The sequence below is a fragment of the Apodemus sylvaticus genome, chromosome 16, assembly GCF_947179515.1.
Source record: "Apodemus sylvaticus chromosome 16, mApoSyl1.1, whole genome shotgun sequence".
Classification (NCBI taxonomy): domain Eukaryota; kingdom Metazoa; phylum Chordata; class Mammalia; order Rodentia; family Muridae; genus Apodemus; species Apodemus sylvaticus.
In genome coordinates, this window is record NC_067487.1 from 33519560 (window position 1) to 33663738 (window position 144179).

The 144179-nt window shown below is 37.1% G+C and overlaps 1 protein-coding gene across 2 annotated transcripts; it reads left to right on the forward strand.

The window, feature by feature from the left end:
• Positions 1-17154: 17154 nt before the first annotated feature.
• LOC127666986 (sperm flagellar protein 2-like) lies at positions 17155-65751 on the forward strand. 2 transcript variants are annotated; one of them, XM_052159992.1, is made up of 10 exons: positions 17155-17283; positions 29381-29483; positions 39368-39620; positions 41720-41890; positions 43537-43677; positions 45047-45111; positions 52229-52415; positions 54333-54521; positions 58019-58206; positions 65565-65751. In XM_052159992.1, exons 1-10 carry the CDS (start codon positions 17226-17228, stop codon positions 65749-65751), a joined length of 1542 nt encoding a protein of 513 aa, XP_052015952.1. In that variant the 5' UTR covers positions 17155-17225. The 2 variants fall into 2 exon arrangements, with proteins under 2 accessions (XP_052015952.1, XP_052015953.1); XM_052159993.1 differs by lacking the exon at positions 41720-41890.
• Positions 65752-144179: the final 78428 nt, after the last annotated feature.

Sequence of the window (144179 nt, forward strand, 5' to 3'; positions counted from 1 at the left end):
CGGTAATCTAGAGGTAGAGCGATGTAACTATGTCTGTCTGTGCCTGTGTTAGTCTTCATGTCTTTGCCTGTGTCTGCTGTCTCTGTATCATCCGTATCTGTATCTATATCTTCCTTATGATTTCAGTCTAAACCTAGATATATTTTGGCCTAAAAATAAGAAGTACTCTATTGACAAATCCTGCATTTTAATTGAAACTTAATTATATATTTGTTAAGGAATATAAAACAGAAAATAAATCTATTAATATAAATATCTATGATTCATCTATATCAGTCATTTATATATTTATGAAGCATATTATGAAACTTCTTCCATTGTATTAGAGATTCAATGCGTGTCTTCACATTTGAATGGAAAGTGCCCTGCGGTGGATTTCTATCCGCACCCTATCTACTTTATTTTGTGACAGGATCTCACTAGTTTTCTCAGGCAGGCCTTGAACTTGCTATAAGCCTGCCTCAGCCTCCCAGGCAGCCAGGCTTACAGATATGTGATACCATGCCCAGTGTGTGTAATTCCTAATAATAAGTTGATGTATACTTTTAAAAGTCATAATCCACATGCAAAATCTTAAAATACAGAATTGATAGGCTTTCCAAGGTTACAGCGGAAAAAGATAAATTAAGAACCAAAGGACTTGGAAAATGATGAATTAGGAAAATGTTGTAAACAAGAAATTTGGAAGTAGATTAGAAGTTGAGAAAGTAAAAATTTATTGTGAACAAGTTGTCCAGTTCTCTACTGCTGATTAGGAGTGGCTGCATCATACCAAGGAAGCTGACAGCTGGACGGCACTGGGTCATGACAGACTCTGGGTCTCATCACATCATAAAACAATATTTAGCACATTGCTCAATGGTGTCTACGCCCTACTCTTTTAAAATGTCACGTTTCTGGATTTTTGTTTTTAGCCTTCACTCTAACTGATCACATCAGTGTGTGGATACCAATTATCAGTCAATCAATAAAAAATAACAGCTGGAAACATCTGTTAGATACGATCCTGTACTCTAGTAGGTCAGTCGAGCCCTTCAATGAGTGACGACAACCCCTCCCACTGAAAGCACACAGGAGAAACCCTGATTGTAGTCTGTGTGGCTCTCATCCAAGTTGTAGAGTGTTAACCATTCATCTGGCATGTGCATTGCACAGATGTCATTTGATATCTGATCTACTGGAAAACACACATCTCACATAAGCAACAGAATGGTGTCCAGGATGGCCATAGACCTTCTAGCAAGCATGTGCCATTCACACCTAACATTTGGTGGGGATCTTCTTACCCATTATCCTAGTACTAAGGTAGGGCGCTGCTAACACAGTTTCCAGTAAATCCCGAAACCCGATGCATATTCTGTCTTCTCTATTTTCACATGCTTGAGACTGTAATCTTGTCTCTAATACGTGGATTAACTGTTCAAATAGCACTTTATAAATCAGAATAGAATATGTTATCTCTCACTCTCTTTTAAACTTAATATGCAGTTTTCTGGCTTTTTTCCAAGAGCTTATCCTGATAGCAATAAACTGAGGGTGATCACTTGCCCCTGATCTTAAAGGAACTGAATTTAGTCGTTAGGCCTGTCAGTAACCTTGAAGATGGACCCCTCCCCAGGGCAGTTCTGAAAGGAGAACACAACCTGCTAAGGCTTTCAATGCGGATTCACGAGAGACCCTGAAGCAGACCAGCTAACTCACTCTTACTTGGCTCTTCACGCAGGACCTGTGAGATAATGAATGCATCTGCTTCTAACACTATTAATCTTGGCAGTAGATTATACTGCCAGTTTGTTTATATTAGTGTTTTAAAATTTAGCCAAAGTACACAATTTAAACCATTAAGATTTATATAATAGTTCAAAAAGACTGTTATTTCACACTGTATCTTCAAACAAAACAAAACTGTAAATTAAAAGCAACAACCTGTGGGGCTGGAGAGATGGCTCAGTGGTTAAAAGCTCACTTTTCCAGAGGACCCACGTTTGCATCCCAGCACCTATATAAAAGCTTACAACTGTTTGTCACTAAAGTTCCACGGGATCTGACACCATTTTTGGGGCCCAAATAATACCAAGGGTACACGTGGTACATCAATATGCATGCATGCAAACACTTCGTCACATAAAAGCGATAAAATAAAATTTAAAAGTACAACTTGAATAAGTTGTATACATCTTGTGAAACTTCAGTTTCACAATGGCTGTGGGTATCAGGAATATTTCTAAATGTCTGTTCATCAAAGAACTCAAAGAATTTGTTTCTGCTTTACAGAAACAAATGGAGATGTGTTCAAAGCCCTTCATGGCTGGATTTTTATGACTTTTATATAATCAATAGCATTTAGCACTACTCAGCATAGTTTTTTCGACTGTAACTAAAGCACCTGATCAGTGCAAGTCAAATGGAGGAAGTACAAACAGCTGATTGAATAAGCAGTTTGAAAGCACTCTGGAGGAAGAGAGAGAAGAAAGTGAGGAAAGAGGTAGGAAACTTAGTGGAGACAAAGGCAAATTCAGTAACTTTTTATGGTAGTTCATTTTTGATACCTTAGACTACTCTGCTTTCTTGAGAAAAATTATTTTCATTTGTTTCAGGAATTTTAAGTCCTTTAAAGTTTAAGAGGAAAACACACAACTTAAAGCCTTCAAGCATGTATATTGATTACTAATCTTCTAGCACAATTAGCCTCCTATTGACACTGGAAGCATATAGAGTTTTGTAATTCTCCCTAAACAATATTAAATTAGTTGACCTTTCTGCCCAGGCATAGTCATGAATAGATAAAATGCCCTGCTTAATTTCTCTGTGTAACTTAACAGCTATTTGTAAGCAAAGTGTTCTTAGAACAACTCCAATTGAAAATACCGGGACCACAGAAGGCTGACTTTGGTTTCAGATCTGGTCTGCTTTCAGGACGTTCATATGTACATCAGGTACTAAAGAATATTTATTTTATCTCTTCTAAATACTCATGTACTAGTAAATTCAGATACAGCTGCATACTTTAGTATTAACCAGCCAAGTGTTTGATTTTAAAAATTAACTATGTTTCTTTCAAAAAAGTATGGTGGTGTGTGTGTGTGTTGAGAATAACTTCATGCCTTGTAAGAGTATGTTGTTTACCAGTACCTCAGTTTACACAAGGTAGTATTAAAATATATCACCTGAAAAACCATGTTGCCCATAAAGTAATGAGTGGAGCATAGCTCTGTAATGGAGCCTCAGGGCAACTCTGAACTTCAGGGTTTAGTGATATTCACCATCACCAGCACCTGAGACATAGACCACACATGTTCAAGGAAACCAACACATCTTGACTACAACACAAAGAAAAAAATAGAATCTCTCAGTCCTAGTTCTTCCCAGGACTCTGCCATCCATGCGTATATGACCTTGACTGATTTTAATCTACTTTGTCTTATTGTATGTCTTAAAAAACTGACAATAACTTCAAGTGCTTATTTATTTATATGTTTATTTATTAAATAAATAAAATTATTACTTATTCATTTAATTATATTTATTATATATAAATGAATATAAAAATTGCTCAAGCTATAATTTAGCATCCAATATGCAAAACAACTTTATGACATGTATGTTATAATCTTCATCTTATACATGACAAAATTAAGGCTTAAAAAATTCAAAGGTATTGAAAACATTATAAATTCTGTAAATAGTGTATAGTCAGAATTTAAATTACTATGAACTGATATTAAAATATATATTCTTAAATACTGTAACCTATTGTCTTTAGAAAATTGCCATTGCTTATAAACCCTAACTATAGTAGAAATACCCTAGATTTCTTTTATGCACCAGTGCTTGCTAAATAATGTTAAAATGGGATTTATGTAAGTTTCCTATAGTTTTCTGTTTGCTTTGTGTTTTGTTGTAAGATAGGATCTTATTATATAGCCCTAGTTGATCTATAAATCATGGGAATCCTCTTCCTCATTCATGAATACTACAATTAAAGGAGCCAATATTTCTCCCTTTTCCTATGTTTTATGGTAAATATTTAAATAATATTGAGTGACTATTGCTTATTGGGTATTTTGCCACTTGTTGAAAATCAAAGATAACAGAATATGCTTTAGTATCCTAGTGGATTTCCTCTCTAACATCCTTATAATGTAGACATATATACATGTTTGTGAAATAATGTTCTAGATATGCACCACAATATAAACGTTTACTATAGGTACTATACTGGAGCCAGTTTGATACAATTCATAAAGGACAATCTTAAAATGAATTTTGAAAACTATTTTGGAATTAAGCAGGGGAAAGTCCCTCCAGATAGACAGTATGTCATGGAAGAATGGACTGGGAACAAGTCCAATTCAGCACATATTGTAGAGTCAGAGAAGGAAAGATACGGGGGAGAAATGCTGGTACCTGAGGATCTAGGTGCTTCTCACCAATGTCTTGTTGTATCTTGTACAGAAAAATATTCATATCGTCTTCTGGATGACAGTCATATAAAACCTTTGAATCACAAGGTAGAAAAATTATTATTATATTTTAAGAGCATTGTTTCAATCAAGTTAAAAATGCATCAGAACAAGAAGACAAATTGATATTGGTACATGTAAGAATAATTAAACAAACAAACAAAAAAAAAAAACAAGGGGGAGGGGTTGCAGCAGTGCTTGGCCAGGACCTGACTTCAGATGGCGGAGAAGCATCTTAAAAATTGCTCAACTTCATTAGTCATTAGGGAAATGCAAATCAAAACAATCCTGAGATTTCACCTTACACCAGTCAGAATGGCTAAGATTAAAAATTCAGGAGACAGCAGGTGTTGGTGAGGATGTGGAGAAAGAGGAACACTCCTTCACTGCTGGTGCGGTTGCAAATTGGTTCAACCACTCTGGAAATCAGTCTGGCAGTTCCTCAGAAAACTGGGCACCTCACTTCTGGAAGATCCTGCTATACCACTCCTGGGCATATACCCAGAGGATTCCCCACCATGTAATAAGGACACATGCTCCACTATGTTCATAGCAGCACTATTTATAATAGCCAGAAGCTGGAAAGAACCCAGGTATCCCTCAACAGAAGAATGGATGCAAAAAATGTGGCATATATACACAATGGAGTACTATTCAGCCATTAGAAACAATGAATTCATGAAGTTCTTAGGCAAATGGATGGAGCTGGAGAACATCATACTAAGTGAGGTAACCCAGTCTCAAAAGATCAATCATGGTATGCACTCACTAATAAGTGGATATTAACCTAGAAAACTGGAATACCCAAAACATAATCCACACATCAAATGAGGTACAAGAAGAACGGAGGAGTGGCCCCTTGTTCTGGAAAGACTCAGTGTAGCAGTATAGGGCAAAACCAGAACGGGGAAGTGGGAAGGGGTGGGTGGGAGAACAGGGGAAGGGAGCTTATGGGACTTTCAGGGAGTGGGGGTCAGAAAAGGGGAAATCATTTGAAATGTAAATAAAAAATATATCGAATAAAAAAGAAAGAGAGAGATGAAGAAATGGAGGAATTTTCTGAGTGTCTGATTCTGTATTAGGGAACTAGCCAGGTGACGAAAACACTCATTGGGTTAGAGAATAGAAAAGTGTCATTAGGAAAGAGGTCAAAGAATTCTGTCTGAAAACTGTACTGCCTTTCTTGTAAGACTCCTCATTAGGACAAGCTCTGACAGCATAGCTATACAAACACACAAATCAATTAAAAAATGAACTGGGGGTTCTCTAGAGACAATAAACAAATGTTTTAAAGGGATTTTATATTTGTATTTGAAAAGAATAACAGATACTTTAAAAAATACATAGAAGCTACATTTTCTGTTCTTGATTAGTGATTATATCTTTACACTCTGTGGCCTCTCTATCAGTTATTTAAATCTATGTTGCCGACACACTAGCTTTGCAGATTCCTTCTGACTTCTGAGTGGCAAATGATAACACAATCTTTTTTCTAATGCATTGTAGATCTTATGATGGTTTGTAGGAATCAAATTTTAGTACTAAGGCAAAAAAATTTACCAAATTTGGAAGCTGGGAAAATGTTATCATTTTCCTTCATTTTTAAAATGCTCCCTGAAAGAGTCTTCTGAACTCCCTGCTTCTTTTGTGAACTCTACTGATGGTGTATGAAGTTCGCATTAAGAACACCAGTGACTTCTACGGTTCCTTATTGCAGGGTGTTCAGTATGACACTAAGACCTGTAAGTTATACTCAATTAGGTTTTACATAATGGACTACTGCTAGCAAGTTCAAGTCAGTCTTAGCAAATGATTTTAGTATTCATCAATAGACTGCATGTCCATTTGAGTTCTGAGTGAAGGGGCTCCTAATTCAAGTTACAGTGCAGTATGATTTTCCTTCAGATTTCAATGGTGATCTTTATGATGCTCCCCATTATAAATTAGACTCACATGTTTGGGACCCTCCAGTAGAGCAAAATCACCATATGTTCAAGTAGAGGATCCCTCAAGACATTCTGTGACCAGATTCAATAACATTTACAATAAACCTTTCTCTTTTCTTAATCTGACAGAAATTTTATTTATTTTTCAACTTTATTGAAAATAGATTCTTTCAAATGACACATCGCAATCACATTTCCCCTCCCCCAGGTCTCCTCTATCTGGATTCTTCCTCAGATATATTCCCCTTTCAATTCTTCTTCACAAAAAGAGCAATCTTCCAAAAGATTAAAGACAGAAAGGACAAAACAAGATAAGGTGGGATAAGGCAAAACAGTAGAAGGAAGACGATCTCAAGAGCAGGCAAAAGAGTCAGAAATATATGGGTTCTCCTGTTAGGAGTCTCACAAAAATTCCAAGCTAACAAAGATAGCACATGCAGGTCCCATGCTTGTTTCTTCAGTCTCTGTGAGCCCTGCTTATTTGGTTTGGTGTACCATGGCCTCCTGGCACCCCCAATCACCTCAGAATCCTAAAATCGTTCCTCCCACTCTTCCACAAAGTCCTGAATCCTGATCTCTGGAGAAAGGAACCTGATGGAGTTGTTCACAGTTTACAACCAAAGAATGAGTTAAATTTGGACAATGTAGCCCTAGCTGGACTAAGAGGAGCTTCACATAATTATCTGGCAAAACCTCCTAAGCAAGCACTGGGAATAGGGACAGAGCAACATCTATATACTTGAAGATCTGCTTCACACTTGCAGCCTGAGTATGAATATCTGTGGTAGCTAATCATGCATGTTGATGTGAATAAATTAAGAAACAGAAGGAATATTAAGAAGGTACAAGCTTGATGTTTCTATGAGCTCTTCATGGTGAATTAACTGAGGGACAAGGCATGCTTTGAGAGTGGGTGGTATCATCTCTTGTGCTGGGATTCTACTCTGAATACAATGAGGAGAAAACAATTCTCTGCTTTCTGATCCCCCAGGATTTGAACAATTATCCTTCTCCAACTATTTACGCAGACCTGGTCACAGGCAGGATGACAGTGCTCCCTAAACCACAGACTAAAATTCTGTCCCATCTTAAATTGTCTTTCTAGGTATGTAATTATAGCAATGAGAAACATAAATACTACAGCATAAAGTTTACCTTGCCTGAAACTACTTAACCCAAATCAAACAGCAGGTGCTAGAATTGCACATAATTATAGTGTTTTCATTTTTTTAAATATGTGAATGTGTGTGTGTGTGTGTGTGAGTGTGTGTTTGCATGTGTGTGCATGTTCGGTATGTGCATGTACATATGTATATTTCTATGTGTATGTAAGCAGATGCCAGAAGAGGGTGTTGGATTTTCTTCTCTATCGTACTCCGCCATATTACCTTGAGATGAGATCTCTCACTGAACTTCAAGTATTTGCTTCTTCAGTTCTGTTGACTGGCAGCAAGTGCCCAGGATCTGCTTTAATCAAATTCACAGTTGCTGGGGTTGAAGGAATATACAATCAAGCACTGATATTTTGTGGGTGCTGGGAATCCAAACTTAAGATTCTTCTGCATTAGCACCCAATGTTCTTACCATTAAGAGCTGTGTTTTATAACGCTAATTTTACTCAATGAACCCTGCTTCAAAGTGTACTCTTCCATTTGAGATATAAAAATGGAATTTCATTAAAAATATTCCTGCTGAAGACAGGAAGTGAATTCTAGCCTTATTTTGATTAGGTTGTTAGGAAAATTATAAATGCCGAAAGTAACTGCAGGATCTTTTAAGATATTCTGTCCACCTACACCATTCAATTAATAAATAATTAAATTTATTGTTGTTTCTTCAGGTTTCTTATGTGACAAGTGGCAGTCCATATGCGCATCACAAAGTCCTCACCTTTAAGTGTCTTATGGTTTAATAAGAGTATCAGGATCACATACAACTACTCATATGTGATGATCTGCTTTAATAAACAAAGGCACACAAATAAACAATCTAAAAATATAGCATCAAGCAAATCTGAGTGAAGTGAAAAATGGGTAGAAGTAAAGAAGTGTGGACACATGTTCTGGCGTTGAAGGAAGATTAGTGTGATGCCAGCATCATGACAACGGAGGGAGTGAATAAGCCACTCTAGACAGCAAGAAGTGTCATAGTGGTTCTATGCCAGTGATGAACCAGATTCTCTTAGGTCTCTGATGCCATTCTATAAAATACTTTTATTAGTTTTGGTATGAAAACAACTGCCCTGGGCTTAAGCATGAAGGTGATATGGACAGATCTCTCTCTCTCTCTCTCTCTCTCTATATATATATATATATATATATATATACATATATATCCATCTCTCCCCATCCCTCCCTCCCTCCCTCTCCTTCTCTCTTCCTCTCTTCCCATCTCTCTCTCTCTCTCTCTCTCTCTCTCTCTCTCTCTCTCTCTCTCTCTCTCTCTCTCTCTCCATTCTTTCTCTCTCAAACTTTATACCACCAATATTAAGAGGACTTGGAAATGATCATGCTCATCAGAACTTGAAACAAATGGAAATATGTTGATATTTATAGGCCATATCAGAAAATTGAGGTCAAACTGCAATGCTAAAATATAGAAAGTGGCAGATGTAAAAAATTATAGCCTAGACCAGCTCATCTGAGACTGGAAATGCAAGAGCCAGTAAACATTAGAAATATTTAAATAGTGCCTTTGATAGCTTAACAAATGAGAGAAAAATGCACAAAAACTAGAGAATTGAGATGAAGTAATGGATAGTAATATACACATTGGCACTAGTTTTACTTTCAGGAGCCTAGCCAATGGCCTCATTGTTAAGAGTCACTACCTCTCCTCTTGTAGCTCTGACAAAACACTCTTTATAGCAAAGGCCTCCCCTTCAAAAAAATGAGATATTTGGTAAGAGCTTTTCTTCACATGGAGGAAGATTTTTCTGAAACTTTTGGGCATTCAAACCTGCCTAAAGAAAAAAAAAATCTAAGAAACACTTCAGCAAGCTCTCACCCAGGAACAATTTCACCAAGATAATGGAATTTCATCCAAAATAATACTGTTTGCCTCCCTGATATTTTACTATCACATTGACATAGCTCCAATATAATAAGAATAACTTAAAGTTGCAAGAGCTACAGAGAACAGATGATGTGAAGTAAAGAAGATGCAAAGTTGAGGTTACCAGAGGACTTTGAAGACCACCCCCTGCACCCAACACAAGTGGAGGAGCGGTAGCTGTCCTGCCAACTGTTGTGGACGTCAACATGCAACCAGGTCTTGCAGAACGTCCACATTATTTTGCCCATACTATCTTTAGGGATGATTTTTTGTTTGAATTTTCTATTCCTGGGAGTCTAGAGAGATGGTTCAGTGTTCAGGACCACTCAGGGCCAAGCCAGAGATTCAGAATTTGTTTTCCAGCACATGTATCAGATAGTTCACAACTTCCTATTAACTCAAGTCCAGAGGGATCTGAAGCCTATTCCTGGCCTATATACATGTGTGTGCACTTTTAAAAAGTGAAAAAATAATAAATTACATTTAATTATTTTTCTCTGTCTCCTTGACTCTGTCTATATCTCTGTGTATGTAATAATCATTAATTTTCTAGTCATTATTAAACTGTTTCTTTATCTTTGGGGAATATTATAAGTATCCTAAATAACAATAATGTTTTGAGCTTGGTAGAAATTTAAAAGAGATCTAGCCGGAAGGTAGATTGAGTTAATAGCATTTGAACACCGAGTTCCACTTTTCAAAAACTAATTAGGCATAAACAAATCAATGTTTTTAAAAATATGCATTTTCATTATAATTTCATCACACTTTGTCTTTTCCACATCTGGGGTAGATTAGAATAAATTAAATTTCTGTAGGGCTCTTATTAGCTTGGTGGGAAAGAATAAAAGATAACTAAGCAGAAAACATGAAGTTAACTGTACTAAAATATGTGCATCTCTTTTTGGTAACATTTGGTCTAGATTCTTGAGCCTTTAGTTCAGTGCTTTCAAACCTGTGGATAGTAAATCCTTTGGGGGTTCAATATCATATATCCTCCGTATCATACATTTACATTAATATTTGTAGCATTAGCAAAATTACACTTATGAAAAGCAATGAAAATAATTTTATGGTTGGGGGTCACTACAACGTGAGGTACTATATTAAAGGATCAAAGCATTAAGAAGGCTGAGAAGCACTGCTTTAGATGATTTTGTAATTTGTCTTGGATCAAATCCTTAAGAATATAAGTATCAATATATTAATCAATCAAAATAATATATTTTCTAGTGACTGGAAACAAATATATGACTCACTTTGGATTTTATTTTATGATGAAATTTAGAATAGTATAATTTAAATGTCCAGGTTAAACATAGCAAAATTCAGGAGTCTCTCTAGGGTACACAACTGAAAGAAACTTCTCCTTTCAAACTGAACACAGAATAGTGTTCTGTGACAATTTTCTCCTGGAGTCTATGATATGGATTCCATACAGTAAAGCTTTCAGATTCGTTTAAAATTTGTAATGTACAATGAAAATATTTCCTTTAACACCTATTTTTCTTTAAAGAAGAATGAACATAAAATTGATACCTTAAAAATAAATTGACACAATGGTGGGCATTTAGAGGTATCTTTGAACACACACAAACACACACACACACACACACACACACACACACACACACATTTGTCAGTTCTCTAAAAAGGAAGCCTACAGACACCATGGAGACTTAAAATGTGTAAGCAGTGCTGTGTTTACATCAAGATTTGGAAAAGTCAGGCTATGCTGGAGCCAGTCCATAAGGACACTGTCTTTACATCAGACTTTATGCTTCCTATTCTTTGTGTACAAAATGGTACATGTGCAAAACGTAGTAGAAAAGGTGGCATTCATTGCTTTTATGTTATTTTTCACAAAATGCATGAGTTGACAACTTTAACACACTTTCATATCTTCATTCAGAACGTTACCAAATGACAAAATCCAAGACTCTGAAAAGCACTGAGCAGTATGAAACATAAATTTTTTTCTTTCTGATTTCATAAACCACTAACATTTCATGACATTTTTCTACTCTTATAGAAAAGAGCCTACAGATTAAATGAGAAACCAAACCAAAGCAAACTGTAGCGTGCTTAGTGGTGGGTATGCATGAATGAAATGCTGCTGAAATAGAAGGCTTCTCTAGCTCTACTCCAAAATTTCTTATGAAATTATTAGTGTTGTTTTTCTAGAAATAAAGATATGAGACACAGTAACAGAGAGGTGGTAATCTAGCAGAGTGAGTATGAAGTTGTAAATGTTTTGATGGTCTATTTGAAAGTGTAACAATTAAAAAACTTAAAGAAGGAATGAAAGAACTAAAAGTAAAAGGAATGACAACTTAACTGAGCAAAACCCAATGCATCAAAAAGGTCATTTCTTTTCCATTCAGCTGGCCAGCATTGCAGAACCTTTGATTACATCTCTCTGAGAAATAAGCAACCAGATTTGTGTGAAGGGAAGAAACTCTAATACACAACAAGAGTAACAATCTAAAAAAACACAAAATGAAGAAATACTAATATTCATTGGAGAATTACACTTAGCCACAAATGAACATAGCAGTGTTTTCCAGTTATGCTAACTTCAAAACAGTAATTTTATAAATTTTATTATAAAACAAAACATGTAGGTAACATAGACCAATATTAACCAAACCCAAAGCCTATACTAACTCATGTAGTCCATATTGACACATTTTATATATACAGTTTAGTATTTTTCTGTAAGTTTTTACATTCAATGAGATTTGATTTAATCAAACAATATTCAAGACTTTTAATCCTTCACATCCTTTTCCATTTTAGAATAAACATTTGAAAATCTAGTGTATAAACTCTACAGGGTCAAAAATAGACATAAATCTTATTGTTTCAAAGGCTATCAAAGAGTAAACTTGGTGTTTTAAATATATTCTAATATCAGTTGTATTGTTATTAAAATAATCAGATACCACAAGCTGTCACCTCTTAGTGTCACAGAGGTTGAATCAATTATCTTTACATGCCTTGAGAGCTGTCGAGCAACCACTCCTTTGCTTTCTGTGATGTGCAGTATGACCATGTTTATGAAGTTGGCAGGATAGCTCAGTGGGTAGGTCAAGTCCAATAACCTGGGACCTGCATGATGAAACAAAAGAACAAATGTTTTCAATTTGCCCTCTATCTTCTACATGCTCACTGTGGCTCATGCACACACACCCCTCCCTTATATTATAATAATGATAATAATGATGCTAATAATAATAATAAATTGTATTTTTAAAAAGGAAGTAAAGACAAGCTTCTGATATTAAGATATTAGTTTTCCTGAGGTTATTTCTCAAGTACTTGGAAAGGTTATCAGCTAATCCTGATCCAGAATTAACTCGATACTAAGCTATTAATTGTTAGGACCATTCAGTGAAGGACATATGAATGTTATGAGAGAAATCACATACACTGTTGTCAGCCTTGTTCTGAAAGCAAACATTCATAATTACTGAGAACTTTCTAGGTACTTTTTCACAGAACTAATTCTCTTTTTGTTGTTATTGTTGTTGATGATGTAGTAATTTTAAAATGATTTTTATATTTGTGTATGTGTGCACGTATGTATGTGTCTATGTGCACATATGTATGTGTGTGTGTGTGTGTGTGCGTGCGCGCGTATTGGTGTGCACATTATACAGAGTGTATTGGGAGGCTAAAGGGCAACTTTGTGGAATTACTTCTCTTTTTAATTCCCTAGTGTGAGACTGAACTCAGATCATTACCTTCTGACTAATCTTCCAAACCCTAGCTTATAACATCAGGTCATGGGGCTAAGATAGAAGATACTAAAGATATTTTTAAGTGTGTTTAATTATTTACTGAGAATTTCATTCATGTCTAAACATATTTTGATTACTAATACACCATTGCTCCTCCAATTTCTTTCAGATTCTCCCACCTTATCTCCTAAACATTTTGTTTACTCCAGTTTTTATAACCCACTTAGAGCAATCAATGCTGTGCTCCTGTGCATGGTAGAGAATCATCATCTGGAGCATGGGCAACACACAAGTAGTTCTCAATTGCCAATAATTCCTCAGGGATGGAAGCTTGTTGATACCTCCTCCATCCCTGCCGAAAATTTTACTAGGTTTGTCTTGTGTCAACCAATCTTGTGCAGAAATTACACCTGCAATTGGTTCCTAAGTACAATTAACCTGTCGTGTCCAGAAGACACAATGGTCTTGTATAGAGTATTCTCTGATATTTGAGTATTATTTCTACCCCGTCTTATAACTTTCTCTGAGTCTTCAAAGGGAGGTGATGTGATATAGATTGCTGTTAGGCCTGCACACTCTACCGTCATTTATTCCACATCTGTTGACCTGCCATGAACCTCTGTATGAAGTACAGTCAATTGCAAAGTGAAGTTTCTCAGCTAAAGGCTGAGAGCTGAATAGATCTGTGGCTAAAAACAATATTCAGAGGACAACATGTCCAGAAAATAATACACACTCTCCCCTTGTCCATGACTTCTTCAGCCATGGGTCCTAGGCCAGGTTTAGTCCATCATGAAAGTTATGGATTACCTGTGTAACATCTGTGACACTGTTGTACCAGCAGTCATTTAGATCAAGGCTGACCATCATTGTAGCTCACAAAGTTCACAGTGAGATAACACTGTTGATAACTTTTCTTTCTCAGAATGCTACAGCGTACTTTCATCACTATGGAAGCAACCCAGAAGGAAGCTTGTAGGTTGGTACCAGCTTGCTTTTCTTTTTTCTTTCTTTCCTTTTTGTTTTCTTTAATGACCCAAATCTTTGATGTCTTTAACTATCGGGTCTTACTACCAAGGTATAACAAATAACAAAAGAAAGTTACAATAGAATGTACTATTTGGGAGGATTAAAAGAGGCACCCTTGTGGATAAGAAGGGAGATAGTCTGCACCGGGCATAGTGTAGGAGCATTAATTTTTTCCAGTTATATCTATTTACTTATAATAATTTTATTTGTCATAGTGGTTCAACAAAATACCTATGTATGCATAACTCCTTTTCACTATCTTTTCTTCACCTAATAGACACTAAGGCTATGTCCATTTGCTAGCTATTTTGAATACAGTTTCAGTGAACACGGACAGGAAAGTGTCTTTATAGTAGTACATAGTGTCCCTTGGCTGTATCCTCAGGAGTGATATAGCTGGTCTTATAGTAGACCTATTTCTAGCTTTGGAGAAACTTCCACATTGATTTCTATTATGGTCATAACTAAAGGCAAAACATGAAAAAAGGCATTTCCAATGTTCACACATCCTTTTGTGATTACGGTGTAAGTCCAGAGGAATTGTACCCAGCCCATAGCACAAAGGAACAATAAATTGCACAACTTAATTAATATATTATAAAATAAGTGATGTGTGTTAAAAGGCCTCTTGGCACACATTGATTCACACCACAAAATTTCAACAGCTCTGGGTTTGCAAAAATAGAAAACAAATGTGTCCATTCAGATTCTACTGGTGTATCTGAGCCTACAGGATCTGAGAGGAAAAGTCTGTCACTGACTGTTATATGAAGGAACTTTGGGGAAGAATTATGATGTTAGTTAAAGAACAGGATTTGATAAAACTAGTCATTAAAAATTTAGGAATTTGCATGGCATGGTATTGCTCATGGTGGATTTAAGTGGGCTGTAATGTGGAATTAAATGGGCTGTAATGTGGAATTAAATATTCAATGAATCAGACAACCTTCATTATAGAGTTACTGGGAAAGCCTGTCATTGAATTTCAATTGCAACACATAGACTGCTAAGGTTTTGTAAAGTAGAAGAAATAGGATTAAACAAGATTAGTGTGTCAGAAGTATTCAGATATGCTGGTTAACTTAATACAGAGTGATATTTAAATCACAATAAAAATTCTTATCAAGAGTAGAAAGAAGTATGGAAGTTACTGACTCCCTAGGACTACATGTTTGTGGCTTACAATTATGTTTAAGTTGCAGCTAGAGCATAAAGAGCCTTCAGTGGGTCATTAGCATCTGGTATACTGCTTGTAAAAGTTTAATTTATTTGTTCACTGGTGTGTGTGTGTGTACACCCACTTGCACACAATATCCTTACAAATCTTCTCACTACACTTTTCTATTTTGTTACTTCTGTCTGAGAACCACCATCCCCCTTCATTTACCTACTTCACGTTCATAACTTTGTGTTATGATTTCATAACCCACAGATTTGTTTTTGTTTTTGTTTTTTTTTTGAGACAGGGTTTCTCTGTGTAGTCCTGGCTGTCCTGGAACTCACTCTGTAGACCAGGCTGGCCTCGAACTCAGAAATCCACCTGCCTCTGCCTCCAAAGTGCTGGGATTACAGGCGTGCGACACCACGCCCAGCAAACCCACAGATTTTTACCAAGACTGTATGTGTGATCATGAGTTTGTAACTATTGGAGAATAGTAAGAAATATCTTTTACTCTACATGCGAATATACACACACGACTTAGTGCACACACAAATACATATATAAAGAAAAATATTCCTCAGGAATATATACATATTTTGTCTTAATACATTCAACACCTTGCTATTTTCTACCCAAGTCAATCTTGCACTGTTCCCTTACGGGTTCTTCGTTGGCTCACCGAGGAGTCAGTGTCTAGTCATCAATAAACAATATTCTAGTGGAATTCATGCTAGTGTCTAAGTAAAGAGGTATAGTAGGACCTTAGGAATTCTTCCAGCCATACGGGAAGGACTAGCGAGATAGGTCAGCCTGGTGGTTACTGTGTCATGAAGGCAGACAGCGCATGTATACGGGAATGTCAGCTGAGCGAAGCCACTCTAAAATAGGCAGAGGAGAGGAAACTAGAGGGTGGTCGAGAAGGAAGGTGAAGAAATGAATGACAGACACGAGGCCAACTGAGCTTTACAAACTGCGCATGAGTCTCTGTCTGACAATGGACATTCACGAACAAATTCAAACCAGCTATGTCAAATAACGGCCTGAAACTTCTGAAACTCAAGCAACTCCACTGTGGATGAGATGCAACCCCTCGCATTGCCTTACAAGGAAAAGCAATTTTGAGGCCTGTGCTGAGTTTCTATAAGGAGCCAGTCAGCAGAATATGTGAGTTTTCATTTAATTTTCTCAACTTATAAGGCAAGCGATGTGTCTGCATCTATAGGAAAGAACGCTGAGGTTCAAATGGTGCGGTCATTATTTCCGGGCAAAGAACTTGTGAAATCAAAGCCAGACAGAATGGTTCACATAAACCTCATTGTGAAGCTTGGGCTTTATTAATAGTAAAAATAATTATAAAAAGTATTACAATGAATAATTTAGAGAATTGATGCTTTTATAGAACAAGTTGCATTTCAGTGCACATTCTCATTTTTCAATCCAGCTTATGATTTCAAATAATTCTATAGTCTACCCTTGGTTATTTACAGAAGAGAAAAAAAGGTTTTTTTTTAATTCATCTGACAATAATTTTATTTTTGTTTGTTTTTTTGTTGTTTAAAGAAAGCTCTTGTTATAATTGCTGCTGAGACCCTTGAAGACTTCTGCACCAGCGTAGGCTCAGGTCTTACAAGCCAGTAGGGGGCAGACAACAATTTCTGATAACTGTGCCTAAGCAGTGGTGTCTCCTCTCTGAGCCGGTGACCTAACTCCAGCCTGGCAGAGCTTCCTTAGCAACTGGTTGCCCGGGGCGACGGGAAGACGCAGTCCAGCTGACTGAGTTCCTGGAAAGTTCCTAGCACCTGCAAGCAGTCAAAGGCGCCAGTGAGCTATGTCGGAGATCCTGTGCCAATGGCTCAACCATGAGTTGAAGGTGTCCCGGACCGTGAGTGAGTGAACACAGCCAAGGGAGAGTGGTTGAAGAGAGCACAGCGGGGGGCGTGTTGATAGAAAGTAGCTCCAGAGTGGCTAGCAGCGCCCCGCCCCCGCAGTGCTGGCCAGCCCCCCTAGCTACACTGGGGGTCTGCTGCCCTCATCACGTGGTCTTAGCCCTCAGATTTTCTGATCAACTCTCTATTTCTAAGGGAAGCTAAGTTCTAGGTACTGGTCTGCTCCTTTGTGGAGTAAAAACTATCCCTGTGTGTGGTCTGACTGTTGCTCTGCTTCAATGACATCTGCATCTAAATGTGCAGGAAGGTCTGTCCTTGGAGCAGGAAGTGCTTTCAATACAAGTTTTTTTCTGTGTTTCCTTCAGTATAAATTAGATCCAATCGCACGCTCCCTATGAACAACAAATGTAGAATCTGTTAACATTTGCCAGTGTTAGGAACTTTAAGCTTACTTTACCAACTTGAGCCATTTGAGGTACCTTTTCTAAGCTAACTTTACTTGATTTTTATCACAGACGCAAATCTGTACAGGAAGTTCCTAAGTTCTTGTGGCCCAGGAAGTTAGAAACAAGTCAGATGGGGTGGCAACCAGTCACTTCCAACGCCAGCACTTCACTTCTTGCTAGGGGAGGAATTATTGCTTCTTTGTCTGGAGCTCATTTTCAATTGCTACGGATTTTCCTCCAGGCAAGATGTTTTCAGAACTAGTCATTTCAACATGACTTCCCAGAGGATCTCTTGCCTCCCTGTCAGTTGCTACCAATGGGAGCATTGGTGCCAGATCAGCCTTGGGTCACACATAGACGTTGCTAGGTCAGGAGTGTTGGTGCAGGTGTGAGCTGTCTAAGGCTCTTCAATGTGGCGCACCCCAAGCTGCATTACTTGAAGCGGAAACATTAGACTTACTATATTTTCCACCCTGCTCTGCGCAATAATAAATTGTTTTTCCTTGTCCTGTCTCCTTGGTCCTCTGAGACTTTCTCTGCTCAAATAGGATGCTAAACTGCTCAAATAGGATGGGACAGTATTTATCATTTCTTCTTTCTCTCTCACAGTACTGTATCCCCCCCCCCAAAAAAAAATGCAGTATCACACCTGAAGTTGCACTATTCCGAGACAACAGTTACTCGTTTCTTAGCTTAGGTTGGTTCATTTATTTGATAATAAGATCCACACCATTTCCTCAACTCCGTAGGACCCTTGAAGAATTAAGACACTTTTGGGAAAAGTAAATTAAACTAATCATAAACATGAAAACATTAGATGCTGTTATAATACTAATATATTTGAGAAATTTGGTTTGGAAAGGAAGCATGACTTCATTCTGTGAAGATTAAAAGCTTGGAGACATTTTCAATAAAAATTATAACACCACAAGCTATGAATGGAAAATTCCCAGATTGTCTTTTCCTGCAGTATAAATCTGGAACTTGTTAGCAGAGACACCCGGAGCTAATTTCATTGTAAACACTAGCAATGCAGCCATTTCTGAAACCCAATTGCTACAAGATGTCTAGGAACACAGTGTCTGTTGTAGCCAAGTTATGCGTGTTAAGTGGCTATCCAGAGCACAGGGAATGTATTTGATCAAGATTGGATTCCTGTGTACCTAATAGAACACACTGACTCATAGATATCGTCTCTTTAGATAAGCTGTTCTGTGGGTATAATGGAAGATCTTCAATAATTTGTAAAACGTATAATAAAAAAATGTAAATTGAAGAAAATGATTTGGTGATTTCTTGAGAAGAGCTGTGTGAGAAGCAGGGATTGGAAAGCATCCTGCCCGGGCTTAAGATTTCTTATTTACCCCTTACTAACCAGTAACCTGAAGTTCACTGTATTTAAAAACAACCTTTCTAATGACTCTTTGTGAATTGTATCAAAGCTAAATGACATGATACATATAAACATTGAATAGTACTTAGGGGGCACATCGTGAGAATAAAAATCTCGCTTATCATTTTAGTCATCTTAGAAAGAATCAACATATAAGGATATTTGCTATGCTGATTCTGGAACAGAAATAATATCAACAGCCTTAAAAATGTATAAATAGTCGCACAAACTATCTTCATTTATACCATGGAATATAGTAGCAATTTTTGTGTATTTCTGAGTAAAAATATTATAGCTTATTACAACTAGTATTATAGTTTTATTAGCTATAAAATACATATATAGATATATTCACAGGCATTGGGGAATAGAAATGCATACACTGGTGTACTGTATTGTTAATATGTCTCTAAATCTTCATATTGTGATTTATGCAAACAATGAAAAGCTATAAAAATTAAAACTAAGTATGTCAATGCTGATTACCCTAGGGAACAGGGATATAAATATAAATATGAATATGAATATAAATATAAATATATATATCCTTCATGGGTTGAGCTGTGTTGATTTTAGAGTTTAAAAGGAAAATTCTTTATAGTATTGAAATAAGAAATTCAAAAGAGGAAGTCAAAATTTACAAAAAATAAAAGAAAAACTATTTAAAACATGTATGCTTTTACAATAAAATATTTTATGGACTCTTTGAAGAGTTTTTCTCAAATAAACATAATTTAAAATATGTAATTATATATAATTATATAATATGTAAAATATATAATTGACATAATAAGAAAATTGATAGTTCTAGGCTATTAAACATTCATGTATGTATAATATAGAGTATTACACTAGCTTTTTTTTAATTTGGTGTTAAAAAGAAGCATATAAGTCACATTCCCAAATTAAAAATAATAATGGGAATGCTTGGAAATTAGTCAGGGATACACATTTAATAGGATGCAGAGCTAGGTTATAAGCCTAGATCTTTGACTTTTGCTTTAGGTACTGTATTCTATGTTAGTGTTTACCATTAAGAATATCTATGTATTAATATACATTAACCAATCCATCTTTCTTTTAAGCATCCATTTAAGCTTACATTTAAGGCTTATCATCCAGTTGAGTGGTTTTGTGAATTTTTTGCTGTTGTTGGTTGGTTTGTTGGTTGGTTGGTTTTTTTTTTTTTGCTTTGTTTTCTTTGTTTTGTTTTGTTTTGTATTGATCTTTAACCATTTAGCCTCCAAGCAAAGGTGGGATTGATTATTAGTGTTTGATTAAGAGTTGTTCAGTCCATTTGTTGTGGAACAATGTAACAAGATAAGTGGCTATGCAAATGCCTTGAAGAGTAAATAATCTCTGTTTATTTGAGAGACAGCAAAAGTCAATTGATGTCTAGATTAATTTGGAGCAAGGTCCTGAACTACCTTCCTTATTAACAGCAGAGAACGAGTATTGCAATAATCTCAATTGATAATAGTTGTCTTCCACGTGCGCAGGTGTATGTACTTGGGAATCCCTAGATAGCTGACTAATTTAATAGAGGAAGATTGATTCCAATGCAGCCAATGAAACCTAATAGCCTTCAACAAAATATATTTAATTGAATCATTTTCTCTGGAAATAATGCTTAGTTGTTTTACTCAATAGGATGTATTTATCTACAATGCAATGTTTTATACAAATAGATAATTGGCATTCAAGAATTAGTTTTGTTGCAATGTATGGCAATGTATTAGTATGTCCATCAATTTAAATTTTAATCTTTTTACTTTTATTTTTTAATGAAAATTATTTTTATATTTTCTCCCCTTCTCCAACTTCCCTCAAATACTTTCCCAGTCCTACTTTACGTAATTTTTTAAAACAAACAAAATGTGTGCAGGTGTGAGTGCGCACACATCATGGAATCTTTTTAGTGTTGGCCAGCTCTAACTTAACATGAGGCATTTTCTGGCTTGTTATCGCCTGAAGAAGAGGAGAGGAGTCTAATAATGATACATCATTTAGGACTAAGGGTTCCAAAGTTTCTCACTCTGCATACTGTCTAGTTGTAGGTCTACGTCTTTGCTAATTGCCATTCAGTACAAGAATTAATTCTATAATAAAAAATGAGTGGCATAGAAAAATCTTCTGAAAGCCCTCTGTGAGGTATTTCTTACTATTTTATATATTATATTTCTGTCCTTTATTTCTGTGTATGTGTGTGTGCACATGGAGGTGGAGAAAAGGTATCTTCCCCTATGTTCTTTAACCAATTGTTGCGATATATTCCCTCACTGAACCTGGCTTTGTTCTGGATAAGGGATTGGCTAGTGTGCTCCAAGTATACGCTGTCTACACACGAAGTGCTGATACATGCCAACATGCCAAACTATTTTCATGGATCCTGGAGTTCTAAATTTAGGTTTCCATGATTGCACAGCAAGTCCTTTATACACTGAACCATCTCCCCAACACCACACTCAGTTACACTACAGAATAAACATTGCCTCTCTTTTATAAGACATTTGTGCATTTTCCTTAAGAGCCAATGAACACCAGGATGCTATAACACAACATTCTCTATAAATGACATATTCCGTGTTGTTAATTTTGTGTCAACTTTGGACATGCTAGAGAGGAGGGAGCATCAGCTGAGATAATGTCTCTATGAGATCTGACTGTAGGCAAGCCTGTCAGGTGTTTTCCTAATTAGTACTTGATATGGGAGGAACCAGTCCATTGTGAGTGGGGCCATCCCAGGGCTGGTGATCCTGGTTCTATAAGAGAGCAGGCTGAGCAAGCCACCAGGACTAAGGCAGTGAGTAAAACCACTCTATGGCATCTGCATCAGCTCCTTCCTCAGGATCTCACCCTGTTTGTGTTCCTTTCCTGACTTCCTTCCATGGTGGCTATGGATGTGAAAACGTAAGCCAAATAAATTCTTTCCTTCCCAACTTGCTTTTGTTCATGGTGTTTCTTCAGCAATAATAACCCAAACTAAGATCTGTAGCTTCAAACCTTTGTATAGATCAGATTACTCATAAAGAGGAACATAACTAATGGTGCATGACTCTTGGATTCTGACCATGGATAAATTGAAACCGCTAAGAAAATTAATTATGTGTATTCTATTTCTTCTGTGGTTGTAAATATTATTATTTTTAACTCTATCAAAGGCACACTAAAAGGACAGCTACATTCAGGAACTAAATTCCTCTATGTCCTAATAGCTGAAATAGCAATAATAATCTCTAGATTATTATCTATTGTTATCTATTTTTATTCTGAGTAGATAACTGATGAGTATTTGAGAAACTGGCAAGTTATTATTGACGATAGCCAGTTGCAATATTAGCCAGCATCTGCTAGATACTCAGTAAGCATTGCTTTAACATTTGTCCAATTCTCACTTTAGAATAGTGTCCAGCATAGCTCCTGTCACATGACATATTCCATGACAATGTATGGGAGAACAAAAGTAAATCATGACTTTTGATTGAACTGTGTCTTAAGAAGGTAGCTTAAACCTTTAAAAAGCACAGCTTTGTGAGTGAAGATGCTCAGTTTTATTAGTGTAAGCTAGTTCTTAAGAATTCTCCATTACCAATCTTTGCAGATTTTATAATACATATCACAATTTCTTACAGGGAGAAGACTATCAGACTATGTTTTATTGGGAAATTAACATAATACATAACCTTGTTTGCTTGGCACACTGAGGAAAACAAATTCATAGATCAAATTGCTGTCACCAATTAGAAATGATCTGGTATCAGAATAATCTTCAAATCAAGCTAATGCTTGAATTCTATTACATTTCTAATGGACACACTTCATCAATATACAGACAAAAGTTGGATTAGATTATATTTGCTTCCCATACCATGATTCTTAAGAAAGACACACTGTTTTAAAGCATTCTCTAGTTTTCTTCTACAACTCAAAGCTCCTGAAATTTCAGTCATTGTAAATTTTTCTGCTTTTAGAGTACATTGTTGCACTGGCAATCAATATACACAAAAAATATTGCTTACATATTTTTTAAATCAAATGGCTCAATTTTGTGTTTTAATAATTTCCTTGTTCATTATTTTTTATAGCTGGGTTTTCACAAATGCCTACTTTACATTTTCTATGTTCAATATTAGTAGTTCTTGAGAATTGCTTTAAGCTTTATGGGCATCCTTTATTGGTTATTTTGTAGGCTTCTTGAGAAACAGTCCTCTCTCCCTGTCGTTAGTAGACTAAAATGCACGACAGTGCATCTGACTCAGTCCCTAAGTGCCAGGATTACTAGGCCTATACCACTATGCCCAGCTGGTTATATTTTATTTAGACACTTTTTTGAGTTTGTTTTCAATCTCAAGTTCTACTTTTTAAATGAAGCTATATAAATAGCCCTACTGAATACATACTTTATGATGTATTAGCATTTTACTGAACGTGTTTTGACAATTTACCCTCAAAAATTTATGTTGAAATGTAACCCTTATATGTTCCATTCCCTTATGGGAATGGTGAAATGTTCCTTATGGTCCTCACAGTGATACCTCTTAAGAATTATTTAGATCTTGTGGGATCTGCCTTCATAGAGCTAGTCCTCTATTGCAGGATTAATTATTGTTGCACTGGGATCCTGATGAAGGGATATCTTTACTCCCTAGCTTGTGTCCATCTTAAGCATGCATCTCTACTTGTGTCTTGTACCCTGTTGTGATACAGCCAGAAGGCCTTTGCCAAGTACTTGCACCTTGACACTGAACTTTTACTTTTAGAAATGAGAGGGAAAACTTTAAATAAATAGCTGTTTTGTTCTGTTCTGCTACAGTAACATAAACTGAACAAAGACAAATTATTTAGTTCTTTGGTGTATTAATACAGAATCTAAGTAATATCTTACTGGTATTTCAGCTTCAGGATCATTAAAAACCATATTATTTCTGATAGAAAACACTATATCTTTATTTTTCTTTATTAAATGTAGATTCATTCCACCAGAAATACATCAGTAAGTATAAAACCAGCAAGCATCCTGTGAACCAGATCTAGTATTTGTTTCCTTTTTTTTTTTTTTATTATGTGTATGAGTTGTCTTCAGATTCACCAGGAGAGGGTATTGAATCTCATTACAGATGGTTGTGAACCACCATGTGGTTGCTGGAAATTGAAATCAGGACCTTTTAAAGAGCTCTTAACTGCTGAGCATCTCTTCAGACACATATCTTAGATTTCAAGACCAGAGTTTCATGAAAATAATGACACCAAGTATTTTCTTAAGTGAAGTTCAGTGACCTGGAGATTAAGATTTCACTTTTGATAAAAAATCAGCCACAGGAGACAGCTATAGCTGGATGAAGCTTTCTTTGTTTTGTTTTGATTTGCTTTGTTTTGTGGTTGCAAGGCAAGAAAGTACGCAACCTCTTTCTGTTCGGAAGGACTCAAGCTCCTAGTGGCTGTTTTTGAGGAGGGTTCTTGGAAACAATGCTTTACCCTGAGTCCAATCCTTTCAAAAAATAGGAAATTCTCTGATTGTATTTCTTAATGTCATACCTGGCAATAGGAAAAAGCATGCAGAGCAGAGCTATGATCACTAAGGAAGGAGCATTCACTAATGTTAGACATATTGGAGGATGTTTGATCCCATTAGTGTTTTGGACAGTCTCTTGGTTTTGTCTGAGCTCAGATATACAATCAGCTTTGTTGTTTGATCCACCAACCATCATTATCTACATTTAGTATGCTATGAAATTGGTTATGCTCAAGGAAGAAGGCCAAGGTCTTCCTGTGAGTTTTGGCCGGCTCTACGGAATGCTAAGGCCTCTTAGCTGCCAGAAGGGGCCTTTATCTCATCTAAAGGAGAGTGAATTTGAGATGTAGACAGGATCTTTGATCCTATCATAAAGGTCTAAATAACACTGATTACAAAATGACATGGGTTCCATCTACAAAAAGCTAGGATTCTCTAAAATTTATCCTTTATTTATTGTGTTGAAATATCTGATGGAAAGTATTATGGGTCTGCTTAATGTTTATTTATTTCACTGAATGCAAACCATTCGATGACCCCAGAGGCTTGATCAGAATGGTCAAAGCATGATATTGTACCTGTCCCTAACAGTGAGCTCACATCTGGGTTTCAGGGCAGTGTCCAATGTTTGCTTTCTGAGCACTGAAATCCTCTTTGAGCAAGTTTGCATGTAACATCATCATTGAAGGTCTATTTCTGAGGGAGTAAACTGTATAACTCACAGGACCCATCTTCTTAAAGGAGTGTAATATTGGCAATAAAACCATCACTGAACATACTGTGGATCAGTCCTGACTCCATGTACTTTATATGCAATGTCTCATTTAATTCTCTAATAATTCTTTATAGACTAGGGTTCAATCTTCCTCTTTTACACTTTAAAAACTATTGCTGCCTAATCAGGTAGGGTTCAGTGGTGTATACACAGGACAGTAATGAAACAAAGCCCCTGCCCCCAATTCCTTCACTACCACTGGGGACTGTAGATAACTGAAGTGTTTTCTCCAACTAGCTCTGGGCCAAATTGATAGAGAAACACATGGTCATTTCATCTGCTGCTAGAGCCCAACAGACATCTGTGTCACACAGGACCACTTTTTGCCAAAGGCCAGTTTCAATGATGAGGACCGGGCTTGTGGCTTGCAGGGTTTGGAGGTGGGGGTCAAGCTCCTGCTAAACCACCTCCATCACAGATAAGAAATAATCTGTGTTAAAGATGAAGAGCGTCCCTGCCTCAGCTCTTATAGTACTTACTGTTTATTGTTCTGAAGGAAAACTTGTCACTTCTTCACATAGGAAGTGCCGACTGGTGGTACGTGGATTTATGAGGCAGTTTCTATGGAATTAGTCACACTACCGAGTGACATTGAGTGGGAAGAAAACATAAGGAAACAAAGGGGAGAAATGCTTTCCCTCTCTCCATGATTCCGTGTCTCCCTGAATTATCCTCTCCTTAGGTCCCCTCCTTCCATTTTGACTTGTTTCGTCTTGTTACTCTGGGGACAGTGTGTTCACTCGTAATCTCCATATCTCTAATGCCTCTGCTTTTCTTCCCTCGTCCTTCCTCTGCCTCATTTCTTGCACACATTCTTTCCCGATTGTTCTATTTCATACAGTCTTTGTTGCTCTTCCCATCAGCTGGATTTTTAACTCAGTGTCGTCCTTCTTGCCTATTTAGCTCACAATAAATGTGTAGCCTTTTATGCATGAAAATCTTCTGAAAAATGTTATATTTTTTTTATTATAAACTATCCTGACAGTTAAACAGCTGATTACTCTTCCCTTGACTTTCACTCTATCAGAGATAATTAGTATTTTATGCCATTTCAAAGGAAATGCATTATGAGTTTATTCTTTTTTTTTAAATTTTTTTTATTCGATATATTTTTTATTTACATTTCAAATGATTTCCCCTTTTCCAGAACCCCTCTCCCGGAAAGTCCCATCAGCCCCCTTCCCTCCCCCTGTTTTCCCACCCAACTCTTCCCACTTCCCTGTTCTGGTTTTGCCCTATACTGCTTCACTGAGTCTTTCCAGAACAAGGGGCCATTCCTCCATTCTTCTTGTACCTCATTTGATGTGTGGATTATGTTTTTGGTATTCCAATTTTCTAGGTTAATATCCACTTATTAGTGAGTGCATACCATGATTCATCTTTTGAGTCTGGGTTACCTCACTTAGTATGATGTTCTCCAGCTCCATCCATTTGCCTAAGAATTTCATGAATTCTTACGTACATTCTTTTTGTAGCAAATCCATGCTACTAACCATTTGTCTGCTACATCAACGGGGTTAGAACAGTATTAATATGTATCCTAATTATTTATGGGATGAACCCCAGGCTTTGGTTAGATATAAACAAATACAATGCAAGCTACAGAGGAGAGCCTCAAGGAAAGAAATGGAGCTTCTAAAAGAAAGCAGTGTGCACCCGTGGCTCCAGCTGCTTATGTAGCAGAGAACTGCCTTATCTGGCATCAATGGGAGGGGAGGTCCTTGGCTGTGAAGGCTCTATGCCCCAGTTTAGGGGAATTCTAGGACCATGGGGAGGGAGTGTGTGTGTGTGGGGGAAGAGCCCTCATAGAAGTAAGGGGAGAGGACAGGAGAGGATAGGGAGGTTGTGGAGGAGAAACCTGGAAGGGGGGATAACTTTTGAAATGTAAATAAATAAAATAACCAAAAAATGTCTCAAGAAAAAAAGAAAAAAGAAAGCAGTGTGCTTAAAAATTGAACCCAACCTCCAAAGGCCTAGGACCTGGAAGAAAGACATATCTGCAATTAGACAGTGGTTCTAGATCAAATGGCTAGTTAGCACTCTAAGAAGATAGGGATGACTTAGAGAAGAGAACAGGGGGAAAACAGCAACAAAGATGTGATTGACAATACAGAGAGAATGACCCCCTGAGAATAGTGATGGTAGCCAGACAATGACACAATGAGGATAGTACTGGCAGGAGAGTCAGACCAGGAAATAGCTCTTATGTGCATCGGGGGACCTCCAGGGGCATAGAAAGTAGTAACAGTTAGGAGAAGATGATGGCACAGTTATGTCCTGTGGAGAACAGAGCCTTCCAGCTATTACTAGCTCTAGATCTTGAAGAATCCTATCAGATGGCACACATTTAATGAAAGGTCATGCCAATGATCACACAGTTCTTGGATGTTCAAGTGCTGCCATGTTAAAGTAAGGACATTGGGTACCTTGACTGGGAAACAGAAGCTTATTTCATGGAGGTAATATGTACTGTGAATTATGACTTGTTCCCCAGAAGGTGTCAACTCCTTAAGGACGGATATCATAGGGACAGGGATGACTGATTAGGACAATCCATTAAGTTTGAATGAGCATGCTCTGTATGAATAGCTGTAAAAGAAGGGTCAAGCTGGTCTCTCAAGAGCAAGCTTACTCAAGGCCACTAATGAGTACAAAACTTGTCACTTTTGATGAAATGGCCTTAAATAATAAGCACTGTCAAGTTGAATCACCCTAAAAATTCGGAATATTAAGTACTATGAGAAACAAATATCAATCTTTATATAAAACTGTGTTCTGGAGTCAGATGTGAAAATGCTTACAGCAGTGTGGTGGGGCCTGTGAGTCTCGTTCCCTTATTAGCATCCTCTTTGCACCCACACTTGAGGACATTTTTAAGGAAAGAGTAAGAGAGAACAAGTGATATCTGTCTCTCTGGTCCAGCTTACCTCAATGTAATAGCTTCCAGTTCCATCCTCTTACCTGAACATCCTATGGTTCCAGATCTCACTACCAGAAAATAGAATATTATGTGTGTATACCGCATTTACATTATCCATTCATAAGCTGAAGTCTCCATTTCCTCCCCCATTGTGATAGCATGAGGACGAACACGGCTGATGTGCAAGGATCAGTGGAATAGAATATGGAGTCCTTCAGGACTCCTCCAGGGAGTGGTGTACTGGGTCATACGGTAGACATATGCTTAGATATTCGAGGATCCCCCCACGCCATCTTATATAGTGCTGCCCCCGTCTGCAGTCTCCGCAACAGTGACTCAGGGCTTGCTTTTCCTGGTGGACGTAGCCAGCACCAGTACTTGTTGTGAGTTGTGTTGTTGTTTTAACCATTCTGACTTTGGAAAGATAAAAACCTCTAGTAGTTTTCATTGTGTTATAACTGCTACAGATGTTTAACACATTTAAGGTTATTTCTTAGTTGTTTTTGTTTCCATTGAGAACTCTCTGTTGTGCAATGTTACCATCATTCCATTGCATATAAACAGCGCCATGGTGAAATAAGATCTCATTGTGTTCAAGAAGGATTGTTTTTAAACGTACAGATGATTTTAGTAAAATCTCCACTACTTTAGAGGTCAAAATTAAATCTGCATATTTAAAAAGTCAAGACTGCATTTCTATTGGACAGAATGTGCATCGCTGTAGGTTGGAGACATAGCTAAAGTATTGAGGACATAGTTTAATGGAATATCCCGATGGTTGTTTATATACTAAGGTTATTTATTAACTGTATTGTGTTTTGTTTAATGGTAATTAGAAATGACTTTCTACTTCCTTTAAAATTTTATCAACTACTGGTTTACCTTTGGGCATATTAATGTTTATTTTTAAATCTTTTACTTTGGTTATTAAAGAGGTTTCTATAAATACATTCAAGACATTATACAGTCATGTGTATTTATGCTGGTTTGATTATATACATCACAAAATAACATTGTATTTACTCTTTTATTTCAATGTTTTAAAATTCAGGTCCCAAGTCATTTGCAAAGGCATTTTCTAATGGCTATTTAATTGGAGAAGTTCTGTTCAAGTTTGAACTTCAGAGTGATTTTTCAGAATTTTCAGAAAGCAGGTTAGTAAAGTTACTCAATACTTCAATAAAAAATAGAGTCAATACTTTTGGCATTTAGACCTTTGTTGTTGCATGAATCCAAAAGAGGAGAATGAATGTGTTTGCAACAAGACTGCTTCTGAAGAAAGTCACATATTAATTCTGTCCATACCTCTGAAGTCTTCAGTTAGATTTCTTTCTCTTTGTTAATTACTTCTTCTTCTTCTTCTTCTTCTTCTTCTTCTTCTTCTTCTTCTTCTTCTTCTTCTTCTTCTTCTTCTTCTTCTTCTTCTTCTTCTTCTTCTTCTTCCTCCTCCTCCTCCTCCTCCTCCTCCTCCTCCTTCTCATCCTCCTCCTCTTCCTTTCCCTCCTCCTTCCCTTCTCTTTTCCTTGTAATTTGTATTGATTGTTATTTTGTGTGTATTAGTATTAGTGTGTATTAGTGTCTGAATGTCTGTGAACTACATGCATGCAAAGCTTACGGAGGCAGAAGAAGGTGTCAAACACCCTGAGACTGGTGTTACAGATGGCTGTGACCTGCCTCTGTGTGCTGGGACTCCAACCCAGGTCCTGAAAGAGTATTGTGTAAGAGTAGCACACACTCATAACATTTCAGCCATCTTTCCTGCCCTAATTCTTCCTTCATTAAGGAGAAGCAACATAATGTAATATAGTTTCCTTAGTAAAAAAAAATAAATTATTATTATTGTTGTTGTTGTTTTAAAAATATACAATAGGGCTTAACTATTACTAAAGACACACAGTTTTGTCTTAGGAATAATATTGAAGTAGAAGTTCAGGCTATAACCCTTCTTGGAAGTTTATGTTCCAGTTTGCTTGGATTTAGCATACTTTCTTATTTGTGATACTGAGCCCATGGTGCCTGAAAGCTTAAATTTCCCACTTTACTGTTATACCTGGTGCTTACTATGTGTTGAATAAATATATTCGAGACTTGTATGATCACCATGTCAGAAAAAGGGCACATACGTTGGACTTTTCCTACTTAGGATAAAGTTTTGATCCTCATTCATGACCCTTCTTTTCATTATTATTTACTTGGTGGAAATTTTCACATTCATGGAAGTGACATGACACAATTTGTTTTTCAGTAGGTGAATACGTGAGTTTTCAGACTTGGGCTACTATTTATCATGGATGTTGTATTGTGTGTGCTCATGATCTTATGTCTCTTGAATCCTTATTTCTCTTAACTATGTGCTTAGGAGTGGCATTGCTGTGATATATATACATATATATATATATATATTACACATATATATATGACATGATATATCATAAATTACTACATATGAAAGCATACATAAGCTGTTTTCTAAAGCAATCACACTTTTCCAATCTACAGTAGCAGTATATGAAGGTTTCAATTTCATTATATTCTTATGAACACTTGCGATTATCTTTTCCATATTATATTATTTGTATTGAAAACAGACTTTTTTCATGCAAAATATTCTGATTATGGTTTCCTCTCCTTTCTCCTCCCAGTTCTTCTTTACCTCCCCTCCAGTTTTAGCCACCTTAACAGGCTGAACCTGTACTGCATTATCAGTTTCAACTGTATTTCTCTGGTCTCTAATGATGTTAAATATCTTCCCATCTGCTTATTAGTCATCCATTCATCCTCATTGATTAATGTCATGTCTACTTTGATATTGTATGTTCTCAAATCAGCTTGTATTTTTATTTTTCTGTTATTTTTAAATTCTAAGATAAGTTTCCTGTCCAATAGATGATTTGTAAATACTTTTCCTATTGTGTAATTTAAATTATAACTTTGTTATGATGTCTATTCTTGAGGCACTTTTTTTCCCATTTGGTTTCATTCCAACTTAATTGTTTTTTGATTACTTGTGGGTTTGGTATTTTGAAATTGTGCTTATTTCTTTTCTTATTGTTTTATTCCTGAATAATTTCAGCTGGTTTGAGGTTTTATTCTTTTTTTCTGTCCACTTAAACCTGTAGTTGAATTCTTGTGGTGAACATTTCATTCCAGCATAACTCTTGAGTCTTGATTTCCATTAACCTCACTAGTTGGGCAACTTTGAGTAGTAATTCCAAACTCTGATATTATAATTGGTTCTTATTTTTACAGTATTTATTTCTTTATGGCTGAGGCTTTTGCCTCATTCTAAAATTGAATTAAAAATTCAATTTTAATTAAAAATTGTTTCTTTTAGCTTTTGAAATTTTTTTATTCTATATATTATTTATTTACATTTCAAGTGATTTTTCCCTTTCCTGGATCCCCCCTCCCCGAAAGTCCCATAAGCCCTCTTTATCCATTCTAAAGTCTTTTGCAGGCTTCGTCAGAGAGCCTCCACTGTGTCTTTTTCTTATGTATGGATAATACTTATTTGTTTGTCTGCATGTGTGAGAATTATTATTAGACATGGAAAATAATATAATGTGCTGTTTAGTTACTTATCTATTGCTGCTAAAAAGCACCATGGTTGAGGCAACTTTTAAAAGAGTTTATTTTAGGATTATGATTCCAGGTGGATGCATCCTTCATTATCACCATGGGGAGCACTGCAGCAGGCATGGCTCTAGAGTAGCAGCTGAGAGCTAACATCTTGATCCACAAGCTAGGAGCAGGGAGACCTAATGTCTCTACTCAAAATAGAGTAAGTCTTTTGAAACCTCAAAGCTGGATCCCAGTGGCTGGATCTCTTAATCCTCTGCAAAGAGCCACCAACTGAGGACCAGGTATTCAAACACCCAAGACTAATGAGGAAGATCTCATTCAAAGCACCACGTCTGTGAACTCTGATTTCTACATCTTTGGCTGCTGTTGCTAACTGCTGTGGAGGCAATTTCAGCTGCTCTTTGTTTCCTTGATGACTTACTGGGATGAATTCTGGAAAGTCTCTCTTCCTTGCTGGATTTAGTACCTGTAACCTCTACCTGACAGCTTAGTTATCAACTAGTGCACATTGTGACAAGTTGTCATTTGCTGAGTGATTCTGTGAAAGTGTTGAAACACATTTTGCTTTGGAAAGTTCTAGTTCTTTCTTCTCACTACTTTTTGTGGTAGTATTAGTACCTTAACCTGGCTAAAGGCATGATGTGTCTTGAAGCCTGAAATGTTTTCAGGAACCCATACTCTCGCACACATCTATGTTGACTTAAAGATTGATGCCCAGAAACTACAAGAGCTTTCGACTCTTCAACACGCATCCTATTCCTAGATCTCTCTGGTTTTGAGAAGGCGCTTGTTTGGAGCAGCTGATAGCACCAAGACAGGCCACTGGAATCTTGAACATGAGCTACTGACTACTTTGTACTAATATTCTTGAAACTTGGCTTTATCCAATGGACAATCTTTAAGGCTTAGGGCAGATCAAATAATGACAAAGCCACAAGGAGAAAAGTTTTTTCACAGCACTGTCAGGCAGTTTAGTTGGTGGTAGGTTTGGAACATAGGATCTTTTCTGAGGGGCTTCAGACGATGCCTTCCTTGTTGATTGCTGGATTTTATAACTACTGTATTTGGAGACTGCCTTTGAAGTAGGGGGGGAAGGTGTGGATATTAATGGGGTAAAAGGGCAGAAAATATCTATTCTTATAGAGAGCAAGCAGTAAGTTATTTTTATTAAAAAGCTATGTATAAATATATATGTACATATATATTATGTGTACATATATATTATGTATATATATATATATATATATATATATATATATATATATATATATATATATATATATAATATTCTTTCTCCACCTAACTTCTGCCAGATTCTGACATACCAACCCAACTTTGTATTCTTTCTCCCTCCTAAAAAGGAAGAACATTGCATCCATTTTGTGTTAGCCACTTACTGTGGCGCATAAGGCCTGCCCTGGAATATTCCATCCAGCCTGTGTCCCTCCACTGAAGCAAACTGATTAAACTCTCTCAGCATCCACAAATAGCTTCTTGTTAAAGTGGGACTTTGTGCCCAATCCCCCCTCTCTGTACTTGCATTTTCTCTTGCTTGACACAGGTCTTGTTTTGTCGTCTATGTCTCAGTGATTTCATATGTAAAAGCTCTCAGTATCTTCATTGCCTTGGCATTGTCCACACTCTCTGGTTCTCCCACTCTACATGCATGGATCCCTGAACGTTGAAGGACAGGGTGTGGTACAGTGAGTGTGAGGCTGAGTGCACCATGGGATATTACTCTTTTCATATTGTCTATCTGTAGATATCTGTATAAGTTTCTCTCTACAGCATGAAGAAAAAAGCCTTCTCTGATGAGGGTTAAGTAATAGACTGGTCAATGGTGGTGGAAATGTCACTAGGAGTCATTGTATTGCTATGCCCATTTAACAGAATAATAGTAGTAAATTTCCCCTGAGGCTCAAGTTCTTTCCTCATTAAGGGTGTGTGTGTGTGTGTGTGTCTGTGTGTGTGTGTGTGTATGTGTGTAAGGCCTCAGGACAATCTCAATTTCCCCCCCACTCCTCAGGAACAGTCCACACTGATTGTGTTTGTTTGTTTGAGATGGCATCTCTCATTGGGCTGGGTCTCAGCAAGTAGGCTGGAGTGCTTGGCTGCTGAGCACTGGGATTCTTCCTGTCTGCATTCTCCCCGCCCTAGAATTACAAGCGCGGGGCACTCTCAGCTTTTTCACTTGAATTCTAAGAGTAAAACTCACCTTCTCATGCTTTCCCGGCAACCACTTCTTCACCTGTCTCTCCTCCCGTTCTTAGCACAAATCACTTTTAACCTGACACTTTCCATGCAAAGATTCCTATGATAAAATTGCCCTGGGCCAAATAGTGTATGATGCATCCTCTTAAGTGATTCATTTCTACATGAATATAAACTATACAAGCTGCACAGGAAAGATTCTATGACACAGTAGAAGCATACATTTACATAGATTGTAAATGTATTTTCATACTATTAAAGTCTTTCGTAGTTTTGGAAAGTTTCTATGACACAGTTGAAGCTATAGATTGTAAATGTATTTTCATACTATTAAAGTCTTTCATAGTTTTTCTTTCCAGCTTGTTTCTGAAGCTTCTAGGACACAGGGATATTTTAATCTATACAAAACATGCTGTGTCACAAATCTTCCATCCTGAGGATTAGAAGGAGCACTGAGATTCTCTCTCTCTCTCTCTCTCTCTCTCTCTCTCTCTCTCTCTCTCTCTCTCTCACACACACACACACACACACACACACACATACACACACATTCCCTCATGGCCTGGTGTACAGCTTTTTCACAGCTTTCCTTGGCTGATTCCTCTGCCTGACCTGCTAGTCCTGTGTCCCTTTGTTACAACCTTTACAACCACTAATAGATGCTTGATTGGGCTCCCAGGTGTAAGATTTGCAGGGCAGGTAACAAACACTGTTTTGTTTTGTTTTCACATTCTGGCTCTCAGATACTCTCAAACACAGAGACTACTCTGAGGTTACTTGCATGTAACCAGATTTAGAATACTTCAGTTTATTGTTTTTTGGACATTAAAAACTCATATTTCCCAGTTGCATGTTTCTGTACAGTTCTCCTTGGTGCCAGTTTCTTTGTGTTTCTAACATTGCATAATCAAACTCCTTTAAGTCAGGGATGCCCTGTTATTTATTATTATTATTATTATTATATTATTTATTATTACTATTATTACTATTACTATTATTTTATTTTACCTCTTGAGGATCTAATAGGTCTAAATGCAGGTTTACTGAAATTTCAGTAATTGGTGCACATTTCAAGCATCTTACCCACTATTAGCACTCTAACTAAAACTTGTCTGGTACACACACACACAAACACACACACACACACACACACACACACACACACGTTTTATCCTGTACTGTCTTAATTACTCTTCTGTTTGCTATAAAGAGACACCATGACCGAGGCAACTTAAGAATTTACTGGGCTCACAGAATTTCTCTGGAGGGTTAGAATGTATGATCCTTACGGCCTGACAGAGAACATGAATGACAGCAGGCAGGAAGGCCTGGCACTGGAGCAGTAACTGAGATTTTACATTTTGATCCACGGGAATGAGGCACAGAGGTAAGAGGATAGAGGAGAGAGAGAGAGAGAGAGAGAGAGAGAGAGAGAGAGAGAGAGAAGAGAGAGAAGAGAGAGAAGCAATAAGTAGGAATAGGAACGGTGTGGGCTTTTGAAACTTCAAAGCCCATCCTCAGTGGCAAACCTCCTCCAAAAACTCCAAACCTCAAAATTCCATTCCAAATAGTTCTAACAACCGGGGACCAAGCAATCCCATGTGTGAGCTATGGGAATCCGCATTCAAACCCAGACATGAATCTTTGCATATTATTTCTCTTTCACTATCACTTTGAAAAACCTCTTAAGATCCATCTAAACTTCCATCCTTCTTGAAACATCTTACTCTTTTAGTTCTTGTTTTCTCTCTGTTCCAATGATACATTGGTGACACTTTTCCTTATAATATGGTTGGAATTATTTGTTCATGTCAGTTTTTATTAGAATAATGACAAAACCCAGGTATTCAAAATTACTGGAAAATGGTTTAACAAAAGTTAGCTTCTTGTTAGCTTTTTTTTTTTTTTTTTTTTTTTTTTGTCAACTTGACATAGAGTCACCTGGGAAGCAAGAACTTTACTTAAAGGATTACTTCCATAAGATTGGCTTGTGAACATGTCAGGGAACATTATTATTATTATTATTGATTGATGTGCAGGAGGTCCAAGCCCACTGTAGCTGGTTCCACCTTTGGACACCTGGCTAATAAAAACAAGCAAGCCAAGCATTTCCTAGCGAGCAAGGCAGTACTAAGCAGCACACTCCAGTTCTTATCTTCATGTTCCTATCTTGACTTCCTCAATGATGTCCTATGATTGAAAAGTGTAAGGCAAACAAACACGTTCCTCCCCAGGTTGCTTTGGTCACAATTTTTATCATAGCAACCAAAGTAACCTAGGACACGCTTCAAGTAAATTGCATATATCCTTAAAATTGTACTCAAAGCCATGTTCCCTCACCCACTGTGAATTCACAATATCATTTCTATAATCAAGAAATCAATGTCAAAATCTATACCTGATTAGCCATAGAAATTTTAAAGAACTATTCCAATCTCATTTTTAATGCACTATCAGTATTTCAGGTGCATAGTGATTGTTCCACACCAACAGTCTTCATCCATGGATTTAAGCATGGGCTGAAAATATCCAAGGAAATTACACTATAATCTAGAGAAGACTTAAACTATAAAAGAGTATTCACTTAAATTATGTGACAGTGGTATTGACATTTTAGTAGATTTTGACATATGCAGGGTTCTTGGAAACCATGCTCAGTGGATAGTGGCGTGTGTCAGCTCTAAACCAGTAAGCCATGGAAAACACAGCAGGAAGTAGCACTTGTCTCTGGAAACTGCATTACTCCAGGTTCCTGCCCAACTGGAGTTCCTGCCCTGACTCCCTTCAGTGATGGACAATTATTTGGGGGTTTAAAATGAAAATAAACCCTTTCCTCCCCAAGTTTCTTTTGATCATGGAGTTTGATCAGAGCAGTAGAAACCCTAAGATAAGGCATACGATCCTCACCTCATACTTTTTATATTTTTATTCTAATCTGAATGGAAAGTTGTACTTTATACACTGCTAATGACATAAAGTTACATGTCTTAAAAATGGCTTAATTTTAAGAATAACTTGTCTAACTCTGAGAGGATCGTTCACTTTAAAACAGTGTTAGTTTCACCAAAGCAGATCAGTTAAAAAGAAATAAAATTAGTGAATAAGGAAATATCTTTCTTCCAGAGGGTAGCATTTCTTTTGCTGAGAGAAGGTGTGCTCTGTGAGCTGGTGGCAAGCAGGAGCGGAGACCTAAGTCCCTTAGCAAACAAAGACGGTAAGGAGAGGGCAAGAAAACATTTCCCAGTGCACTATCCTTATTCCCTCAGAGGTCATCATTGACATCATATGCTCGTCTCCAGAGCAAAGACGTCCCAGCTGTTTTTCTGTTTCCAAAAACAAGAGCTGATTATCCTACTGTGCTGACTGTGCACAGGCCTGCCTTAACAATCAGGGATTTCCTGAGATTCCTCAAGTTGTGTTCTTCAAAGTTTGCCTAGTTGGGAATTTACAATATCTATTATATCTTGTTCTACCTTTGATAGTTGGTCTAGTTCATTAATGCCATCTGAAAATCACTCTGGAAGCCAGACTATAATAGTGACAAGCTCTCTGTTCAGGAAGCCAAGTAGTACAAGTGAGAAGAGGAACGCAGCTCTTTTGACTGTAAGGCTAAGGGCTACAAGCTTTCAAAAGCTTGATTCATGACTGCCTTTCTATTCTCCCTTCTGACTTATGATGTCCATAAACATGGCAGCCAACATATGACCAAATCTAAGCTTGGGTAAATAACACTGCTAACCATCTCTTGAAATATACATGGTGGGTGACATACAAGAGACCCTCTGCACACTTTTATTCCACACTCAATATGTAGCAACTTTCAATTCAGAGGAAGAACTTTAGGTGTGCACTTTGATTACATTCAAGTATACTCAGAATGGGTTTTGTATTAAAGAGTGGATTTAAATTTTGAAAGATAAGAATCCAGGCCAAGGCTGGAGAGATAACTCAGCCATTAAGAGCACTGACTGCTCTTCCAGAGGTCCTGAGTTCAATTCCCAGCAGCCACGTGGTAGCTCAAAATCAACTGTAATGAGATCCAGTACCCTCCTTTAGTGTGTCTGAAGAGAGCAAGAGTATACTCACGTATATAAAATAAATAAATCTTTTTTAAAATGTTGAGAGAATCCAGGCCAAAGCCTGAAACTGGTTTATGGATCTGAATTGATCATAGTCCCAACAGTTTAAAATGAACTGAATGTCTCTTTTAATCACTAAGAGTTATAGACTTCTTGAGATCTCTGAAGCAACATCTAATTTTTATTGCCTTTTATTCAAATATGTTTCTCACTAACTATGAACACCAAAAAGTAATAACAACATCTTGTTCATTTTTTTTAATACTTCAGGGATTTTCATTTAGTTCCTTTTTGTGCATGAGGTTTCTCCTGAATGTATGTATGAGCACCACATGAATGCCTAGTGTCTATGAAGGTCAAATAGTAGCATGCAGATACCCTGAAACTGGATAGAGAGAGAGCTGTGAGCTGATGTGTGTGCAGGGAGAATCAAACCCATGTTCTCTGGAAGTGCAGCAAGTACCTTAAGCTAGCTCTCTAGCCCCATATATCAATAACATTTGAAACTAATTAAGCTTAATAAAGAGGTATATCCTTAGTAATATGGTTATTTAGTAGAATATTAATTGATGGAGACAGTTAAAGAATTCATTGGTTTCTTAAAGTCGGAGGTTATGTTGAAATTAAATAATTAAAAATAATAACATTTCAAATTATACATTTTTTTCACATCAAAGAATTACCATAAACTACATATTGAAGGGTAACAGAATGATTTCCATAACTAATATCATTCAGTTAAATAATATTGAGAGTTCCTGATAAATAATAAATGATAACTTAATGAAATGGAAATTTGTTTTGCAATTTTGCCTTTAGAACAAAATTTAGTTTTCAGAACTATGTTCTTTTATTCACTGAGCAGCATATACTTGTCTGTTTTTGTACTTATTTCCTATACCAAATTTTATTGTCAATTTACAGCATGAACCATATAAAATTAATAAATTTTAAATTGTTTCAAAAAAATAAAGTTTAGATAAACATAGACAATGAGAAAAATGTCCCTGTGCATTTTCATTACTGAGTCCTTTAAGAAAAAAGAAGCAACATTTATGGGCAGTTGGGATAATTCACAGTATTATATCTTAATAGTACTTCTGACATTGCATGTTCGGTTTTCATTCCACGTTAATGTACAATTATGAACATATTATTGCCTTTAGGGGTTCAACTGCCAAACTTAATAACTTCTCCCGCTTGCAACCAACGCTTCACCTGCTGGGCGTGCAGTTTGATCAGAATGTGGCTCAAAGCATCATCACAGAGAAGCCCGGGGCAGCAACCAAACTTCTATATCAGTTGTACATTGCTCTTCAGAAAAAGAAGAAAACAGGGCTGACCGGATTAGAGATACAAACCATGCAACCCCAGACAAACTTGAGGCTTCAGACCCTCAAAAGTGAGGCTTTTCGAGAGGTAGGTACAGAGAGAGACCCAACAGGCGTTCGCACGGGAAAGCTGGTGTTGCTGCGGACTGGCTTGGAGATTGCAGTCTTGGGGATGCTACATTGAGGCTATTTCTGTTACTATCCATTCCGGGTGTTATTTTATGCTAATGTCTTTAACTTGTTCATCTACCCTTGCCATCTCCCTGTTTCCTAGTCACACTACAGTTTCTCCAAATCTGTTCCTTTTCCCCAGAACTTTTTTTCTTTTACTTTTGAGACAAAATATAATTACATCATTACTCCCTTCTTTTCCCCTCACTCCAAACTGTCCAGCATAGCCCCTTCCTCTTTTCTAAACGCATGCCCTTTTTCATTAATTTGCTATATACACACAATTAAAGATTTTAGTGATTAGCATGAATGACAGTTTTTAATTTATTTTAAGTATCAACAGTGGTGATGTGTATACATTTTATATTTAATACAAAATGGGTATGATTACAAGGTCAGCATGCCATTTACTCTCCCATAGATTATCTCCCAAATTATCTGTGACAATGTCAGCATACCTTTTATTCTCCAATAAATAATCTCATAAACTATCTGTAAATATAACCTGCCTAGTCTATATCTAAATATAACCTACATACCATTAATTTTGATGCCTGTTCTTTTTCTTTCCATGTTTTCCTGCTACTATGTTGCCTAAGATTTCCTCAGGGGCCAGTGCAGCTACCTGCTGGAACATCTCCTGAGTATCAGGCCTTCTGCTAGACCTTAGGACTCTTCAGCACAAACTTCTTCAGCTTTATGTACATTGTATCCCCATCTGAGAGCAAACTCCGCAGTCATTCACCAAACAGTCTCAACATTACTTCTTTGTACTGCTCAACGCGAAAGCAATTTCTTTCATGTTTATTGACAGGGTGTCCTTGACTATGTCTAGATGACACTTGCCCTTTCTTCCAAACAAACATCCCAGTCTCATCTCTACTCCTTCCCAAACATCTTTCCCATCTCTGCTGTCTACCCAGATCTCATAGATTCTCCCTTGTAATGAGTGGAGTCTTTGTCTTAATCTCCTGGCGCTACCTGTTCCGCATCGATTTGCCATGCGTGCTTAAGATTTGGGCGCCTCTAATGCCTAGAAAGATACTTCATCATTGTAAATATCCAGAAAAAGAATGTGTTTTGATGAATTGTTTTCACTCTTTAGTTTGCTAACTCCAATTTCAAACTGCTCTATTTTTAGTTCGATACCTATATTAGTCTGGTAGCAAAGTGAACTGAGAAATCATGGGTAGGCAGATCAGATGTAAAGCTAAGCAACCCAGTGCTGGATTCTGCTTCCATGTTCCAGCTTGGTTGGCTCAAGTCAATCACTGAGAAACTTCCCCTCACTTCTCCCAGCTGTATAGATGAGGATGATTTCTTTTTCTGCCTGCTATGACACTGGGCTCTTGTGTAGCTTAGTGAAAACAATATAAAATGAGCTGTAAGGGCTTCCAGAGTCAGTTATACATTGGATAGACATTTACTGAGTTCTGATTTTATCCCAAGTGCTTTCACAAAGATGACACTGTGAAAGCCTCCAAGGACTTCATTTTTGCCTGCTAAGAAGGAAAAAATGTTTCTGTAGAGTGATATATATATATATATATATATATATATATATATATATATATATATATATCATAGTGATTTAAAGAAAAGAAGAGAGCACAGAGTAGTTTCTCAAGAAACATGGAAATAAGAGTCAAGCAGTGGTTGGGTGAGGAATAGGAGTTTAAATATTAAGTATTATACTCCTATTAAGAAGCGGATGTTGTATGAGGACCAAAAGTAAAGAGGTCTTTGATTAAGGAAAAATGGAGGAAATCAAGAGCAGGCAAAATGTAAATATGTATGACATCATTTTGTAAGAAGGAATATAAATATTATTTTTGCTGTCCACCCACAATTAAAGATTTAATTAGTGATTAACATGAATGACAGTTTATTTTAATTATCGACAGTTATAATGTGTATACATTTTGTATCCAATACAAAACGTGTATGATTGCAATGCCAGCCTACCTTTTTTTAGTCTCCAGTAACCAGAACCTTTGAAATGCTTTCTTCATCTAGAGACTTAAAAACCTGATACCACGCCAAACCGATTTCAATCTGATGCGGGTTACATGCAGGTTTCAAGAAAAGTGTAAACAAATGAAAGAAGATCTTGCCCGAATGCATTTTGAGAAGTTCGAAAAAATTCAAAAACTTGAGGAAGAGCAAAGACACTTTAATATCGAAAAGGTTCCACAGATCGTTTTTTTCTTTTTCTTCCTGAAAATTTATTAGTACCTAGTACACCTGGTGGTTCATTTCTACCTGTAGTAAGCACACATTGCATAAGCAGCAGGGCGGTTAGATTGCCTGGCGAGGTGCATGACTTGGCTTTGCCTCACGGACCCTCCCTGGATAGATTGCATGTTGTAATGAATGGCTTGGCTTTGCCTGTCTGGACCCTCCCTCTTCTGGTCTTGGTTCAAGCGCGCTTTTGTTGCACCCGTGACTAAGAGCTATCAACTACGTAATGGGGCAAATTTCTTTCACTGGATGAAATTTGTCCTCAGTTCCCTTGGGAAAGAATTTGCTACTAGCTACCTTACTGGCCAAAAGACCTCAACCCTTATATCCCTGTGGAAGACAGGAGGAACGCCTCCCCCATGCCCCGTTCTGTCTCATTCTCTGCAATGCCCGGGTCTCTATATCCTGCTCCATTTGTTGTAGGGGGTTACCTCTCTGATTGCTCCCCTCTCCAAGGGTGTGAAGCATCTTATCTTCACTGTCTTAGCTATTGCTGTGTGTACGTCGCTGCTGCTGGATGCACAGTGTGCTAACTATGGGCAATAGAATTATTGCTCTCTGTGATATTTGAAACTTGCTTTCTAAATTGATTAGTATGTTAAGAAGCTAATACATCCTGGATGGAGTGAGCTTCTTGTGGGGAAGGGAGGACACATTCAAGAGACAAACTGCAGAAAGCCTTAAGGACAGCCTCATTCCTCAATGTTTCTGCATAGCAGAGACAGGACACTCTAAGTGCAATGTCTAAGTTGCAGTTAAGAGCTGGGACCCATTTTCTTAAGAAAAAGAAAATAAACATAGGACAATGAGATAAAAATCCACATGAAATAAACAAACAGCAATGAAATAGGAATTCACATTTTTTGAAAGTGAAATAGAAAATTTAAAACATCTTCTGCATTTTAATCATAAATTTAATTTTCCTTAGATGTAGAAATTAAGGAATTCAATTCCAATACAATGCTTTAGTAGTAAAGACATGTATCATTTTCATAAGATATTTAGTTTTAAAATATTTAATAATGTATATTTTAGACATTTCTCTTTCAATCACATCATTCTGTTTATATTGTTCTTAAAATAAATATTGCCTGTCTTAAGAGATAATCCAACATTGCTTAATATTTTGGTGTCAGGTCAGTAGTTGGGGTTGCCCCTGAACTCATGTGTAGGTAGATTGGTTTGGAGAAGTTGACTTTCCTATTGGCAGCTGTTGGGTCTGTAGAGTCTTTGGGGGCTTCCTGAGAGAAAGAATTCTCATATTTGGGCTGACCATGAAAGTGGCATTGGTAAAGAAGTATAATATTTTTGTATTTAAAACTCCTGACTATTCTTGTACCAATGCACATAATGACAATGCATACATTATTTAGTCAAAATTTTAGCATATCAATGTTGTGTTTAGTATAATAATTTCAATGTAAATGATGCCAATGTCTTTTGAATACTACGCAATTGTGACACCTTGTACACTTGTTAATCGCTAAGTTCTGAAATTTTCAACAGATAACTTACATATTTGTATGTGTGTATCTATGTTACATTCTTATTATTTTGACAAACTGAATGAATAATTAATGTGTATACTTTAGCAACGCTTAAACAGAAGACGACAAAATGAGATAATGGCCAAAATCCAGGCTGCCATTATACAGATCCCCAAGCCTGAATCCAACCGGACTTTGAAAGCTATTGAGGCTCAAAAACTGATGAAAAAGAAAAAGGAGGCAGAGGTAAGTTTCTTGTTTTTTTCTCTTACTAGAGAATGCCTTCTATCTCTCTCTCTCTACAATATGCAAGAGACACCTTCCAAAGGTTATTTTCTTTTCAAAACTCCTGTTTGCTCAGTATCAGGATATAACTTTAGCCCAGGGAGATAAAATTCCCAATGTTGGGGTTTCTACTTGGACTCCTGTGTTTACAGGAAGTCTATGAAATTAGGTAAGTGTTGGCAGTCTTTACCACGCAGCGTGGCTTCTTATGAATTCCAGAAATGTTAATTGACTTACTGCTGTTAAAACATTTTAAATTAAAATGCACTTCACAGGAGATATATTTTACTAGACCACACCGAGTATCAACATTCCAATAGGATAAAATCTAATTATGCCATGGGAAATTAATACTATGTTGTGATGATAATTTCTGATTGCTTCTATTCTTTGTTGACCTAAGAAAGGTAACAAAAATTAGCATCAATTCAACATCGCTCAAGATATGTAACTTCTTCCTTTATAAATGTAAAAGAAACTGAAATCTAGATGTTGACTTATCTTACTGTAGTAGATGGGTTCTGGTTAAGAAGACATTGGCTTAGATCTGTCACCCCTAAACCCACGGTATTTTGTATTGATCTGTGTATCATTTATGAAACTCTAATAAAATATTTTAGATTTGGATTTTAAAGCATATTATCCACATATTTTTCTACCTCCATTTTTGTATTTAGCAACTAAATTTCCCTGGATTTTAGATTTATTAATAAGGATCTGTACAACATAAGCATGAGCTGAAATTATTTAGAGAAAAAGGTTATGGAGTAAGTTAGGTTGCGTGGGAAATGTTCAAAACATTCATCACAAACACATTTATATTTTAAAAACATGGACTCTGATCGGTGTTGATTGCATTAGCATCCTTTGGTGTACTATTAAAATGAGACTCTTCCTTCTGCAGAGATGTTCTATGGTTAAACTAGCTGCAGCAATAAGCCAAGCAAGTATCTGTGTCTGTAATCCTGTACACGTGTTTTGAGATGGGACAGACAGTATAATTCTTAGTAGAGAACAAGAGACCCCAAATAAAACAAGATTGAAGAAAGAAGTGTGACTGGAGGTTGTCTACACACACACACACACACACACTTTTAAAATAACAGGAAAGAATCATGAAATAAGTGATTTGGGTGAGACAATTTCTATATTGCTTTAGGGTAGCCTTATCTAAAAGAACGAATTACAATTATAAAAGTATTTCAGCTTTTCTTATCTTGACAATTATTTTGAATTAGTACTATGAGTCACCCTTTAAAACTGATTGAGCATGATGAAGTTTCTCAATGGCTTTTCAAGGCAGAGAACTGATGGTGAATTTTCTTTAAAGGACGTGGCCAATGAGATTAAGAAATTTGAAGCACTAATAAAAAAGGATCTCCAAACTAAAGAAAGGTAAGGTATGTTTTACTTCTCAAACACATAGCCATTGCTATGAAGAACCTTTGAATATTTACAATAGTTTATGTAACATGACTTAAAATTCAGATTACTTATTCATTAATAGCTTTGATCTACCATGCGAATGTATCAGGAAATGAAAAGTCAGTTTATTTTTCTGTGCTGTTCATTTTGTTGAGTTCACATCCATTTTTTAACGTTTACTAAAAGCGTTGCACTAATTTAAAAGTGCCCTGGGAAAGCCTTGCTTGGATTTTAGCTTGGTTTCTTTCATGTCAGGTCCTCTGTGTTTATTTCAGATTATAGCAATAAAGTGCTATTGAATGTGGTTTCTCACCAAATGTTATGCAATGTTGTTTCTTCTGTAAATTGTGCCCCTTTAATAGCTTCATTTATCGAAATATGAACATATCCCATATCTCTTTATTTCTTATTGTAGGTAATTGAAAATAACCTATTAGATGCTACTGTAGATGCAGTGTAGAATTTTCTAGATGCCCCCCCCCACCCTGGAGCTCTTGGGGACTGGACTACCAACCAGAGAGTACACGTGGAGGGACCCATGGTAGAGGATGGCCTTGTTTGACATCAGTGAGAGGAGAGGCACTTGGGCCTGAGGGTGTTCAATGCCCCAATGTAGGGGAATGCCAGGGCAGAAAGACAAATGAGGGGGCACCCTCATAGAGGGGGCGGGATGAGATAGGGGGTTTCCAAACAGGAGACCTGGAAAGGGGCAAACATTTGAAATGTAGATAAAGAAAATATCCAATAAAAATGAGAAAAAAATAAAAATAGAAACTAGCCAAGTTATATAAACTTATATCTTCCAGAATGTGAATGAATTCCATATTAAGGGAGACTTCCCCCAAGTCAACAACATACTTCAGGTCCAGTTTAACGGTTCTGAGTGAGGGAATTCAGAGTCCAATGAGGAGTGAAAAGTCAGAAAACAAATAGTAAAAAGGTCAGATATTGGAAAAAAATCAATAAAAATGGAAAATATTCATATTTCCCTTTTCCTACCCTCTGTACAAATTCCAGATGCCCTACCTCGATCTGCATGGCCCTGAACATCTTTGCCTCTGTCCCGTAAAAGCAGAATAGTCCAAGGTACCTAGGTGGCAAGGAACATCAGCAATTCTGTGCTTGTCTCTTTGTCGTTTATTGTCTGTCCTGCAATGTGGGAGCTTGAACTTCATTCAACCCCATTTGTCAGTGGTTAGTACCACTCTTTCCTGGACTATTGGGTCCTTTACAATGAATTCACCTGTATTTATACCCTGGTAATTTCAAACTATTGAGTCTTACATTACACTCTTTGATCTATTTTTAATTGAATTTTATGTTAGGTAAGAAAATGAGAATAAGTCTCACTCTTTTCCATGTGGATATTTAGATGAACTAGCAGTATTTGCAGAAGAGACCATTTTTTTTCCTCTGAAAGCTTGGTACCTTCATAAAATCCCAAGTGCCTGTAACTGCTTGCCTCCATTTCTGAATTCTGTATTCCATCCCACTGTGCCTATTTGTTTCCATACCTTATCATGGTGGATCTGTTAACACATCTCTAAGATCAGGTAGTATTAAAATACTGTCAGAATATCTCTCTTTGCTCAGATTGCTTTGGGTATCTCGAATCTTCATGAGCGTTGTAATCTTTCCTAGTTCTATGAAGAATGCCATTGGGAACTTTGTTGGTGACCATCCAGAATCTGTATGTTGCTTTAGATAACGTGAAGTAACCAATTTTGTGTATTGATTCTCCTGATTCACAAGTAGGGGAGGTCCTTTGTGCGGGCTATTCTTTTAATTCCTTTCTGTTTGATTTTGGTTTTGGTTTTGATTTTGGTCTTGGTTTTTGTGTTGCTGATGTTTCCCCAGAAGGTTCAATTTAATCTTGCCAGAGATTTCCAAGGGAACTTGGAAGTGGGCATAGAAGGGAGCGTCCAACATCTAAGACTGGCAGTGGAGGATGTCACGGAGCTGGAGGCTCAATCCAGAGAAAGGTTATGGGACAATAGGCTTTTTGAAGCCTTTTTATCACTAACTACCTTTTAAATTCACTTTGACTTTTTAGGTGAGGATGTTCTGGAATCAATTAGAAACTTCATACTAGCTTGTTATGTTAAATTTTTTGTAATATATTTTAAGTTATGGTTGAATTATACCACTCTCTTCTTTCCTCTTTTTTCCTCCAGCCTTTCCCAGGTACCCTGCCTCTACTTCCTCCCATGTCCCTCACTCTCAAATTGATAGCCACTTTATATGTGTGTGTGTGTGTGTGTGTGTGTGTGTGTATGTGGTATGTATGTGTGGTATGTATGTGGTATGTGCATGTATGAGAGAGATGGAGAGAGAAAGAGACAGAGACAGAAACAGAGACAGAGAGAGAGAGAGTATATCTATGTTCAGACTGCATGAACCCAAAGAACAGTTTCAGTAGCTGCCTCTTTCACTGCCTCTTTTCACTCCCAGGAAAAGTCTTTCAGAGACAAGTGATGGCATTCTTTTCCTTTTGTGGAAAAAGCAATGAGGAGACCCATGGCTGCTCCCTAACATGTATACAGTCAATTAGGTGTTTAAAACAAACAAACAACAAAACAAATAATAAATGCTATCATCCATCTGTTTGCTTAGCAGAGGTTCATTGGATGTTCTATTTTTGGCATTTGGGGTAAAACATTTACTACTTAATTCTCAAAATACATATTTGGCAACATTTCCACACTGCTAATTACTGCATAAAACTCATTAATCCCTACAAGTGTTTGGCAAACAGTCAGCTATCCATAAAATATAACTACTGTTTTCAAGACACCCACATGTAATTGCAGTGGCTGGTCCCAGCTGGGAGGATTCAGATCCGAGGGAGGACTTTGGATTTCAGGAGAGAAACAGGTTCAGAGGTGACAAACAGAAACAACCACAGAGGCGACTTGAATCTGAGTGTATTTAGGAGCTCTAAAGTAAGGATTTTTATACACCAAGAGTTGGTATTACCATTTCACATGATGTAGCCAGTGAGGCAGTCACGATTATCATAACCATTTGGCACAAGGAAATGCAAAATCAATTGGGTACAATGTTTCCCATGTAATAGATTTAGAGGATCAACTTACAGATACCATCAATCTTTGTGATTAGAATACAGAGTGGCTTGCAATTAACAGCAAACCTTTAAAAAGAGTTTGAAGTTTCTTATACCCCCTGGATCTTACTGAGTTTTTGTGAGTGATCTTTACCTAACATTTAGCTTTTACCTTGTAAAAACTTCTTGACTTAATCAATGCTTTCATACCACAGTGTCAGAGCCACCCTCATCTACATACGCACAGCCATATAAACCTGCATGTTGTTGGAAGGTTGTAATTATGTAAATGACTATGAGGCAAAGCATTGTAGTTCTTTTTTTTTGTATTTTTTTATTCGATATATTCTTTATTTGCATTTCAAATGATTTCCCCTTTTCTGGCTCCCCACTCCCCAAAAGTCCCAAAAATGTGGTATATTTACACAATGGAGTACTATTCAGTCATTAGAAACAATGAATTCATGAAATTCTTAGACAAATGGATGGAGCTGGAGAACATCATACTAAGTGAGGCAACCCAGTCTCAAAAGATTAATCATGGTATGCACTCACTGATAAGTGGATATTAGCCTAGAAACTTTGAATACCCAAGACATAATCCACATATTAAATGATGTCCTAGCAGAATGGAGGAGTGGCCCCTGGTTCTGGAAAAACTCAGGGCAGCAGTATAGGGGAATTCCAGAACAGGGAAGTGGGAAGGAATAGATGGGGGAACAGGGGGGAAGAAAGAGGGCTTATGTGTTGTAGTTCTTAAAAAAGAGTTTGCAGTCAGTGAGTCCACTCAAAGAATGGATTATAGACCAGGCTGTTAGGATCACCTTGTAAAAGAGGAAAAGAGGAAATTTATAGTAAACTGCTTTTGAGAACTATGGCTCAGAATTATCCTCCAACTAGAGAGTTTCACAGCCTTCCCAGGAGACTTCCTCCCCTTCAGAGTCAAACACCTCAGTCTGTGGAACATTTTTTGTCACACAGAATCTACTGGGGTTGGTGTGATATGTAATAAAATGAATATATCTTGAATTAAATTACCATAAATTTATTTTTAAGTATGCATTTTTAATAATTTTAGTTTTACAAATTAATATGGTACAATAGCTTGATGCACATAGACATTAATCAAACAAGCTAATCATCATACCAAGCATATTTATGCCATCCAATATGATTTTTTAAGTTTTGATTAATAAATATGTATTTATGGGTTAAAACATGATGCTTAAATTGGGGCATGCAATATTTCCATCTCATTATTAACTTGCATTGGGAGTCTTTGATAGCTATTGAGCTGATGGATGAATAGATGGGTAGATGGTGGAGTGAATAAGTTGACTCATTAATAACAGAGTTCATGAACTAGATTTTTGGCAGTATAAACACAGTGTTTAGGAAGCCCCTAGCCTATATTTAATCTATGATAGAACCTTTCTAATAACACATTTAGGTAAAAGAATAGTATTTTACTGAATGATCACATGAATTTCCACAAACGTGTAATTATACTAACCTTTTAAAAATGTTTTTGAAACTGTCCCAAATGATTTGCATATATCTCCAAAAATATGTAGTCCTGCTATGTAGTCCTGGATGGCATGAAACTTACTAATGTTAACCAGAATGGCAATGTTCTCACAGAAATTAGTCTACCTTTACATCTCAATTACTGAGATTACCGTCCTGGGCCACCATGATGGGCTTTAAGTGTATTAAATCTTAATCAGCAAAAATCAGCTCTGCTTTTGACCTTCTGTGTATTGTATTGTAACATAGTTAGTTTATTCTTAAATCCTCCAAGTGACAGGATGGAACCATGCCTGGGTGCCTGTGGATAAAATAACTGGAATCTTAAGGGTTTTATACTTGCATTTGAAAGTATTATTATAATTGAAATTTGTTACAAATATAATAATATAGCTACCCCCAACTCCCCCCTCCCCCCCACTGCTGCACATCTACTTTCAAATTCCTGACCCTCTGTACTTCTCCCCCATCTTCTCCTATATCTGAACTGCCCCCCCCCCTCTTTTTCTTAGATGCCAGGGACCCAAGAGGTTCCCAGTACCCAACAGGGAGGACATTAGGTGAAATACCTCAAAAAATATTAATCCAGAATTCCTCCTGTCACAAGGAAATGCAGGGACAAAGAGTAGAGCAGAAACTGAAAGAAAGGCTATCCAGAGATTGCCCCACCTAGGGATCCATCCCATCTGCTGACACCAAACCCAGACACTATTGCTGATGCCAAGAAGTGCTTACTGACAAGAGTATAGCTGTCCCCTGAGATGCTTTGCCAAAGCCAGATGGACCAATACAAATGCAAATGCACACAGCCAAACATTGGATTGAGTGCAGGGACCCCAATGGAGAAGTTAGAGCAAGGACTAGAGCAGGTGAAGGGGATTGCAACCCCATAGGAAGAACAACAATATCAACTAACCAGAGTCCCCAGAGCTCCCAGGGACTAAACCACCAACCAAAGAGTACACAGGGGGTACTCATGGCTCCAGATGGATATGTAGCAGAGGACTGTCTTATTTGGCATCACTGGTAGGGGAGCCCCTTGTTCTTGTGGAGGCTTGATGACCCGGGCGGGATAGGGGAATGCTAGAGCTATGAGGCAGGTGGGGGAGCACCCTCATAGAGGCAGGGGTAGGTGGGAGGGGAAAGGGAGCTTGTGGAGGGGAAACTGGGAAGGGCGATAACATTTGAAATGTAAATAATTAAAATAGCCAATAAAAATAAATAAAAAATAATATTTAATAACTATTTGGTATTTGATAAAGATTAATGCTTATTATTTAAAATAAAATTAAGTAAATTTAACATTTACTAAATGTAGTATTATTATTATTTAAATATAATATTGATATGAATATAAAAATGTTCTTGTTATTGAAATATTATTGAAATTTAGCCCACCAACTGTTTGTACAGAGAACAAGAAAAGAATGTCTTATGAGTTCGAAATTTATCTGGGAGCAACAAACCTACAAATTATGATCTAGAATCTCATAGGATCTATGTAACAACGATGTATTAATCTCACACAAAACATGCTTTTGTAGGAAGACTTCTGCCTATGTAAACATTGATGGCTGTTTAGTCATGACACACGTTAAATACACTTGTGTTTTCTTTAAATAAGTTATCTTATATTCTAAATTAAATGTATTAGTGATAACAAAATGGTAATTCATAGTATAAACTCATTATTCCTTAGCAAGTAGCATTATCATATATTGTATACAGCTCTACTGTACCATTCTAATGGCTTTTTAAAGACATATGCAGATAAGAATGGATGATTCAGTTGCTACACACATAAAATGTTTCTTTCATTTTGAATGATAACCACCAGAGAGCTATGGATTTAATGCTAAGGACCATTTATGTCGCTGGACTTTGGTGCTCATCTTTTGGGAAGGCCAATGCTGGAGCCAGGTCAGACCTCTGCTGAGTCATGGGAGGTTGGGCCGACTTTCGGCTCCTAAGTTCCTAACAAAGACTGGGACACTGCCCTAGGAAGCCATATGCCCATTTGGGAGTACTTGGAGTAGCCTACACCATTGTGAGAGAGAACAGAGTAGTTGTGGATGGGATCATCCACGGAAGAACTGTGTTCTCCATATATAGTCTATTGCCATTGAGGCATTTGCCCTGACATTGGATTATCTACAATTTGTCTACTGTTGACCTAAAACAGGAGAAACAAGAGGCCAGTACAAAGATGCAGGAGAGAAGCCAGAATCTCTAGTTAGATGGCAGGACATAAGATCTGAGGAGAAATAAGCTTAAGAAAACAAGCTATGCTAAGTGTCTCAGAGGGACAGATCTAAAAATGATATAAAGAAATGGAATCAGCAGTAAGTTACAGCCTGCCACATCTACCCACTGCTTCTACTCAGATATTAACAAAGAATTCAAAGCAGCTTTCTCCAGGAGTCTTCCATTATTATTTCAAGGAAGGAACATGTGACCACACTGTGTTAAAATCTAACAAGCATCTGTTACCTTTAGTGTATCCAAGACTTCTTTAGAAACAACAGACCAGACAACTACAGAACTGCTCAACACCTATTCAGATGACGACTACATTAAAAAGATCCAGAAGCGCCTAGAAGAAGATGCTTTTGCCCGTGAGCAAAGGGAAAAAAGACGACGGAGACTGTTGATGGACCAGTTAATGGCCCATGAAGCACAGGAGGTGAGCTATGTGATGTTAGTTCTATATGAATATTGCCTAGAACTTCAGAATACATGGCCTTGTGTTTATACAAACAAGTATTATTTTATATACATGTTGTCTGTCACTCTGAGTCAGATCTCATAGATAAATCCTCACTTCACAAACACAAAATCCCTACTTAAAATTTTCAAAGCACACCCTCATTAGTGACTACAGACCCTGAGGTGTTCAGTTACTCATAAGTCCTACTGTGGCCTATCCCTCTAAAACAGTCGATTATGGAACTGGTTAAGAGTTAGCTGAGTATTAAACGGCAATTCTCATGTCAATGTGTATGTTATGGCTTCATAAACACATGAAGTTATGTACACATGTAACAGTATGTGAGAAACCTTTAATCATGTTATTGCCTTTTTCCTGATGGTATATAATATCCTATACAAGAACTAATTTTGTCAACTCTTTAAGATTGCAAGCTTGCACTTTTGTGTTCTATTTTGTGTTAAATGTATTTATCTCTCACTGTGTTTTCTCACATCACACTAAACTATATGCTTTACTTTTAAGGATTATTTCTGGTGATTCTTCCTAATCTATGATACCATGCTGACAGCACTCTATTATTTTACATTTTACACCTGATATTTTGGAATTTACTAATCAAAAGCAGACTTGTCATAGCATATATTATAAATATTTTTCTCATATGATCAATATTATAAAAAATAAATCTTTCAAGTTCAAAAAAAAAGTTAGCTGAGTAAACTCCTAGCTTTGCCTCAGGGGAGAAGTGCAAAAGCCTGTGTCTTCGTCAGGGTTTCTATTCCTGCACAAACATTATGACCAAGAAGCAAGTTGTGAAAGAAAGGGTTTATTCAGCTTACACTTCCACACTGCTGTTCATCACCAAAGGAAGTCAGGACAGGGACTCACACAAAGCAGGAGTTGATGCAGAAGCTATGGAGGGGTGCTGCTTCCTGACTTGCTTCCTTTTTCTGTGGTAACTCCAGACTGTGTCAAGTTGACACACAAAACCAGCCAATACAGCCTACAAACAAATTGCGACTACTCTAGGTTACATATTTAAAATCTTTCCCCAATATTCTAAAGATAGATAAAATTTAAGTTAAAAGAGTTAAAGTTAAGATAGAAGTGAATCCTCCATTATTTTCATGTATTTACTCATAGGGTAATTCATCTAGGTTGTAAGTTTGTAGCCTTCCTTAACAGAAACCATCGAGTACTGTAGTTTAGAGAGAAAGATACATTGCAACTTTAGTAAACAATAAATTTCTTAAGCATGAACTATTTTTATAATACAACAACAACAACAACAACAAAATCTTTCCCAATTTGTGTATGTGTGTGTTTGTGAAGTCCTTTATAGTTCTTAAAACTGAAACTTAACACACAAAGCACAGCCATCCCACTGTTCCAACTTAGGTTTTGATTTATTTCCCAAGGAAGACACCAGTTGCATTTTTACATTGAGTTATCTTTCCAAAAATAGTTATAATGACATGCATATGCCTAATTTCTAAACTCCCGAAAACATGATTATAAATTGAGAATTGCATTGCTTTTTTGAAACCCCGTATCATTTTTTTTTCATTTAATTTTAAAGGAATTAACAACTTATTTGAGGCAATTGCAAGTTTCTATACCATTGCAAGTTTCTTCCAGAAAGATCTATTATTAAATCTCTATGATTAAATAGCATCTGTGTGTGTAGGTGCATGTGTGCACGTGTGTGTGTGTGTGTATGTGTGTGTGTGTGTGTGTGTGTGTGTTCTGTTCAAAGTTAAACCAAATGGCAGAAGTAGACTTCAATGACTATTATGCCTTCCACACATTATTTGCAAGCTGACTTCTGAGCCACTAGGTAATAGGAACTTGGCCTTGGGAAGTCATTGGGTCTGGCGCCCGTGTTCACAGGAGGCCTATCGGGAGGAGCAGCTTATCCACCGGCTCATGCGCCAGTCCCAGCAGGAGCGCAGGATTGCGGTGCAGCTCATGCACGTTCGCCATGAGAAGGAAGTTCTGTGGCAAAATCGAATTTTCCGAGAGAAACAATTTGAAGAAAGACGACTTAAGGATTTCCAGGATGCTCTTGACAGAGAAGCGGTAAATAAAATCTCCATTAAAAATCCTATTTGGTCATCAGTTTGTAACCGACAGGGTAGGAGGCAGCCTTTATGTAGCGTGCCTTCCACCAGGTGCCTTGATTCTAAGCATGGCTTGCTTGCAACCAGTTCTGTGTTCGCTTGTCCCTTATCATTTTTGCTTGTCTTTTTAGTTCTAATTCCAAATGATTCCTCAGAAAATGCTCTTGAGTATTAATATTCTCAGAGTCTCTGTATGTGCTTGTCAGTTTGAAATGCTTGGTTCATCTCTATTTCCCTTGAATACCTAAACTACATCTCTTCGCTTTCTTCAGATATAGCTTGGCTGACAAAAGGCTGATGCTGATCATCTAATTTTCACATCCCGGGATTATTATGTTTTTACCTCAAATACCCAATGCACTTTCCTATCTATAAAGTGATTAGTGTGAGCACTGGTATAGACCATTTTAGGAGACCATTCTGAGGCAGAATGAGAGCTTTGAAGAAGCTAGTTTTAAATAAAAGAATTAGTTTTAAATAAAAAACTCATTACTCCATGATATGACACAACTTTCCAGGCCTATATTATATTGCACTGCTCCTTCCTCTAAACTATAACAATGCACAGGAAGGTGGGGACATTGTAATTTATTGTCAGTGAGAACAGTGCCTAGAAGCCAAGAGCTGTCTCCCGGGTATGTTCTTTTCTACTATGACATTATGTTGAAAATCAAAAATCAAAATATCCAATGTGTTACTCACTTACTATATCATATTTCTCCTGAACTTCCTGTGTATGCTTTTCTGTAACAAAAATAGTTTTGTCAATGGATTTCTCGACTCAGTTTTTGTCTATTTCCCATTGGGGAACTCATATTTATTTTATCAGTTTATCAAACTTGATTACACAATCATGGAACTCCCATTTCTGGGAGTGTGCATGTGCTGTCATAGAACATCCTTAAATGAACCTGGACAGGAGAGCGGCTCTTTCGGTAAAGAATGGCACTCACTCACCAGCGCTTGCGGGCTCCTTCTGTGACACTCCACGATAAAGCACATTTTGTCCACACCAGTAGTTCTTGATTTTAAATTTTGGTGCCACCTACTGTTATGAATAATAATTAATCACATTTTGAGCATTTGTTTCAAAACACAATTGCAGTCTTCTCATTCTATGCATAGAAAACTATTACAAAAACTTACACTCTGTAAGTTTTACACATTCAGAAAGAGAAACAATAGTTTAAAAATCAAAAGTGTGTTAGGAGGGAACACACTTTTGTGAAAGAGGGAGAGAGGGAAGAGAGGTAGGGTTGGAGGGAGGGGGGATGGATGGATTGATATAGATGGATGGATGGATAGATGGATGGATGGATAGATGGATGGATGGATGGATAGATGGATGGATGGATGGATAGATGGGTGGATGGATAGATGGATGGATGGATGGATGGATGGATGGATGGATGGATGGATAGATGGATGGATGGATAGGTGGATGGATGGATGGATGGATGGGTGGGTGGATGCAGGGAGGGAGGAAGAAAGAAAAAAAGGAAGAAAGGAAGGAAGGTAGGAAAGAAAGAAGGGAGGAAGGAAAGAAGGAAGGAAAGAAGGAAGGACAGAAGAAAGGAAGGTATAAAGGAAAGAAGGAAGGTAGGAAGGAAGGTAGGAAGGAAGGACATGAAGGAGGGAAGGAAGGAAGGTAGGAAGGAAGGAAGGACATAAAGGAAGGAGGGAAGAAAGGAAGGAAGGAAGGAAGGAAGGAAGGAAGGAAGGAAGGAAGGAAGGAAGGAAGGAAGGAAGGAAGGAAGGAAGGAAGGGAGAGCAGGCAGCTAGACAGGCAAGCATGCAGGAGGAAGAGGAAGTCAGGAGTCAGCACCAGCACAAGCCCAGGGTGGAAACTATTCTGTTGCAACTAGGGAACTTACATCATTTCCTTCAGAGTTTTGGTTCCTGTGGATAACCAGCTTCAGCTATTTTAGTGTCGCTGTCACCATAAGTTCTCATCTGTCAAGTTTCTTCCATGTCTGAGCTCTTCTTGATATCATGAACCATGACGTGATGCTCTCTGCCTCACGTCTACTCACTTGCCAGTGTTACCAAGTGAAACAAGGCAGCCATGAAAGAGGCTAGTGGCATTCCTGAATCGACCAAACACACTGGATTGATCTTCGAGGTCATCCAACCCAATGAAATTAAAAGCAAGCATGCTAAATAAGACAGCTGCAGTAAGACAAATGATGGACCTCACAACACAGTCCATTTTCTTTCTTTTTTTATTGATATTTTTTTAATTTACGTTTCAAATGATTTCCCCTTTTCTGGGTCCCCACTCCCGCAAGTCCCATTAGCCCTCTTCTGTCCCCCTGTTCTTCCATCCACCCCTTCCCACTTCCCTGTTCTGGAATTCCCCTATACTCTTGCACCGAGTCTTTCCGGAACCAGGGGCCACTCCTCCATTCTTAGCAGTATTGTGTTAAGAACTACTTATTCAGATGAAATTGTTCAGTTAATTTTTCTGTGTAAAATAAAACTGTTAATCTCCCTCCTTTGAAGGAATTAAAACTGGGCATGGAATGAATGATTTGTTTGGATTCTTAAATACTTGAACTTTAATTCTGCACAGAAGTTGTGACTTGAATTTTGAAGACAGTTCCTGCAAAACCTACACTTATTTCTATTTTCTACTGGCTGAATTAAGTTACAGGAGTTAGATGATATTAGTGAGGCAGTTTAGCACATAACATGATTGCAGCAGCAGCTGGTGGAGTTTTCTGAAAGGAATCCCTTCAACTAAGCATTGTCTTACTCTCAGCTTGGCTAGCCTGTGTTTTGTGTGAAGGATGAGTTAACAACATGATGGTAACCTGGTAGACAGTGGTGATAAGATTTTTACATATTTAACTACTTTCTGTAGGCATTTCTACAAATAAATGTCATTCTTTTATAAAGGCTAAGGCGGTAAGGGCTTCAACACACTTAGAATATGTTAAGTGTGTTATCTCAAAGGACTATAACCAAGTAACTACCACATATAAGGTCAGTCTATATGTTAATACTGACACAGGAAGTCTAGTGGTCAGAGCACACGTACCTGGTGTAGGGGCTGTGGTCACTGAGTGCTTAAGCATCAGCCAGCTACTTGCCATGAGACCCAGACTAACCTATATCTCTGTGATCTTTGACTCTTTTCAAGTGATAAAACCGGAAAACTTTCAGGAAAGCCTACAATCCAGTTTACTTTGGGGATACTGATCTTTCACCATCTATACCACTTTCCACTGTAGTGTTTTAATGGCGAGCTACATATGGATTCTCTCTAGCACTGCCTTTGATGTCATACTTAATACTTAGTGTATTGAGGAGTGAGAGTTGATTCTTGACCAATTAAATCCTGATATAAAGGGGAATTTCATTCTACTTAATGATATTTTTTTGGCATTATGATACTATCTTCACATGAATAATGACATAACAATAGTGGCTTAAAGTCCATTCTTGCCTTCTTAGGCTCTCGCCAAACAAGCCAAGATTGATTTTGCAGAGCAAACCTTGAGGGAGAAGGAAATTCATGAGAAGATCTCTGTGGAAAGAGCCCAAGAGCGTTACGAGAAGCATTATGGGATATGTGCAGAGATTTTGGATCAAATACTTGATTTGTGCACGAAGGTGGCAGACTATAGGTTGCTGACAAATAAGTAAGTATCACTTTACACGATTAACCCAACAACGTCACTGCAGAAGTCAGAGTGGTGAGACTGCAAAGCACACACACACAATTGATAGCCAGCGTACACACATTTGATAGGCATAGCAGACACACACAATCGAGAGGCAGAGCAGACACAATTGATAGGCAAAGCAGATTTAAAGAATAGAGAATCAGAAGCAGAGGGTAGAAAAGGATTACTTTCTGGCATTATTTGGGGCACAGACATTTCTTCATCTATTCATAAGTAGTGTCTAAATTGTCATTTGCCAAGGTAACAATTATCATTTATTGAATGTAAGCACATAGTGACATCATTTTGAGGTTAAAAATATGTAACAGCTTACTAATCTGAAAATAAATTATACTGACTCAAAAGGAAGGAATTAAAAAGGTACTCTTTTACTTTTAATATTTTAAAGGTACTTTTAGTACTCTTATAAGTTATATTATAGATTGTATTATATGTAATAGAACTATATATGTTATGTAATTATAAGTTATAAATTCAAATGCTCTGAAATTTCAAGCACAAAAGTATGAGGAGTGATGACTGAAATAAAGAGAAAAAGTGACATAAATCATTATAGCAGTAAATAATGGATTATAAGAACCAAAAATTTTTAATATTAGAAAAGTGAGATAATTCAGCCCTAAAAGAAGAAATACACATAATTGGATATGTGTATCCATAAGCAAATAAAGGTCCATCATTTTATGACACAAATGCAAATTGAGGTCTGTTTGGGAAGAGCAGAATAAATACACTAAATACATTTAAACCACCTACTTTTAAATCACACATGGAAAGGGTAGGAAAACATGGAGAAAAGTGGGAAGGTTGATTACTCAGGTCTGACAGATTGCACAGTAATGACCCCCATAGATTTTATTTTGGCTTCAAATTTCCTAAACAAGACCTGAACATTTTGGTTTCAGACACATTAATGATATTGATTCTCTGGTTAAAAAAAAAAATAAGCTAGCAGAATAAAAAAATTTAGATAATAATGACAGTTTTCAATCCAAATTCCACAGGCAAAATTGTAACCTCACCTCTCCTCATGTAACAAGGGTAGGAATCCTCATCTACCCTTGTAACAAGGGACTTCACCTATTCTTCAGGATGATGGCAGGGATGTAGAGCAGGAGGCGTGGATTTCTGTCCCCACCTGAGCATGGCAGAAAACTTGTGTAGTCTCCATGGCCTGTCTTGGGGGGGGGGGGCTACTAGAAACTTTCCCAAGATATTCAAATGTCTCTACAGTAGATCAGATGGAGACTCTGTGAAAGTAAAATTCCTACCTCCTCCTAAAAGTGGCAATGTAATGCGTTCCTTATGTCTCATGGCACACAGGGATTTGTTACTTGCCACTAATAAGACAATATTTCCACTCTCCTTTGCAAGAGCATTATCAGAAAAAAAATCAAACAAAACTGAGATGCAAAATATTCTAAACTATGACAAAAAATGTCATCACTAGCCGTCATGTCAAGCAGCAAAAAGAGTACACACAGGAAATGAAAGGCAGTGGATAATGCTGTTATATGCTAAACTGCATTATCCATAAATGTGACCTTGTTTGGAAGCAGAAATATTACAGCTATGATAGATTCTGAAATGTTGGCTAATTCAAGGTAACTGGTATCATTGTAAGAGAGAGTTGAGATACACAGCAAGGAACCACATTATTACAAGGGTGGTGTGTTATTGAGCTGCAAACATAGTAAAATCAAATATTTCCAGCATATTGTCAAAAAAAAAATAGGAAAGGCAACAGAGGAGCTACCATGGTTTTCAAAAGATACCTGGACTGACCAACATCTTGAATTAAAAAAATCTACCTTTCAACACTGTGTGGGACAACTAATTACTATTCTTTCGCCCCACCCAGGTTGTGGTAGATTGTTATAACAACCCTTGAAAATGAGTGCAGATGTTAGCACTTAGATGACAGAGGTCTTGAAATGACCTAATTACAGTTTTTAATCAGCCATGGCAACGAGCTTCAGCGAACAATTATAAGCTGCTTGAAACAATGTGAAAATGAAGTCCCAGAACGGAAATGCAATAAAAATTAGTATTAAATAGAAATTTTATAATTGAAAAGTACAGTACCCAAAATAAGACCTCAGTGCTTGGGCACAACAGCGGGGTAACGTGGGCAGAGAGAAGACTCCGTGAATAGGAGGCAGACTAATGGAAACTGACCAGCGTGAATAACATAGAGGTGGTAGGTTTAAAAAGAAACAGAGTCCAGTCCTGGGACTCATTAGCAGTATCATGTCTGTCTTCAATCATTGTTCAAAATACCGAGAAAGAACATTTTTTTTCTTTTCTTTTCTTTTTTTCCCCCGGTCTATATATTTTTTTATTTGATATAGTTTTTACTTACATTTCAAATGATTTCCCCTTTTCAGGTCCCCCACTCCCCGAAAGTTATATAAGCCCTCTTCCCTCCCCCTGTTCTCCCATCCACCCCTTCCCACTTCCCTGTTCTGGTTTTGCCCTATACTGCTACACTGAATCTTTCCAGAACCAGGGGCCACTCCTCCGTTCTTCTTGTATCTTATTTGATGTGTGGATTATGTTTGGGGTATTCCAATTTTCTAGGCTAATATCCATTTATTAGTGAGTGCATACCATGATTGATCTTTTGAGATTGGATTCCCTCACTTAGTATGATGTTCTCCAGCTCCATCCATTTGTCTAAGAATTTCATGAATTCATTGTTTCTAATGGCTGAATAGTACTCCATTGTGTATATATACCACATTTTTTGCATCCATTCTTCCGTTGAGGGATACCTGGGTTCTTTCCAGCTTCTGGCAATTATAAATAGGGCTGCTATGAACATAGTGGAGCACATATCCTTATTACCTGCTGGGGAATTCTCTGGGTATATGTCCGGGAGTGGTATAGCAGGATCCTCCAGAAGTGACGTGCCCAGTTTTCTGAGGAACCGCCAGACTGATTTCCAGAGTGCTTGTATCAGTTTGCAACCCCACCAGCAGTGGAGAAGTGTTCCTCTTTCTCCACATCCTCACCAACACCTGCAAGACAGAACATCTTATAAGGATGAAATCTTTATTTTGACCCACAGCTTCAAAAGTTTTAGTTCATGATTGTTTGACCTTGTTTCTTTTGGGCCTGTGCAAGATAGAAAATCATGGAAAGGAAAATATGTGGTAGAGAAACCCATTGTCTACTGGAAGCAAGGGACTGAAAGAGAGAAGGTAATCTCAGTCTTCCCTCCAAGTCATACCCTCATGACCTAACTTCCTACCAGGCCCCTACCACCTAAGGGTTCCACTCCATGAGAATAGTGCCACAGTTTGATAACCAAGCTCTCAGGCCACAGGCTATATAAATAACCCAAGATACAAACTATTACTCATAGTATTTCAGCCCCAGAAGTGGAAAATTAGTGGAGCAGTGTAGTGCTCAATAATATCTGAAAATTTATTTAACATGCCAAGACTCACTAATCTACAGATTCAAGAATTAAAGGAACTCTAAATAAGATAAACCCAAATAAGTTCATATAATGGCATAGCATAATTAAATTTCTGAAAAATTTAGAAAGGAGGCACCATGAAAGCCCCCCAGGGAAAGCCCTCAAGAGCAAAGTATTTCAAAAGACTCATTATTTCTTCCCATAAACCAGAGAATCCAGAAGTGACACAGTAGTTTTCACGTGTCAGAGCAAAGAACTCTCAACCCAGCATCATATACCCAGCTGAAATACCCATCAAGTGAACCTGGAGACATGGCTCAGAATGGAAAACCATTCTTTGCTCTTACAGAGAACCCAGGTCCAACCCCTAGCATCCACAGGGTGAGTCATATGATCTATTACTCCAGTTCCAAGAAATTTGATGTCTTTTTCTAACCTCTGTAGTATCCACCCACACATGTGAACAACACATCCATGACGACAAAATGCTCCAAAATAAAACTGAAAATAAATGTACAAAAGATTTAAATAAGCCTATCATAAACAAAGGGGGAAATGTTAGATCATGGTTACCAAGAACATTTTCTGGCAGCTTGCCTCCTCTCCAGTGGGCTAAAAGATGTTTTCAAATCAGGAAGAAAAGTCTTCTATAAGAGAACATTAGGACTAGGCAAGTCGAAGAAGAATATTCGCAGTAAACAGGACAGGTGAGAAGAGGATTCCCTTCTCTGTCTTAGAAGGCATGTTACCTTGGGATGTGAAGGTCACTGTGCCACTGTGAAGTGTACTTCTCAGTGTGCATATAGGAAGCCTGTCATTACAATCTGATGAACGTAAAGAAACAGAAAAGTGGTCATGCTTCTTTGGTTTGGTGTTTTGTTTATTTATTTTGTTTTATCAGCAGTAAAATGATGCTACTAGATGTTTAAATTGTATATTAACAATATAATGTCTGTTACATATACTAAATAACCTGTACAGGATAGGCTACAGATAGATTAAAAATGATTTGCAAAAATAGTCATTTAGTAAACAGGGGAAAAAACAATCACAGAATTAGAACTCTACGAATTAATATACTTTCATATTCATATAATGATTTCATCTCTAAATATACTAATTAAAAATCAGTGATGGTGGAATCAAAACATATGACCAAACTTTTTCCATCATAAGAAAATAATTTCAAATATAATGACATAGGCAGATTAGGGGTAAAATAAATAAAATTATATAAGATGTACATATTAATCAAGATAAAGCAGGAGATTTTATATTAATATCAGGCAAAATAGACTTTAGAGCAAAGGAAATCACCAGAAACAGAAAGGAACATCTGTTATGTTTCCCTAGAGAACCTTGACCAGGAACAAACCCCAACAATTTTAAAATACTTATGGAGTTTTCCTTGAGGAATCAAAAAAGAAATCACTATAGATCACTCCGCTTCAGCAGACAGCCACACACCAGTGAAGGTATATAGGCAGTACAAACTGTACACAAAGTGTGAAAATCAAAGAAATTACAAACTTTGCGTAGGCTGAGAGGTGTTAGGGATGGGGTGAATGTGGTCAAAACTCTTTGTATAAAGTTATCAAAGAATAAAAGATGCAAGGAGAAACTTCAAATACTTGAAAAATAAAAGCACACTTCTAAATAAATAACTCTCAGATCTAATAGAAGTCTTAAGGGAAATACAAAAATATATTGAACAAGGTGAAATGAAAACACAGCACTGGAAATCTTGTGGGATACAGAAAGAACAATGTTGACAGAGTTTTACAGTAAAAACTCCATTCTTTAAAAAGAATAGTAAGTTTCATGTCATTACCACTGCCACCTCAGAAACCTAAAATAAGGAGGGATAAATAAACTAAAGTCAGAAGGAAGATAGTCATAAATAAAGAGCAGAAAGAAAGAATGAAAGGAAGGAAGGGAGGAAGGAAGGAAGGAAGGAAGGAAGGAAGGAAGGAAGGAAGGAAGGAAGGAAGGAAGGAAGGAAGGAAGGAAGGAAGAGATGACATACCTATGAATATCAGGAATAAAGCAGAGGATATTACCTCTGAGCCATTAAGGACCAGAGAAAAAAGAGATTATGGTATGTATGAGGAAGCTTATTTGACTTGCTAACTGAAGACATGAGCTAATTTCTCAGAAACAGAAATGCCACAAAGCACCTACATAAAATTTGGCAGGCTCGATAACTACTTGAATTTATATAAGCCCTTAACTCTTAAGGAAATTGAATTTGCAATTTTTCAAAAATATTCTATTATTGAAGATTATTGAAGATTACTGAAGATTTTTACCCAATATTTGAAGAATTAACAGTTAAACTTCATTTCCAAAACAATTATACACACACCTTCCAGAGAGGAAAAACTATCTCAATTCCAAATCACCTTACGGAGCCATTATTACCCCTTTTATTGTAAATAAAACGGAGGCCATTATTCCAATCATATGAAAATAAAGTTACTAGAGAAGAATGAATGAGACAGAATAATGCAGTAATGATTAGTATGAGCTGTCTATAGAAGGGCCCACATGCAGGTCAATCGATCAGAATAGAGAAGCCCAAATACAGATTACTACAAAACCACTAGGCTGATTTTGGCTAAATATCTAAAGTAATTTTATGAAAGAAAGAAAACCATGGTAGGAAATAATCCTGGTACAACAGGCTAATCACAGGCACAACAATAAAAAAAATTCTTGACCTTTGAAGTACTTAACACATAGCATACAAATTCAATGAAAATAAGTCCTAGGTGGAAATGTAAAAGAATATAAAATTTTTCATGTGAGAGAAATGTTCTGTTGTCCTATGAATAGGCAAAAAAGGCTTTAGACATGATACCAAAATCATGATTTGTAAGAGAAAAACATGACAACCTGTATTTCATTACAATAAAAAAAAACCATTTTCCATACAAAAGATAGAAGTCAGTAAATGAACTCATAAAATTAGACAACTGTTTTGAAGACGATTAAGAATCGGATAGAGTACTTATCATATTTTACTCATGGAAGCAGAAAAAAATCTGTGCTTTTGTATCAGGGTTATTCACTTAGCATTTCTTCAACATCCATCCATGTAAAATCAATTTTTTTGAATCATGATTTCAAACTCTAGATGAACCATTTTTCATTTTTCTTTTAGCGGCATGGTCGGAGTCGTGCCAGCCTCTTTCTCTCACGCATTTTGTTCCCTCAAAGGTGTTTTCTGGTCACTCTTTCCAGTGTCCCTTCTCTAGGTTTCAGCTCATGGACCTTCCATGAGGCTTCCTCAAACCAACAAATCAGGTCAAGTCAAACTGTTACTTTCTCCCATTGCATAATTCTCAGCGGAACTTCTTGTTAATGTAATTCCTTCCTCCCAGACCTGGCTATCTGAAGCTAGGAATTGCATTCATTCTTGTATCTAGTAAATATATGGAATTAGATGTTGCTTAGTATCACTGGCTCTTCAAACCATTCTTATCATCCATGCTGTAAGAGAAGAAGTGTATCTAAAACAATGAGCACGATCCAAACAAAGAGGCTTAATTCCCAGCTTTGGTAGCAAATAACTGCAACCTTAAGATGCGGTTTAAATGATCAAACATTCGACTCCTGTAAGCAATGGCTAGAGTAAATGGGTACCAAGGCTCCTTCAAGATAACAGTTTACTTATGTGCCTATCATTGTAACAAAAGTTTAATGTACGTTGGTAATTCTGACATTGTACATGCGATAATCCTTAAAATTGTTTGAAATAATCATTTCTGCTTAAGTCAAATTAAGGGCAGTCACTTATATAGATATAGCATAAGACCAATGATTGCAGTAAGGTGTGTATTCACTGATTTATTCATTGGTCACTTCCTTTACTCTTTTGTCTCAATAGTCTTATTCCACATAAGATGATGCATGATTGGAAAGAGCTGTTTTTTAGTGGAATTCCCATATATGAACAGACTTCTCTTACACATGGACAAACAGAACCCACTGAGGACCAACGTGTAGAAATGAAGAAAAGGAACTTACTCGATAAGAAGGATTATGAAGAATATAAGGTACATACTAATATGTAATAATTTGAGTGACCGAATCACAATAAATTCTTTTTCTTAATGCTAATTTGTGGCATTTTATTTAATTCCTATTAATGAAAATAGAAATTTACATTTACATTTTTCTCTTGTGTTAATTCATGTATGACTGAGTTTTACCTGCTAAGAGTATTCATCATTATTATCTGTTACGCCTGGTAATATTATAACAGTCTAAAAGTAATTAAGTATGCTACACTGAGCAAGCAGGTGTCAGAAGAACACCTCACTAGAATTTTTCTTTCATGAGCTGTCTACCTTTGTTTCAAAAACAATTGTTAAAAGATCATTTTCAAAGTAACTTATCTCAATAGTATATTGTTTCATAGGCAAAATGGAAAGTAAAGTGGATATGGTTTAGAGTGGCATAAATTCATACAATATTTTATTCAAATACTTAAAGTGTTGGATACAAATTGCATATTCTGTATAGTTTTTTCAGTTCAATGTTATTTTACATTGAAATTATACAGAAATCAGTATGAATGATAATAATGTGATATAAGTACACAATACATGTGGTTTATAACAATTTATAATATATTTCTATTAAGCGTTCAGAGGTGCTCCGAGCAAAGAAATCATTAATGTTTTAAGGAAACGGAAATACCACCTGCCAGTTAGAAAGTGGTCCAAAGACCTTTGTGATTAAACAGTGGACATTATTCACTAGTAATTGTAGATTTCTGGTCTCTAAGTCATAAGCACTGGACACATTTGATACCTCAGTTGTGAAGTCATGATGATGGTAAACTTATTTTGTGTTTGTTAAAGCTCATTTAAGATAGTAAATGTTAAATATGTGGTCCAAGGGATTATGTGCATTGGATTTAAGCTGCACATACTAATTTTCTTGCCCAACTTTCCCCATCACACTTCATTTCACCCTCAGCCGTGAAAGCAGCACTCTCGAATGCAGTTCCTGGGTAAAATGGTACAGCTGTGGATTGCAGAATGGGAACGCTTATGGCTTCCAGTATCACCGGCCTCTTGGTTAGCAAATGCAAGATAACAAGAGGAATGAATGAAAGGGGATTAGTGCATCACGGATAGTCACTGAAGAGTTGGTAGACATTATGAGGTTGGGCATGTAAAATGAGTTCAGGACAACGACCAGGGCAATGAGCAAAACAGCACTGATGTGTAGACATCATAGGAGGTTAAGATTGCAGTAAAGTTAAGAAAACAATACCCACTCATCGGGAACCAAATGTACATCTCATTCTAACTGAATGACAGTGTAGTTATACCCTCGAGAGGATTATTATTTATTTTTGTACTGACTAAAAACTTAAGAACTACATATAGATTTTTATTTACTGTGTCTGTGGCATACTACCTGCACCACCTCTAGTGTGTGTGTGTGTGTGTGTGTGTGTGTGTGTGTGTGTGTGTGTGTAGTAATAACCTGTGAGAAAAGTTGTACTTCTTTCCATCATCGATTAAGAAATCATTGCTGTCCAATCAAAGCTGAACCACCTGAGAGCTTCAGCTGATTAGTAACGCAGTATTTGTTCCTTGCTTGTTCCTTGAAACAGTTTAATCTACTCTGTTCTTTTTCTCATAAATCAGGAGATGAGGTAGGCCACAAGTGAGCCAAGCTCTGTATTTCTAACTATATTTCTTGTTTGGGAAATGATTACCACAGGAACACGCTTGTCTTACCCACTTCCTGGGGCCCATAGCATACTTCTTTGGCAGGAAATTGTCGACTTTTGTTAGGAGATTGTTTCTGTCTGTCAGCACAATGCACTTCTTTTTGTGCAACATCTTTGCTGGGTTTTGTTTGTTGTTTTGTTTTTGTTTTGTTGTTATTGTTGTTTGTTTTTGTTTTGTTTGTTTTTAGAAATAAAAACTCCCTTACAATTTCCTTGTGTATATGTTTTGTCCTTTTTTATTATTTAATTTATTTACATTGCAAATGTTGTTCCCCTTCCCAGTCTCCCCTTTGCAAACCCCCTACCCCATCCCTCCTCCACTTTGCCTCTAAGAGGATGCTCCCCCACCCACCCACCCAATCCTGCCTCAGCCATCTAGCAACCCCTTTTGTGGGGGCAACAAGCCTTCACAGGACCAAGTGCCTCCCCTCGCACTGATGACAAATGAGGCAGTCCTCTGCTACATATATAGCAGGAGCTGTGGACCCACTCATGTACATATTTTAGTTGGTGGTTCAGTCCCTGAGAGCTCTGAGGGGTTTGGTTAGTTGATATTATTGTTCTTCCTATGGGGTAGCAATCCACTTCAGTTCCTTCAGTCCTTCCCCCAACTCTTCCGTTGGGGTTCCTGGAATCAGTCAGATGGTTGGCTGTATATGCATCTGTATTGATCAGGTGCTAGTAGAACCTCTCAGAGGGCAGCTATGCCAGCTCCTGTCTGCAAGTACTTCTTGACATCAGCAGTAATGTTGGGATTTAGACTGCAGATGGGATAGATCACAAGATGGGAGGGTCTCTTGATGGCCTTTAAGTCAGTCTCTGATCCATTTTTTGTCCCTGTGTTTCCTTTAGACAATAATTCTGAGATGAGTAGATGGCCCCATCCCTCAACTGGGGGCCATGTCTATCTATTGGAGATGGTCTCTTAAGGTTCTACCTCACCTACCTAATGTCAACCCCATTAGGTCCTGGGAGCCTCTCTCATCCCTGACATCTGGGATTTTCTAGTGGTCCCCTCCCCCTACTACATATTTCTATTTATTCCCCTGGCCCTCTGGACTTTTCTGCTGTTTTCCCCCCATACCTGATCATCTTCCCTTTCCTCCCCTCTTCCCCATCTTTCCTCCCCAAGCCAGGTCTTTCCTTCCCTCTGCCTCCTGTGATTATTTTGTTCTCCTTTCTAAGTGAAATTGGAGTATCCACACTTTGGCCTTTTTTCTTATTAAGCTTCAAATATTCAGTGGGTTGTATAGTGCATATTCTGAGCTTTTGGAATAATATCTACTTATCAGTGAGTACATATGTATATCCTTTGGGGTTTGGGTTATTTCACTTAGGATGTTATTTTCTTGTTCCATCCATGTGTCTGCAAAATTCATAAAGTCATCCTTTTTAATAGCTGGGTAGTATTCCATTTTACAAATGTACTATATATTCTGTATTCATTCTTCCATTGAGGGACATCTGGGTTGTTTCCAGATTCTGGGCATTATAAATTAGGGTGCTGTGAACATAGTGGAGCAAGAGTCTTTATTATATGTTGGAGCATCTTTTGGTATATGCCTAATAGTGGTATAGCTGAATCTTCAGATAGAACAATTTCCATTTTTCGGAGGAACCACCAGATTGATTTCCAAAATGGTTGTACCAGCTTGCAATTCCACCAACAATGGAGGAGTGCTTCTCTTTCTCCAAATCCTTGCCAGCATCTGCTGATGCCTGAGATTTTATCTTAGCCATTCTTATTGGTGGAAACTCAGGGTCATTTTGATTTACATTTCCCTGATGACTAAGGATATTGACTATTTCTTTAGGTGCTTCTTGGCCATTCAAGATTCATCAGTTGAAAATTCTCTGTTTAGTTCTGTACCCCATTTTTAATAAGGTTATTTGATTTTCTGGGGTCTAACTTCTTGAGATCTTTGTATATTTTATATATTCGCTTTGTATCATATCTAGGGTTGGTAAAGTTCTTTTCCTAATCTGTTAGTCGCCATTTTGTCCTATTGATACTGTCCTTTGCCTTACAGAAGCTTTCCAGTTTCATGAGATTCCATTTGTCAGTTGTTGATCTTAGGGCCTGAGCAATTGATGTTCTGTTCAGGAAGTTTTCCCCTGTGCCGATATGTTCAAAGCTCTCTCCCACTTTCTCTTCTATTAGATTCAGCATATCCAGTTTTATATGGAAGTTCTTGATCCACTTGGACTTGAACTTTTTACAAGGAGATAAAAATGTATCAATTTGCATTCTTCAACATACTGGTCACCAGTTAAACCAGCACCATTTGTTGAAAATGCTTTCTTTTTTCCCACTGTATGGTTTTGGCTTCTTTGTCAAGGATCAAGTGACCATAAGTGTGTGGGTTTATTTTCTGGGTCTTCAGTTCTCTTCCATTGAACAACCTGTGTCTATACTAACACCATGCCAGTTTTTATCACTATTGCTCTATAGTATAGCTTGAGGTCATGGATGGTGATTCCCCCAGAGATCAATATTAGCAACTTAACATCATAGCTGAAAGCTCTAGTACAGAAACAAGCAAACACACCAAAGAGGAGTAGAGGGCAGGTAATAGTCAAATTCAGGGTTGAAATCAACCAATTAGAAACAAGGAGAATGATATAAAGAATAAACAAAACCAAAAGCTGTTCCTTTGAGAAAATCAACAAGCTAAATAAACCATTTGCCAAACTAACTAAAGGGCAAGGAGACAGTATCCAAATTAACAAAATCAGAAATGAAGAGGGAGATATAACAACGGAAAGTGAGGAAATTAAAAAAACCATCATATCCTACTGCAAAAGCCTATACTCAACAAAATTGGAAAATATACATGAAATGGATGACTTTCTAGACAGATTCCATGAACCAAAGTTAAATCAGGAGCAGATGAACTATCGACACAATCCATAACCCATAAGGAAATAAAATCAGTCATTAAATGTCTCCCAACTAAAAAAGAGCCAGGGTCGGATGGTTTTAATGCAGATTTCTATCAGACTTTCAAATTCTAATACCAATACTTCTAAAACCATTTTTTGCAAGATAGAAGCAGAAGGAGAACTACCTAATTCATTCTATGAAGTCACAGTTATGCTGATACCTAAACCACACAGAGACCCAACAAAGAAAGAGAACTTCAGATCAATCTCTCTTATGGATATTAATATGGAGAAAGCCTTTGACAATATATAACACTTCTTCATGTTAAAAGTTTTGGAAAGATCAGGAATTCAAAGCCAATACCTAAATATAATAAAAGAAGTATGCAGGAAACCAGCAGCCAACATCAAATTAAATGGGGAGAAACTAGAAGCAATACCACTAAAATCAGGGACAAGACAAGGCTGCTTACTCCCTCCCTACTTATTCAATATAATACTTGAAGTTCTAGCCAAAGCAATTAGACAGCAAAAGGAGGTCAATGAGATCCAAATTGTAAAGGATGAAGTCAAGGTATCACTATTTGCAGACAGTAAACATAAGTGACCCCTAAATTTCTACCAGAGAACAAATGCCACTGATAACTACCTTCACCAAAGTGGCTGCATACAAAATTAATTCAAACAAATCAATAATGTTCCTCTACTCAAAGGATAAACAGGCTGAGAAAGAAATTAGGAAAACAACACCCTTCACAATAGTCACATATAATGTAAAATATCTAGGCGTAACTCTAACCATGCAAGTGAACGATGTGTATTGCAAGTACTTCATGTCTCAGAAGAAAGAAATTGAAGAAGACCTCAGAAGTTGGAAAGATCGCTCATGTTCATGGATTGGTAGGTTTAACGTAGTAAAAATGGCCATCTTACCAAAAACAATCTACAGATTCAATGCCATCCCCATCAAATTTCCTTCTCAATTCTTCAAAGAAATAGAAACTTCTCAACTTCATCTGGAATAACAAAAAACCCAGGACAGCAAAAACAATTCTCAACAACAAAAGAACTTCCGGGGGATTCACTAGCCCTGACCTTTTTCTTTTTAACTGCATAGTAAACAGGTCCCCTGCAGATTGTCTGTTATTGTTCTTTATTTTGAGGACTTTGTTCTTCTGAAGAACTTCTAAATAGTCGAACACATGGGAAGAATAAATATTACCATTCATAAAACATGTGTCTACAACAAAACAGGAGGGTACTATATCTTGGTTTAGATCATAGACTAGTTGCCCATATTTGTTATTTCTAAATTTGCTCACAATTTCTATTTCTATAAGTAAATGCAGACCTTTGAAAGTATTTGCATTCTTGACATACTTGAATGATGTCTGTGCCTTCTTTCCCCCAAAAAACTGACATCATCCATGTTTGAGCTCAGGTTTATAAGAATATGAACTGTTGGGACTAGAGAGATGGCTCAGCAGTTACAAGCACTGACTGCTCTTCCAGAGGTCCTGAGTTCAATTCCCAGCAACCACATGGTAGCTCACAACCATCTGCAATAGGATCTGATGCCTTCTTCTGGTGTATCTGAAGACAGAGACAGTGTACCCATTTAAATAAAATAAATCTTAAAAGAATGTATCCCATCCTCATGCTCTAGTGAATAATGTTTCTAGAAATCTTCATCTGCTAAGAAGGAACATCATGGACTAGTCATCCCCAGTGGGTTTCCATGGTACGGTGATAATGACTTATTCGACAAAATGTATGGAAGAGGTACCTAAGAGCTATCAAGTAGATGTGGGTAGCAGCTCAACCAGGTATTCTCCCAACCTTTCCAGCATAGATATCAGTACAAGCACAGATAACTGGCACATGATTTCTCATGGTGAGTTTGCCTTCCTAAATCTCAAATGATGTCCTTGTCATCATCCTCTTCCCCAGTAGTCTATTTTTACATATACACCTTACAAACAGTTGCTTATTGAGTGAGTTTAGTACAGTTTCCACATCCTTTGATTCTGCATCCACAGAGTCAGCCAATCACTTTATGTGAACAAATATGGTTCACATAAAGACCATTTTATCCTGTCATCATTCCCTAAACAATGCACTTTAATAACCCATTCCAGTGGCATTTACATGATAATAGAAACTCAAGTAATACAGCAATGATATAAAGGATATGGAGTGATGTTCATGAATGACATGCAAAATTTTTAATATTTTCCATAAGTAACACCAGTTTCCCTTTTTATGATTTTTAGTTAGTTCCAAATATCCTTGCACTTATCCAAAAGGGTGACTATGCTAATATTTGCTATTTGTGTTAATTTAATGAGCTGTGGTTTTCTGAAGATTCGCACTTTTCTAACCCTCTATATAGCTCCCTTGTATACATCCATCATCAGTTTATAGTTGGATTTATCATTTGAAAGAAGGTTATTTTCTATTTAGCATATCATCTTACTTCAACTTTTTTGTAATGATTTTTCACTGTTATTTTTACTTTTAATGGCAAAATGCTGTTTTTATTGACAATCTTATGAGTTTGTGGTGGTTGCTTATGACTACCCATGGACTAGGCTTTGCTATATGTTATAATCTTCAAATATATGCATTTAGTAATAGTTCTTTTCGCCAGGAGTTTTTCATGGATAGTGGGAATAAGGAACTAAGTGAGAGATGGGGTGACTATCCTAAACAACCGAGTGTTTTGACTTGGAGATTCCAGGCCATCATTCTGTTCCTCCTCTGCATCCCACTGTGTGATGTTTATGAGGTACTCAATAGACTGAATTGATGATAGCCAATGACCTTTTCGAGAGTGGCTTCTCACCTTCCTCCCTGACTTCCCAGCACATTTGAATCAACCTTCATATTCTGTTCAATCCATTTCTTTTTAGACAAAGCATCAATTAAGCCTATACCATTCATGTGGCCTTACTCATAGGATCCCAAGCATGGGAAGTTTAGCCAGTGGATGCTAGGGTCATGTAGATCCATTATCTCATCCATTCAATCCAAGTTTATACACTAAGCAGATTAAATGACAGATGTTTATTTTTCAAAATTCCAGAGTCCTGGAGTCTAAGGTAAAGATATTAAGCAATTTAGGTCTGTAAGTAAGAGCTCTATTTCTGGACTCTAGATGGCCAGCCTTTATTGTTGACATTGTAAGTTACGAAACAAAGGAAATCTGGTCTCATTCTTCTCATATATATAGGGTCCTCCTTATGAATATATGTATATATGTATATATATATATATATATATATATACCTAATAGTCCTTGTATGTGTATGATTTTAGGGATGGCCACTTAGTAATGGATAATCAATTAGGGAATTCTTCTCTGTCGAGGACTATTTCTCTGCTCTCAGTATTATGACTTATTTATTCCAAAAGAAAGAACTCTCAGTGGGCTTTTAGATGATGGAGTTTTTTTAAATTAATCTTAAATATGAATGTAGAGAAGTGGAGTGCATAATTCTAGAAGACTCTGAGAATAAATATGCTTCTGTGTTATCAGATAGGAGACGATAAAGGTCACCTTAGAATAAGTAGTTGCTTACACAATAAGAGTTCAGATGTCACCTAAGGACAATCTTCTGTAAATATTCTGCCTGTCCCACATTATCATAGCCTTGAATAAGACATCAACAACTGATAAAATTAAGTATTTACTTGAGTTATCAACAAGAGTCATGATAAACTGACATAATATTAAAGTGCTAGGAAAAGTTTGGTGCCGAAAGGAATGTGCCACTCTCCAGGGCTTTTCTTTTTATTGTGTTTATAGACAATTTCATATATGTTTATAATATATTTCAACTGCTGTGTCTCCTAGATTCTCTCAAGCCTAGCTTCATTCTTTTCTACAAATTCCTTTCTTACATGCATGTCATTTGATTTGGCTTGGTCGGGTTGGCTTTTATGCTCTACCAAGTTGCACATGGGCCTTTCGTGTGAAGATGAGTTTGGGACTGTCCGTTGGAGCCTGGTGATCTGACCAGCAGGTAAACAACTGAAGACAGTGAATACTGTCCCCAAGAATCTAGCACTGCCCTACAGTTCATCAGGTAGAGGCAGGGCTCCATAAGTCTCTCTCCAACCCATGACTGACAGGTCTTGTCTTCTATAGGCCGACTGGACACAATAGCACCTGCTGGGGAATGATACCTGCAATAGCTCTTAGCCAAAATGTCACCTCCCTCTTGACTTGATGTTTTCTCTCTTCTCCTGATGTATAGTTTCAGGATAGGAGGGTAATATTTTAGTGACTACAAGCTTTGTTATACCAGAGAAATCTTCAACTCTACATCATTAGCTCTAGACAATAGCACATGACAACTGGTATCAGAGGCCAAAAATTCTTCAAAGTTCTTATGAAAAGCAAGATCCAGAAGTTAGTACAGAAGCTATCTGAGAAGATAGACTGCTAACTGTATTGAATATGGCTTGATTTGAACACTTTCTCTTTATTTTTCTGCTGTTTGTTGTTATTTTAAATCAGTGTGGTCATAACCATGAAAAATGTTTTGGGTCCTCAGCACAGAGAGATGGGATCCTCTTCTTGGGTTGTCAGGAGAAATTCAAGAACATGAAAGTCTTCGGTAATTTTTTTCTAATTCATCCAGGAAATTGTGCTTCTGAAAGCATTGGGCTACTATAATTCTCAGTGTTCCAAATTAAGATCTTGGATGGGTCAGAGTAGCTTTCAGAGCAGAGGAAAGAAACAAGATTGGAACCTGTAGTTTTGTGGTGACTAAGCTACTCCTTCAGTGACCTCCCAAGTGAGTCACTGTAGAATTTGAGAGTAGGGCAAGCCCTTACCCACAGTCTGCACTGTGTTTTCACTGAATTTCACTCAACAGTATTGAGTACTCAAGGGGAAGGATCTCTCATAGTCTGATATTTGCTACCCTTTATAATCAAACCTGTAGTCCAGTGATGATGACTGTCAAATATATAGTTTGCTGTCTTAAGTTTCAGAAGTAGAAATCTCACACTGCCTACAGCTGTTGAACCCTTTTAGCTTATGGTGTTGTAAGATAAAGTGACTAGATTGCACAGTAAGTTGCCAGGCTCTCTCCAGGGTGGATCTATGATCTTCACAGTGATCTGAGAATACTGAGAAACTGATGGGACTAAACTAAGTCTTCATTAAAGAGATAAGTACATCTTAGATAGAACTGGGCTTCTTTTGTGTTGGCCTCTTGTCAAACATGACTTGTTTCAATGATATTAGGTCATGAAAGATTAACAGAAGCAACTGTTAAAGATTAACAAAAACAACTGTTAGGACACAAATCACTGGATAACTGAGAAATAGCAATCTTCAGTCAGAACCTTATTACATTTTCTGATCATTCAGAATAATGGAATAGGTTAAAGGGCAAGGCACCAACTACCTATAATCCTGCTTCTAGGAAAAAGGCAATTCAGGTTGTATCTAGCAAGTTAAATGGAGTCAACTTCTGCTTTTCCATCATGAATATTGGGTTCAGACAGTGTTTTCAGTAGATACAAGCTACACCCTCAATGTACAGCTATCCTGCCAAAGTCAGTAAGATGTAGACATTCCCATCCCATGGCTTCTCTGGGATCTGAACGCTAGACTGTCTGGGAGACATCTAAACCACACCCAGACCTGACTGGAAGTCAAATGACTTATCAAAGTCACCAGACTCATTCCCTGAGTAAATTTACCATTTAGAACTGTTCTGAAACCTCCAATAGAGAGATCATCCCATCTGAGGTCTTTGGTGAAATTTCAGAACATGCTAGCAACCATGCTAATCACCTTCTCCTTTCTGCTACTTCTCAAACACAGAATCCACATCACCAGTCTTTTCCATTGAAACCCGGCTATCAAACCGTTCCCATACAGTGTTCCAGGAGCCCTGGGGAGGTATAAGCTCACATGAGCTGAAGGAGCAGTTAGGCTAGACACATAATCACTCCTTTTATGCTTTTCCTAAGAATCTTTTGGCATTAGCATGAAGTTGCGTTATAAAACACAAATCAAGGCAGCGCCCCTCAGAACTCTGGAATAGTTGGAGGAGAGGAAGCATAGAGAGATTACAAAGCCAAAGAGAGACTAAAAACTGCATTACTGCCGTACTTTCCCTGGGCAACACGGCTTTTCCCCTGGAAAGTACAATTTCTCAAATGTAATAACTAGAATATTGGAGAGATTATTCTAGTTATTCTAGAATAACTATAATAATAACTATTCTAGAATAACAATAATATTAACTAGAACCTCCAAGTCACAGCATTAAGAAGCAGGAGTTGTACTTCTATCCTATTTAATGTCCTGGAAAAGCCAGGCCAGACCTTACCAGAGGGTCAGGCAGGAGATCTGGGGCCAGGATTGGTTGTGCATTCAAGATGACCAATGAGACCAACAAAAGGAAGAAGGGGGATGTGGGCTATGGAGAAAGACCCTTTGCAGTTTGCCGTGGTCAAAGCAAGCAGGACAAAACTAGAAAGTGAACATGGCAGACTGCATGTCCCTCAGTCATCTGGTTACACTCTTTCAACCAGTTTAGGAGACCTAAGGGAAACTCCGGGATAGGAGTACGAAATTAACGTGGTCACACAGAAATTCTACCATTTATACATTTTTCTCATTTATTTCATTTTAAAAGAAATATGTTATTTGTTGCTGACATTAAAATCCAATTCTTCAGCATAATGGAGATGATTTCTTAAAACCGTGGTCTATATCTTTTTCTTTTTAAATTTACAAAAAGCAAAACTTGATTGTAGTTCAGGAAGTGAAAAATTCCAAGATCCAGGTGACATCCCAAGGCAGAGTTCAGATTCTTAGGTACTTCACCAAAGCTCTCTAATCCTGTGCCTCAGGAGTGTGAATTACCCTGGTTACCACCTAGAACATCCACCTTCGTAAGACTATTGCATTGGTAATTAAATTCCAACCTGGACCTTAGAGGAGATACAAACATTCAAATCAGTCATGATAGACAATTTTCTCTGAAAGTTTTGCAACATTCATTTGCAGTTGTTTAGTGCTCCTAAACAACCAGCAATGCAATAATGCCCATATTTCCTGGGATCTCTTTCCTGTCTCAGAAGCTAATCATTGGCATTCTATGGTAACAGCTTTGAACCACTTTTATACCACGAAGTGCCTCTTTTTACTTAGTACTTCCTTTTATTTAGTATTTCCATTAGCCTAGTACCTCCTTTTGCTTAGTACTTTTTTCTTAGTACCTCTATTTACTTAGTGCCTCCTTTTATTTAATACCTCTGTTTACTTAGTACTTCCTTTTGTTTGGCCCCTTTTGTAATATTCACTTCTAGGATGTATCAATGCACTTAAAATGCAGTTTTTAAAAATTTTTTTCCGATTACAATTTAATTACAACATTTTTCCTTCTCTTTTCTCTCTCAAAACCCTCCTCTATAACTCTCCCCACTCTTCAAATTCTCTCTCTCTTCCCTCTCCTATCTCTCATTATTTCATTTATAAATGTGCATGTGTCTACATATTGATAAATATATATTTTACAGTCCATATAATGAATGCTACTTGTATGTTTGCTTCCTAAGCTGACCATTTGGTACTCCATAGCCAACTCATGTGTTCTTCAGTGGGAAAAGCCACATTTTCCATTCCCAGACTTGCCCTTAGTTGCTTAAAGTTCCTTGTATGGGTTGGGACCTCATCAGATTTTATCCTTCCATTTTGCATGTCCATTGGGGTTGTCCTTGTTCGGGTCACATTTGGGCAGTCATGTGGGTGAGACTCCATGGGTGTAGTTTCTGATATTCCAAGGAGATACAGTTTCAGAGCAAACTCCATGATCCTCTGACTCACACAATCTTTCAGCCCTCTCTGTGCTATGTCTTCTGAGCCTTGGGTGCAGGAGTCTTTTGTGGATGCATCCATTTAGACAGGGCTCCATGGCTCTATTTTGATTGGTTGTAGTTTTCTGTAATGTTCTCCATCTAATACAAGAAGAATTTTCCTTTGTGAGACATTCAGACTACACTTATCTGTGAACATAAGGACAAATGTTTTAGATTGTTGATAGGTATTGTACTGGTTCAGTAAATTAGTGGTTGTAGGTTCTCCTTCAATAACCATGACTTTCCTAACACTGAGTATTTAGCTAAGTTTCCAGTACCAGACTTAATCTCCCTCATGTTGAGTAACTTTTAGCTCAGTTAGAGAGCTTGTGGTTACCACCAAGATATGTGTGCCGTGACTGGACCCTTAGGGTTATCCTAACATGCTGGTTACTGACATTGCTCATAGTTGGCAAAACATTTGATAGTTTTGGAAGCTTGCATGACACCTTCTGGTACCATGAAACCTGTCCCCAGAGAGGAGGATTTTGATCAGTGTCATCTCAGGAGTCTCTGGGCCTCATTTATGAATTACATGATGCCTTCAGCAACAGGGCTTTACCATACACCTAAGGTGGATAACCAAGAGTGACAGAGAGAGGCTGGTGTTTTGGGAATCTCTTGGACAGTCCCGACAAACAATTCAAAAGACGGGTTCTCACATATTGGGGATTTCGTTCATTTCTGGCTCTTGGAGAGAGCACTGTCAGCCCAGATGAGAAAGATTCATTAAAAATATTTATAGTTATATATGGAGTTATGTGGATCATAGAGTTTTTGGTTTTATTTTTTGATAAGTAACTATGATATGATTATTTGTGGTTTCTTCAGATGCCCTTAATGTTATTTTACCACCTTCTCCTGTGTTTATGTTTCCTAAGAGTCCTTTCTTTCATTTCCATTCGATTACTAGTATTCTGCTATTTTGTGTTATCCTCCCCACCCTTTTCTGGGTGCCCTTTTCTGTATATACCTCCCTTACCAATGATTTCTTCTTTTGACATTTCCCTAATCTGATCATTTGTACCCTGCTAATCCCTCATTTATTGATCCCTAACTCTCTTGTCCTGGCAGTTGTCCCACTTTGTTGCCCTGCTTTCTGCAGTAACTGCAGGTTACACACTCACATCTGAAGGTTGGGAGCTAGGTCCTGCAGTAAGAGAGAGTGTATAGCATTTGTCGTTCCGGATCTGAGTTGCTTCACTCAATATGATCTTTTCTAGTTCCATCCATTTATATGAGATATTTGTGATTTCTTTATAGCTGGAGAGTATTCCATAGTATTACCACATTTCCCTTATCCATTTGTTAGTCGTAGGCCTTTTAGATTGTTTCCATCTCCTAGCAATTGTGTCTAGAGTAGCAATGAATATGGCTGAGTGAGTATCTGTGAAGTAGGGTGCTAAGTCCTTTGAGTGTATCCTGAGGGACTAGTGTCACCAGGTCATACACTAGATTTCTAACTGAGAATTCTCCATACCAGTTTCCACAGTGGCTGTATCAGTTTGCAGCCCCACCAACAGGAAGCAAGCCCTTCTCCACCCCCTTGCAGCATTTGTTGCTAGCTGTTCCCTTGATCTGCCCTAGTCAAACTGGGGTGAGATACAGTCTCCAAGTTGATTTGACTTGCATTCCCCTAATTGCTAGGGATGGTGAACCCTTTAGAGGTATTTCTTGTCCTCCCTTCCCCATCCCCCCACTGCCTTTTTCTTCTTCTTCTTTTGAGTACTCTACATTCTGGTGTCAGGCCAATATTTTTGAAGGATTTTTTTTAAGTCTTTGTTTTTTAAGTTTTTTATATATTCTGGATATTAAGCCTCTGTCAGATGTATAGCTGGGAAACATTCTTTCACATTCTCTGAACTCCCTCTTGCCCCAGTTGATTTTTTTTCCCCTTAGCTGCAGTGAAGTGTTTTCATTTCCTGTAGTACTGTTGGTCACTTGTTGGCCTCAATTCTCGAGCAAAGCAAGTCCTATTTAGGAAATATTTTCCTACATCTAAGTTATGTGTGGTGCTTCCCATGTTTTCTCCTAGCAGGTTTGGTGTTTCAGTTTTAGGTCTTTGATCCATCTGGAGTTATTTTTTGTGCAAGGCGATAGATACGAGCCAAATTTCATTCTTCTGCATTGAATGTTTCCAACAGCATTTGTTCAATATGCTTTCTGTTTTTCCAGCATACATTTTTGACGTCTTTGTCAAATATCAAATGCCAGAAGTCACGTGTTTTTGTGTTAGTCTTTAATTCTATCCCATTGTTCTGCATGTCCAGTTTGGTGTCAGTGCCACGTTTCATTTATTACTATGATTCATAATCCTTCCAAAATTGTTCTTTTTTTCTCAAGATTGTTTTTGGTGTCTTGACTCTTGTAGTTCTATAATAATTTTAGGTTGCATTTTTGGTTTTCTGTGAATAAGAAGAGTATTTTGATTGGGATTGCAGTAGAATATTTTGCTTTTGGTAGGATATGCCACAGTGTTAAATCTACTGACCCATGATTATGAGATAACTTTCCATTTCCTAGTGTCTTTATTTCTTTCTGCAGAAATTTAAATTTTTATTATAGATGTCCTTTATTAGCTTGGATAGATTTACTTCTAGATATTTTATTCTCTTTTAGGCAATTATGAATGAAATCATGTCCATGATTCTCTTTCTCTGTATATTTGTTGGTGCAGAAAAAACAATTGACTTGTTCTAGTTGATTTTTTACATGCCACATAGCTGAATTTGTTTATCATTTCTATAACTTTTTTGGTAGTCTGTTTCTTTAAAAGGTTATTATCACATTAACTAATTTTATTAATATTGTGAGATCCTAGCTAGCTTCTGTTTATTAAAAAATGATACTTTCTGAACTTGCTCATAGGTTGGGTGTTCTACTATATCTGCCTGTCTTATTCAAAGATTTAAACCATCCTTGTTCATCAAATTACTAATATTTAATGCTTATGCAGTAACTAGTTTAACTCAAGTCACATATAAGCTATATAATTCTCAATATCTGGAGAGTATAATACATTTGCCTATTTTCCATTATTTATTGTTCAAATATGTAGAAATAACAAAATTAGATAAACTTAAAAAATCAATACAATACTGTAGGAAATAATATACATATATATATATACATATGTATGTGTATATATATATATATATATATATATAACATGTAGTACATATGAGTTACATAGGGTTTTGATTCTCTGCCTTATCTATACCAAACATATACTGAGTCACAAAATAGAATACCCTTTTAAGAAGGGTTCTGGTCAAAATTTGTGAAAGCTACTATCTCATAGATATGTAGTAACACTGTTTATATTCCAAATGAAGCTGAGAAATCCCAGGAGTCATTGGAGAGTTCAGAAAAAGAAAATTGGGAGTTGTGAGGGCAAAGGCTCAAAACGCTTTAACTGCCTTGGAAATCTAGCTCCCATGTATGCTTTTCTTCCTTTTTTTGTTTGTTTCATTTTGTTGGTTGAATGGTTGATTGGTCGGTTGATTGGTTGGTTGGTTGGTTGGTTGGATGGTTTTGTTAAGAAACTGCTATTATATATCCCAGATTGTACACAAACTTGAAGTAATCATCTTGCCCCAGCCTCCCAAGTACTAGGATCACAGCTGCAGCACTGCTGCCAGTTCCCCTGAATTTGTGCCAGTGTGCACATAGAGATTATAAAGATACAACATAGTAAACTCGTACTATTCTTAATCCCAAATCCCAGTTGTTCACTATAAGTGTTTTCGTTAACTTCCCAACACTGGCCTTTCTAGAATTTGGCTTCTGAATTCGTAGTTTCTACCATTGTTCCCATATTTATTCATCTTTATTCAGACTTATTACTCTGCTGTTCATTATGGAGCATAACTCTAATATGAGTTACTGTGGTCAATATAAAACAAGTTCACCTGAAATTTGAGGACTGCTATGTATCCAGTCACCCCTTAGTCTACTAACATAAGCTTTGCCTGTATTTTCAGGAATCACAGACTCAGCTTTTCCTCACTTTCTTCATATCAGTTTGCTAAGAAGTCAACCAGTGTAACTGCAGAATGAAGGCAATGTAACAGTTTTCCTGCAAAGGAGTTGCTATGCATTGGCTATGCTCTGAATGGAACATATACTGATTTTTACAACATTAACATTTATGTGGCTTATTGAATTATGTCTATTGGAAGATTCTGACCTATGTCTTTGGCCACTATAGAAAGATAATATAAATGTTCTTAAATAATTTTAAAACATTATATTTCAATAATATCTAATGACATATGTGGAAAACAGGTCATATGTTATTCTTTTTTAGAGGGGAGAGATTTTTCTATGTCTTTCATCTTTTCATTTGTAACTGAATTCTAGATTGCCAAGAGCTTTCTAGACTTCAGTCTACCTGAGTCCTTAGGCCATGCAGATACTGATAACTCTTAGTCATCTGTGAAGACAAAAACTGGATCCTGTGGAACTTCAGACTATGACTAACCCACAGAAAGCACATGGCATGCCACTACTCTAAGTATGTTGCTATAACTCAACATTGTTGGTTTATGGAATGGTACACTATAATCAACTCAAGATTTTAGGGACTCATAATGAACATCTCCCAAGGCCTAGATTCTGTTTATCCAACTCTATATAATCTTGTCTCTATGAAATAGTGTTAATAGGGAGCATCTATCTCATTAATTTTAAGGAGTTTCATTAAATACTAATAAATTCAAGGATAATAATACCTTCATTTTGTCAGTTGCAATTATTATAAAAGAAGATACATAAACTGTTGAGAAAGTATGCTACCTCAACAGAACAAGCATCCAGTAACCATAGATACATTACAGTCAAGGAGGTAATCTACAGAAAATAGAAGATCAGTTTCTTATTCTTGAAGTATGAACCTCAGCCTATGAAATAGATGCTATTTGTAAATGCTCACAATGACTCATTAAAGTCCAAGAATTTAAAAACACCAGCCAACAGGAAGTCTAAAGGTTCTGGCTGACTGAAAATAGCTAGAATTAGAAGTCTAGGTAAATTATTTTAAATTCTACAATAAAATGCATGAAGACACATGAGCACTTTGAATCCAGGATGGGTAGCTAAGTGGTAGATCTACTTATCTACCTGGGCCCACTCTGGGCCCAGAGATACAGGTTCTGTAAGGTTAGTGTAGGTCAATTAATAAAAACTACACTAATGAACTAGTTAATGTCTTTTCACTGAGAAGCCATTATTTACTCTGCTAGTGAAGGTCAATTAATAAAAACTATACTAGTGAACTAGTTAATGTTTTTCACCAATATAAGCCATTATTTACTGTTACAGTTTTATGGTCTGTTTTTGAATAGACATGAATTGAATGGAAGAGATGGCTCTTGATTTCTGCACATACAACTCAAAAATAGTTATTCCATTTACATAGATATTACAAAAATACTGACCATCAAGTAAAGATGTCTTAAGTAATCATCATGTCTTTGATAGTTTACATAATTAAAATGTAATAGTGTAAAACACACCCACAGCCTGTTAAAACAGTGGTTTGTATCAAGTGATACTTACCAAACCTGCCCACCATAGGCATTAGCACCTTGAGACCTATAACCAATGTATACATTTATAATGATGTCTGAGGTTGTGAATTATATATTTAATTACATAATTAGTTTAAATATCTACATAAAAACAAACATGTAAAAAATCTGCTAAAATATTCTAGTTCTTCCTTAGCTCTTTAGGTCATTTGCAGTTAAAGTTTTCATCCTTAGTCACAATTTTCCCCTTTTCAGTTTTTCTGATCTCCTTTCCACTCATTGTGTCCTTGTTATGCTTTCCTTTGTCTTTGTAGGAAGTTGTCCTTCTCCTGTGGTCCTGTCCAGGGTGTTCCACCCAGTTGCTGCCTCCTTATCTCCATAGGCCAGAGTTCAGTTCTTTTCCCAGCCAGAACATTCTGTTCTCTTCACAGTTAATGTTCTATTCCATTGTGCTTGGCCATAATCTGTAACTATATGATGTAGAGGGCTTTGTCCTGACCCCAGTGTGAGGAGGCATACTTTTCTATTGAAGCAAAGTTGATGATTGTTTGTGCTATTAAATGCCTAGAGCAGTACCCAGAAGCTCCTTAAATGTTTGTTGTTAGTGGTCACATTGGCTTGTACACAATATTTACTTGATCTTCACAACAATTTTTTATAGGCAACTAATAGTTATTTTTTACGATTTTTATTAATTATTTTATTTATTTATATCCCAAATGTTGCTCCCCTCCCAGTCATCTATCACAGAGTTCTCCCCATCCCACTTACCCTTCACCCCTAAGAGGGTCCCCCTCACCCTGGGGCATCAAGTCTCTATAGGATTAACAGCATACTCTCACTCTGAGGCCAGACAAGGCAGTCTTCTGCTACCCATGTCATAACAACTTTATAAAGATTAAATTGTGCCTCAAGGTAGAGGATTGACAAAGGTACAGGACAAGCAAAAAGCAGAATCATTATGGGAACCCAAGATATCAAATTTACATGTGATACTTTTTCCTTTAGTGAAGACTGAAAGCTCAAAAAATGATCAGAACCTTGACAACTATGACATCAATTAAAGGCTTTGTTCTTGCTTTTTTATATTTGGGTACTTGCTGATTGGTCAAATGATTTACCCACAATCATTATCATTTCTCTATCTGTAAGAATAAGCAAGTCCAGTGACTGAAAGCAGAGGCGGATAATCATTCAGCCTAAAAAATGCAGTTGTGCAAAACTTAAATTTCAGCACTGCAGACAATTATGCACAGGACTAGCAAAAAATGAAGCTATTAAAATAACACAAAATTATACTTTTGACTTCCTTGCGTATGTTGCTTGAAATTGAATTTAGGACCCATGCTAGTCAAATGCCCTGTTTTTGAACTGTATCCCCAGTTCTAAAATAAATACTTTTAAAAGTAAAATTTATCAATACAGGGGGTGAAAAAAGGAATTTTTAATTTTAATTATAGATTTATTTCTTGGAATTTTTAAAGAATATCCTAAGCAATGCTTTGCGTCAAAGATAAATTTTGTTCATTTCAAGGATTTCGTTATGAGGAATTCTGGCACCAGACTACAAACTTGACCCTTAGCACTTATCAAACATGACAATGTGTTTTCTTTCTTTTTTTTTTATTCGATATAATTTATTTACATTTCAAATGATTTCCCTTTTCTAGCCCCCCCACTCCCCGAAAGGACAATATGTTTTCTTGTTAGACAAAGTCTACCAAAAGTACTTTCAAAAGGAGAGTGGAATGTAAACAAAGAATATAGAAAATAATTATAGAAAAGATTGAAAATAAAAAATATGGAAAATACATTCATTTGGAATGTAAACAAAGAATATAGAAAATAAAAATATTAAAAAAAAGGAGAGTGGAGAATACAGAAAATGTCTATTTATGACATAAAGTTTTAGAAGTATTGCCAAATGGCCTAAGTTAAGATAAAGCAATAAATGGTCAATACAGATTTTCTTATTTAAAAATGCTAAAAAAGTGTTTAGAGGAATGGTGAGATTGGAAATAGTTCTACCTAAAGACCCAGTTATTCCACTCTTGGCAATATACCCAAAGATGCTCCATACAACCATACCACAAGAACACATGCTCCACTATGTTCATAGCGGCCTTATTTGCAATAGGCAGAAGGTGGAAACAACCCAGATGTCCCTCAGCCGAATGGATACAGAAAATGTTATTCAATTATACACCAGAATAGTATTCAGCTTTTAAAAACAAGGACATCACCACCAACTACAAAGTACACATGGGGGAACCCATGGCTCCAGCTGGATATGAGGCAGAGGATTGCTTTATCTGGCATCAATAGGAAGGGAAGCCCTTGGTCCTGTGGAGGCTTGATGACTCAGCCTAGGGGAAGGCTAGGCTGCTGAAGCTGGAGTGGGTGGGTGTGTGAGGGAGCACCCTCATAGAGGTAAGAGGTCAGGGGAAGGGACTAGGGGGGTTGTGGAGGAGAAACTGGGAAGGGGGGGTAACATTTGAAATGTAAATAAATACAACAATCAAAAATAGGGGAAAAAAGGGACATCATGAATTTTGCAGGTAAATCGATGGAACTAGAAAATATGATCTATAGGGTGAGTTAACCCAGACCCAAAAGGACATGCATGGTATGTATTCACTGATAAGTGGATATTAGCAAAAAAGCACAGAAACCCCATGATACAACTCACAGACTCTACAAAGATGAACAAGAAGAAAGACCCAAGTGTGAGGAAGAAAATTATCATGGGAGGCAGAGAGAGGGAGGGAGGGACCTGAACAAGAGATGGGAGGGGGAGGGGAAAGAGGGAAAGGTCAGGTATGGGGAGAGATAGGAAAGAAGCCCACAGGGCCAGGAGAATGAATGGAAATATGCAGCAGTGGGGTGGAGATGCAGGAGATGAGGACTTCTAGAAAGCCACAGAGACCTGGGATGGGAGAGGCTCTCAGGACCCAATGGGGATGACCTTAGCCAAAATGCCCAACAGTGAGGAGATGGAACTGGAAGAAACCGCCTCCAGAAGATAGGCATGGCCCTTAGTGGGGGATGGGGCCACTCACACATCTTCAACATTCTTGACTCAGAATTGTTCCTATCTAAATGAAATGCAGGGACAAAAGTGGAGCAGAAACTGAAGTAAAGGGAGAAGGAGTATAGAACTTGGGGCAGGGACAACAAAGAGGGGGGCATTTAGAATGTAAACAAATAAAGTAATTTAATTAAATAAAAAGGAAAATAAAATGTACCTACTAAACCATTATTGGCTTCTCTAACTTTAATTTCAAGTTTTATTATACATAGTTATTAATAATATTCAAGCCAGCTTCAAGTATGATGCTACTGTCCTTCCATTGAATTATGACATGGATAAATCTTTTTCAGTTTTGTGCAAAGTCACTAGCAAGTCAACTTCCATAACTCATGTTCCAGAGATTTATTAATAAATATTACCTCATAGATTTACTTCCTTATTTAATTTCTATTTTTGTCCATAATTTACTCCCTTTTAGTTTCTTGCAATTATTTTAAAAATACTTTCATTCTTATATTAACATTAAATTTATGTATCTTCTGTGTTAGTTTCAATAAAGGTGTTTTTAGTTAACTTAAATGCCATAATATAAATTAGATTAATTTCTCAGTTATTTCAAAATACCTACTTCTAAAACTAATCTTTTAAAAGTTTTCTAATGATTTGTAGGAATTTCATATAATATTCTATGATATGAAGGTAGTATTGTTCTTGATTATCTACAATATAATTAATTACAATACTAGTTATATTCTGTTTGCTACAACCTGGATTCACCTCTTTTGTACTTTTATTGAAAATAAATATAATAGATCTCAACCAGTCTTCTTTCCTTCTGCTCCTCACAGCTCCTCTGACCGCCTCTCGTTTAGTATTTACTTGTTATTTATGCTTCAGTTCTGCTTTTTGAAGACATTTTTGTTTTGTCTGGCTGTTATTTTTGCAGAACATGGTTGGAGAGTGGGCCTTACCAGAGGACATGGTTAATAGTTCACCACCCTCCAACAATAACATATTGGGTCATGTACTTCTGAGATTAATTGCAAAATCTGATACGTCTGAGGATAACGCTGCAGACATTGAATTACCTTCATTGGCTGTGAAGGGTTGTATACTGGGGAAGACACTCAGTGGAAAAACTACTGTTCTAAAGTCTCTACAAAACGGTAAGTTGCCTTTATTTCTCCTTTCCTTATTAGAGTCTATTTATTCTGACCATAGCTACAAATGTCTATCTTCATAAACAAGAGGCTTTATCTGGAGAATGTATTTCATCAAATTTTTATGATAGTAGAATCATGTGACTGAGTTTCCAAATGGAGGAAAGTGGAACTGGGATGTGTTCAATCTTGTTGAAATTGCACTAAGTAATAGAAACAAGACTCAGAAGGTGATATAGTGCATCATCTAATTTATGTAAAGTATTTCAAAAGAGACAAATCTATGCAAATAGAAAATTATTCATGTTTTCTGGGACCATGGATAGGGAATAGGTGTGTTCCTTTAAAAGATGGGGATTTGCTTTTTTTTGTAATTGGATATTTTCTTTATTTACATTTCAAATGTTATTGCCTTTCCCAGTTTTCTCCCTGGAAACCCCCATTTCATTCATGCTCCCGCTGCTTCTATGAGGGTGTCCTCCCACTCACCCTCCAACATTCTGATTGCCCTACACTGGGTCATCAAGCCTTCACAGGACCAAGGGCCTCTCCTGCCATTGATGGCCAACAAGGCCATCTTCTACTACATATGCGGCTGGACCCATGGGTCCCTCCATGTGTACTTTTTGGTTGGTGGTTGAGTCCCTGGAAGCTCGGGGGGGGGGGGGGAATCTGGTTAATTAATATTGTTGTTCTTCCTATGGGGTTGCAAACACCTTCAGCTCCTTTAGTTCTTTCTCTAACTCCTTCACTGGGGACCCCATGCTTAGTCCAATGGTTGGCTGTAAGCATCTGTCACTGTACTTGTCAGGCTCTGGCAGAGTCTCTCAGGAGGCAGCTATTTGAGGCTTCTGTCAGCAAGCACTTCTTGGGATCCATAATAGTGTCTGGGTTTGGTGACTGTTTATGGAATAGATCCCCAAGTGAGGCAGTCTCTGGATGGCCTTTCCTTCAGACTCTGTTCCACACTTTGTCTCCATGTTTCCTCCCTTGACTATTTTGTTCTTCCTTCTAAAAGGGACCAAAGCATCTACACTTTGATCTTTCTTCCTTCTTGAGCTCACGTGGTCTGTGAATTGTATTTTGGGTATTTCAAAATTTTGGCCTAATATGAACTTATCAGTAGGTGCATACCATGTATTATTTTGTCATTGGGTTACCTCACTAAGGATAATATTTTCTAGTTACATCCATTTGCCTAAGAATTTCATGAAGTCATTGTTTTTAATAGCTGAGAAGTACTCCATTGTGTAAATATACCACATTTTCTATGAATGGCCATCTTTCCAAAAGCAGTCTACATATTCAATGCAATCCCCATCAAAATTCCAACTCAATTCTTCATAGAATTAGAAAAAAAATAATTTGAAAATTCATTTGGAATAACAAAAAACTCAGGATAGGGAAAACTATTCTCAACAATAAAAGAACTTCTAGGGGAAATCAGTATCCCAGACCTTAACCTGTACTACAGAGAAATAGTGATAAAAACTGCATGGTATTGGTACAGTGACAGGCAGGTAGATCAATGGAATAGAATCAAAGACTCAGAAATGAACGCACAGACCTATGGTCACTTGATCTTTGACAAGGGAGCTAAAACCATCCAGTGGGGGAAAAAAACAGCATTTTCAACAAATGGTGCTGGGTCAACTGGCAGTCAGCATGCAGAAGAATGCAAATCGATCCATTCTTATCTCCTTGTACAAAGCTCAAGTCCAAGTGAATCAAGGACCTCCACACAAAACCAGACACACTGAATCTAATAGAAGAGAAAGTGGGGAAGAGCCTCAAGCACATAGGCACAGGGGAAAATTTCTTGAACAGAACACTATTAGCTTATGCTCTAAGATCAAAAATAGACAAATCGGACTTCATAAAATTGCAAAGCTTCGGAAATTCAAAGGACACTGTCAATAGGACAAAACAGCAACCCAGATGTCCCTCAATGGAGGAATGTATACAGAAAATGTGGTATATTTACACTATGAAATACTACTCAGCTATTAAAAGCAATGAATTCATGAAATTCGTAGGCAAGTAGGTAGAACTGGAGAATGTCATCCTGAGTGAGGTGACCAAATCACAAAAGAACACACATTGTTTGCACTCACTGATAATCAGATATTAGCCCCGAAGCTTGGAATACCCAAGAAACAATTCACATATCAAATGATGCCCAAGAAGAAGGAAGGAGAGGCCCTTGGTCCTGAAAGGCTCAACGCAGCAGTGTAGGGGAATACCAGGACAGGGAAGCGGGAAGGGGTTGATTGGGGACCATGGGGAGGGAAGAGGGCTTATGGAACTTTTGGGGAAGAGGAATCCAGAAAATGGGAAATCATTTGAAATTTAAATAAAGAATATATCTAATAAAAAATCATGGAACACACACACACACAGGACAAAACAACAACCAACAGACTGGGAAAATATCTTTACCGTCTAGCCATCTGATAGAGGGCTAATATCCAATATATAAAAAGAACTCAAGAAGTTAGACTCCAGAGGACCAAATAACCCTATTAAAATGGGATACAGAAATAATTCTCAACTGAGTAATATTGAATGGCCAAGAAGCGTCTAAAGAAATGTTCAACATCCTTAGTCATCAGGGAAATGCAAATCAAAACAACCCTGAGATTCCACCTCACACTGGTCAGAATGGCTAAGATCAAAAACTCAGGGGATAGCAGATGCTGGAGAGGATATGGAAAAAGAGGAACACTCCTCCATTGTTGGTGGAATTGCAATCTGGTACAACTACTCTGGAAATCAGTCCGGCAGTTCCTCAGAATACTGGACGTAGTATTACCTGAGGACCCAGCTATACTACTCCTGGGAGTATACCCAAAGATGCTCCAAAATATGATAAGAGCACCTGTTCTACTATGTTCATAGCAGCCTTATATATAATAGCCGGAAGCTGGAAAGAACCCAGATGTCATTCAACAGGGGATTTACTTTTGAGCCAATGAAACATTCCTGGGAAGAGGGTAATCATGATGGTCACTTGGCTTAGTGAATTTCTCAGTGTCACTGTGCTGTACCCTTTAAACTTCCTTAAATGATTTGTTTCTTGTATATTGAATTTTATTACAAGTAAAATTAGCTCAATCCAAAAGGCAATCCTACGGAGAGCAGGGTTACAGGGTTAAAGCCGAACACAGAGACAGTGGTATCAATTCCTGGGAGGCTGAGATATTTACAAGTTGTCTTTTGTATTTTAGACTTCCCTGTCCACGTGCTTTCTATTGATACTCTTGTCCAAGAGGCTATCCAGGCATTTAATGATGGAGAACAAAGCAATAAGACACCACGAACTCAGGAAGATAATAAAAGAGATCCTATAAAGGACCACAAGAAAATAAGCAAAAGTCAGGCAAGTTTTCTGCAGCTGGTACTCTACAGCTGTGGATCAGGACAGAATACCAAAGTTCATCTAGTACCGGTTGAAGAAGTGAATAGTTCAGGTTCTGTAGACCAAGAAACAAAAGAGAGTGTATACACCTCCTAACCCTACCCCATAAATTGATTTTCCTGGGTGAACTATCCAGAGTTCTGAACTTATTTTGAATTCTGGGACCATAAAAATGAAGACATTTCTCAGAGGCAGGAATGAATGGGGTTGGTAGAGGATTGGTGTGTGTGTGTGTGTGTGTGTGTGTGTGTGAGAGAGAGAGAGAGAGAGAGAGAGAGAGAGAGAGAGAGAGAGAGAGAGAGGTCAGTTATTAGGAGACTGGCCTACACTTTCATTAAGTTCACTAATTCCTAGACTGGCATTCCACCACTAAGTGTCAGAAGTGGAGAACGGTGGTTAGAAACTACAGATAAATCTTGGCATTGGACTAGACAGGCGCTGGACCCCCACAGGATTAAGGGTAGACCTGCTTGGCTAACAGTATGAAGCTGATTGAATGATTTCCAGGAACCATATGAAAACAGCTAGTTCGATCAGTCTAGTCTGCAGACAGATTATACCAGCTGAGACACATCTTAGCTGTGCTAGGGGTCAGGAGGTGCACTCGAACAGTTTATATGAATGACATTTTCATGATCTAACATCGACTCGACAGCTTATTCAATTATTTCATAAAGATGCTGGCAGTGGGAGAAGAAGATTATGTGACTTTAAGAACCCCTGCGTGGCTCACCTCTCTTGTTTTCCAGAGACAGTAGTAGAAATCCTACACACGGGTCAGTTTTCTCAGGCCAGAAGGCTTGTAGAAGCCAACTTGTTCTTAAATCTCCCATTTGAAGCCCATTTCTCTTTCTCTTACCTCACATCGTCTCTGTAATTGAATCAATGAACAGAGGGTTTACTTTAAATGATTTCCATTCACAGGAAATATTAGTAAATCACAAGTTATGGAAATTTGTTTTGTAGTGTTCTTCTTCTTTCATGCCTTGGCAAGCTTTCATTTTGATCAAGAGACATAGATAATGCGCATTTTACTCTTACTTACCTGTGGACTTGCCTGACAGCTTTAGAAGCATTCTTTTATGATATTTTCTGTAAACTGCACATTTTCCCTTAGTTTTGTTTGTTTGTTTCCAAAATAGTAGTTTCTATACTTTATATCCATTGAAAGCTGTTTGAAAGATTATACCACAAGCAACTGTGTGTGTTTATAAATTCTATACTCACCAACTTGCTTCTGGAAATCATTTAAGATAGAAATTTCAACCCAGTTTACTATTGTTAATGTAGATAAAGTAGGTTGTTCTCAAACACTAACTTACGGAAATGTAATGATATTTCATATTATGGAATGATAATATTAAACCTGTTTGTTTGTTTGTTTGTCTGTTTTACCATAGGATAAAAATGTGTTAGCAGTTAGTTCAGTTCCAGGGGAAGCAACACCTCAAAAAGAAGGTAAAACTATATAGTCAGTATGTAATGTGTCAAAATGAGTCACCCATCATTTATATTGCAACATGGTTACAATACAGAAACAGTAAGAGTGCACATATCTTCATCAGACATGGTTTCAGGGGACGCAATGGTAAACAGTGAAAATTTCAATACTTATCTGTGAAGTTATTGACACAGTGGAAGGCAATCATTGCCTACACTTGATACTTGAGGATAAAGATGAATTACAATGAGTATTTTCACCTTCTTCCTTAAATAATTGTTTAAAGTTTACTTCTATGGAAGCAAACAGGACACGACATATTCACTCATTGCTTTCTTGTTTGTTTGTTTTTCATATTTCGCTTTTCACTTTTCCTATATAAGTATGTATGCATGTATGAGAGAGTAGTATCAGAGCTTTGCACGTAGAGGAAAGCATCAGTCTGTTCTCCTCCGCTTGCGAGGACATGGTTCCCTATTCATTAAACTGTTGTGGCTCTTAATTGACAACAGCAATAGAGCAGGGCCTCCTAATGCCCACTATAAGGGCGCTGCTGGGAATCTGGGATAATTCCTTCAGATTATTTGTAGAATCACTGAAGAGAAACATTTTCACTATTAAATGGCATTTCTATGTGTGTTGTGAAGCTTCTGCATATTTCAGTTTGCTCCCATTCTACGCTAAAGCTCAGACTCTTCTGTCTGATCACTGCTGTCCTCTGTCACCATGGAATCATTCACAGTCTTGCAATAACTGGAGAACTCTGGCTGGTGGCTTCTCTCTCTTTTGAAAGCCATGCTCTGCTTATTTTTCCAGTTATTCCACATCTTAATATATGATTTTAGCTATTTAGTTATTACTATCTTTTCATTATAAATATATTCTGAAGACATTTTCCAAAGAATTTTACTAAGGGCCCATTCTGATTTCTAAATATTTCCAAAATGCTTATCATCTATTAACTTTACAATCCAGGAACCATATAAATGTAGTGAGGTAACACTTTGATTTTTTTTTTTTTGAGAAAGTTGGTTTGTTTGCCAAAGAGGGAACTGGAATACTATGGATTGGAAGTAAAAGTTCTGCTGCAATGCTTGCTTTGTATTCTTGCTGAGTAGATCAGACATGGATGAATGTAATTCCCTTATTCCCTAGCTAGAGAGAGCCAATCACTGGCATGTAGCATAAGCAATTCACATGTACATGTGAATGCTGGGACTCTGACCTTACCACTTTCATGTTCCTAGGTGTCAAAATTAATGAATTTGAACAATTCAGACCAAGTGATAGCTTTTTATCAGTAAGTATTGTAATCTAATTTTCTCTACTCATATATTAAAACATATCCTAATTTGTATTCTTTTAATATGTATTCAGATGTTACAAGTTAAACAATGTTCTTCTACTTGATTTTCAGTCATGTTTGATAAAAGAATGATAAGTAAAGTTTCCAACATATTCTTTAGATTCTTTGTATTTTTCCATCTAAAGCAGTAGAAATTACTATGCCATTTCACTAGTTTAGAAAGGTATAAATATGATATTTTAATTCACTTGATATTATTTCTAAAGGAAACTAGTACTTTCAAATACACTATTGGTTAAATATAGAGGAAAGTAATGGCAAAATTAATCATGTGTGCTTCATTTACTTTTTTATTATAATTGATTATTTTACAATGAATGTCATTATTCCAAACAGGCTTATCATTCAGCTTTTAGAACTTATTAAATATACAATCATGTTGAACTTGCAATCAAACAATGCACATGGTGGATGAGTTATTGAGAGAGAAGTGAGTTTAGGAAAGCATTCAGTAGAGAATTAGAACTTTTATTCTATCTATTTGAAATATGAATTAATGGAAAAGTTAGGCTTGTTTATATAGTTACATTTGTGGCTCAGTAAAACTCCCCAGTCATATTCAGTTCAGCCCAGCAGCACATGCTTTTTCCTACACACCATATTATGGAGACATGTCAACAACCAAACTGATGGACTTCTCTGTTCTTATAGAGTCCACATTCTTATAAACATGGGCAGGTAATTAGCCATAAACACTAACATGATTTGAACAGCATGGTAAAAGACAATCAGGTTCAGGAAAATTGAAAAATAGAGTAAGCACAGAATTTGGGTAGGGAAAGGAGTATTCTGATATTAAATTAAGGTAGACATTCTAGAGTAAGCAGGACTTAAGTAAACTGAGAGGTAAGAGAATTAGTTAGCAGGAGATGATGAAAGAAATAAGTCTGTTCTGTCAGAGCCCGAGAAGCACTTATTGTAGCGTTTGACATAAGAGTGTGCTGTGGTACTCTGCTTGGGTTGAAGAGTTTTGAGTAGAGATAGAATCTCATTTGACATAAAGTACTCCAGTGACTGAGTGAAGATCAGGTTCTGGGGAAGCCCACATTCAGTGATATCACACAACTTGTCCATAATTAGCCCCCCTAATTATTAATTATGGACAAAACAAAAAAGCTAATCACTGGTGTGAACTTGTGATAGAGAAAGAAAGGCCAAGAATCAAGGAAAAAGAACAGAGCTGAAATTTTGGAGTGTGATCACCAAAAGATGTTCAAGAGCTAAGTCTGTGTGTTCCCAGAGGGCAGTCTCTCATAGATATGAGCAAGCAGAACCAGATCATTCTCATTGCAAGTGTTAGGATATGAAATTTGGGGAATTTGGGGTGTTGGAGTTGCTGAAAATTGGTACAGGTATTCCTTGAATGCTTCCCTGACTTCAAAAGTAGGGCGACTCCTCAGTATCTTCATTAGATAGCATGGCTACTCATTGTTTTAACCCTGAAGACCTTGAATGGAATATTACTTTTCAATCAGCTCCCTCCTACCATTCTTCACTTTTTTCCACAGCTTAGCGTGCGAGCTCAACTTGGTGCAAAATCAGAACTGATGCTTAGAAGAGGAAAGAGCATTCCAGACGTACTGCTGGTTAGCATCCTGGTCAATGCTATTAAGTATGTATTACAGTTTCTTTTCTCATACCTATCTAATATATTCTTTATTTCCTGCATTTATTGGTGTATGTACTTATATACAACATGGCCACATGTGTGTGTGAGTGTGCACTTAATTGTAAGAGTGTGCACGTAATTGTGAGAGCAGCTATGGAGGCCTAAGTTTGATATCTAGAATGGTCTCAATCTTTTTTTCTTTATCGTTTGAGTTGGAGTCTCTCAGGAAAATCCTGCAGAACACACAAGGTAGTCTTCCAGCCCAACTCACTTGGGGATCTCATCTCCAACTTCTAAGGATAGAACTACAGTTAGGTCCCACATCCAGTCAGAAATTACATGAGTTCTGGGAATCAGAACCTCATTTGGAATGCTTGCGTAGCAAGCACTTCAATTACTGAGTCATCTCCCTATCCAATTTCATGTATTATTTACCAGATGATATGGGAAGAATAACATAGGAATGAAATATCTAATTTTATCTACTGACTCCTAAGTGAGATAGAGGGAGAATACATAGATTTGTATGCCTATACTTCACGTATCTCTGATTAGCCTTGACTCCCACCTGATGTAAATGAAGGTCAACTTCTAGTGCTTTGGGGGTATTGGGTGATTAAGTAAACCCAAGGATAAGGTATAAGAAAAGAGATCCTATGGTTGGTAGTTTAGTCCCTGGGAGTTCTGGGGGTACTGGTTGGTTCCTATTGTTGTTCCTCCTATGGGGCTGCAAAACCCTTCTGCTCCTTAGGTCCTTTCTCTAGCTCCTCCATTGGGCACCCTGTGCTTAGTTCAATGGTTGGCTGAGAACATCCCTCTCAGTATTTGTCATGCACTGGCAGAGCCTCTCAGTAGACAGCTATATCAGGCTCCTGTCAGCAAACACTGGTTGGCATCCACAATAGTGTCTGGGTTCGGTAACTGTATAGGGGATGGATCCCCAGGAGGGGTAGTCTCTGGATGGTCTTTCCTTCAGTCTCTGATCCACACTTTGTCTCTGTATCTCCTCCTGTGGGTATTTTAAAGAGTACACATGGAGGGACTCATGGCGCCAGCAGAGAATGTCCTTGTTGGACATCAAAGAGAGAAGAGGCCCTTGGTCCTGAGAAGGCTGGATGCCCCAGTATAGGGGAATGCCAGAACAGGAAGTGGGAATGGGTAGATTGATGAGCAGGGGGAGGGGAGATGGGCTAGGGGGTTTTTGGGGGGTGAGGGAAGGGAAACCAGGAAAGTGGATAACATTTGAAGTGTAAATAAAGAATATATCGCCGGGCAGTGGTGGTACATGCCTTTAATGCCAGCACTTGGGAGGCAGAGGCAGGTGGATTTCTGAGTTTGGGGCCAGCCTGGTCTACAGAATGAGTTCCAGGACAGCCGGAGCTACACAGAGAAACCCTGTCTCGAAAAACCAAAAAAAAAAAAAAAAAAAAAAAAAAAAAAAAATAGAAAAGAAAAGAAAGAAAGAAGAAAAAAAGAAAAATGTTAAAGAATATATCTAATAAATAAAAGAAGAAAACTTCACACAGGCTCGTGCACTTGCATGTGTTGTGATTCAGGAAGAGGGCAAGAATGGAGTCCAGGAATCACAGGACAACAGGCAATGGAACACAGCATAGACAAAGCACATGTGTGTAACTCAGGGAGGTTATGTGAAAGGGAACAAAGAGGAAAAGTTCGAAGAACCTGTCATTTTGTACTTTCTTTGTTCTCCTTTTTACTGAGAAAGGATTCTCCTCATCTTTGCTTTGTTATACATGTATATTACAAGAGGCCAGTTGTTCTACATAATAAAGGAAATAATCTGCACAGGATGGGGGAAAAGAGTAAAAGGCTCTGTTGAAAGAATTGGAAAGGAAATGGAGTTGCTTAGCCGCAGTATGTGAGGAACATTAAGACTCAAGAGGAGGGAGAGTTTATAGAATTTTTTTACTATCCATCTGGGATAAGCTCCTCCTTAATGTTTTAAAGACTACTTTAAAGATTTAAGCTGCTTCTCACTTTTGTATCTAGTAATTGGGACTCGAGGCTGCTACCCTCAGAGCTGAAAGGGTTTTTAGCCTCACATTTCTCAGAAATGACATAAAGCATACTTTACCACAGTGCTCTTTGTTGAGCAAATGGATATGCAGAGCATCAAGTAGTCGTCACTTCAGTTTTAGTAGATCTGGAGGGTCCACACAATCACCCTCCTCACACCAAACACCATTTCCATTTCCTCTAAGACACCTCCAGAGGACTGTCACTGGTTTACAGTCTTTCGGTCTAGTTTAATGAGAAAAGGAACATTAGATGTTGTAGTTACATAGCTGTGTTTGGGTAGTGATGCAACAAAAACCAGAGTCAAGCTCCCCCTCGGCTCCCTGCTGTCTGCTGCCTCACTCTGCATCTAAGGAGCTTGGCTCTAATCTCTGCCAGAGTCTGCTGTGGCTTCTGAGGCAGCAGGTCCCCGAAGAGGTCAAGCACTTCATGGAATTCTGTCCTATGACTTGGGCAAATGAATTAGTAAGCCCAATCTATGCAGAAGGTTGATCTCTCTTTGGAGAGGTTAGTGAAGTGAAATGCAGTCTCTTCGTGCTCCTGATAACCTAGTCAGGGAGATAGAGACAGAAGGCAGAAGGAAACTGGGAGTCATGCTGAGAATCATTAGACAGGAAGCCAATTCAAATTCTATGCTTTTGATCAAGAATTGAAATCCTTCTGAAATGTGTTCCCCTCTATACTTCCTGCCACATGATCTGAAGAATTTCAGGCAGTCACCAAAAGACTTAGAAACTTCTGGAAAGGTGAATCTATTCTTTAATATGAGAGGAAATAAGTAAATTAATGCCTTTAAAATATTAGGAAGAGTTTTGGGCTTGGCATAATTTGAATGTAGAGCGAAGGCCCTTAAGCCCTTTTTGTGGTGGCCCATGCCTTTGATCCCAGCACTCAGGAGGCAGAGGCAGGTGGATGGTTGTGATTTTGAGATCGGCCTAGCCTACAGAGTGAGTTCCAGGACAGCCGAGCCTGTTACACAGAGAAACCCATCTCGAAAAACAAAACAAAACAAACAAACAAAACCAAAAGGGAAAGTTTTAACTCAAGACTGTGTTATTGATATGGTAAAATTAGTAAAAACCTAAGAAGTGGGTGGGGGGAGGACACCCTCCTAATTGGTGACAGAGTGTTCAGTATGGACTGAGACCTGTGTCAGATTCACTAAATGTGTCATTTCTGTTCCTCTTCGCAGACCCCAATGAGGCATTTTGCAGTACTCCATTGCATAGATGAGGACTTTGAGGAAGTGCAGCCTTGGCATAGGGTAGACAGAGCCACATCCGTGCACACCGTGTGGTGAGCACTGACTGTAAGCATTTAAAATTGTGAAAGGTCAGAAGCTTACAAGAGGCTAGATCTGCATGACCGCAGGAAGCCCCAGAAGGATTTTAAGCAAGGAAGCAATCAATGGGAACCCATAAGGAAACCTCACACTTCAGCTATAAGATAGTGAAATCCATGCATTAGGATGAATTTACTTTACGAGAAAAGGCATTCTTTGCATGACTAACTTCGGAACGGTTGTAGAGTCTATCGGCAAGCTAACAAACTGTGCTCTTTGAATTTAGGGAGATACCTGCAGACGAAAGCTGGGTACTTGATGGATTTCCAATGACATTAAATCAAGCCAAGCTTCTGGAGGAAGCACTTACAGGATACAAACGCAAATCCCTGCAGTTAAAGAAAAAGAAAGCGCAGATGCCCACACTGGCCCTAGGCCCCACTACTTCCAAAGAGGTCTCCTTTCTCCCGTCGGCGCTGGATTTTGCCATATTACTCGATATTTCAGATAACTCATCGCTGGATCGCATTAATGATATCATCTGTAAGAGGAATGCATTGATCTTTAAACGTTACACTCTTTTCCATAATCAGATGTGCTTTTGAAATCCTTGGATTGTTTTGTTGTTTTTATTTGTTATGTTTTTTAACTCAGTGGTTGTTGTTTGTTGTTGCTTCTGTTTGTTTTGTTTTTGTTTTTGTTTTTGTTTTTGTTTTTTTTGAAGAGCAAGAGAACATGGAGCTGGCTGTGTAGGGAGGGAGAAAGAATACGGGAGGATCGGGAGGATGGAAAAGCATGATCAAATGTATTATATTGAAAATGTTCTCTGACTAAATTAATATTTTCGTGTAATCTATTTTTTCAAAGCGTTATCAAAGCTGAGGCCACTGCCTCTTATTTTTACTGGCAGTATTTAGTGTCAGCCAAACCTGGAACTAAGGGAGAATTCTGGGCCACGTCTAAGCATTTCACTGGCCTTCTCCAGCAAATTGACAGCCGTCCATGTCAGAGCTTCCCCTGAGACTTGTACACACGGAGGAGGAGCAATTTGTAGCTATCCAGCGCTTTAATGATGCTGATGAAACTACATCTATTACATTGTTTGTGAGGATCTGGGAACATTCTTTCTTGGGTTACTTATTAACTCTAAGGAGGCCAGAAACAGTAGCTGTAACTGCTCATATAGTGAAGTTAAATACCATTGCCAAAACTCATGATGTATTTGGCTTTTGTTATCATCAAAGTAGAACTATTTTATCCTATAACTTAAATATTTACCAAGATGAAAGTATATATTCTTGAAAAACCTTAATTTCCCCTTATAAGGTACGTAAGAAATTTAATTCATTGTGTTTTTTGTTGTTGTGCCTTAAATTTGATTTTATTATCTACTTTATTTTTTCTTTTCTGAGGTAAGGTCTTATTTTATTGCTGGTTTTAAACTCGTAGACTCAATAATCCTCTCAGAAATCAGAGACCACAGGCCAAATGTACTTCATTACTTTCAGTTCAATTTCCTACTATATGTAATGAAAAAAGATTATGGTATTGTCATGGATATTCCAAGACATTGGGTTTAAATACATAGGATTGGTGTCGTATGTAATAAATGTCAGAAAAGTTTGTGGAAGGCTTTGAAATAAATGAAAGATTCCTGGGTATCTTCCCAGTAGAGACCTGAATATTTTCTACTTGATGCTTTAAGATAACTGGTTCTGTTATGAGCTGTAACTTTGACTTGACTATTCTGTAAATCCATAATTTAGAACCAATTATTAGCAATTCAAATTTTATCTGTTTGTAGCTAGCCTTGTGAATTTTCTTCAAAGGAGATACAATTTCTACACTGTCATAAAGATTGCTGCAAATATATTTCTCTATTGGTAGTAGCTAGTCTCATTTTTTATCTATTAATATCTATCCCTCCATTGCCAATGTCTATAACGGCATGCATTTCCTGTTTTGAATTGCTTATCATGCCTTACCAGTTCTCTTATGAACTGACAGAGTGAATGATTTCTAAAGCACAGTTCATTTCATGAGTTCTTTTTTACAGCTATACTCTTACAATACATGTTTTACCAAATGGTAGCATTAATTATTCTTTCTTAAATCTCTCACCATTAACACAGCATAGGAGTGAGATCTAGCTAGGATGGTGGTGAGAATGCTTGATCTGCTATGTACCTTTGCATCCTGTGCTAGTATTTACATATTTAGAAACGGGGATTGAAAACATGGGTACTTGGCTGCTTCAAGCTCACACTATTACTGTTAGAATGTATGGTATCTGTAATGAGTCTGACTTCTTATTTTCATTTTTTACTTAAATAGATTGGCAATGGCTAAAAATGGCTGAAAATATTGCCAATCTTTTGCCATCTGACAGAAGAAACAGATCCTGTACATCATGATCAATATCATTTAAAAAGCAGTTGTATCAAGTTGCTATAAAGCACACACAGAGACCTTTGAGTATATAAGCTTCTATGGGAAGCAAATTATTCTGTGTTTCAGAAATACAAAATAACCAGTAGCCAAGGCCTTTTCAAGAAATCCAGTTTGAATTCTTACAATTTTCTGTCAAAATATTAATGATAAACAGCACGTACACATGTGTTAAACTGATGTTAGCTAATTAGTTGGATTGTCTAGATCTTTGACTTAAAGTCAGTGTTAAAAAGTATTCTTCACTACTTCAGCAAGAATTTCTACTTTGTCAGATTATATGCACATAGAAAACCCTCCATTGTCCTAAGTGCTCTTAAATGTGACTTTTATTTCTACCAGGTATGTATAGTACATTTCTGAGCTAGAAGTTATTTTTTTAAATGCTAGTATAATTCCTTCTAAACCATAAAAGAGATTATGAAATTGTTAATCTTAGGGTAAAACTTGGTCATGCAAAGAATGATCAAAATTTTTTCGAATTCTAGTATTTAAAGTGCATTTTTAATATCTCATTGTTTTGCCTTTTAGAGTATAAATTTGAATGGCATTAGATAATGCTACCAATTTATTCTTTATTCAGAGATAGACCCTGCCTATTTTAGATAAATGAGAGACTATTTTGCCATATCTTCGTCCACATATTCCTCTAATACACATCTGTATTTACTAAGTGCCAGATACTATTCTGAGAACTGATATTAAAAGAAATCAAGTGGATCTTGCTTTCAAAGATTGTAGAGCAGATATTTAGGACTAAGGTGCTGTCCAATCTTCCTCCCTGAATTGTAGTAGCCTGAGCCAGTATGTAGGAACATAGGATGTAGATCCTGTTTCTAAAATCTTTAGAGGAAAATACAGACTAGGGATCAAAGAATGATGATATAGACTTGTGCTGCCCAACATGGCAGACTCTAGCATCATGTAACTACTTACATTAATTGAAATCTATAAATGAAAATTTCAGTTCTTCAGGGGTCTTGGCTCTGGTTCATATGTAGATGTGGCTAAGTGACTGTCCTATTGACAGAATTGGCAGTAGACTTCTTCCAACTATGAAAGTTACAGTAGACAGCACTGAGAGAGTCAATATAGAGACAGTCACATGGATTGCTAGTAAGGTGAAATCATTCACCTAGAAAACAGAAGAAAAAAAATGTATGGTAGAAAGGCAGACACATCTGTAGAAACGAGAAATAGGCCTGAAAAATCACACAAAAACTCTCAGGCGTGTTTGGTTTATTCTGAAGCTTTTTGAAACCACCAAAAACATCAGAAAAACTATTACTAAAACATTAGAAAAACTATTACTAATTTATTATTTTAAAAAAAAATGCCTCAATTGGTCCTGTGGAGGCTTGATGCCTCAGCATAGGGGGATGGTGAGAAGGGAGTGGGTAGGTGGGCTGGGAAGCACCCTTATAGAGGCAGTGGGGGAAGATGGATGGGATTTGGGTTTCATGGAGGGGAACCACAAAGAGGGACATTTGAAATGTAAATAAATAAAATAACCAATTAAAAATGCTTCAAGATATCAGGAAACAAGGGAGAAGTCAGACTCAAGTAGAGTGAAAACTAAAGAATTTATGTACCAGTGGGATGGAAGATATAGCCAGGGGAATAGAATGACTTTATGCTTCGGACTTGTCTAAGTTTTTGAACGATGATACCATGGGCTCACATTACATGAAAATAAACTAGTATGGTTTCCTTTGAGCTGTTGCTTTTGGAATGCCTCTTGGACAATTAGGTGAAGTGAACTTAGACATTCCAAAACCTATTACATAAATAGACTCGGGTCTGAGAACTGAGTTCTAAAGGTAAGGATTTTACACGTAGAGACTCACCTGAGAAGGCTATAGTAAAATAGCAAGCTCCATGTTGACTCCCCAGAACATCGTAAAGTAAAAGGGAAAGAGGAAATGTTCCAAAGCAGTTAAGGAAGGGAAGAAACTTTACAGATAGGTTACTGTGTTTCATAAGCAAAGAACAGATATCCAGGACTAACGTGCAGTCCAATCTCCCTCCAAGAACAGTAGAAGTCTAACCATCATGTTAGAGCAGTTTCTAGGAACATGTGCAACATACCATCTTATGAACCACATCTCAGGTAGGCAAACTACATCCAAAGGCATGTAGGCTGCAAAGCCTGAACATCAGTCCAGCCAGTGCTCAAAGATAATAGGGAGGAGATCAAGGAGACTTAGGGAGAAGGAATAATCATTGCAGGAGAGGAGCATCATTGTGTAAGAATCAGTGCCTATCTTAACTGTTGAGACAGGGCATGGCTTAGCTTGTGAGAGAGCAGAGGATTGCATAAGGAGAGAAGCACCATACTATGTGTGATCACCCTAAGGTTAATAGTAACCGCAGTGGGACATTAGGGGCTTCTAAGGCTGATATTTGTTGAACTGGATCCTGAATATTTTAAGTTTATTAATTCATTAGGTTATATACTTGTATATAATTTCCATTTTGAAGATTAACTAAATAAAATGCATAACATTTAAAGAGAGCTCAAAGTCTAGAGTAACATTGGTGAAACTGAACCCTCCTTCTCAGGCATTAATTGTGTAATCTGGTTCCTTCTAGAATTTCAGTCCTACTTCATTTGGTATACTGTGCTACTAAGTAGTGGGAGCCTTGTAAGCTGAATTCTTCCTATACATGTTATAGAAAAATACACTGAGATAAGAATGGAAACATGGCCTTTGGCTTTGACATTTTTGGTGACTTCATTGGAAAGGGGTGGGGGAAATGGATTGCTGATGGTTGAGGCCTGAAAGAGAAGCTATGAGGCAGAGAGGGGGAATGAAGATAACTCTAGAAACATTGTTCTGAAAGGGGGAGAGCGTAGGTTGAGACTACTTTAAATTTCCTTTTGGGACCTGCTCTCTTTTTCTTTTCTTTTTCTTCTGTCTTACAGAGAAGGATGTGGAGTTAATATGATTTATTTCCCTGGTAATTAGTTTTGGAGACAAGGTTGTGTTTTTGTTGTGCTGGTGGTTGTTTGTTTTGTTTTTTTTTTTTTTATTTAAAGATATCTCCTTTTTGTTATCTCTGAGAAAAGACATGATGAGATGATTACATTCTGAACTTGCTGTAATATAGCACCCTCACCAGGGAAGAGAATCTCAGTGAGGGACTGTCTACTTAAGATTGGCCTTTGGATATATCTGTGGGGGTATTATCTTAATTCCATTGAATGATATTAAAAAGAAAAGCCCATTGCTAGAAATGCATTTCTCTAAGTTTTGTCCTTGGCCTGTTTATGAACAGAAGAAACAAACAAAGCATTACACATGTGTGCATTCATTTGTCTGGGCTCTCAACTACAACATGACTAGCTGCACTGGGTTTCCTCCTGACCCACCCACAGTAATATGGACTACAATCTGTAATTGTGAATGAAGACCTTTCTCCTCTAAGTTTGCTTTTTGTTAGAGTGTTTTGTCAAACCTCAGAATTGAAAGACAACCAAGATGAAAAACAACCTTGGCTGTTACAGTAAAACAAAGTTGTTAGGCAGAAAAAGAAGTTGAAGTTTTCGCATTTTTTTCAATCCTCAGTTCTGTAGAAGGGGGGATGGCGGCTCCCTGTGAGCATTCCAGGCCCCTTTATTGACTGGAATGCTATTAATTTACTACTCACTGTTTCTTTTCTCTGAGCAATTCTCATTCCTTTTAATTTAGTCCAAGTCATTCTTTCTTGGCTTTGGATAGCATAAATTTCATAACAAAAACAAACAAACAAACAAAAGCCACCATGATTTTGCATTCCAAATCCATTTCATCTTGTTTTATCATTAATGTAGATTGAGAGAAGCTGGTTACTATACTTCGGAGGCCCTTCCTTTTCTGGAATTCTGTTAAGTCACACCCCAATGTCATTTTCCTTTAATTCTAATCCCTTTTAGTCTAGCTCAAGGCTTTTTTTTTTCTTTCTTTGTCATTTTCTGTTTGGATGAAACTCAGTGAGAGCTGTTGAAAAAAATTCCTATTAATTATGTTTTATTTCTTATGGTCAATTTCTTTGTGTTTATTCTAAAAGGAGTTAATAATTCCAGAAAGAGGCATACATATTTCACAATATTTTAGTGTGTTAGAAAATAGTGTCATGTATATTTAACTTCACGGTCACCTTATTTTACTCTTACTTCTTCCCAGTGCTGAATTTCTTTTTCCAAGTTTGTCATCTGTGACAACATATACTTTATAATCTGTATATTTTCATTAAGCTTCAGGCAGGGAGGTCTCTGAAACAAAGGGTTTATTGGCTGCATGCATGTTGTCCAGCCTGAAATGGAAAACTGGTCAATTCTGAGACAAATTATCTGAAGTATCAGTGTCACGGCCTGATAGCGGCTGGAAAAACATTCCACTGGCTCTAGGTAGCCACAATATTCTATAATGAAGCATAAAAAGAAGAAATCATACTCTGTTCATACCAAACTTTAGTGACAGCTAAGAGGAGCAAGACAGTGCAATATAGGCAGAGCCCTGAGATACAACGGGATGCTTCTGATTCTTGGTTGTTTGATTCAAGAATCAGAATATGGTTTCATCTTGGTAGCCAGACTTCAACAGAGAAGGGAGTATGGCAGGCTTTGTCTTGTTTTTTTCTTTGTTAATTTTGCTTAAGTGTTTTATTAACTTCACTTATTCTCTCTCTCTCTCTCTCTCTCTCTCTCTCTCTCTCTCTCTCTCTCTCTCTCTCCCTCTAGCTCTCTCTCTCTCTCTCTCTCTGTGCATATATGTATGTGTATGATTTTGTGTGATTATATGTACCATATATATGCACATGATCACAGTGATCATACAAAAAGCATCGGGGCCTCTATTCACAGAGCTACAAGCTCTTCAAAGCTACCATGTGGCTGCTGGGAACTGGACCCAGGTTATTTGTAAGAACAGGAAGTGCTCTTCCACCCCGGAAGTACTCTCCTTCCCAGGAAGTACTCTCCAGCCCAGCATTCGTTAAAAGAAACTCTTGTTATCTTCCCTTCCCTGAACTTAACTTATGGCATCTCAGAATTGTCTCACTAACCATCTATCCTGAGGTATTTTGTATTGACAATCAAGCTTCTCTTCAATGTGTTTTAACTCATTTCTTGCCCATTTCCAAGAGAAAATGTGAACTCTTATTCTAAAACCACCTAACTTTTTGTGGTTTGTTTGGGTTTCTCTTTAATAAGAGTAAGTTAATTTTTTAATTTATCTGAGAATTTGAGTACATTAATACATAGTATTTCCATCATTTCTTTGCCTACTTATCCAGCACCATATCCTATGCCATTCTCTTCCCCCTTTTAAATCCATGAACTCTTCTATAATTAATATTTTATTTTATTTTAAAATTTGTTTAAAAAATTTTATCCTTTGAGAATTTCGTGTGTGTGTGTGTGTGTGTGTGTGTGTGTGTATGCGTGTGTGCATGTGTGTATGTGTGTGTATACCCAACTCTTTCCAGGTTCCACCCAAACACATTCCCTTCCTAATTTCTTATCTGTTTCTTTTGTTTCAGTAACTCATAAATCTAATTAGTGCTGGTCACACATGAATGACAATGGGACTATTCAGTGGTGCATGGACCACCGAGCAGTGGCTACCACCGCAAGGAAGAGTGATTCTCATTCCCTCAGAAGCTATCAGCTTCCAATGGCCAGTGGTGGGGCCTAGCCAGTTTGGTCTCCTTCCATACTAGGATATTGGTTGACATGATCTTGGAAAGCTCTTGTATAGGTAACCACAGCTGCTGTGAGCACATGAGTGCAGTACTCATATTTTATCCTAAAGACAACATTTCACAACATTCATTCCCATCTTCCAACGCTTTCATTTTTTTCTACTAACTCTTGGTTCCCTTGGCCTTGGTTTATATGTGGGGGGAGTTAAAAATGTCCCACTCAGGACAGATAACTTACAGTTGCTTATTCTTTCAATTTTCAACAAGTCTCTGTATTGACTGCTGATCATTGCAAAAAGAACTTCTCTGACCATGTGTAAGAGCATCCTAGAGTAATGGGTATAAACCTAAATATTTAGAAACCAGCTAGACAGCATAGCCATTTAGTTAAATAACAGTAGTAAGTGCCAGTATAGTGCCTATGAACTCCCCTGTGATGAGTATTTGATCAAGTATACAATAGCAATCATGGACTCCATCCATTCTGTGGAGTAGGCTTCAGATTCTATTATAAATCAATTGGTTACTACATAATAGTCCACCCCACAATTGAACCAGTAATCATCTCTTTTCTGACTTTAAGCTTCCTTCAAAACATATTAAAGTGTGGCTTTTCAAGTTGCCTTAGGTGTTTGTTTTACCTCCCCATATTTCTTCTTTCACCAGGCCCTCCCTCCCCCATGGAATCTTATTACTATAGAAGCCTCATAAAATATATATATGCATTATTAAAGGAATTTAAATGGAGTCACCATGTGGTGGGAGTGGTAATATTTTAAGTAGACATTGTATGCCACCAAGTAAAATTGACCTCAAGACAGGAATGGGTTATGTCTTGAGTCATTGACCTGCACAGCTCCATAAATATATCCCAATGACATACAGTATTGCCAAGAATATTGGTTACCATCAATAACCTTATAGTAAAGCCATCATTTCTGATCATATCACTCATTTACACATGGGAAAATAGAGCTGTTGCCCAACTAGAAGCTTCATTTCTGCTATCAGCCATGGTGCTTGGAGAGACTTTGCACAATGCCAAAGGAGAAAAATAAGCATCAGTAACACCCAGCTCCAAACCCTATGGCCTACAAAGACATGCCTACAATATATATTGGTGTAATAGTATACAAACATTATGGGAGTAGCCAACCACTTTTTAAAAATTGAATTTAATTCCCACTCCATGAGATGGGACCCATACCTGACACTTTTTAAATAGTCAAGAATCAAAGACTAGATAGGTCACCAGCATTTGAGGAAAACCGACTACTAAGGCTCTAAAGGAACATAGAAATAGAATTACCCTTAATGGCATATTGCTATACCCAAAGATCAAAGCATCACTCAATCCTTATATTAAAAAATATCTGTTCTTTACAATAGACGGAAGTTAACAAAGAGACTCATAGCTGTGTAATGCGCAGAGAGAGGCTTTGAACTTCTCATCCCTTCATGTGTGCCATTATCACTCAGCTCCTCTCAAGGCTCAGGGATCCATGTGGAAGAGGAAGCGCAAAGATTTTAAGGGCCAGAGGTGGTAGATGGTCTGCAAGGAATCAACATTATCCAGACAGAACAGAATTGAAGCACATATGAATTCCCCGAGACTGTGGCGGCATGACCTAGGCTTAAACAAGTGCAGACAAGGCTAAGCTCAACATGGAGGAGGAGAAGCAAATGGAAAAGTCCACCCCTAGCCAATAAGCTATTTGTAATCGATACCTGCTTGGATAAGGAAAAGCAGTTTTTTTTTTTTCCAGTGGAGTGGCATTATGTATATAAACCACACACAATGATAAGCCCCATACCCAAAAATAGTTGGTCAACACAAAATGGACTCCATTTGTTGTTGTTGTTGTTGCTTGTGTGTGTGTGTGTGTGTGTGTGTGTGTACTTCTGTGCATGCATCCATTTCATTTTGTTTTGGTAGTTTTTGTCTTACTGCATGCTTGTTTGTTTTGACCTATTTAACTTTGTTTGTTTATTTTGTTTTTGAGAAAGAACAAGAAGTTGGGTAGGTAGAGAAGTGGTGGAGAATCTGTGAGGAGGTGGGAAGTGAAAATAACATGAACAACATATATTTTATATGTAATTATAAACACTGAAGGGATTATGGACCAAAATATTACTATTTCTACCTGGAATCTTGCATAAGTATGTTTTGGCAGTAAGTAACAACTTGGATGGGTTTGGTTGATTGTCTAATTAAGTAATTTTTGTACCATAGCTAAAGAAATCTCACATGAAATTTCTCATGAAAATGTTGGCCGTCCTGGAACGAGTTCAAGTCAAGAAAAGAGTGAGGAACGGAACTTAAGAGACCACATACAACACAGGTAGGTTTTCAACTTTGTGCCCTTTCTATTTGTTGCCCTTCAAAGAGGCGACAATTGGTGACTTTGGAATGATAAAATCTAGAAAAAGAAAAAAAGAAAAGAGATTCATCCCCTACCACAGAATCTTTTACAGGTAAATCAAAAATATGTTTTTGCATTGAGTGAAATATGTGAAAACATTTATATTTGGGGCCACAGTTGTCAGAGTCTGGGGAAAGAAGCCAATCAGAAAATGCTTAAAAGTTATTTCCATAGAATTCAGCAAACACTTAGAAAATACCAGTGAAGATCATAGAATTTCAAAGAGCTAAAAGTCAGAATGAAAAAGTTTATAATAGCGCTTCTAGTTTACCAAAATGAAGTTACTTGAATTTCTCTGAATTGTGTAACTTTGCTTTGGAAAAGAAAATTTAGGCAAAAATTAGGCAATTTCATGAAAATCCGAGAGATCTTAAATGAGCATGAAGCATAATTTAAGCTATAGGAAGCTGTCTATGCTCTGGGGGGGAGGGACAAATAAACAATGATGGAAGAATAAGTTTTAATAAACCTAACTAACCCATGCCATCTCTCCTTACCCAAAGACCTCTTCATGTTGTATCTCTAAGAAAAAACATGTATGACCTGAGTATTGGAGCTATGGCACCATTAGAAGAGCCATTAGACTGAGTCTGCCATTACTGTGAATGATACTGTCTTTGATCTTCAGAGATTTGAGCATAACCCAGATGTTTTGGCAAATGCTTAGCATTTTCAAGCCTTTTCTCTCATACTTCTAAAATTCTAAAACTTATACCTTGATGCCATCAGACAAGTTCTTTAAATTTAGTATTTTTCCATCACATATAGATTGCATAAAAGTTAATTTTGGGGGCTGAATTCCATTGCCAGGCTATTTCTTCATCATGAATTGTCAAATAAATTTATTAAATATCATGTTTAATGTCTCTTTACTCACACACTTAAATTAGTATCACATATTCATATAATGTTTTTATTTCACAGAATTGTGGGCTTCTTGGACAACTGGCCACTGTTGGAAGAGTGGTTTACGGAGCCAAAAAACATTTTGACAAAAGTCAATGCTGAAATAGATGAAGGACTCTTATGTCAAAAAGTAAAAGAAATTTTTGCTACTGAAACAGTAAACAAAAAGGTCAAAGGTAATTATATGTATATATATTTGCAAATATATTAAGTCATTAAGAGAAACCATTGTATCTTGATAATATTCATCCTGTCTCACCTTTTCACAATTCTACCCATTTGAAAACAAGCCAACATTTTGTCTTCAAGTATTTTTCTTCTTTTCTTTTTTCTTTTCTCTCTCTCTCTCTTTCTTTCTTTCTTTCTTTCTTTCTTTCTTTCTTTCTTCCCTTTCTTTCTTTTTCCCCTTCTTTCTTCCTTCCTTCCTTCCTTCCTTCCTTCCTTCCTTCCTTCCTTCCTTCCTTCCTTCCTTCCTTCCTTCCTTCCTTCCTTCCTTTCTTTCTTTCTTTCTTTCTTTCTTTCTTTCTTTCTTTCTTTCTTTCTTTCTTTCTTTTCTTCTTCCCTTCCTTTCTTTCTTTTCTTCTTTCTTTTTCTTTTCTTTTTTTTTTATGTTTAAAAGCAATGTTTCTCTGTGTAGGCCTGGCTGTTTTGGAACTCACTCTGTAGACCAGGCTAACTCTGAACTCAGAGATACACCTTCCTTTGTCTCCCACAAGTTGAAATTAAAGGCATGAGCCACTATCATCTGGCACATTATTATTTTAAGTCACTAAATCCACTTAATGGCTGTCTATATATTCTTAGGGGTGGCCATCCATTTGAGTGTGGTAGACTGAGTGTGGTTTGACCATTTACACCCAGTATCCCATATGGCGTATCATATTGCTTGAGCCTTTTAATTTATTTATTTTCATTTCATATGATACCAGGAAGTTGTGAAAGGCACTGTGTAGGACAAAGTGGCTTTCAACTTCCTGTGATCCTCCTGACTCAGCCTCCTAAGAACTGAGGTTACAGGCATTCCCTGCTACAGGTGGCTGCTCTCCTTTCTTGATGCACTTCTAACTTTGTTTTTCATTTCTTATATTTTCTTTGACATTTGAACCTAGTCCCAAGCCTTTTTTAATATAATAATAATAATAATAATGCATACATACACACACATATCATCATAATTATCATTACCCTCATCTCATACCATTATAACCATAACTGTGACACAAAAGAATAAAGAAGAACCCAAAATATGAATGAATGTCAGGAATAGTGAATATATTTGCTGTGATTTCACAGCAAATAGAGTATGTAGAAGTAACTTTATTTATAAGCATAATTTCATAATAATTTTGATATTTGGTAGTTGAAATGAAATAGTAGGCACTCGGAGTCCCTAATGAAGGCTTGTTTTTACCATCCTCTTAAAGTTGAAAAGAAACTGGAAGAAAAGGAAACTGAGAAAAAGGCAGTAGCTCCCCCACCTGAACCTCCTACTCCGACTCCTCCCCTTTCTTCTGAAGCAGAAAAAGACAAAGAGCTTCATCAGGCAAAACCTCCTGGGAAAGCAAAGACACAATCAGGTGACTGACAGAGTGATCTGTAGTCCTGTTTGCCAGTTTCTTGTTTTCACATAGAAAAGAATGATAAGTTAGAATGGCGGGCTACTTGTCTAGATTCAGACTGTGGACACTTCAATCATGTGAACCAAATATCCATGTCCAGAAGTGGAAATACCCTTTTTACTTTATTCTTTAATGGTATTACAGATTCTATCAGGGTCTCTCATGGGCAGAGAATATGCTCTACCACTGAGCGACACTCCTTCTGAATTCAAGAAAAAGGCCTCCAGCCGAGCAAAACGCTTTTTTAAAAAGCTCATTGTCTTACCTGTTCCACAGGAGATATGGAGTCACCCCAGTCAGAACAGCTGCTTAGGAAGAGGACGGTTGTAGAATAACAAGAAGTGTTTTAGGGCATATGGAGGGCACAGCTGCTTAACAATATTAATTAGACACTTGAATTTGTATATAGCCAGAAACATTCAGTTAGACAGTCATAGAATAGATACAGATGAGACCAGTGATGTGACTTAGGGGTAAAGGTGCTTAGTCACAGCCTAAGGTGTATCCTCAAGACTCATGAAGTGAAGCAAAAAGAAACACATCTCAAAAGTTACTCTCTAACTCCACGTGTTTAACAGGGCATGTGTGTGCACAAGCACACAGGTGTACACACACACACACACACACACACACACACACACACACCTCAGTATACTTAAATGTTTATTTAAAAAAGTCTTGTAGAAAATACATTTTATATTCAATTTGTTCTAGATTCTTAGCCACTGGGGACTGTGAATTTACTATTAAGTGACAGAAAAAGATCATGACAAAATGTATATGTTTAAGCCTTGTGCTAGTGATGTTTGTAAGACACCAATATCAATTTGACCAGTGGCATAGCTTCTTCACAAGTGGGTAGCTGTTTAGCTGTCACTCTCATTGCCTATCCTTGGTAAATCATAACTGTCTCCTACAATAGTTTCACTGCATGGAGACTTGACATAAATATGTAGTTCTTTATGAAATCAAATGTAATCATAGTAGGCAAAAATTCGAGACAAAGCACAGAACTTTGTTTCACATGATTGAAGTAATTTTAAGTGACATTGATACTATGTTAAAGTCTATTGTGCTTCAACAAAACAGGGTTTAACTAAAGGTAGGATATGTATATATTAGAAAATGCTTTTAGCATAAGATAGTGAAATGCAAAAACCATTTAATATATAATACAGTTTCCGATAAGATCACTAGGAATTAGAATATATAATCTTGAATTAGAAAAAGTCAAATTGTTAAAATGTGATTACACTTGGAAAGCATTTTTCACATGCTGGAGAATTACCCACCATGGTCTTTTGAGCTTGCTTATATAATCAGAATATCAGTATAATTGTGCCTGTCCCACTACTTCTATTCTGACAGAATTTAAATATTTAGGTTCCTAGAGTACTTATTTTCAATTTTAAAGCTGTAACCTTGAATAGTGTACACTGGGGGAATAATAAATCTGCTTTGGCTTCAATGACTGACTGTATCTGTCTCTTTCTTTTCTAACAAGGGCAGAGCTAGTCCCTGATCTTATAAGCATAATCTATGGTTCATTACCACTTACTTGCCTAGTTACATCCAAGAACATAATAATACTGGTGGAAAATCTTAGTGCTCATAGGCATCAAAAGGCAGGAGGGTAGAGAGACCAACGCAGCAGCTCAGATAAAAAAGTTTGCCCAAGCAAATTAGAGCTTTTTCTTTACTATTTCAAAGAGAAAGTTATCATGAAAAAAATATTCTTTTAAACAAGAATCAAAACACTAGCTTGAAAATTGGTTGGAAGAAGTACAGTGCACTTAATTTTAGCAGATTTGTTTCAAGTACAATTCTAGAATACAGGTCTCCATTTTATATAATTTTCAACCATCTTTAGGATTGAACTAAAACCCTTCACATTTGTCTTCAATTGAAAGGTCTATTTAATTTTAAACTAAAGTTCTCAATATAAAATAATAATAATAATATCATGCTACTAGTTAAGTGGTTTTTTACTTTGTTTATAGGATAAGCATGGTACTGCAAACCACTTTGGGTTGCAGTTCACAATTCTCTTTCTCACACACACATACACTCACTGAAACACAATTAGTTTTCAGAATATATTTTGGAGCTAATCTTTTTTGAGCTTCTTTCATTTATTAGATATATTCTTTATTTACATTTCAAATGTCCCCTTTCCTGGTACCGCACCCTGGAAACTCCCTAATCCCTTCCCCTCCCCCTGCTCACTAATCCTCCCACTCCTCTTTCCCTGTTGGTGGCATTCTATTACTTTCAACAGAAATAGTTTTCCACAAAACTTTATAAATCCTGTCTCTTATCTTGCTTGTGTCTGACATCTTGTTCTAAATGGCAAAATTCCTTACATATCTTGCTATGCAGAATATTTTTATCATAAAAGATTTTAATAATTAAACTTTTTTTCTGTAAAATAATTGATTCCAACATACAGAACTTTATGAAATTCATTGTCAAATATGTGTATGTTTAAAAGTCCATTTAGGTAAAAATGTTGTGAGGCTAATCCTTGGTGTCATTTACTTGATTATTTCTAACGAACCTTGGCAGTCAGAAGAGAAATATTCAAAATACAAGTAACATGCATTCATGTAATTTTTGACTATAACTTCTAAGCACCCACATGCAGATTGGAGAATATTAGATAATAATTTAAACTGCCATACTTGTTCATTGAAAAAAGTACATATCCTAAGATCAAGAGAAGTAAATAATTGAGAATTTGGCAACTAATACATCACATAGTAGTGAGATATTTTTCTTCAAGGACCTATTTCTTATTCACTATTTAGTATTAAACTATAGACTGTCCATTTCTAGTTTCCCTCTTTCTGCAATTTACTTTTAACTAGGTTCTAGGAAATGTAAGATAAATATGCCCAAATCATCCTTTGTATTGTGAACAAGAGTCAGTGTAATTAGAAATACAGGAGTCAGTAGGCAATACAGTGCATAGCCAAAACAAAAAACAAACAAACAAAAAAACCCCAAAACCTAAGGAAGTATCATCAAAACAATGTTGTTATTTAGATCTTACTCAAGGTGCTTCATTTTTATTAGTGATCTGATAATATTATTATTTTTTATCATTATTTTTGTTTATTACCATGTGTATTCATGATATATGAGGCAGGGAAATTGGAGTAAGTTCTCCCCCTCCCCCAACCTCTATGTAGATTCTCAGTATTGAATGTGGATTCTGAGGCTTGCATCACCTAGGGGTAAGCACCTTTACATGCTTAGTAATCTTGCTGAGTATTCCTTCATTGGGAGGCCCTGTCCTATTAAATGAAGCTCATTTTGTCCCAATAACTTTAAATTGTGTTACTTCCAATGGACTAATAAAAACCCTACCATCCCATTAAAGATTGTGAACAAATCCATTACTAAATTTCACTACTGAAGTAATATTAAATTTCATTGCATGAAGACATAGAACTGTTATTCTTAATGAACTATCACTCATTAAGAATAAACAAAGCGTCTGCCTTCAGATTGACTTCCACTCACAGAACAAAAGGTGATTCATTTGATGCAGTTCACAAATATGTTTGATTGCATAGAGATTGTACAACGTAGCCTTTTGAAATAAGTCATCAGTGATATTTGTATGTTGAATTTTGTTTAGAAACCCAGCATGGTAAGCAAGAATCTCAGCCTGAAGGAAAAGGAAAGAAAGGTGAGACTGTATTCAAAGGAAAGGTACAACAGATAAAGTTAGCTATTGCTATATGTGTTGCTGTGTTTTATAACCAGCTCAGTGAAAACATTCAGGAAGCAAGCAGTACACATGTTACTACTTTGGGGGGGGGCATTTGTAAATCATTAGTTTATTCTAAAGTAAACAGTGTCAGACTCCAAGGCATTGGAGAAAAAAAGTGATACTTGCAACAGATTATACGTGATTGCCTAATAGACAGAGTATCTATGCATCATGGATATTATACATATTATCTGGAGTTAAGTTTTGCTCCCATAAAGCCTCTGTTGTACCTTCGTTGGCCTCTCATTAAATCATATTCACTAACAAGCACTTGGGCATAACGTGCCCATCTTTCCTTACAACACAACACAGAAGCAGAACCAAAACTTGACATTGTACCAGTAGTGACCAACATTTTCTGAAATGCAAGTATGTAATTTTCTCACTCAGTAGCTCACATATGTGATCCTAAGTGAGAAATTTCACATGATATCAAGGGACATGCAAAGTTGCCACTACTGCATGAATGATTATATAATGAGTGAGTATTCCCTTTCATTATCTTGAGTGTCAGTCCAGAGCTGTAGCTGCACCCAAGTCTCAGCTTATGCAAAGGCTGGAACTACCATGACTGCCTTCTTATTCTTCTGCTTTTGACCTTATGTTTTGAGTTGCATTATTATCTGAGTAGACTTTTACTTATATTTGTCTGTTTTATTTTATCCATTTATTTGAAATAAAGTAAATACTATTTCTGAAGAACCTAATGGAAAACATACAGGCTCTAAAACATTTTAGTTAGATTCATGCTATTGTTATAAGAAAAACAAAAAATAAAGATTGAAATCCAATGAATACATGTACTTGACTTGTTTCCAGATAGGTTCCAGGAGTTAACCATCTTGTGGTGTGTACATTACTTAAATATCCATCATAAATTGGCAATTTAGTCATAAACTGGGTAGTGATAGTCACAAAATATTCTAAGTGTTATGAACATCTTGATATATATATATACATATATATATCAATACTACACACACACACAGTATTTAACAATCATGATTATTTGTGTATATGTGTAGATATATTTCTTAATATTTGAAATTAATACCATTGACATTGAAACAATTATTTATCTCACAGGTCATTTTATTACAATAATATTTAAATCATCTCTTAAATTTTCTGATACATACACTCACTATATATGTGCAATATATATAAAAATATATATATGTATATTATATATATATGAGTATTTAAGATGAACATCATTTTATAGAGCATTACTGTCAAAAGCAATCTTGCCATGGTTATGTGACACTGTACACTTATGTAAGTAGATGTGGTTAGTGAAACAATGCTGAGATACCATTTTAATTGAAATTTTAACTGCTGTAATTTATACTCAGCTCTTGATTGTTTACCACCAGAGAAATTTCTCATATTACTTACATCTTGCATCTTAATTGTTCCTAAACTAAACTCAAATGAAAGATTATTTTATGTGCACCATAAAGACATATTAAGTAAGTACTCATGGAGATACTTGCTATGAAATTATAAATTAGATGTAATAGAAGGGAGATTCTGAGAGCACCTTAATTAAAAACACAGACACTAAAAAATCCAGAAGCAACCATGCAAGATTAACAGTTAACATATATGCATTCACTAGCTCAGTTTAATTAACCTAAAGGATTTTCTGGTTTTTTTTTTTTTTTAGCTTTTAGTTTTCTAGTTTTTGGGGTTAAATTATATCTTAAAAGGTGCAGTTTAGGGTCTAGTGAGATTGCATTTCCTTCTGGGGACCCTGGTGCCAATCCCAGCACCACCACAGAGACTCACAACCATCCATAACTCTGGTTTCAGGAAATCTTCTGTCCTCTACAGGAGTATAGTACACTACACTCATACAGACAAACTAACCATATACATGAAATTACTTAAACAAACAAATAAATAAATAGAGAAACCTTTTTAAACATGAACTTTAAATCAGATTTAGAAGTCCTTTTATTTGCAATAGTGTAAACATGCTATTATTTGGGTGTTTATAACAGTATTTGTTTCATATAGAAAGCTACACTATTTTACTTCTTAATATTTGAAATTAGTATCATTGACATTGGACACAATTTTTTGTTTTTCTCTCAGGCCATTATATCACAGTTATATTTAAAGTCTCTCTTACAAGTTGTGATACCACTTATTTTCTTCTTTCTTCAAATTTATTATTTGTTGCTGATAGCATCATTGACCTATTCCTAGTCACCAGGTATTAGAAAAATCATTTTGAGTTTCTTTTGAAATCTTAAATATTCAAGCTTACATTGATCTTAAAATACCAACTTTTAAACAGTACTTTTATATTTCACACATATACATAATATTCTTAATAGTTCTCATATTTATTCCTACCTGCCAACTCACCCTGCCTTCAAAACACCTCTCCCCAAACTTGTCTTTTAAATTCTTTCAATAGTATTTTACTAATTCTTTGAGAATTTTATATTTTCCTCTCATTTGTCCTTAACTCATGTTTTATCTACTCCTACTTCTCAATCTACTAATTTCACAACCTCTCTCATTTTTTAAACATAAGTGCTATCATACTTATATTCACCTTTTCATTTAGATTTTGATTTTTATAAAAATTCATATATAATTACTGTATTGACATCATTTTCCCTCTTCCCTCTGTCCTCACTAGAATGTTTCCTGTTTACATTCATTAACTTTCCTGCTTTAAGTATTGCTGATGCATATATTTTCTCACTTTTGATAGTTTTTTCTTTTTCTTTGTTATAAATATATACATAAGACCTCTTAAGTCCATTTACTATGTCTCTTACATACACGTTTTAGGGCTGGCCACTTGGAACTGGATGAGCTGTTAGAAGGCTCATCCCTTGAGAAATTGATTCTCCTTGTCTATAGTTCATTATCTGGGTGGAGCCTTGTGGGATTTCTCGATCCACATTAACATGTCACCCAGTGTCACCATTGTTCAGGTCTAGTTCAGGCTACCATAGTGCTGAGATTTCATGGCACAGCTTCCCAGAACTGTGTATAAGGCAGCCTCACAGCTTGTGTCTCGGTTTTCTAAGTCTTGTTTTGCAATCTTTCTACCCCCCTGCTCCGTGTTGTCCCCTGACTCTTGGGTACAGGGATTTCACTGTAGAGGCAGAATTGATATACAGAGATTTTTTTTACTTTTTTATTTTTATTTTTTCATTCTAAGCATAATTGCAATGAAGGTGGGTTTCATTAATGATCTCAGACTATTAGGTTTACCACTTTACAGTTACATCTATCTGACTCCATGATGAACAGTACAAATCCTAGGGTCCTGAACAATGGAAACATTCCTTCATGAGCTTTGCCAAATTTCCTTATCCACACAGAATTGGCTTGTGTTCAGTCTGACTCTTCACCTGACACTGGGACTCTCTCTTCCTAGTTGTGTTCCTTCAGTCTGCTCTACCTCTAATCTAAAATATTCATCGCAGCTGAGTCAACTGAAATTCAACTTTGGATGCCAAAAGCTACAGAATGATTAAAAAAAAAAAGATTATCTATAGTGTGTGATATGATTTCCTTTTTTCCACCTCACCCTTCTTTTCTTCCTGTTTAGACAGGGATCTCACTCTGTAGATCTGAAGACCTAGAACTTGCTATGTAAACCAGACTAGCTTTTTTTCTACATTCTTTGTTTACATTCCAAATGATTTCCCCTTTCCAGGTTCCCCCTCCCTATAAGTCCCATAAGCCCTCTTCCCTTGCCCATTCCCCATTCACCCCCCCCCCCCACTTCTCTGTCCTGGTACTCCCCTACATTGCTACATTTCCAGGACCAGGGTCCTCTCCTTCCTTCTTCTTGGGAATCATTTGATTATGTCTTGGGTATTCAGAGATTCTGAGCTAATATCCACTTATCAGTGACTGCATTCCATGTGTGTTCTTTTGTGATTGGGTTACCTCACTTAGGATGATATTTTCTAGTTCCAACCATTTGCCTAAAAATTGCATGAATTCACTGTTTTTAATAGCTGAGTATTATCCCATTGTGTAAATATATCACATTTCTGTACCCATTCTTCCATTGAGGGACATCTGGGTTCTTCCAGCTTCTGGCTATTATAAATAAGGCTGCTATGAACATAGTGGAGCATGTGTCCTTATTGCATGCTGGAGAATCCTCTGGGTATATGCCCAGGAGTGGTATAGCAGGGTCCTCCGGAAGTGCCATGTCCAGTTTTCTGAGGAACCACCAGACTGATTTCCAGAGAGGAATACTCCCTCCACTGCTGGTGGGATTGCAAGCTTGTACAACCACTCTGGAAACACAGAATGATTCTTAAAGGTTCTGTTCCCCTTGGTCAATGCTTTTCGCTCATTTCCTAAATTACTTATTTGCATTCTGCTTTTAAATTTTGCTTTAAATGTTTGGCTTTTAATTATTCAGCTCTTTAATAATTCACCACTATTTGTATTTTTCTGTTATTTATTGTTAATTTATTCAGTTAGTTGTTTATTGTTTTTCAAGCATATTACTCTGTCATTTGATTTTCACCCACACGTGTCATTACTTTTAACATTGATCTGCTACTTTGTCTGAAAATTGAAGTTTTCTCTATGACTCATTTTCATTTGTAATTATCTTGGCTTAATTGCTACAGTTTTAGGTCCAAACACTTGGGACTGGATAGCCAGTTAGGGGGTTACCAAGTTATCATTAGTAATCAAATATTTCCTAAAACCAACGTGCAGAATTACGAATTGTGAGGTTTTCTTCAAACCCTTTACTTATAAAGAATGGCTCAAGGACTCAGTGATCTCACTATAAACCCTGAAGACTTCAAATGACTTTCTTCATTAGACTTAAGTAGCAATTAAAGATTTTGTTTCAAAGGAATTCTTGAGCTATAGACATGCTTATTTCCCATTAAATCCTTCTCTAGGCATTTTCATTGCTAAATATTATATACATTTAATATGGTCTCAAAGCATGGTGTTCCAAAAACTATTCCATCTCTCCATTTTCACTAAATGAAGAAAATATTTTTAAGAAGATTTATTTATTTTATGTATGTGAGTACATGCTCTCTTCAGACACACCAGAAGAGGGCGTTGTATCCCATTACATATGGTTGTGAGCCACCATGTGGTTGCTAGGATTTGAACTCAGGACCTCTGGAAGAGCAGTCAGCGCTCTTAACCACTGAGCCATCTCTCCAGCCCCAAGAAAATATTTTTAAAAGAAGGGGGGAAATCTTATTTGAGTCCTCAATCTATCCTTACACTTTTTCATTTTGGAAATTTTGCTTAGAAAACCCTTCCTTAAAATGGTCATAGATCAGAATGAACAGTGAAGAATCATACAGAAAAAAAGGTTATCCAATTATGAACTATTTTTGCTAGTCTCGGGGTGTATGAATGACTAATGGGTATTGCTTTAATTATATATGGAGAAATCACCTGAACTACCCAAAAGTCTTGGTTGTTAATACCTTCTCTACTTAAAAATCATGCATTTTTAGCTAGCACAAAATTAAAGCTATCTAAAGAGCATCACTAAATTTTACCTACTAGAATAATATATTTGTGAGAGAAAGAAAGTGCACCTTCAGTTAAGCCATCTTCAAACTGCGTGCACAATTTTCACCAATTAATCTGAAGGAGAGTGTAATTTAGCCTGAATGATCTTTTAAAGAAAAAAATTAATTGATCCTTTCACAGTATGGCTGTGCTCATAATATAAAGAAAGCATTCAATAGGTCTGGGTGGCCCTCTTCATTGGGAAAGAAGAAATATATTTCCTATTCAGATTCTAAATTAGGGCATAGAGAACATCCCCCCTCCTCCTCGCCCTCTTACCTTCTTACCACGTCCTCCATCCTCTTATTTGCAGATTTTTGCTTCCATTTCTGCTTCCCTTGATGTCGTCTTTCCTCCCTTCTTGATTTTCTAGGCTTAAATTTAACATCTTACCAGAGCAAGAAATAACATTGCTTTAGAAATCGTTTTTCAACCTGTTGGGAATATGAGAAGGTTCCCAAGCTTCCATTGTCTCTTTTCTCATGTGTCACATCTGTAACTTATCTCCTCTGGTTAACCCTTAGAGATGATGCTTCTCTAACTTCTGCTCTTCGCCCCAAGAGGCACAAACAAGACCCATTTATGTTCTAGAATCCTCTTTCTCATGTGGCGTAAGGAATTCAATTTGCCAGGTTCTACAATAGGAAATTAAACACACTTTCCGGTAAATCCTAAATTTTATAAGAGCCACACATGATTAGAGAAGCAAGCCATGAATAAAGAACCAAAACTGTAACCATAGCCAGACAAATGCAAGTTGTTGTATTCTTTTAAATTGCAAAACAACTCATAAGTTATAGCAGCAGCAGAAGTAGTAGTCATAGTAGTCTTGGTTCATGTAAGGGCTACAGCAAAAGAGGCACTGTTTTCTTTATCTTTGAGTTAGATAAAGAAAAACTGCCTGAAGAAGGTGAGAAAATAATAGGTGTCCTGAATCCCAAAACAATCATGGACTTTGTCATCCTCAGAAAAATATCATTCTTGTACAAGTATGATTTAATATGCATGTTTAAGTTTCTCCTAAAGGAAAAGCACAAGGAGGCAAAACTCCAGCAAAGAAATCACCCGGTGACTCAGCAGACGTATCCCCCATACCAACGGCACCACCACCAACTAAACCAGGATCAGAAGAATGGGTCTATGTGAATGAGCCTATACCCGAGGTATGCCACCCTAGAATCAGACTAGTAGAATCATTTATCCTGTATATCAAGTGTTACCACATTTGAAACATGTAAAATTCTTTCTAGAGCCAAGATTACATAAATATTTATCAAAAGGTAGGCCTAGAGGTAAGCCTAGAATGGCAGCTCGCTGGTAGAGGGCAGAAGATCAGGGATTCAGTCCACAATATCGAAGTGAGGGAAACTGGAAAAAAAATCTAAAGACTTATCAGTGAACCACATTTCAGTTTTTGGATTTGAATTTCTGAGTCATACTTCAAAACTGCTCTTGAGTACTGAAATCAGGGGAGCAAATACTCCTGTGGGTACCAGTTTTGACTTCTGTTGGATGCATACCCAGCAAATTTAGAGTCAGTCATCATGCCTAATGCCTTATCATAATACTTCCAGACAAAATTTAATCTCTAGCTTTTTAGAACTGGAAAAATGTATAACGAAAACTAAACCATAAGACAACTACATGACCCATACTTGTGATAAGTATGCTAGACAAGGAGATACACAAGAGGCCATTCTCCTATGACAAAGGTAAAACAGTTGCTACCTGGGCCTGGAGCTTCAAAATATGAATCAATCATCTTGTAGAAATCAGACAGCTTAAATAATACAGATAATGGGATGTTTACAAGAATCAGCTCTCTCTTTTAATTTCAGTCCATCATAAATTCATTAAGGTCTATCTGGGCCAAACATTTGAGTCAAGCCTTCACTGCAGGAGTTGTGCTGCAGCTGTTATTAAACTTGTGTGATGGCCTCTCAAAGCTACTTGCATGCGTGAGTGCCAACCTACTCATTGTCCAGCATCAGTCACTGTCCCTAACTGTCCTCCATTACTCTCAAGCCAGAGCCATATGAGTGTGGATGACACTTCTAAGTTTGGCTGCCCTTTTGGCATGGAGCCCACCTCCTCCAATCACATTTGCATATGTTCTTCTTTTTTGTTCCATTTTAAAAGCAGAAAATCACTTAGACCTTCCCCCCAATCCCTTAGAACCTTTGCTGGGTGGAGATGCCCTGAGGGTACCCTTCCCATGATCCCAGTGAGGATCAGGACTTGCGCTGATCTCTCAAGCACAAACTTTGGTTGTGATCTTCTTTTTTTCTCCAAACTGTACATTTTGTATTTCCTTTTGGCTTGCTTGCCTCCTCTCACTGTACACCTGTGTAAGAGTAATTCCTAATGTCCAGGCAGCAATGTGAATTCTAGGCTGTCTTGAAATCTCCTCCAGCAAAGAATTTAGTCCATAGTTTTTTAATTGGGCCTCAGGTAAATTCTTAGGACAAGGACAGAAAGCACCACCTTTTCCAAAATAGCAGAAGAATGGCCTTCAATCCAGATACTAATCGTGTTCCATTTAGCAACCTCTTGATCGGAGATCAATAACCCATATGGCTCTTATAACTACTGTCTTCCAAGATCTTACTGTGTTCATGTTTATGGTATCTCTACAAGTTAGCAGAAACCATTGAAAATTCTTCAGCAAGTTTCTTATTGCACTCTGTTTTCAAAACACAATTCAAAGAGAGAAAAATGGAAGAAGAAATTTGCTTTCCAGCTCTGTGCTCATTTTAAACACATGGGCTACAATTATGCTACTTAAGTACAAATCTCAGATATGTCACCAAGCAGTTCTGTGTCCTGGTATAAGTCATCTGACCCTTTTTTCCTCTATCTCATCTTCCCAGGGGATTATGAGGCTACACTGTTTGGTAAATATTTGTCAGGAGAACTCTGTACTGCAGTACACAAGAGCTACCAAGAAAGTCATAAATACATACATGTATGTATATGTGTATGTGTATGTATACACATATGCTTGCACATACATTTGTTTCTTGCCTCAGAGTAATCATTATATTAAATTCTGTCTCTGTTCTGGAATGTTCTTTACACTCTGCAGTTAGCACTACCTCTAAATAAGCAGGCATAAACCTAAGCAGAGGGCCCTTGCACCTGCTCCTCTTTCTACTCACCATAGCCTTTGTCCAAATGTCCTCTTCTCTCATTGACAATCCTTCCCAAGCTGCTGAAACAAAGGACTAATCAAAATAAAACATCCTCTCTGTCTGTCGCTGCATGGCATTTAGCACCTGAATGTACACATAAGCTTTTTAGGATGCTTTTGCTTTTTCCTACTCACTTACTAACTTGTTTAATTATTTACAGCCTAATAACTATTTCCCCACCAGGATATAAGCTCCAAGGCCAGGGACTCTGATTATTCACTGTAAAATGCCTTTTCCCTAAAGCACTGGTATGTAGAGTGACCATCTCCATAGTGGTTCACTTGAGGGAACACTTAGGGATACATGGTAAGGCAGGTAGGTACAGATAGAACAGCTTACATCAGTTCTCATTGTAGCATGGCCGTCTTCACCAGCAATACTGGCTCCTAGGATGTTTATGAAGTGGTCACAGGAAAGACAGTAGGAGCCTGGTCTTTTGTTCTTCTCCATAGACCACCTGGAAGGCCAAGATGTGGAAAATACATGAAAGAATTTATCCAGTGACATAGTTTGTGAGATACCACAGGGGTCTGTGTGAAATGTTATGTTCAATGTATCCATGAGATTGGTGGAGTTATTAAAAAGTCTCTAGTATTTAGAATTTCATAATTGAGGAATAAATTAATTCACATGATTTATAAATGCCTCATGTGTGACTCCTTGGCAAATAAGTGTATAGTCAAAAAAAGAATAATGATATAGAAAATTTATATTCAATATAATGTATACTTTCAATTTTATTTCATTTGCATTTAGTTCACATTTGATTGCTTGTTTGCATAATTGAAGGTAATGAAAGTTAAACTTCCTAAGTCACACACTATATCCACAGCAAGTAAAGACTGTCTTGGTGGAAAACTACTGAAGCTCCTTGTTTCCACCCTGACAGGAGGAACCCATGGAGTTCTCCAAACATGGTCATTTTCCAGTTGAGGCAAAATGTAATAAATCAATTACAAGAGTCTTTGAGAACTTACTAAGTCCCAAACCTCATGTGATTACCGGGAAATACTGACCAAGTTTTCTTGATCAAAGTAATGATTAAGACAACTATAGCCCCTGACTAAACAGGGCTGATATTCTAGAATAAAGTAGAAACAAAGGGAATTAATGTTACCCATACTTTAACAACTGGAGTACAGGATGCTAAGACAAAACTTCATAAGATCTGAGGGTAACCTCACAAACTGGTTGGGCCAAGGAAGGATTTCTGGAAGAATAATGTCTGTCCTGAAACATATTGATTATTTGGAACAGAAATTATCTTCTAGAGACAGATGAGGACTAAGACATCTTAGAAGCTGTGCTCCAGGTAGTGGCAGTTGGGGCACGATCTTGATAACTAGTGTTCTTTTGACTCAGCTACCCACAAGCATTTTCATTTTCAAACAGTGATCTCTGCGATTTACCGTTCAACAGGAACTACCTTCATTTTTAGTACCTTACTGGGAACTGATAGAGAAATCCTACATAAACCACATCAAAACAGTACTTCGACATCTCAGAGAAAGCCAACACAACATGCTTTCTTATTTATATGAGACTAGGTAAGTAAAATTCCCAAAGGTGGAATTTGGTCATGTGTAGGTAGGCCAGAGATCCATCTTCTTCTCTCCTCTACGTACAGGACAAGTTTCCAGGAGTTTCTAAGACGTCCAGATCACAAGCAAGATTTTGTATCTCAGTGGCAGGTTGATTTCAACTCTGTTCCTGAAGATCTGTGGGAAGATGAGGAAACAAAGGCTGAACTACACCAGAGAGTAAATGTAAGGACTGCTGTGATCTTCCGTGACAGGGTCACCATGGTTTCATCTCTCCATAAGTACCCTTCATCTCCTTTCCGAATGGAACCCTAGATTAGAAATACAATGATTTGAACCATGGCTCAACTATTGGTAACTTTGCAAATTAGTAACTTCACTGGCTGTCTGCATTTTGGGTTTAAATTCCATATATGACACACTTCTTAGAAGAAGGACTGACACCAACCATGCAGGAGAATCCTTGGCATCTGCCTTGTAGACTCTCTTCATGTCAGTTGGTCTGCCTAGCTGTGGTAATTACATACCCCTCCTGAATATACTTACGTAGCCTAATAGCAATAAGAAAGAAAACTAAGACAACCTATACTTGCCTCTACTGACCAGATCATTTGATGTGAGTGCCATAGTCTTCACATTTTCCTATCTCCAATAAACACATGCTTGGAAGTTGGAAGGCAAGTAGATTTTTGCAAGTTCATGAATCAAGTTTTATGGAAGGGCTTCTGGTACCCAAGAAGCCCTATCAGTTTCACAGGCTTCATCTCCCCTATGTAAATTGATACCCTACCCTTTGTACCAGCAGAAGGATACCTTGAAACTATTTTATGTGTTGGTTAATGAGAGTCAAATATTATGATCTTGTTGTATGGCACTATTCCTAGGGAAATGTAATCAAATGTCTATTCATTTTAGATATAGCATGCACAAGAAAAGTGAAATTTCTCTGATCTGATCTGCGAACTAGACAGAACTATGGGTAGAGAATTTAGAGATTGGTTTGACGTTTGACATTATGCCCATTAAGTAGCATAATAGGCTTGGGCTTGTCAAGTCTGATTTCCTAGCTATGGTGTTTTGTGCAAATTTGTAGTAGCAAGCATGCATTCCTACTTCAGAGTGGGCTTTAATTCTTATCAGAAAGTAGCTGGTTACCTCAGATTTGTTCCACTACTATTATATCCATGTACATTTCTTTCTATACCAAGCATTAATGTAGCTCACATAGTTGACAGTTGGATAAAATTATTGATGACATTTTTTTCTCCAGTAGTCTCCAGTAGTTCCTCCATAGGGTCTTTTAGTACAATGAGGGCTAGCTTGGAGGGAGGAGCTTCCTGGTCAGTATTTGAATCTCAAGGTCCTATGACCAGGACAGGTGGTATTTTCAATGATAGGTTTTTATTGGCAAGTTCTGGAGGGTATCTAAGGGCAGTGGCAATAGCCTGTGTTGTTTACTGGTTTCTGATTATTCTGTCTCCTGGCTACCAGCACGGAAATATTTTGGAATCATAGACTTTTGTTCACCTGTTAAACCCTAGTTCTGTGGACATAATAAATGCTTTAATATTTTCTCAACACATGATGGACAAATATATTGCCAAGCACTATCCCAGTGTACACCATGTGTTGAATAACCAAAAACCAGTAAACATAGGGTGAGTATATTATTATGTTTGTTTGTTAAGTCTATGATGACATCAAGAAAAAAGGCAAGATGTTAAAGCATTTCTGTAACTATTTTGCTTGTTGTGGATGTGGAAAGCTTAGAAGATATTTGAATGGACTGAGAGTCAGAATGCTGGAGTGAACACGAAGGAAGGTTAATCAGTCATAGAGGAGGATAAAGGCATAGAGATCACAAGTCTTGATGTGCATGGAGAGTCTCAAGGACTGGAGAGCAAAGTGAATATAGGTGAGAGGTTACTGATGAGGTCAAAGAGATTGTAGGGGACCATACGACTTGGGTCACTTTATAGGGAAGACAGGAAACCGAGATGTATGGTGTTAAATCCTCCTGCAGGGAGGTAAAGATCAAGAAAACCAGTAGGAAAACCAGTTGTGATCTCTTACAAAAACAGCAAGGCAGCCTGGTGGCCTAGATGACAGGAAGGTGCCAAAAGCTTTCACCTAAGAGGTGTTCATCTATTACTTATCCTTAAGCATTTCTCAAAATAATGCATCCAAGTAAATCCTACAAGTGCCTTTTGTTTATTTCCCACTGGTCATAGAACCAGCCTTAGAGTTTCTCTCCTCTATGTTTCTTTCTTATAGAAGATGTTAGCAGAGAATGGAGAAATTTAGAAGTCTGGATATGTTATTTATTTCTATTTTAAATCCAAATGCATCAAGTATTTGTTGTAGATAAATTAAATCATGAGAAAAAATTAGACTTAAAATGGCCAAGTCCATAGTCCCTGCCAATATTACCTATGGTTATTACCTAGGTATATGCAAATACACTTAACCATTCCTAAGTATTTTCAAAAAATGTTACACAGCATATTATTCATCAATGTAAAATGTTTTCTATGTGAATAAGAATTCATCTACAGCAACATTTATATGACTAAAGGGTATGACTAGTGAACATTATGTTAATTTGTTGAAGAAGTTTCTATTATTAATCATATTTAACTAATGAATTTTTATAGACCAATTTTAATATATAATTTTGTGCCACTTTAACATAAAATTATATAATAACATTTCAACCAGCTATATATATATATATATATATATATATATATATATATATATATATATATATATATATATATATATAAATTAATAATGAACATTTTTCTTGGGCTATTTTATAAGACTATAAATAAAAAGTTAAAATAATTGAGTAAAAGACTGTATATATATGTCTAAGATCTTTGAGACATATTGAAATTTTTTTTATTTTTTTAAATTTTTATTTTCAATTTAGCTTAAAATATAACAATAGAGAGTTCAGTTTTACTTGAAACAACAGGTTGTAGGAATGCATCCCATATTAATTATATCATATGTTTAAATTTTTGGCAACTTAATGGGTAAAAAGTAAATCTTTTAAAATTTGCATTTCTTCCCTTTGCATTTGAAGTTAGCCATTTTTCCCATTTAATGACCATTTATTTTACTTCTTCTGGATCCTAATTTTGATTCCTATGCACACTTCTGCTGGAATGTACCCTTTTTCTTATTGACTGGCATGTCTTCTTTATATATTATGGATAAATACCATTCATTTGTAATATATTTATAAATATATTAGAAGTTTGATGATTCATTTGAAATCATTTTTTATGCAGACAGTTTTTTATTAGATATATTCTTTATATTTCAAATGATTTCTCCTTTCCTTGATCCCCCATCCCCGAAAGTCCCATAAGCCTTCTTCCCTCCTCCTATTCCCTCATCCACCCTTTCCTATTTCCCTGTTCTGGTATTCCCCTACACTGCTGCACTGATTCTTTCCAGAACCAGGAACCACTCCTTCCTTCTTCTTGGACATGATTTGATATGTGGATTGTGTGTTGGGTATTCCAAGCTTCTAGGCTAATATCCGCTTATCAGTGAGTGCATACCATGAGTGTTTTTTGAGACCCAGTCTCAAAGTAACCTCACTTAGGAAATGTTCTCCAGCTCCCTCTATTTCTCTAAGAATTTCATGAATTCATTGTTTCTAATGGCTGAATAGTACTCCATTGTATATATATATATATATATATATATATATATATATATATATATATATATATATATATACCACATTTTTTTTGGTATCCATTCCTCCTTTGAGGGATATCTGGATTCTTTGCAGCTTCTGGTTATTATAAACAGGGCTACTATGAACATAATGGAGCATGTGTCCTTATTACATGCTGGGGAATCTTCTGGGTTTATGCCCAGGAGTGGGATAGCATGGTCCTTTGGAAGTATAGTGCCCAGTTTTCTGAGGAACCGCCAGACTGATTTCCAGAGTGGTTGTACCAGCTTGCAATCCCACCAGAAGTAGAGGAGTGTACCTTTCTCCACATCCTTGCTAACACCTGCTGTCTCCTGAGTTTTTAATCTTAGCCATTCTGACTGGCGTGAGGTGAAATTTCAGGGTTGTTTTGATTTGCCTTTCCCTAATGACTAGTGATGTTGAACATTTTTTTAAGATGCTTCTTAGTCACCTGACGTTCTTCAGGTGAAAATTCTTTGTTTAGCTCTATACCCCATTTTTAATAGGGCTATTTGGTTTTCTGGGGTCTAACTTCTTGAGTTATTTACATATATTGGATATTAGCCCTATGTCAGATGTAGGGTTGGTAAAGACCTTTTCCCAATTTGTTGGTTGCCAATTTGTACTTTTGATGGTGTCCTTTGCCTTACAGAAACTTTATATTATGAGGTCCTATTTGTCAATTCTTGACCTTAGAGCATAAGCTATTGGTGTTTTGTTCAGGAACTTTCCCCCTGTGCCCATGTTCTCAAGGGTCTTCCCCATTTTCTTTTCTATTAGTTTCAGTGTGTCAGGTTTTATGTGGAGGTCCTTGATCCACTTGGAGTTGAGCTTAGTACAAGGAGACAAGAATGGATCAATTCCCATTCTTCTGCATGCTGACCTCCAATTGAACCAGCATCATTTGTTGAAAAGGCTATCTTTTTCTCCACTGGATATTTTCAGCTCCTTTGTCAAAGATCAAGTGAACATAGGTGTGTGGGTTCATTTCTGAGTCTTCAATTCTATTCCATTGATCTACCTACCTCTCACTGTACCAATACAATACAGTTTTTAACACTCTGTAAATACTGCTCTGTAGTATTGCTTGAGGGCTGGGATACTGATTCCCCCAGAAGTTCTTTTACTGTTGAGATTAATGTTAGCTATCCTGGGTTTTTTGTTATTCCAGATGAATTTGAGAATTGCTCTTTCTAATTCTATGAAGAACTGAGTTGGGATTTTGATGGGGCTTGCATTGAATTTGTGTATTGCTTTTGGCAAGATGGCCATTGTAACTATATTAATCCATGGGCTTGGAAGTTTTTACATTTTCTGAGGTCTTCTTCAATTTCCATCTTCAGAGACCTGAAGTTCTTGTCATAAAGATCTTTACTTGTTTGCTTAGAGTCACACCAAGATACTTTATATTGTTTATAGCTATTGTCAAGGGTGTCATTTCCCTAATTTCTTTCTCAACCTGCTTATCCGTTGAGTATAGGAAGACTACTGATTTGCTTGAGTTGATTTTGTAACCAACCACTTTGCTGAAGTAGTTTACCAGCTGTAGGAGTTCTCTGGTGGAGTTTTTTGGGTCACTTAAGTATACTATCATATCATCTGCAAATAGTGATAGCTTGACTTCTTCCTTTCCAATTTGTATCCCTTTTGACCTCCTTATGTTGTCTATTGCTCTAGCTAGGACCTCAGGACCCCTTTCCATATTGAAAAGATATGGAGAGGGAGGCAGCCTTGTCTAGTCCTTCATTTTAGTCAGATTGCTTCATGTTTCTCTCCATTTAGTTTGATGTTGGCTACCAGTTTGCTGTATATTGCTTTTACTATGTTTAGGTATGGGTCTTGAATTTTTCCAAGACGTTTAGCATGAAAGGGTGCTGAATTTTGTCAAATGCTTTTTCAGCATGTAATGAAATGACCATGTGTTTTTTTTTCCTTGAGTTTGTTTATGTAGTGGATTGCATTGATGGATTTCCATATATTGAACCTTCCCTGCATCCCTGGGATGAAGCCTATTTGATCATGGTGAATGATCGTTTTGATGTGTTTGGATTCAGTTGCCAAGAATTTTATTGAGTATTTTTGCATCGATGTTCAGAAGGGAAACTGGTCTGAAGTTCTCTATCTTAATTGGATTTTGTGTGGTTTTGGTATCAGCATAATTGTAGCTTCGTAGACGGAGTTGGGTAGTGTTCCTTCTGTTTCTAGTTTATGGAATAGTTTGAAGAGTATTGGTGTTATGTCTTCTTCGAAGGTCTGATAGAATTCTGCAGTAAAATCATCTGGTCCTGTGCTTTTTTTTGGGTGGAAGACTTTCTACGACCCCTTCTATTTCTTTAGGGGTTATGAGATTGTTTAGATGATCTATTTGATCCTGATTTAATTTTGGTATTGGGTATCTATCCAGGAAATTGTCTATTTCCTCCAGATTCTCCAGTTGTGTTGAGTATAGGCTTTTGTAGTAGGATCTGATGATTTTTTGAATTTCCTCAATTTCTGTTGTTATAACTCCCTTTTTATTTCTAATTTTGTTAATTTGAATACTGTCTCTGTGCCCTTTGATTAGTCTGGCTAAGGGTTTATCCACCTTGTTGATTTTCTCAAAGAACCAGCTCCTGGTTTGTTGATTCTTTGTATGGTTCTCTTTGTTTCCACTTAATTGATTTCAGCCCTGAGTTTGATAATTTCTTGTCTTCTTCTCCTCCTGGGTGAATTAGCTTTTTTGTGTTCCAGGGCTTTCAGGTGTACCTTTAAGCTGCTAGTGTATGTTCTCTCCAGTTTCCTTTTGGAGGCACTCAGGGCTATGAGTTTTCCTCTTGGCACTGCTTCTATTGTGTCCCAGAGATTTGGGTATGTTGTGCCTTCATTTCATTAAATTCTAAAAAGTTTTTAATTTCTTTCTTTATTTCTACTTTGGCCAAGGTATCATTGAGTAGAGTATTACTCAGCTTCCACATGTATGTGGATTTTCTGTCGTTTTTGTTGCTATTGAAGACCACTTTTACTCCATAGTGATCTGATAGGAGGCATGGGATTAGTTCGATCTTCTTATATTTGTTGAGGTCTGTCTTGTGACCAATTATATGGTCGATTTTGGAGAAGGTACCATGAGGTGCTTAGAAAATGCTATATTCTTTTGCTTTAGGATGAGATGTTTTATATACATACATACACACACACACACACACACACACACACACACACACACACACACACACATATATATATATATAATGTTAAATTTAATTGGTACAAAGTTTCAATTAGTTTCACTGTTTAGTTTCTGTTTTCCTGGTGGTCCATTGAGGATAGTGGAGTGTTGAAGTCACTCACAATTACTGTGTTAGTTGCAATATATGTGCTTTGAGCTTTAGTAAAATTTCTTTTACAAATGAGGGTGCCCTTGCTTTTAGAGCATAGATGTTCAGAACTGAGAGTTCTTCTTGGTGGATTTTTCCTTTGACCAGCAAGAAGTATTCTTCCTTGTCTCTTTTGATGACTTTAGGTTGAAAGTCAATTTTATCTGATATTAGAATGGCTACTGTGGCTTGTTTCCTGAGACTATTTGCTTGTAAAATTGTCTTCCAGCCTTTTACTCTAAGGTAGTGTTTGTCTTTGATACTGAGGTATGTTTCCTGTATTCTGCAAAATGTAGGGTCCTGTTTATGTATCCAGTCTGTTAGTCTATGTCTTTTTATTGGGTAATTGAGTCCATTGATGTTAAGAGATATTAAAGAATAGCTATTATTACTTCCTGTCATTTTTGATGTTATTTTTATATTTGAGTGGTTATCGTCTTTTGGGTTTGATGAAGGAAGATTACGATGTTGCTTTTTCCAGGGTGTAGTTTCCCTTCTTATATGGGAGTTTTCCACCTATTATCCTTTGTAGGGCTGGGTTTGTGGAAAGATATTGTGTAAATTGGTTTTATCATGGAATATCTTGGTTTCTCCATCTATGGTGATTGAGAGTTTTGCTGGTATAGTAGTCTTGGCTGACATTTGTGTTCTCTTAGAGTCTGCATGCAATCTGCCCAGGATCTTCTAGCTTTCGTGGACTCTGGTGAGAAGTCTGGTGTGATTCTGATAGGTCTTCCTTTATATGTTACTTGGCCTTTTTCTCTTACTGCCTTTAATATTCTTTCTTTGTTTAGTATATTTGGGGTTTTGAGTATTATGTGATGGGACGTATTTCTGTTCTGGTTCACTCTGTTTGAAGTTCTGTAGGCTTCTTGTATATTCATGGGCATCTCTCTCTTTAGGTTAGGGAAGTTTTCTTCCATAATTTTGTTGAAGATATTTGCTGGCCCTTTAAGTTGTAAATCTTCACTCTCATCTATACCTATAATCCTTAGGTTTTGTCTGCTCATTGTGTCCTGGGTTTCCTGGATATTTTGGGTTATAATATTTTCGCATTTTGCATTTTCTTTGACTGTTGTGTGAATGGTATCTATGGCATCTTCGGCATCTGAGATTCTTTCTTCTATCTCTTGTATTCTGTTGTTGATATTTCCATCTATGGCCCCTGATTTCTTGCCAAGGTTTTCTATCTCCAAAGTTGTCTCTCTTTGTGATTTTTTTAGTTGTTTCTACTTCTGTTTTTTAGATCCTGGATGGATTTACTCACTTCCTTCACTTGTTTATTTGTGTTTTCCTGTAATTCATTAAGAGATTTTTGACTTTCCTCTTTCATGACTTCTGTGTGTTAACTCAATTTCTCCTGCATTTCTTTAAGTCATGTTTGCATTTCCTCTTTATTTTCTTCTATCTGTTGACCCATATTCTCCTGAATTTCTTTAAGTGATTTTTGTGTTTCCATTGTAAGGGCTTCCAACTTATTCATGTTCCCCTGTATTTCTTTAAGAGATTTATTTATGTCCTTTTTGTGTTCCACTAACAGCATCATGGCCAGTGATTTTAAATCCAAATCTTGTTTTTCTGGTGTGTTGGGGGTATCCAGGACTTGATGTTGATGGAGAATTGAATTCAGATGCTGCCATATTGCCTTGACTTCTGTTGGTAACGTTCCTACTTTTGCCTTTTGCCATCTGGCTATCTCTGGTGTTAGTTGGTCTTATTGTCACTGACTGGTGTTTGAATCTCCTGTGAGCCTGTAAGGCTGCTTCCACACCACTAGATGACTGGGTTTCCCCTGGACAGATTGCTGATGTGCTACCCTCCTCTTGGCTGCCCTTGGAGCCCTGGTGTGTTTTGCCCCAAGCAATGCTATACTTGGGTTGTCTCTGTAAACCTGGAGCTGCCAGTCTGCTCTGTCAGGAAGCAAAGGTGGCGGAAGCTGTGGGGACCTTTTCCAAGTGCTGATTACTCTGCAGGGCAAACGACCCCATGACAGATTTGGTGCACATACGGCCCTGCAGAGCTGCCCAGGCCCTGGATTCAGGCAAAAGCCTGACAGGCTGAGACCCAAGCGATGTTAGCCTCGGGTTATATCTGCCTACCTGGTACTGTCTGTTAGATCTCTCTGGCATCTGGGAGCCAAGATGGCGGAGTGCTCCTTCTGAATAACTCCATGCAGATAGTTTTTAATGCTCACATAAGTGATTTAGAAATTTTTATTATACTGCCTTTAATGTCCAATCTAAAAAAGGCTCCAGTCTATGATTAAATATAGCTTCACTGTTATTTTTACTACTTTTCCAACTTTACAATTTACTTTTAAATATTTAAGATATATAACTATGATAGGGAATCTCATTTTAGTGTTTACAAAAAGCTAAGCAGATATTTTTAGATGATTATGAATGATGCCAGCATTAGATTACATAGATATACATGCTTGTACTTAGTGAGATTATTTGCTTGGAATGATTGTTTTTCTGTAGACATGAAATAATATCAATCAATATAATTTCAAAAAGAATACAGAAGTTAAATTTGAGAAAAGGAGAACAGAATTAATGAGAATAAAAAATACCTTGACTAATTAGCAAATAAGAAAATTAAATATTAAAATTGAAATATCAAACCATATACAAAGACATTGCTGACAGGAAGATCAAAGAGGAACAAGCCAACATATATTCTTCTTAGTAAGTTTTTGTTGTTAGTGTATATATGTGGAACTCCTCATCAGATTCTTTATCCAAGGAAGCCAGGAACCAAGTACGATTTCCACTTGAGAGAGGTTCAGATATATTCAATACATAATAAACCTCATTAAAAATACTTTAAGACTTTAAACAGTGAATTCTCAGCAGGATTATACAGTAGAGAAAATTGTGAACTCTAAACAAAACTTGCCTTCCTTTCATGCCTATGAATAATTAAAGTTAGGTTTGGGATAAGTCTACTGTCTAACACACATAAGTTTAAACACACACATTTGTGTTTTTATTTGTTTATTTTGGAGACAGCGTTTCTCTCTGCAGCCCTGGCTATCCTGGAACTCTGTAGACTAGGCTAGCCTCACACTCAATACCACCTGCCTCTGCCTACCAATTGCTGGGAATAAAGACCTGTTACCACAACAGGCTTCACATCCAGTTTTTAAAGCAGTATAGGAATGTTAGTTGAAAAACCAGCTCTATCCTTTTATATTTTTGTATTTTGTGTCTAGGTGATCTTTGAAAATGAAACTTTAAAACTACTGTAGCCCTATTCACCTCTATCCCTTTTCCTTGCAACAGATTTTGACACACTGATTATATAATGCAGCAACCCATCATTTCTAAATGCTCAGCATTCACTAGTCTCTGGCACTCTTTTATTTTATGCACACAGCAATGATCCTAGGTACTTACCGGTGACAATCCCATTTTATAGCTGAAGAAATATAGCCAATGGTTTAACATGTTAAGTGGCAGCATAAGAATCTATGTTCCAGCACCTACAGTCCTCATCAAAGCTGCTCCTCCAAGGAAGCATTATGGGATGCATAAAGACAGACTGAAAAAGTATATCTGCAGGGATGTCTATCCCTAGAAACGGTGCAGCCACTTCAGCCCCTAAAGTACTTTCTGTCTTAAATTCTACGCTTATCTAACATCACTTCTGGAGCATAACTTAGTGCTAGACATTACTCCAGCTCAAAGATTCACATCCTAGCTTTACGTTTTACTCACCTGAGGAAAATACCTTTTCTATGACCCAGTGTCCTCTTATAAAAATAAAGATAAGGAATGAGCTACTTAATGTTGCTTACCAGCATTTAATGGGTGATCAGATATGTCAACAACACATTTACAAAGAACTCAATACTCAAAACCATGAAAAATTCCCAAATGCCCATACTATAGGACTATAGCTATGTGTAACTATAATGTTACACATTATTCAATTCACATTCTTCCTACTGGCCACAGCCTGGTAAGCTGCTGAGCTGTTGTTGATCATCCCCATTATAAACATTTTTTCTTTTCTTTTTTCTTTTCTTTTCTTTTCTTTTCTTTTTCTTTTCTCTTCTCTTCTCTTCTTTTCTCTCTCTTTCTTTCTTTCTTTCTTTCTTTCTTTCTTTCTTTCTTTCTTTCTTTCTTTCTTTCTTTCTTTCTTTCTTTCTTTCTTTTTTTTGGTCAAAGGATGCTGTATCTGGGAGAAGCAACAAATTCATGGCCTTGGTTCAAATACAAAAGTGTAGTTTTTCCCAACAATATTTGCTTTTGTTCTGTTTTGTTTTTAAATTCACATAAAGTGGTATTCAACCAAACACGTTGATTAACCAAGAACCTAACACACAAAAAGAACTATCCCTGGAAAATGTGATAGAATGTGATAGAAATGTGTGTGAATTTGTGAGACTTGTGGGCATCTGCTGTGAGAGAACAAGAGGATCACCGTCCAAACAAATCTAACACACAAACTTGTTAGGAATGTCTTCAAAAGGGACATCTCTGGAAACAAAGGCTCTCGGGTACATGACACTGAAGTTGTACAAGGCACGATTCTCAAGCACAGCCACCTGTTTCTCTTTACACTCAGGATCTGCGAGACCGCCTATGGGACATCTGCGAAGCCAGGAAAGAAGAGGCAGAGCAGGAGAGGCTTGATATCATTAATGAGAGCTGGCTACAGGACTCTATAGGAATAACAATGAATCACTTCTTTTCCCTGATGCAGGTAGGAACAGCCAGACACAGCGACACAGACTCCCTTTGCAGCCTTATTCTTCAGGGAACAAGTCCTTCGGGACTATTAGGGGGTCTGCTCAAGGATTATCTTGCTCAGATGATCCTGTGTGGTATGCATTCTTTGCCTGGTTTGCATTCTGGCTTGCCAAGAAAAATTAGCTAAGAAAAAAAATGTTTTATTTTGTTGCGTTTTGTTTTATCCCAGCCAAGCAAACATACAGACATTGCATCTCAACATCTCTGCCTCCATATGAATTTTCTGAGTGATTGCAGAGGCAATGTCTGAAATGGGTGTATTTACCTGATCAGATTCTCGGATACTTAAAGGTGGCCACAATAGCCAAGGAAATTTGCCCTATCATAATTTCTGGGCTACATTACAACCATGGGTACCATTGCTGTAATCAGGAAAGAAAAACAGACCAGCATTTAGCTGTTATATGTCACAAAACAAAGTGACTTATAGATACAGATTTTGAGAGCTCAACGCTTGATGCAGGATGAAGGGGTGAGGTCAATTGTGTTTGCTTTTAATTTCATGTATATCTGTGTATCAGAGTGTGATTTTGTGCACCTGCTAAGTGCCTGTGTAGATGAGAAGTTAATTGTCTTCCCTCATATAGGAACCTTGAAATGTTGCCTGCCTTGAAAACTAACTATTCTTTGAAATGATGGTTTTCAGATCTTGAGGAAGGCATTCCTGCCTTACAAAACTGATAAAGGCTTGTCTTAAAAAGAAAATGTTTACAATGGACCAGTTGCCTTATGTTCTGAGGGAAGTCAGCGGCTGAGAGTTTGGAAGAAGTCTTTCTAAAATTATTGATGCTTAGGAGACTATCAAAGCTGTCATGACTTAACTTTTTTTTTAACAGACTAGTTCATAGGGAGAATGGAAGGGGAGCCATTTCTTATCATAACTGATTAACTTAGAAGGTACTTTAGAAAATGACAAAATATCTCTGGTGATATGGTAGGTGTTCAGCAAATCTTTTCTAAACATATGGCCCTTCAACTCTACAAGTTTCATCCTTTAATGAGATAATCCCTGCTCCAAGGGCAGATCTAAAAAGTCAACAGAATCCTAAAAAAAACAAAAAACCCTCAGGAATTATAGTAGCTCCCACCTTACTATTTTCTTTCCATTGTTTCAGTTGCCTTTACTGAACTACAGGTGTGTGTGTGTGTGTATGTGTGTGTGTGTTGTGTTGTATGAGTGTGTGTGTGTCTGAGGTATTTGTGTGCTCTTGTTTTGCTTTTTTGTTAAACTATGACCCACCTACTGATATGCCCATCAATTTATTTAACAGATGCATTAATTCATTTTTTACTATCTTAGATTGTCTAAACTTCTTCCACAATGAAACATGCAGTTTAGAGCAACTTAAATCTGTGGTCCCTCACAGTCTACTCATATTTGACTTGGAATATGAGTCTCTCATATTCTTTAGAACAAAGCTGTGTTTTGGGTCAGCTTTGATGATGAGACAAATCTTTGTCCTGTTTTGCACCAATCTATTGTTTCACCTTACTTGGAAAGCTTAGGAAGCATCTTAGAATGTTTCCCCTTTTCTTTTCTTTCTTTCTTTCTTTCTTTTTTAAAATTTTACTTATTTATTATATGTAAATACACTGTAGCTGTCTTCAGACACACCAGAAGAGGGTGTCAGATCTCATTACAGATGGTTGTGAGCCACCATGTGGTTGCTGGGAATTGAATTCAGGACCTCCAGAAGAGCAGTCAGTGCTCTTAACCTCTGAGCCATCTCTCCAGCCTCGATGTTTCCCCTTTTCATTGAGTCAACACTGTATATTCTCCCTGCCCATTATTTGCTCAGTAGTTATCCAGGTTATCAGGTAATATATTCTGGTTTTGAAGTGATTCTGTCCAAGTAGCCTTTAGTGTCTAATGTTGTGTCATAATGCCTAAACAACTCAGTTTGTGTTCTTTTGTGACATGCACATTGCACTCTTCTTACATCCACAAAAAATGAAATATAGTACAGCTGATTCCTGAAAGAATCTACATTGATATTAGTATCATTATAGTATGTTGTTATCAGTGTTCTACTATTAATTCTCAGTGTCTAGTTCAGACATTCTCAAAGAGGTATGAATGCACAGAAACAAAGGTATTTGTCAGGTAAGAAATAAAGAACTTGAAGTGTACCCCCCTATATTATATATTTACATGGGAGGTTTAAAGGAATATCAGAAGAAGGAAAACCATGAAAGCATGTTACAAAGCTGGATTGTGAAGATAAGATTGATTGAAAAGAGTTTCAACCAAAGGACAATACTGAGATATTATTAAGCACATTATTAAACCTATTAAGGGGTATGTTTAGCTCCAAAATGCATAGTTTACACATAGGACTAAGTAAAGTGCCCTACTGGCCTAAACTCTTCAGAACAGAGCTCTATTATAGAGAAAGAAAGGGTTGGAAATGCAGATTAATTCTGCAGCTCCAGTTTATAAAGGGAAAACCACAAAACCCATCTTTTGTTTCAGCTGGATTATGTTGCAAAGCAAGCTCAGCGGGCAGTCTATTCTCAGTTCCTGTAGGAAATTCCAGGTGCATCAAGGTGCAAGTCTTCACCTAGGTCATTAAATCCATTGTGGCAAGCAGTCTAGATCTGGTTAGCCTGCTGGAGGTTGGGGGAAGGGCACACATGCCCAGCCCATTCTCAGCCCCTGCCTAGCCCATGCCTAGCCCATGTCCAGCTCATGCCCAGCCCATGCCTAGACCAAGCCCAGCCTATGCCCAGGCCCCGTGTGCTGCAAGGGCAAGCCTGCATTGTCAGGAAGAAAACAAGTACACGTGTCCAACTGCTGATCATTTTACAACCAACTCCTCTGCACTGCTCTATGTCCTTCAAGGTCTCTTCTAGAGTCTCCAGAGAGAAGCAGAGTAGAGATGACCAAGATGTTAGGAGTTATGTCTATCTTGTTCACATTAAGCAAGAAGAATGAGATAATTACTGTTTCACTTTGTGTGGTTGTCGTGCTTCCACAAATAGTTTGCATTGCACCACAGGAATAGAACCTAGTGTTATTTTTATTTTGGTTTTGTGTGTAGCATTTGTAGTACCCCATGATGACTGAATTATTGCTAGGACAAAGAAATTAACTGAAGCATCTCTAAAGCCAATTATTAAAAAGTATAACCATGGTTAAGTGGAATCTCACTTAGTAAGCATATAAAGTGCAAAGTCGTTTGCTTTCTTTAGTAATTATGAAAACTTTATCAACAAAGAAATAATCATGTCTCTTTCTAGAAAATTCCTTTCAACCAACATGTACTTATTATGGAAATACATATGGAACAGTCTGTTCTTATTTGGATATTGATATCCACTTTCTGTATTAAAGGCAGAAGTGAACCGTTTTCAAGATACCAAAAGACTCCTTCAAGATTATTACAGAGCAATGGAATCCAAAATCCCACTGGAAGATAGTAAGAAATTTACTCGAATCCCATTGGTTCAGCTCGATGGTAAAGAACTTTCAGAAAACCAGCTCAGGTAATGCAGATCAATATATTTGTTACAGTAGAATTGTTTTCAACAAACAGCACTGGGTCTTTATAAATCATGCTCCTAGTAATGAAAATTCTCAAATATTCTAAAACACTGAACATTTTTGTTTAAAAAAAATGATTTTGATGTGACATTAACTTGAGATAATTTGATTGTTTATCTTGTTAGTAGTTAATATTTATTCTTTGGTTATAAAGGTATAGTTTGTTTTATGTCATTTTTCACAAGATTCTGCTCTGGATATCAGGCAGTATATCAGTTCTGTATTGAGAAATACATTTAGCTCCAAAAATCTCTAGTAAGGGATTAGGAACTATGAGAGAAGCTGATTGTATCTGTCTGTCTGTCTGTCTGTCTGTCTCTCTCTCTCTCTCTCTGTGTGTGTGTGTGTGTGTGTATGAGAGAGAGAGAGAGAGAGAGAGAGAGAGAGAGAGAGAGAGAGAGAGGGAGAGAGAGAATTATGTAAACAAAAATAGAGGGAATTGCCATTCTTCTTTTACAGGCAAGGAAACTGAGAATTAGTAAAATCTCAGCAGTATATACTCATGACCTCAGGAAACTGAAAGATATCAACAACCTAACATCAGATTGCTGCCAACAGAAAGGGCAACTTAGTTGTAGTATAAAGACAATTTACATTTTTAGCCATAGAAGTCATCTGCAATAAAAAAAACTTAGTAAATTTTTATGGACTTGATAGATGAAGTCAGAGGAGTAAAGACAATAACTAAGACTCTGAGAGACTGTAGAAGATAGGGAAGATGCCATCACAAAGGGTGGGGCGAGGGGTGTGGGCATGATCCCCATGTTGTGGTTCCCAGCCATTAAACACTAAGATCTGGTTTAACTTTATTTATGTGACCTAAGACAAAGCACTTGAAAAGAGAATTCAAAATCATTTACGAGTAAATGGGTTATTTGGAAATAAATTTTAAAATAAGAAAAATTAAAATAGGATTTTCTGGTGATCATTAAGCACAGCATGGGAAAAGAGAAAGCCCTCAGTACCAAGATGAACGTACCAGCAGAAGTTAGATTTCCAAAACAGTATGCAGACACTGCTATGTTTGAATCACCAAGAATATGATCTATGTAGTTTATATTTAATGAAAAGATCTTTGCCTAGAACCTTGCTCAGTCAACATAAGTGTAAGAGTTGTAGAAATACAATATAGCATAATGAATTTATTTTGAAACCTGATGGGCCTAGTTTAAATCCCAAATCTGTCACATACTAACACTTACTAACTATATGTAAGTAGGATAAGAACTTGCTTGTCTGTCAAGCCACTGCAACTCAATCCACCCTCACTTTCCATCCTATTAAAAGGAAGGTCCATGTGAGAATCACAGAAAATAGAATCAACAAGGTATATGGGACCATGTCTGGAAATTGGAACACTTACAAATCTAGTCCCCAAACTCTCAACAAAGGATGCCTTCTTTTGTTATTAGATGATATATAATGGTCCACTCTTGCATATATGCATATATGCATGTGACTACTGCATGTTCTCCCTTTATTTGTTCATCTCTCACTTGTTCCAAAAATAACTTTAGAAGTCATTACTGTATTACGTTATGCAATGACCTAAGGCCCATTTCTCCATGCTTTTATCCTTCCATCTAATAGTGTCATATTTCTGTCAGACCCATATAGAATGTTGTGAGGTCACCCACAAAAGGGTGACCATGCACCCTCTTCCTGTCCCAAGTAATAGCATTGGGCAAGCAGCTAAAAAAAACTTTGAAATCAAAAACAATAATGAAGACCAGAGGCAGTAAGAACCATTAGAATCACCAAGAGATCAAGTTTCAGTGTCTGGAGTGGCAGTGCGTTCTGTTCTTAGCATGTAAAAGCAAACCAGGCTTAATGGGGAAGCTATTAATGCTCGCTCGTACAATAAGCCCATAGAAGAACAGACAGTTCTTATTTCTGCAGAGCAACTTTGTACCAATCTCAACCTCAAATCACTGCTGTGGCCAAACTGCTGGGGCAGTCATCAGTCAGTCAGTCAGTCCAGGAACCAGCCCACCACCCAATCAACCGCAATCCATAACATGTAGAAAGGAACAAGGAAAGTGTTAAGCACTTGTCCATACTTTTTCCACCTCATTCCTTCCAACAACCCTAAAATAATAGTAATTGTAGCAATACAATATTTTCATGATAACAGTTTTATTAGTTGATAATTAGTCATGATGACAACCAGAATAGCATCTTTGTATTATTCCAACAAGTGAGGCTCAGAAATTCAAGTACCATACCTGATTTCATATCTCAAGATAGTTACAGAACTAACAGTACTATGGGGATTTTTTTCCCCCAATAAATGAATTCCAAGCCCATCTTCATCAACAACTACCGATAATTTTAATGCAGAGCTATTATGTGTCCACGTTTGTTCTCATTCGCACATTCCCTTTCTGTTTTAATGATTCAATTTGTTTTTAGGCAGTGTCACATGCTCTGTATACTATCACTATCCATCTCTCAGCTCCCTCACACAGTAGTCATCCCTCTGTCCTGCATGTGATGCAGAGACTCACTGATGTTCAAGGTGCTTCCAATAAATGAGCACTCAACCCTAAACATGACATGTCTGTCACACCATCCAAGGCCCAGGGAATACTACA

Bases quoted from the DNA above. Each gene is read 5' to 3' on its own strand.
- LOC127666986 (XM_052159992.1), top strand. From the start codon at position 17,226: ATGTCGGAGATCCTGTGCCAATGGCTCAACCATGAGTTGAAGGTGTCC. The intron at 43,678-45,046 runs GTAAGTTTCTTG...TTTTCTTTAAAG, and splicing joins AAAAGAAAAAGGAGGCAGAG to GACGTGGCCAATGAGATTAA. The intron at 54,522-58,018 runs GTAAATAAAATC...TTGCCTTCTTAG, and splicing joins ATGCTCTTGACAGAGAAGCG to GCTCTCGCCAAACAAGCCAA.